A 144,179-nucleotide genomic window follows, 5' to 3' on the forward strand; every position below is an offset into this window, starting at 1 on the left:
GCCGCATCGTATTCCAGAAGCCAGAGGGGTGGACGTGAGAAAGGAGGTCGAGAAGATGCTCCAGTTAGATTTGATTGAAGAGTCCACTAGCGAGTGGAATAGTCCCATTGTGCTTGTCCCGAAACCCAATGGGACAATTAGGTTCTGCAATGACTTTAGGCGCCTAAACAGTATGTCGCAGTTTGATGCCTATCCGATGCCACGTGTGGATGAACTAGTGGAAAATCTTGCTGGTAGCAATTATTTGACAACCCTTTATCTAACAAAGGGTTATTGGCAAGTTCCCCTGACTTCCACGGCCAAGCCAAACACTGCATTTCCACCCCTGATGGTCTATCAAAATAAAGTCCTACCCTTTGGGTTGCATGGGGCACCTGCCACCTTCCAAAGGGCCATGAATAAATTGCTACGACCTCACACAGCTTATGCAGCCGCTTACCTGGACGATATAGGGATTTATACCCCAGACTGGGGATCACATTTAGCCAAAGTTGAGGCGGTCTTAGCTTCATTAAGGTCAGCAGGGTTAACAGCTAACCCAGAGAAATGTGCCATAGCCATAAGAGAAGCCAAATATTTAGGGTACGTTGTTGGTCAAGTGCGTGTAAAACCCCAGCTAGACAAAGTGGAGGCAGTCAAAAATTGGGCAAGACCAGAAAAAAAGTCGCAGTTAAGAACCTTTTTAGGCTTAGTAGGTTACTACAGGCGGTTTGAAAGCCACTTCGCCACTAGAGCTGCTCCACTTACGGACATGTTAAAAAAAAGTTGTCCAGATAGATTAACCTGGTCTGACTCTGCAGAAACTGCCTGGTCTGATCTTCGGTTAGCTCTTTGTTCCTCTCCAGTTCTACAAGCACCGGATTTTACCCGGAGGTTTTTCCTCCAAACTGATGCTTCTGGGGTTGGCTTTGGTGCAGCATTGTCACAGGAGAAGAATGGAGTAGAAAATCCTGTCCTGTACCTAAGTCATAAGTTGCTTCCAAGGGAACAAAAATATTCCACTGTGGAGAAAGAATGTCTCGCCATAAAATGGGCTACAGAAGCTCTGCGCTATTATCTCCTAGGCAGAGAGTTCACCTTAATAACAGACCATGCACCATTGAGATGGATGCAGAACAACCGGGAGGTAAATGCCAAGGTAACCCGCTGGTTCTTGGCACTGCAACCTTTCAAATTCTTAGTAGAACATAGACCTGGGATTCTACACAAAAATGCAGATGCATTGTCACGAAAATATGCGCTCCTCGCGAAGTCCGCGTCCCCCTACTTGGAGACGCTAGGGGGAGGGATATATAACAAAAGGAGGCATTTAGCTGGCAATATGCAGTGAAAGCAGGGAAGTAGAGTAAAACATTTGTGCAGTAATGCACCTAGATTGAATGTAAAGACTTATGTATGAAAAGCAATAGTTTAAGTTTGGTTAAACTTACAAGATTTGAAATCCTTCCTCTCAGCAAACAGACAGGGTGTGTATGTTAGTGCAAACAGAGCCAGGGATGGGCGTTTCCTCTTAAAGAGAAGGTGGGTGTGTCACCTGTCCATCAAGCTAAGGCTGGGGGAGGAGTATCAGGTATAAAAGCTTGTTTGTATCATTTGTGCACTGAGACCAACGCTGGGGAAGCTGGTTTGTCTTGAGAGAGAGCTTGTCAATGTATAGCTAGCGTTTAGGGTCTCCATAATTGCTGTGAAAGTATACGGTGTCAAAACATTTACCATCCTGACAATAAAACTACATAAAAAGGAAGAAGTTGTTCGCGTGTGCTTCTGCAGTAGCGGGCTCTTGCCACAATATATATATATATACATACACACACACATACATATCTCAAAATAAATCCTGTTTACTATAGAACCACCTGGCTATTGGGTTTCGTTTGTGATCCCAGAAGTGTGACACCCTGTTTCACAGTCTATGGACTTCATCCTAGAATACCGGAGTTTCAGCCTCTTCCTTCTGCATTTGTACCTGCTGCTCATAGTGCTTTACATCAGTTCACTAAAATATGGAAGGCAGTTCATTCTTCCCTATTAAAGGCTTCCTTCAATTACAAGAAATTTGCTGATTGCCAACATTGAGCAAAACCCAGTCTCAAACAGGGGGATCGAATCTGACTTTCCCCTTGCAAACTGAGGTTTAAAGTAACGTCCATGAAATTTACCCCTCGCTACATTGGTCCATTTTTCATAGAATAAGTCACCAACCCAGTGGCTAACAAACTCCAACCTGTTCCATTCCTACAAATCCCAAACTCCTTCCATATATCCTTGTTGATACCTTTGATCTTCAATAGGTTTCATTCTGCACTCCCTAAGACTCCAAGGGGTAAATGCATTAAGCTCCGATTCTAGTAAACCTGTGATATTTGGTGACTTTACCAGCAAAATTTAAAACGGTAATGTATTTAAAGGTAAGGCTTGCCTTTAAATAAATTGCAGTTTTAAATCTTGCCAGCAAAGTCGCTGCATATCGTTGATTTTCTAGAATCGGAGCTTAATCGGATCAATAAATGGGTTATTAAATCTCTTGTATATTAAACATATTCTGTTACAAAACAGATTTCTTCTTTGGAAACTCTAGGAAGTGGGAATAATACTTCATCCTCTTCCATTACTGACAACCCTGTGAGAATAATTGGCTGCCAAACCACTTGCCCACAATGATTATGGAGGGGTCCAGTTAAACTTTGTCTGCGCACGCATTGCTTTAAACCATATAAGGTCTTTCCTAGGATATTTAGCCAATCAAGTGTTTTCCTATTCCCCGAAGCGCCCTTGGCGGAGTTTTGTGTGCAAAATCATTCTAATCTTTTGCGATCTGTGCGCTCTCCCATTACATGAAGGCGGAAGTGACGGCGGAGACGCAGTGCTCGGCCCCGGGAGATTCATCTACCTCTTCATTCCAGGCCAAATCTGGTACAATTTGTGTCCCAAGTGGATGAGAGGTTGGGAAAGATAGGGCCCATTGTACAACATGTAAAAGAAGCTCAGGAACGGCAAAAGAGAAGTTATGATAAAAATGCTCTAGTTCGATCTTTCATCCCTGAAGACAAGGTCTCAACCCAGGAAAGCAAACTTTTTGTCCACTGGCAAGGCCGATATAAAGTCTTAGAGAATGTCAGCCCTGTCAATTACAGGGTCTGTCAGTTGGGGAGGAAAAGGGAGGAACAAATACCACATCAATCTTCTTAAAACTTGGTATGATGAGAACCCCCCTCCTCGGTTAGTGGGTATAGTCATTGAAAAGTCTGTAGTTCCCATAGAGCCAGCTCCATCTGTTAGGCAAAAAACAGCAGACTGAGGAAATGATACGCCGGAACAGGGATGTCTTCTCTTCCATTTCTGGGTGCTCTATTTTAATTGAACACAACACTGTCACTCCACTGGGAGTTGTCGTGAAGTAGAAGCCATACCGTATTCCTGAAGCCAGATGGTCTGCGGTGAGAAAGTAGATTGAGAAGATGGTCCAGTTGGACATGAATGAGAAATCCACTAGTGAATGGAACAGACCTATTGTGCTTGTCCCGTGGGAGTATTCGGTTCTGCAACAACTAAAAGTGGCTAAACAGCGTATCCCAGTTTGATACCTACCCTAGAACTGATAGAAAATCTATCTAGTAGCAACTATTTGACTACACTTCACTTAATAAAGTGGTAATGGCAAGTTCCCCTTACTTCCTCAGCCAAGCAAAAGACTGCAATCTCCAGCCCTGATGGTCTCTTTCAGTTTAAGGTTCTACCCTTTGGGTTACATGAGACACCTGTCACCTTCCAAAGTGCCATGGATAAATTGCTAAAACTCCATACAGCCTACACAGCTACTTACTTAGTGTCACGCGTGAGGATCTGTCTGTACCCAGACTGTGTGGTGTCTCTGGAGTTAGGCTGGTGACTACGTACACAAAGCTGGGTTGCCTGATTATGTTCCTAAGTTGCATGTAGGTTAAAGGACAGCAACAGGTGGTTATAAACTAGCAGAAAACACCAGACAGGAACTTGAATTGCTGACCCCAGAATGGAACCGGAATGCTGGATGCTGGAACTGGAATGCTGGAACCAGAATGCTGGATGACGGAACCGGACTGGAGCCGGGATGCAGACTGCACTGTCTGAACTGGAAAAAGAGAAAGTTTGTCATTTGAAATAACAACATTGCACTGGCAACAGGTGAAGGCTCAAGGAAGTCCTTTTATAGTAATTGATGATTCCTTATCGGAGACCGCGGTCAGCTGGGCAGAAGCAGCACTCTGAGTTGCTGAAATGGATCAGGTGACCATATCCAAGATAGCAGCTCCCAGGAACTGGTTTTGGAGGGAAAGCTGAAGTGGAGGTTTCTATCCCGATTGGCATGTGACCGAATCCAAGATGGCAGCGCCTATACCATGATTCTGGAGGGATCTCTGGAGTAGAGAAAGACTGGGCAGCATTTTGCAGAGAGATCTGAAACCAGCAGAGCCTGAGGACCACAGGGACAGCTTGGAAAGACAGTGGAGAGGTAAGTGACAGGATCTGAGTCTGATGTGTGACACTTAGATGACATGGTAATTTATACCCCAAACTGGAAGTCACACTTGCCCAAAGTTCAAGTGGTCTTAGCTTCATTGAGATTCGCAGGCTTTACAGCTAATCCAGAAAAATGTGCCATAGATATGAGAGAAGCCAAATATTTGGTGTGCATTGTCAGGCAAGGGGAAGTGAAACCCCAACTAGATAAGGTACAAGTAGTCAAAAACTGGTCAAGATCAGAAAATAATTCTCAGCTAAGAACCTTTCTAGACTTTGTAGGCTACAACAGGTGGCTCGTCACTAGAGCTGGTCCACTTACGGACATATTAAACAAAAATATCCACATGAGTTAGCCTGGTCTGACTCTGCGGAGGCAGCTTGGTCCAGGGGCGGATCTAGACTTTATGTTTAGAGGGGGCGATTTTGCATAATCACGCCCCTCCTTTGCTCTGATTGGCTGGCCCCCGCCTTCCGCCCGCGATTGGCCCCGCCCCCTCCCATTGTGATCGCCGGCTGGGATCACTCTGATTGGCTGGCCCACATTTAGCCCAGCCCCCCGCTTGCGCTTAGCCCCGCCCTCCCGTTTTGATCGGCGGCGGGACCAGCTTTTTGCTGCTAGGGGGGGCGAATGCCCCGATCGCCCCCCCCCTGGATCCGCCACTGGCTTGGTCAGATCTTCACTTAGCCCTCTGTTCCACTCTGGTGCTTCAAACACATGAATTTACCTAGAGGTTCTTCCTCCAAACCGATGCCTTCGGTGTCAGCTTAGCTGCAGTCAGGAAAATGATGTAAGAGAATCCAATCCTGTATCTGAGTCAGACGTTACTTCCAAGTGAACGAACATATGCTACATTAGAGAAGGAATATCTTGCCATCAAAGGGGCCACAGAAGCTCTGCGCTATTATCTTTTAGGCAGAGAATTCTCATTAATGACAGATCACGCCTCATTACGATGGATGCAGAACAACCGGGAGGTAAATACAGAGGTAACCTGCTGATTTTTGGCACTACAACTTTTCAGGTTTACAGTAGAACATAGACTGGGAATTTTGCACAAAAATGCAGATGCACTGTCACAAAAATTTGCACTCCTCGCGAAGTCTGTGCCACCCTGCTTGGCGGCGGTAGGGGGAGTGAAATGTGACAATGGGAGCGGTTTGGCACAGGCATCTAAGAGATTAGATATTAAGCTGACAGTCTGCAGAACAACTGCAAACAGAGCTACACATTTGTACAGAAATGCACCTAGGTCAAAGAGATACAGGAGAAGGATATATGTGTGACAAAATAATAGTAAAGAGTGTGATTTAACTTACATATTTTAAATTGTTTTAGAGGTATCCTTTTATCATAGCTAACAGCAGCTGACTGGGCAGCACGGTGTATTAGTGGTTAGCACTTCTGCCTCACAGCACTGCGGTCATGAGTTCATATCCCAACCATGGCCTTATCTGTGTGGCGTTTGTATGTTCTCCCCGTGTTTGTGTGGATTTCCTCTGGGTGCTCTAGTTTCCTCCCACACTCCAAAAACATACTAGTAGGTTAATTGGCTGCTATCAAAATTGACTCTAGTCAATTTTGACTAGAGTCAAAATTACTAGAGTCTGTGTGTGTGTATGTTAGGGAATTTAGACTATAAGCTCCAATGGGGCAGGGACTAATGGGAGTGATGGTGATGACTGGGAGTATCTGCACTGAAACTCATCAAGAACAAGACTTGATACTCTCCTCTATAAAGGCCAGTGGGAATGTCACCTGCTCATCAAGTTAGGGCTATGTGAGGAATGTATAATATAAAAACCTGAGCTGTTCACTGTGTGTTGTAACTAATGCCAAATAAGTTGGTTAGTGTCTAGGGAACAGATCTTTGTTAATTTAGCATTAGAGTCACAAGAAAGTGTGTGGAACTTTTTATCAGTTACTTTGCCATCCTGAAAATAAAAAGGTACAAAACAAATTATTTGTGTGAGCATCACCAAAAGGGTGCCCATATATATATATATATATATATATATATATATATATATATATATATTAAAAAAAAAATATATATATATATAAATACATATGTGTGGATGGTTGCCTCAATGACGTGAATTGCATCATTTTGGCCCTGCAACAAAATGTCGATTTCATTGTGGCGGGAAGGCCAAAATGACAGAGTTGGCTGTGTGAACCTTCTGCCCCTCCCACCACACTTCTCCTTGGGGATCTCCCGAAGCTCAAAAATTTTAAATTGACAAGTATGTTATATAAACATGTACAAACTGTGCCGATGCCCAACATTGTATAAATAAAACACAAGGATACCTTGCGCTCACTAAATACACAATTAATGCTGTTCTAACTACTTTTCTGTGTTAAAAATAGGGAATATTAATCCTACATATTGCCATAAATGTTAAGCTGACCAACTCACGCCAAAGTCTTCCCCTTCTGGCCAGTCCTAACATGACCAAATCCTATGCTTTTTTTTTTTTTTTTTAAATCTGGGCTAAAGGATTACCTGCTCACATATTTTAAAAATAAGTATTTCACAAGTACTAGCAGCCATTGGAACACCAGGGACTCACCTAACACAAAAATGAATTAAAAAACTAAAACATGGGATGCAGGAGTTTGTACATTTTTGTTTATACAATGCAATTCCCAACACTTGCATAGCCAGTGTTACTGCAAAAAGACGATAAACTAATAGTTTGAACACAGAATATTTTGTATCCTGTGTACTGGTTTATGTTGAAGGATCAATAATTGGGTTATTACATCTCTTGTATATTAAACACATTCTGTTACAAAACAGATTTCTTCTTTAGAAACTCTAGGAAGTGGGAATAATACTTCATCCTCTTCCATTACTGACACCCCGTGAGAACAATTGGCTACCAAGCCACTTGCCCACAACGATTATGGAGGGGTCCAGTTAAACTTTGTCTGCGCACGCATTGCTTTAAACCATATAAGGTCCTAGGATATTTAGCCAATCAAGTGTTTTCCTATTCCCCGAAGCGCCCTGGGCGGAGTTTTGTGTGCAAAATCATTCTAATCTTTCGCGATCTGTGCGCGCTCCCATTACATGAAGGCGGAAGTGACGGCGGCGACGCGGTGCTCGGTCCCGGGAGATTCATCTCCCTCTTCATTCCCGGCGTACTCTGGGGGGCCGTTACGCTCTCTGTTAGTAATTGCCTCCCCTCTACTAGCCATCCTTGCCCACCATGGCGACCAATCTGCGGAAAGGTGGCGGGCTGATCGGGCTCGTAAAGGACGCCTTTCAGCCGCACCACCACCACCCTACAGCTCAGCCTGGGACGGTTGACCGGAAGACCGTGGAGAAATGCTGGAAGCTTATGGACAAGGTGTGCTTTTGTTTTCTTGTACTCGTATGTGATGTCAAACTCAGTGTATACTTATTTTGTGACGTCATAAATAACTGTGAACACGTCAGAGAGCTTCTTTAAAAACGCAGATGACACAACCACATACGTCTTGCGTCTGATACAGCCAAGCGTTTTAAGTTTATTCCTGAGAGTCTCCTATGGCATTTGGTTTTTAAAAGGAATTGGTTTATTTAGTTTAATTTAATAATAAAAATACATCTGGTTTTGGTATTGCATCACAATTGATATCATCCATATTTAAGGGAAACTGGTCGCTACCTGGAGTGATGTAATGATATAGATATTATATAGGCTTTACTAGTGTGTGCAGTGAATTGCCCTTCTATAATATACTACTTTGTGCTTTTAACTTAAGAATTCTTCATGTTAACACGGTTCCTTTTTCTATTCTGAGCATATAGTGGTTTGTTAACTTCATAATAAACATTTTGTACTTCCTGTTTCTCAGCCATTGCACAATTTTATAGATAAGGTTTGCATGGCCTGTAAGAATGACTGCAAATCTAGTGCAATATTACAGGCACTGTACCTTTTTATATCTGGTCTTGACAAACACTTTTTAAAATAATAACTATAAGGTAAAGCTTTCATGAGTTAACTAAATCTTACTAGGCCCAGAACTGCAACTGGTAGTATTTTGGATAAGTTGAATTTTTGAACTGCGAGTTCCATAGTAAACTGCAAACTGAAATATTATGTTTGCATACTTTTAAAGCATTTCTAAAGGGAGCTGCTGTCCCCCCAAATTATATGTTTAATATGTACAACTAGCTTCCAATCATACTCGTTGTACAGCACTGCTTTCTACATGTCACTGCTTCTGTGTGGGTTTGAGGGAAAATATAGTGGGCTGAATAAAATGCTCTCTTCAATGAACTGGAGGATGGGGAAACTTTTTCTTGAAGCTACATATTCACCTGGATGGAACCTTGGGAAAATATCTTCCCAAATGAGGCTAGGAGGGGGGAATCAATGAGGTTGTTTTTCCTGGGCTGCCTCCCTCTCTCTCATTCTAGGAAAACCTAGTGGATGAAGATTGCGACCAATCACAAGCTACAATATCTTGATTGCGGCTTGTGATTTGGTCCTCCTTTTGACACCCATCACAGCCCTTCATCATTTAAAGATGATGAGCTTTATTGATTTTCCAGTTTATGGGCATCTTTGGGAAATATTTTCCTAGGTGGTAGTGAAGAAAAATATGACTCTAGGGGGCATGTTCAATTAGGTCAGTGTTTGCGGAAGCGCGCAGAGTGTGTATTACCGAAGGTAAAATGGCACCGCAATAATGCAGATTTTCCTTTGCAAACCCTATGGGATGCAAGGGAAAATCATCCTTATTGCAGAGCTGCGGATTATCTTTGTGCCCCACTTCGGTGTGTTGCCACGATCCCTGGACCTAATTGAATATGCCCCTAGATATGGTGACAGGTATGTTGGAAGTAGACAATGAATGTGTCTGCAATGTCACCTCTGCCAGTAAAGTGAATACATGATGTCGCAATCATCTAATCGGAAAGGTAATGTCGTGTTGGTCGTCACTATCATCTAGCATTTATACCTGTCCTTTAAGAGGTGTAAAAGATTTGGTGGAAACCAAACATCCATACTTTCGCTAAAAATGTGATCTGAACAAACACTTACTGTAAATGGCCTATATTGGTGCTTTCACCGTTTTACCTCAAGTCGTGTCAGATGCATTGGTTTCTGGGTATGCCAGACTTGAAACAGGCCCTATGGGAGATATTGGATTGCTGGCAGTGTGGTGCACGGACATTGCCGGCAATTATGGTAGAAATCTCATTTTCCGATGCGAGGAAAATATGAGCAAGCATCTTCTGTCAAATCTCCACCACGAGATGTTTTGCGGATGTTGTGGAGATTATTGGAATCTCCCCCCTAATTGTTCAATTTTGAGCTTTGTTTCAAACTAGACAATATGGTATATTTATACTTCTTAGTGGGTATTTAATTACAATCAACACAATACAGTTTAAAGTAGTTATTAATTTATTACTTACAGATGTTTTGTTAACCTATAGCAGTGGTGGGCAATAGTAAGCCGAGAATGAGAAAAATAGGGGCAGCTAACTTGTTCATCACATGTCCATCTCTGCACTGCACATCAAGAATACAAATATTTTAACAATCAATTCATACATGTTAGGTTGATCTCTTCATGTCACTAGCAACTGTTTAGTTTTTTGTTTTTTTTTACCAGAAATGTTAATGACTGCAAATCATGTTATATGTGTGTGTGTGTGGGTGTGGGGGGGGGGGGGGGGGTTGTGTATGTTTCCCTTTCTGATCACTGATGAATAGCTGTGTGCTGGTCTAGTGTCATCTTTCCCAGTCGGTAGGTCTAAATTTGTCATAGGTAAACAATGTAGCAAAGATGGTACCTCCGAATCCATAAAGTTCACATTGTAGCATGAAAAATGGATTGATATTCTCATTTGTTTGTTGCGCCCAATGGCACATTACAACAAACAAAGCATTCACAATGCGCACTGTCTTAGTTACTCCTGTAGCAGTGTGGATATGTTTTGGGCAAAAATTGCTAAAGCTTTGAAAATTACTTACAGGAGACTGCAATAAATATTAAAATGCATATAACTTCCTCTAAATGCAGAAACGAGAAAAATAATCTGGGTACACACTACAGAAAATTTCTTAACTATTTTACCAACGACTGAAAGTCACGATGGGCATACAGATTCATGCGCAGGTTGTGTCATTCCTAGAATAACGCGGCTGAATTAAATCGGCCCCTATATGTTCCATCAGTGGTTGTGCTGTATATCCTAAATATTGTAAATTACACACTTGAATGTGCAACTGCTCTAGTTCTGTGTTGTGAGGGTTTGGTAGGAAATGTCTTATGGGTGTTCACAATCAAGACAGATGCCGTACATTTTACAGCTTTCTGCTATTTTCTTGTCACGTCGAAATTGCATACGAAACCTGTGACATCTCATGTTCTTGAGACATCTTTTTAATCAACCTCTTTAAACATTCACCTCGTGGTTCTACAACCAAAGACAGGGAGTTCCAGCTGTGTCCCAACGAAAAGTCTACTCCTTTGTTTGATTCTATACCGCCCAAGTAGCACACATCTATTGATCTCCACATACAATAACATCCATGTTGGCCACTAAATCACCACAGTTCTGTCATCAACTCCACTATAATCGAATACAAATATAGACAAGCCATCCATTTATTCTTTCTGTTATTAGAAACTCATAGACAAACCAAGGGGAGAAAATCTTTTACTTTACAGGGATAACTCAGAGATCATATATAGTACATATCCTTACATACAGAGTACATTATAGTTCGGTTATAGAGTGCAAGATAGCCGAAGATGTAACTAAACCACTCTCAGAAGTAAGTTTTACAGTTTAAATCCTGGGAACGTGCTACCCCATTATGTCACTAAGCAGGGGAGGGAAACTTGACACAACAGCCTATTAGGAACATTTTAAAATAAACAAGAATAATCCAGCCCAAGGTAGCCCACTGTGGGACGGCCCACGGGGCAGATGCCCTCCTAACGACAGCCTGCTTCTGTCGCTAAGTTACCTCCACATTTTAATATTCCTTTATGTTTACAAGTCACTACAGGGGACCTCTAATGTGTGCACCTATGTTTATATGCATGTATGTAGAAATAATGTCTACTTATGTATGGTATCAGTCTCTTCTCTGTGTACATGTGTCCTATATGTTGAGGGAGAGTGCACAAGCACGCACGAGTGGCGAGAAATGTGAACATGTGAGTGCTTTGGACAAAATATATGTATTTGCCTATCTGTTTTGAGGAGGCGATAGCATATGCAAGCATGTATGAGTGAATACATGAGCATGTATGAGGTGGAGAAGGAGAGCCTGTATAGTGTCTGGCAAGAGCACATGCAATATAGTGTGAGAGATGGAAGATATTGCAGCCGTATAATTGTTATAGATGCAATGTTATCAGAAGTGCAGATTGTATTGTTATAAATTGAAAGATTATTTTAGAAACCTAGGGATAAATTGCAAGTTTATTGCAGAGTTAGTTAAAGATATTAGTTTGCAGGGTAAAATAGATATTGCAGAGTTAGAATAGTTTGCAGGGAGTGTAGTGGAATAGCAACATAGAGAGTTGAATATATTGCAGAGTACCTGGCAGTAAAAGCTGTAGTGGCAGAGCGACTGACTGGAGATGGGACCTGGGCTTATACAGCCCTGGCCCCATTGTCCCAGTTTGCACTGTTACCAGGTGATTCATCACTCCTGCCTGTTCCTACGTGTTCCTTTCTGAGTATTGTGACTGGATCACTATTAAATAACTTTGGGTAAAAATGTATTTAAAGCAAATAGCGCAGGGCACTTATTTATGTAATTGCATTTGCACTTATTCTTGTTTAGTGTAAGATAGGAAGTCGTTATTTCTGAGACCAGGGAAGAAATTTGTCTGTTTAACCTTGCTATAGGATATGCCTATTTGTGATGCATATAGCTGATACAATGAGCCTGTGTTTACCAAGCCTTTGGTGTATTGTGGTTTGGGGAAGTGGCTTGTTGTGAGTCCTTTTGTTGATCTGTGGAAATGTGTATTCGGCGACTGTCTGAAGTATTCATGCCAGTTAGACCTTTTGACTTGCTAGTGAGTCTCCTGTCTCTAAAATAAGATTCAGGAAATCACAGCAAGGTTTTTAAAAATTTCATATCTAAGTGTAAATGTTGGTAGCCTTGAAATGCATGTAAATTTCTGTTTCTGTGTGAATAGTGTATCCTGTTTCTAAAAATAGACCATTTCTGAACTGTATAAAATATGTGCTCTGTGAGCATGTAAGTGTTCTTCTGAATTGTCATCTAACCTGATCACACTGGAACCTTCCACCAGTGTGTGTGTGTGAGCAAATAAACCATCTTGCTTCAAAGACCTGCTTGGAATCATCTTCAATATTGCTGTTTTCCTGTGATCTACAGATTAGACCCTAAAATCTAATCCGTTCTACGGCTGTCTCTGCGGTTTGGACCCAAGCTACTCCAGTACCAACGCTGTGCCGCTACCCAGCAGCCCTGGTTAATGTGATAAGCCAGGGGGGATCCATTAACAGCAGCCCGGATCCATAGTAAGAGGTCTGGAGTTACCAGCCTAGGTACACCAGCAACGAGATATGCTAGCAGCGTCAGTGACCCAGAAGAAACCTGGTTCTGGATGCCAGTATAGTAGTCCAGTGGTGGCAGCTCGCGTAAGCCCCTCCTACTGCGGCAAGAGGGCGCTTTTTGGATAACGCAAGGGAACGGTGGCAAAGTAAGCCCAGCCGGTTCCTAGCAACAACTGATAGGGTGGCATAGGCGGTCCATCCTGCCACAGGTATGAACTGGCTTCCTGGGACTACACAATGCGACTGGGACTGGACTAGACATTGCACCTAGTTATCATCAGACACCCATCTTGCAAAGGCCAAATGTGAGCAAGCGTCTTGGAGTGTATTTGGATTGGGATTTGGGAAAAGGTTTCCTGTGGCATCCAAAACAAAAATTAGTTTAAAATGGGGACTCCAAGGTTCATGATGACATTTGGGACCTAACTTTGGCAATTGGTCCTCTGGTTTGATTAACACATCAGTGTTCTGATGCTGAGTTCCCAGCCTGTATTGGATTGTGAAGTTGTAGACTCCCAACTGGGAATTACTGAATAATCACCAGGTACTTTTTAAAAATAAGTTGTGCTTTGTCATAATAATGACTTCTTGTCGATATATGTATAGCTGAAGTTTTGAGGGCCAGTCATTCCTTTTCATTGGTGGCATAAGCCACTTCTCTGGATGAATATTGCTACCAGCAGTGTCTGTCTGCCAGTAAGTGGCATCTTTAGTGGACAACCAGGTCATACTCTTTGAAGTTTTTTGATTGCTACATCCAAGTGCCATAAACGGGTCTGCCAGATGTCACTAAAAATAACCTTATCTAAGAATGCATAGGAAAATCATGACCGTGCTGTAGTAGGCGATCATTGGAAGTTTGCACGATTCGAGGACCTGGTATTGATAAAATTAGGCAAATGGAGCCAAGAGCATTAGAATGTTACATTTCTTCACACAAAATGTACACATTTCTCTGAATCACTTAAACTGAAAATTGGTTAACAGAATTTATGCAGGCTACAAACAAAAAATATTTCTGCACAATTCATGCATAATTACTATTTGCTGTATTAATAAAGTAAAACAATAAATGTGGCATGTGCGATGGTTGAGGCACCTGTCAGTAAAAAAAAAAAAAAAAAAAAAAAAATTTGATTGAATTGATAGGCCTCTAATTGAGTGAAGATCTTTCAAGAGTAGTCTTCTTTCAACATGATGTGTCTACTTTTATCTGTGTTGGTTGTAAGCAGCTGAGAACGGGAAATTAAGTATAAATGACTGCTACAATGCAGGAAATGCTATAAAGTACCTAAAAGCTTCAACCTTGATGTTTTCACAGTCGGAAACATAATTTTAGAGTTGTCAAGGGGAGGGGGATCTATTGCAGTTAAGGCTACATCTGTAAGACCTTGGAAAATATCTGATAGCACGGTTTACAAACTGGTTAGATATGCAAAGCAGAGCCCACATATACTGTAAAGCACCTGCAGAAAGTTAGCACTATGGTAGTGGTCCACAGTACAGTGATGCTTGCACAAAAATGATCTGCATGGAAGAGTTGTCAGAAAGGAACATTTCCCTCTGAAATAATCACAAAAGTCAGTGTCTGAGGAATGCAAAACAATACCTGGATAATCCGAGGTGTTTTTGGATCAAAGTTATAAGTAATAGTTAAATAAAAATATAAATTTTTGTCTGCCTCAATTGGCCGCGTTACTCCCGAAAGTAACGCGTCCTGTGCAGTATTACCATTACTACAGTAATAGTGCGCATTATTACCGTTGGTAATTAATGTTGATTTCAGGGTGCTGCAAGCAGAAATCCAGGTTAAAATGACCGTATTATCGGTAATATACTGCAGGTCGCATTATTTTCGGCAGTAATGCGGCCGATTGAATTACTCCCTAGAATTTAATGTCCTAGCACTAGTGTAGAAATTGAAGCTGAATAATTGGTGGATAGTTTGGCAAGACAATGATCCAAAATCTACCTCCAAATCAACCAATAAAGAAGCAAAGACAAAGGCTTTGGAATGGTTTTTACGATATTATTTATGATTGGTGGTGGGGAGATCTCAAGCATGTTGTGCTTTCAAAAAAAAAGTTCTACAAGGAAAACTGAGAAAAAAATTGCTAAAGCAAGATGAGAATTATTTTGCTGGCTACAAGAGACATTTGAAAGCTTTGATGTCTACCAGAGGAGGTGTTGCTAATTATTGACAGCGGTGTGCCCAAGTGCACATGCCACAGTCTTGCATTCTACCAGTTTTGTGTAAACAATTACTTTTTTTTTCTTTAATATTTTTATCTGGTTGCTAGGAGGAATCCTTTTGAAAAGCTGTGGTAATGTTGAAGACATGATTGTTTCTGCCAGTGCATCATATCCTTTTCCTACAGTTAATATGTTCACACTGGGAGTTTTGGAAGCAAGGATTTTAAACCTAGTGGTGCTGAGTGAAAAGTACTTTCTTTGGGAATGTGTATTCTGCGACTGTCTGAAGAAAGGACCCATGTTAATCTCATGTTGAACCTTTTGATGTGTGAGGGTCTAGCACCTAAAAGTACAGGAAGGTTTAATTAGACTGCTGTTAGATTTCCTGTGTCAAAAATAAGATGCAGGAAATCTCAGCAAGTTTTAGAATATCACAGATAAGTGTAAATATTGTTAGCTTTGCATTGCATGTAAATCCATGTTTGGGTAAACAAATTGCATCCTGATTCTAAAAATAGCCTCAAAGGGTAAGCCAGCCCCCTTGAGGTCTGAGCTGTGTCCAAATCTGTATAAAAAGCACTGTCTTGTATTGAAAACTGCTCTTCTGGTTCCATCTGACCTGATCACTGGTACCTTCAATCAGTGTGACTGCAAATAAACATCACTTGCTTCAAAGACCTGCTTGAAAACGTCTTCCATGCTGAAAATTCTGTGACCTACAGATTAGACCCAAAATTTAATTCGTTCATGGCTCTTTCTGAGGTTTGGACCCAGAATCCAGTACCACCGCTCTGCCTGCTACCCAGCAACCCTGATCCATAGGAAGAGGTCATTAGTACTAGCCCAGGTACACCAGTAACCGAGGTACACTCGTAGCGTTTGTTATCCAGAAGAAACCCAGTTTGGAATGTCGGTAAAGGAGTCCAGTGGTGGCAGCATTTGTAAGCCCGTCCTACTGCGGTGAGAGGGCGCATTTGGGATAACGAAAGGGAACAGTGGCAAAGTAAGCCCAGCCAGTTCCCAGCAACAACAGACAAGATGGCATAGGCGGTCCATCCTGCCACAGGTATATATCGATTTGTAAAGTGTATTATGACTGATTCACTTATACTGTCTTTATTCTATTGACTCGTGAATGTGTTTGCAGATACATGTTGACAAAATGAAGTCCCTTATTCTATCCACTTTTTTTTTTTTATAACTTTTTATTAGAAACATCTTTTCCCAAAGAAAATGCATTACAGAATCTCGAGAGATTAAACAGAAATAGATAACACATGTTTACATACAACAGGTTCTCTCGCACTTGGGAGATAAATGTATATTTATCTATCTAATACTGCAAAGATGTTATCTTAACTTTTCAAGTTTGAAGGGTATAAAAGGGGGGGGGGGTATACAGGGACCAAAGGGAGTAATGGGGGGAGGGGAGGGGGGGGGGTAAATGATTCACGCATCCAGTAAAAGAACAAGTATGCTTGCTTAGGAATATCTTTCCATGTCTAGATTGCACTAGAACTGGAGTGGAGACTGATTGTGATGTATGGCCCAAGGGGTCCAAATTTTGTAGAAGGAGACGGAGGAGCCCCTCGGCACACTAGTAATGTGTTCCATCTGGTAAGTGTGCCAGATCCGACTGCAGACCATCTGGAGTGTTGGTGGTGTGGAGCTTTTCCAAGAGGCCGCTATTTGACATGTGGCAGCACTGATGATGTGCTTAAAGAGTTTGTGAGCAGATTTAGTGAGGTCTGGAATGGGTAGTGGCAGTAAGATGTGCTTAGGGTCAGGTGGTATGTGAGCATTTAGGATTGTTGAGGCTAGAGCAAGAACTTCTGCCACTATGACTAGACTGCGCCCTCAATATGACAAAATATACCTCATTAAGTCTAAAAGGATCATGTGATAAAAATGTTATTTTAACATCTTGTCCTTTACATCTATAAAAATTGCTTCCTTATGATATTGTAAACAGAATCTGTTCCCATTGGGAAAATATCTGCTATGCACTCAATGTTTATATATAAAAGATCTTATATCTGTTCACAATCTTATTTTTATCCTTATAATTCTTTATTTTATATTTTTATATTTTATTTATTCTTATTTTTATATTTTTTATTTTTCATTTATTTATTATTATTAATATCATCGCAATAAGGTAACTCAAGACAATTGTAATTGTTAATATAACTGTGTACATTGTTTATTGCTGTACGAATCTTGGGGATGCATATAACATAGTAAGAATATCATGCTGATTAATGTAACCATTAAGAGTACTAATATATTGCATTTATTTGTGTGCATAATGAGCCGTTTAACATAGAGAACAGAGACTGGGGCACGAAAGATCTGGGAACCTATCAGGTTCAATCTCAGCACATTTAAACCACTGGTTCGTAGACGTTCACAATAGCCCTTGAGAAAGTCCGGAGCAGACGAAACGCGTTGGATCTCCACCCATTACTATTCTATTGGCCAATAGCACTATCCGGAAGTGACGTCAATACCGGAAGTGCGTTTGCGTTCCACAGTGGAACACACCATTAGCCGCTAACAGCAGCGGTGTGATCACCCGCTGCTTAATCTTTTCTTCTACTTGGGATAAGCTGTTTGTATTATCGGGACAATATACTGGATTTTTTGCTAAGATTGGACCTTATACTCGCTTAAACATCAAACCGCAAGTATACCATCATAAAACACGGAGTTATACTTTGTTTATTGAAACGAATGCATGGAACTACACAACTAGTAGGCTGATTCATTCATCATCTTTTTTGGTTTATTGATGTTAAGCGTGACGGATTTTCTTTGATTCAGAAGTTTACAACCTTCATGAGGACTGATGTATTTTTTATATTATATATTTATATGGTACTTATCTTCAGCAGCACGCGTCACCAATCTGGATGATTAGAACTGTGATTCATGTATGATTTATTGTTAGAGTTCATATATTGATGAGATTGACTCTTCTCATGCAATCCCTTGGATTATTAATTGTTAATTGCTTTTTATGTCATTCCATGAAATTAGGTTTGCAGTTTATACATTATTGTGTAGATTACACTATTATTTAAAGTGTTACCATTAATTTCCATCTGAATGTACATATTATTTATTCATTTATTCATGGTAACACATGATCATATCTTTTATTGTATTTAATAAATGTTTAACTACTATATAATGATTTTATAACATTATTGAAGTATATCGAGTTTGATTACTAGGTATCTGCATTATTAGGTCAAACATTTGATGAGCGCCCAGCACTATAACATTTCTTGATCTATTCTAAAGGGAGTGATACCCTTAGCAGGTGCAGCTCTCACAAACCTTGGGTGGAGAGCGCGATTCCATATTATATTGTTATAAGGGCACATTCTACAAATGCAGTGTTCACCCTGCCTCTCAATGGGCGAACTCTGCAAAGCTGCAGGCTGGTCGTCGATTTACAACTTTGCCAGACAATATATTGTGGACATTAAATTTTTCTTTTTATGCTCAGTTTGGAAGAAAAAGCCTTCAATAAAGTTCATCATCTTTCATGTATTGCTTGGGTATGTCCAGTTCATTATGGCTGCCCTGGAGTTGATCAGGAAATTAGAGAATTATTACTGCTTAATTTAATTTTCTTGAGATACTTCATGACAGCCCAATATTCCCACTTGACTCCCATGGTGTCTTCTATAAACATAGTGCCTACCCTTTATACCTCCAACTTGCCCCTCTGGACACTATAATCCACATCATCCATCTCTATCCCCAGCACCCTCCTTGGCATCGTCATTGGTTGCTCAATTTCCTTCATAGCAGTGTCCCTATTCATTATCCTGCTTTTCATTACTATCGCCATTCTGTCCCCATCACTAACCTGCCCTATTTCACCTTCATCATTAGACTCCTAATTAACCCATGTATCGGTTATAATTAACCCTTTCATTCTACATCCGTATTAACTAAACTTGCTTCTGATCTGTACATGCAGCACAAATTGATCTTGGCCATTTTATTTAGAAGTGCCACCTATGTTTGTGCCATATCTTTTATAAGCTCAGTAGTTGATCTTCAGTCCTTTTCAACACTGAACACCATAGCATTCAGGCTTGCCTGATTTCATGTCGGGTTTAAAAAAAAAAAAAAAAAAGTGCCAGAATGAATACTAAGCTCATTTCTGAATACAATGTTTTATTGTACTGGTAGGCTTTAATTATTTCCTTTTATTCACATCATTTGGGGCTTGTCTGAAGCGCTTTATACTTGTGTGCATCTAGATTATAATTGTAACTGCCGTTGTTTACAGTTATTTTCTGGGTATTGCAGAATTATACTCTGTGTAGCCTAAATGTTTCCACCTGTTCTGTGTTAATGAATGGGGCAATGGAGGGTGAGTGGTCATATAGCCATGGCCTTATTGTGTTATTTTTGGTGTCCTGTAAATCGTTACAGGTAGCCTTATGGTCAACTCCTAAAACATGTCTGGTTTTGTAAGCTAAACAGCCTTTTGGGTGATTGCAATAACTGGTAGAATTTATTAATTTATTTTAACAGGATACATAGTAATTATTATTAGTGGTAAATGTAATATTTATTACCCAATTAACTTGATGTTTAGAACATATTGCGTATATTTGATATATATTATATCTGAGACAAGTGTGCTTTTTAATAGCTCCCCACACTCTTTCTTTTTCTCACTACTTTGTCTTGCTCCCCACACCTCAGAATATCGAAGCTCTTTTGGATAAGGATCCTCTTTACTTTCTATTTCTTGTCATATGTTCATTTGTATTATGATCCCTTTCCATGAACCACACTATGTAATATGTTGCCACTATATAAATAAAGGAGGATAATGTGCTCTTTTCTGTTATGTATTAGCATTTTTATTTAACAATTTGTTAATTCTAATATGGTCTCCCCACACTGTAGGTTGTTCGATTGTGCCAGAACCAAAGGCTTGCTTTGAAAAACAGCCCTCCTTATATTTTGGACCTGCTGCCTGACACCTACCAGCACCTCCGTACCATAATGTCTCGCTATGAGGGAAAGATGGAGACTCTTGGAGAAAATGAATATTTCAGAGTTTTCATGGAAAACCTTTTGAAGAAGACAAAACAAACAATTAGCCTGTTCAAGGAAGGCAAGGAACGAATGTATGAGGAGAATTCCCAACCAAGGTTAGGTTATGTTCATACTATTTTTTTTTTTTAACTGTGTCCATCTGCATTGTTTCAGCTCCCATTTCTCTTTCTGTAAATCTGCTTGTAGCTCACTCTGCATGGGCTGTCATATTCTATTACTCTATTCCTTCCACCACTGTATCCCCTGCCAGACATCTGCCACTTTGAAAACATGTGATGTGAATAGCTTTTTTAAAATGGGAATTTTATTTGCTGTCTTCAGCAGAAGAGGTTGCATTGAATGACTTCATACTAAGTAGTGATTAAAGCTAAATGAACTATTTATTGTGAATATTTATTTAAAGCAGTGTCACAAATTAATGGTGAAAATCATTTTATACCGAAAACCCCAAGTTCCAGTTGGCCTAATATCTGCAAAGGTTGTATGGAGCGTTGTTTATTTTGTAACTGTAGTGCTATATGTCCTACCAAAAGCAATTATAAAATTGAAAGGGTGGGGGGGGGGGTTGGCCTCTTCATGTATTTCAAACCTATAACAGTAGATCATTTCTTTGCCTCCCACTTCTAAACCGGTTAATGTTTATATATTCTTTCCCAGTGACTCTGAGATATATTGATTGTGACCTATTAGAGATTGAGGTCAGGAAATACAACAGACAATTGGGTGAAATCTACATCCCTTGGGTGCTTGCTCCTCTTTCCCAAAATATAGACTATATATACAGAGGGTTAGTGCAGCAACTAAAGTCTTTTTTTAAAAAATTTTAATTATATTCTTATTTTAAGATGTAATAAATTGGGGGTAATGAAAAGAGGGAAGAAGAGGAAATCCCAAATAAGCAGATGAGATACATAGGAAGCATAGTTAAACTCCAAACAGAACAAATATGTATCTTGTGTTATTAAATGTGGGAATTGAAGGAAGGTATAGGAAAGAACTGAATATAAGTCCATGAAAAATATAAAAATGTAATCTTGTAGAGTTGCGATGACCGTTGGCAATGGAGTGGATTCATGAAGGGAATTGGGCATTTTTCAAAATTGGGTCCATGTGACTTGAATCAGGTATTTGGTCGTACTTGGTAGTGGTATGGTTCTAGAGTGTCAGAGAGAGCTATTCTAGGAACCAAGTTAGTTTGTTAGTTGTTGAGTAATAGTAAAGTCAATGGGAAAATTATATTGGAGGACACAGTCTATGTATCTACCCACACTCTTGTCTGGGGTGGGGAGTGTAGTAAGATACATTCGGTTAAATGGGTGGCTCTATAATTAAAGAAATTAGGGGCTCCAAGTTCTCTTGCGGATTCTGGGTTTCCTGGCAGGCCAAATAAATTTAGTGACTTGTTGCTGAAGTGTTTTAAAGGCACTGGAGGGTACTCTGGTAGAGTCTGGAAAAGGCATAAAAGGCATGGGAGGATATTAATCTAAAGTGAAGAAATTCCATCCTTCCTAGTGATATTAATAGTTTGTCCCATTTTAGCAAGGTCTGATTTTAACTGCTTTAATAAAGGGGGAACGTTTGAGTAAAGTTGGCTATACTTTTTAGTTAGGTAAATTCCCACATACTTTAATTTTTGAAGCTGCCAACAAAAGTCAAAATTGTCTGAGATCACAGATCTTATTGTTGGGGAAGTTTCAAGGATTTGTTTTATTTCAATATATTTTGTAATTTGATGGTTCACAGAGAGAGTGCAAGTCACGTAGGTAGTTGGGGAGAAAAATATGCGTGTAATAAACCTCAAAATATTGTGCGCAAATAGAGAGATCTAGTGGCTCTGAGGGGCCAAATCTGATTCCAGCGATATTGGGATTTTGGAAAAGTTTTACTGCTATGGAGCTAAATCAAGGCAAAGATTAACAGAGACCAGGTATGGTTGAAGTATAGGGCGCCTATGACTCTGAGAAAGGGACCCCTCATTCCATGGCTGCCAATGTTTGGCCATCCAAATATATATACTTTTATGAAGCATGTGGTGGATAAGTGTTGTAATTACTCCATTGAGTCTGTTTGCTAAGATGTTTGCGAACAGCTTCAGGTCCGTATTCATTTGGGCCGGACAGTCCCTTTATTGACACAATGCTCTGCTGAAAACACTGTAGTGTGTACCCAGCCTAAGAGAGAGCTCTATAATTGCTACAATTTGTCATGGCCTGGCTTTGGGGATTACTACAGTTCCTCTCTTGAGGTAGCAGGGTTAAATTTACAGCCAGTGAGGACAGAGTTACATAGCCCCAATAACATGGGCATGATTTATATATGGCCTATGGCACAGTCTCCAAGGCTATTCAGTGATACATACGAGACAGTAGCACCAACCATCACAAGTGAGGTTGGGATTGAGAAGTCATTAATTGGGCACATGTGAAAACCTACAATCAAAAATTCCTTTGAGATGTGAGATTTCTCATAATATCTGGTACGCAGACTCTATTATTTGCACGTTCCATTATTTGAATCCGGGATATTAGTCCCACACACCTTTATAGAGCCCTGGTGGTTTATGGTGTATTATCCCCATTATATACATTTTTTTTAGTATGGTGTTACACTGTTTTCTCTCTCTATATGGACTTGCTGATTAATGGAGACTTGGAGGATTATGAACACAGCAGAAGCTACTCCATTTTCTCTGTGAAACCTATGGCTGCTTACCTTACGGTACGCATGTTATTACTTATTCTGGAGTGCTATTGAGACTCAAACTCTAGGTAGAATTTTAGATTGTAGTCGTGTTCCTATTTGAGGAGTAGTTTCATTAAGTCTCCATTTCTGGGGCGGGGGATGCTAAGAACCTTAATATTAAATGAGACGCAGGCGTGATCAGACAATGTGATGAGGTTCATTTTGGGGCAGTTATGTGGGCAGTTGCAATTGGATCTATATGGTATACGGTTTGTTAGTGGGATGTAAAATGCACTAGACATCGTATGTCCTGTAATTTAAAAAACAAGGCGTTCTCCTGATTCTCTGGAATTGCCAAGAAAAGAGGAGGAAATGCTGGAGTGGTCATGTTTGGGATCTGAAGGGGTATTAAAATTGCCGCCTAGGCTGATTTGACCCTGAGTTTAGCTTGATAGCTTCTCTCAGTTTTTTTTTTTTTTTCAACAAATTATCTGCCCAGCATTTGGGGCATAGACCAAAGCTGTTGTGACCCTGATTGAACCTAGGGTACTGATAAAGATAATATATTAACCCTGGTGGGTCCGTTCAATTAGTATGAACAACAAGAAGGACTTCTTTTTATAAGTAGAAGTGTAAAAGGTTAGAGTGTTGGTTTTGTTAGTTCAGAGTGAGGGATCTTGATGTGTTTCCTGGAGAAGGACTGTACCTGCATAGTGTTTTAAAGTGTTGATGGGCTATTGTGTGTTTGGGAGGATAATTAAGGCTGTTGTCATTAAGAGAGAACTTTTTAAAGGCAAGGAGAATAACAAACTGGGAAGATTGAATGGTGATTGCGGCTCCTATTGGAAAATGGTAATTAGAAAAAGGGAAGAGACGCCTCCAGACCAGTGGTTCCCAAACTGTGTGCCTAGGCTCCCTGGGGTGCCTCGGCGAGCTCACAGGGGTTCTTCGACTAGGGCCAGGCTGGGTACTACTTGGTAATTATTTTGGCTTAGGGGTGCCTTGAACTGAAAAAATTTGGGATCCACTGCTCCAGACAGAAGAAACTTGGTACAACAAAGATACTGGAAATGCAGGACGCAGTATTTCTTAAAAACATGGTGGAAAACACCTAATCAGACCTTTAGCAGCCTTATGAAAAAGTGAGGTATACAGCAGAAATTAAACTGATAACTCTGTTAGCTATTTTCTTAAATGCAATGAAAATATAATGACAATATAATACTTGTTAGTTTGTTTTGTTTTTTTGTTTACCTGTTTGGGAAATTAGAAAGTGCTATTGTGTCCCTTTTAATGAACAAAACTATGTATCTAGAGCAAAAGCTTTGTATTTTTAGCAGGCCAAATACGTATATGTTCCTGGCAAAATATTTTCTTAAGTGTAATGAATTTGGTCTGTCCTTGGTTATAATAGCAGTCTTGTATAACATCTTGTGTAGCTATAGCTGGTTCATTAAAGCATTTCACACTTTGTAGTATGTAGATATTACGAACTAGTTTTGTTGTTTAAAAGTAGGAAGTTTAAGTAGAACTGTAGAAGAAAAGAGGAAGTGTAAATAACCACAGTCAGAAGATGCCTTTGACGCAGGAACATTGTGAAACTCACTAGAAAAATTGTAATCTTTTAGTTATATGCATAGTCATAGTGCTTGGACTTAGAAATGAGGTCTAAATTATTGACTGTTGATAGGCCTATAATGGGACCCTAGATAAGGCCTGCACTCATGCCTTCAAAGGTTAGGAGCCAAAGATTCCAAGGAAGAAATGAGCCTGGCAACAGCAAAGATTATAACCAGTATAAAAATATTTCATCCAATCCCCAATTTGAAATCCCAACATTTGTACAAGCTACACCTCTTTTTAGGTTCGCAAATCAGGAGTGTCCTGCCAGTTGGAAGGTATGCAGTGACCTGCACAGGATACTAAGCTCCTGCCTTCACAGTATGCTAGCCAGTGATTTTCCCGCGGTATAGCAGCTATTGTCCACTACACACACACACACTCCACGCTACTCATGTTACTGATGCAGGTAAACTGCGTAGTGCTTAATGGCACTATTGAGTTGAATGTTGATGTCAGCTCATTGAACTTTCTCCATGCAACCTGTTTGTTGCTGGCTACCTGACCTTAAGTGTCAGTCATGGCTATGAGTTTCTGATTACGTGTGGTTTGAGAAGTGTACTATAGGTACCTTCACTTCTGTATATTGTTTAGGCAAGGCTTGTCTCTAACCCTCAGGACTGTTGTCAGTTCAGAGTTCCTCATTGTTTTACACTGACATTAATTTTTATATCCATACATACACACTTTTATCTATTTCTGCATCTTGCCTTTGGTAACCACCTCTCACTCCCGCCTACAAGAGTTAGCCCATGCGGCTACTCACCCATGGAATGTGCCACAGCCTTCAAATTTGTAGACACTCTGAAAATCCATCTCTTTATAAGAGCCTACCCTACCCCTGCTTATATTACTTGTACTAATGCACCATCGCAATTGTCCCAATCTCCACTCTGAGCCACACCCTCTTCTGAATGGATTGAAGCTCTGGCACCTTAAAAAAATTAAAAAAATCTATGATAAGTAAAATAATGTAATCACACACTTACATATATGAGCAGCAGGGTGCCTTAGTGGGGTCATGACCATGGCCTTATCTGTGTGGAGCTTGTATGTTAGGTTAATGGGCTGCTGCCAAAATTAACACCTAGGGGTAAATGTATCAAGCTGCGAGTTTCCAACAGGTTTGAAATGTGGAGATGTTGCCTATAGCAACCAATCAGGTTCTAGGGGGCAAATTCAATTGTCTGCATTACTCGGAAAAGTAACACGGCGTGCGCTCTATTACCATAATTACGATAATAGTGCGCGTAATAACCGTTATTACGGTACCTTTACCGCCGGCTTTCAGCTCACAGCACAGGGAGCTGCGAGCTGAAATCTGGCTTAGAATTGCCATAATAACTAGAGATGAGCGCACTCGGATTTCGTGAATCCGAGCCCACCTGAACGTTTCCGATCCGAGTCGGATCTGAGACAGATCCGGGTATTGACGCCAAATGAAAACCTTAAACCGAGGCTCGGAGTCATAATCCCGCTGTCTGATCTCGCGATACTCGGATCCTATAAATTCCCCGCTATTCACCGCCATCTTCACTCGGGCATTGATCAGGGTAGAGGGAGGGTGTGTTAGGTGGTCCTCTGTCCTGGTAGATCTCGTGCTGTGCTGTGCTGTGCTGTGTTCTGCAGTATCAGTCCAGTGGTGCTGGTGTGCTGTGCTCTGTGCTTCTAACGGCATAGTTATTTCCCCATTATTCCCAAGTGTTTAAAAAAATTAAAAAAAACTTATAAAAAAATAATTAAAAAAATATTAATTACAACAAAATTCGCAAAACCAATCCTGCAGTATAAGCCCATTGGTACTGCAATATTACCAAGTTCACACATTCAGCAGTATCTTGTGCTACATATAATGGAGACCAAAAATTTGGAGGATAAAGTAGGGAAAGATCAAGACCCACTTCCTCCTAATGCTGAAGCTGCTGCCACTAGTCATGACATAGACGATGAAATGCCATCAACGTTGTCTTCCAAGCCCGATGCCCAATCTCCTAGTACAGGGCATGTAAAATCCAAAAAGCCCAAATTCAGTAAAAGTAGCAAAAAGAGAAACTTAAAATCATCTGAGGAGAAACGTAAAGTTGCCAATATGCCATTTACGACACGGAGTGGCAAGGAACGGCTTAGGCCCTGGCCCGTGTTCATGACTAGTGGTTCAGCTTCACCCAAGGATCTTAGCCCTCCTCCTCCCCCCCCCCCCCCTACAAAAAATTGAAGCGTTATGCTGTCAGCAACAAAACAGCAAACAACTCTGCCTTCTAAAGAGAAATTATCACAAATCCCCAAGGCGAGTCCAAGGGTGTTGGTGGTTGTCAAGCCTGACCTTCCCATCACTGTACGGGAAGAGGTGGCTCGGGAGGAGGCTATTGATGATGTAGCTGGCGCTGTGGAGGAACTTGATGATGAGGATGGTGATGTGGTTATTGTAAATGAGGCACCAGGGGGGGAAACAGCTGATGTCCATGGGATGAAAAAGCCCATCGTCATGCCTGGTCAGAAGACCAAAAAATGCACCTCTTCGGTCTGGAGTTATTTTTATCCAAATCCGGACAACCAATGTATGGCCATATGTAGCTTATGTAAAGCTCAAATAAGCAGGGGTAAGGATCTTGCCCACCTAGGGACATCCTCCCTTATACGTCACCTGAATAACCTTCATAGTTCAGTGGTTAGTTTAGGAACTGGGGCTAGGACCCTCATCGGTACAGGGACACCTAAATCCCGTGGTCCAGTTGGATACACACCAGCAACACCCTCCTCGTCAACTTCCTCCACAATCTCCATCAGATTCAGTCCTGCAGCCCAAGTCAGCAGCCAGACTGAGTCCTCTCCAATACGGGATTCATCCGAGGAATCCTGCAGCGGTACGCCTACTACTGCCACTGCTGCTGTTGCTGCTGTTAGTCGGTCATCTTCCCAGAGGGGAAGTCGTAAGACCGCTAAGTCTTTCACAAAACAATTGACCGTCCAACAGTCGTTTGCCATGACCACAAAATACGATAGTAGTCACCCTATTGCAAAGCGTATAACTGCGGCTGTAACTGCAATGTTGGTGTTAGATGTGCGCCCGGTGTCCGCCATCAGTGGAGTGGGATTTAGAGGGTTTATGGAGGTATTGTGTCCCCGGTACCAAATCCCGTCGAGATTCCACTTCACTAGGCAGGCGATACCAAAAATGTCTGGAGTTCATCTAGGAAGGGAATCAACGGACCTTATCGCATCTCCATCCAGCTATATTTCCACGCTAGTCTACCAACTTTAGTGTGAGTTTTGGTGGTGACACCCTGGAACTTTTTCTTCTATTCTTTTATTTAATTATTGTTTTACCGGCAATTGTTTTTATTATATAGGGCCGCCTTTGTTGTGGCCAACAATACTATTCATTAAACCGGTTTTACTATTTTATGCAAGTCTCAATTTCATTATTTGTATTGCCTAGATTTTAGATTGCTTATTTGTGTTTAATATTGTATTGCATACACGTATATACTAACACATACCCCTCTTTTTCCTCCCCCCTTCCCCTCTATCTACTCTTCCCTCCACTTGTCCCTTCTCCCCCCCCCCCCCTTTTTTTCTATTTGAGGTCATCCTGACTCATGTGGATACATCTAGGCTGTCTGGACTTAACCCTTCATTGATGTACAGTTCATCGCTATTATTTTTCCATTATTATTTTTTCCATTTTTACCAGTATTGCAAAGAGACCTGATATTCATCTGACTTCATGCATTAGGGATTCTGCAACCAACTACATGTAGATTGATATCCATATTTTTTGTTACATTATACACTGATACACCATCTAAAACTATTGTATGGTCAACTGTTGTATTATATGGTTTTGTATTATTTAACATCAGGTTGACTATTCATCTTATTCTGCTCTATTATCACCTTGCGAGCGCAGTCGGCACTTATTTGTTGATACCAAAAATGTACAGAGAAGTACGATCAAGTGTCCTCAGTGCTCTAAAAAATGCGGTTGTACCCACTGTCCACTTAACCACGGACAAGTGGTTCTGGGCAAACGAAGGACTATATGACTGTGACAGCCCACTGGGTAGATGCATCCCCTTCCGCAGCAACAGCTGCATCAGTAGCAGAATCTACAAAATGGCTGCTCGTGCAAAGGCAGGCAACATTGTGTATTACAGGCTTTAATAAGAGGCACAACGCTGACAACATATTAGAGAAACTGAGGGAAATTATCTCCCAGTGGCTTACCCCACTTAGACTCTCATGGGGATTTGTGGTGTCAGACAATACCCGTAACATTGTGCGGGCATTAAATATGGGCAATTTCCAGCACGTCCCATGTTTTGCCCACACCATTAATTTGGTGGTGCAGCATTACCTCAAGAGTGACAGGGGTGTGCAGGAGATGCTTGCGGTGGCGCGCAAAATTGCTGGACACTTTTGGCATTCAGCCAGTGCCTACCGCAGACTAGAGGCACATTAAAAAACTATGAACCTGCCCTGCCATCACCTCAAACAAGAGGTTGTGACGCGCTGGAACTCCACCCTCTATATGCTGCAGAGGATGGAGGAGCAGCAAAAGGCCATTCAGGCCTACACAGCCACCTACGACATAGGCAAAGGAGTGGGGATGCGCCTGAGTCAAGCGCAGTGGATACTGATTTCCGTGTTGTGCAAGGTTCTACAGCCGTTTGAACTTGCCACACGAGAAGTCAGTTCCGACACTGCCAGCTTGAGTCAGGTCATTCCCCTAATCAGGCTGTTGCAGAAGCAGCTGGAGAAAGTGAGGGAGGAGCTGGTAAACCATTGCGATTACATCAAGTATGTAGCTCTTGTGGATGTAGCCCTTCGTACGCTTTGCCAGGATCCGAGGGTGGTCACTCTTTTATAGTCAGAGGAATACATTCTGGCCACCGTGCTCGATCCTCTGTTTAAAGCGTATGTTGTGTCTCTGTTTCCGGCGGACACAAGTCTACAGCGGTGCAAAGACCTTCTGGTCAGGAGATTGTCCTCTGAAGAGGACCGTGACATGCCAACAGCTCCACCCTCATTTTCTTCCACATCTATGGCTGCGAGGAAAAAGCTCAGTTTTCCTAAAAGAGCCGCTGGCGGGGATGCTGATAACATCTGGTCCGGACTGAAGGACCTGCCAACCATTGCAGACATGTCTACTGTCGCTGCATTGGATGCTGTCTCAATTGAAAAAATGGTGGAGGATTATTTTGCTGACACCATCCAAATAGACATGTCAGACAGTCCATATTGTTACTGGCAGGAAAAAAAGGCAGTTTGGAAGCCCCTGTACAAACTGGCTCTATTTTACCTGAGTTGTCCCCCCTCCAGTGTGTACTCGGAAAGCGTTTTTAGTGCAGCGGGGAACCTGGTCAGTGAGCAGCGAAGGAGGTTGCTTCCTCACAACGTTGAAAAAATGATGTTCATAAAAATGAATTATCATTTCCTCAATCAAGTACAGCACTGCCCTCCAGATAGTACAGAGGGACCTGTGGTTGTGGAGTCCAGCGGGGACGAATTGATAATGTGTGAGGAGGAGGAAGTACACACTGTAGGGGGAGAGGAATCGGAGGTTGAGGATGAGAACGACATCTTTCCTCAGTAGAGCCTGTTTAGTTTGTACAGGGAGAGATGAACAGCTTTTTTTGGTGTGGGGGCCCAAACAAACCAATCATTTCAGCCACAGTTGTTTGGTAGGCCCTGTCGTTGAAATGATTGGTTTGTTATAGTGTGCATGTCCTATTTCAACAACATAAGGGTGGGTGGGAAGGCCCAAGGACAATTCCATCTTGCAACTCTTTTTTTTAGCATTATGTGACCATTCAACAGTCGTTTGCCATGTTCAAAAAGAAAATGTCAACAAATTAAATCAAAAGTTAAATGCCCTGTCATTATTTAAAACAAGAGGTATTGACGTGCTAGAATTAGTGTAGTGTTAATATGTTATAAACACTACACTTGGAACTTGCAGGAGGTATTGTGGCCCCGGTACCAAATTTAGTACCGGGGCCACTCCACTATGCAGTCCAGATAGAGGTGTATCAGATATTAAACAACATTTGACTGTTGCTGCAAAATTTTTAAATAATATTGTGGGGAACACATGCAGTCCATAAACTTTTTTGATGCGATTCAGACCCGTGGAGGGTTTTCTTATTATATTGTGGGGACCACTCCACTACGCAGTCCAGAAAGATACCTCGTTGCAACGTTTTGGACTAATAACAATATTGTGAGGTGTTCAGAATACACTGTAAATTAGTGGAAATAATTGTTATTGAATGTTATTGAGGTTAATAGCGTAGGAGTGAAAATAAGCCCAAAAACTTGATTTTTGAACTTTTCATGCTTTTTTTCAAAAAAAATCCGAATCCAAAACCTTAAATCCGAACCAAAACCTTTCGGCAGGTGTTTTGCGAAACAAATCCGAACCCAAAACACGAGACACCAAAAGTCGCCGGTGCACATCCCTAATAATAACGGTAATAGTTTTAACGCCGTTACTTTTGCAAGTAACACGGACAATTGAATATGCCCCTAGTTATCATTTTGTAGATTGTACTAAATGAATGTAAGCTAGAATCTGATTGGTTGCTATAGGCAACATCTCCACTTTTCAAACCCGCTGGCAACTCTGAGCTTGATACATTTACCCTCTAGTGTTAGGGAATTTAGACTGTTGGCTTCAATGGGGCAGAGACTGAGGTGAATGATAAATATACTCTATTCAGCGCTGCAGTATTGGTGGTGCTATATAAATAAATGAAGGTGATGATGTAAAAGTGCGAAACAGAGTAAGTTCTATTAGTTTAGTTATTGGAAGAATTTGTGCTTTAATGAAAGCAGAAATATATATTTTTTTATGTTATTGTCCGCATTAGCTGTAGTTACTATTGTCCACATGGCTAGTGGAGAATAAACAATATAGATTTGAAAGTTGTGCATTTTATTTAAATTGGTATGCAGTTACAGGGATTGGCTTTTACACCTTTTAATAATATGCATTTCCTTCTTTGCTCTTCCTAATAATTATGTCAGTCATTATTGAACTAAGTCTATATTGCTGATTTTATAGTGATCGATTGTCTTAACATGTATAACCCAAAAATGGGGACTCTCATTGTTTAGAGTTGGGGCCACCCTATTAGCAGAAGCTCCTTGACGGCGTGTGTGGCATTTGCAAATGTGTGTAACTTAACAATGTTGCATTTTTATGTACAAGTAGAAATGGCAGCTCTGTTACCGGTTAAAGCAGTGTGCTGGGGGATTTGTCTCTATTTGTTCCTTTCTGGATATTCCACCCCTTCAATCACCTGCTATGAGCCTATAAATTGCTTGTGCAACTTCTGTATTGTGTGATAGAAAGGTTTCAGCACATTGTGTATCACAGCTTGCTGCGTAGCTGCAGTCCGGTTAGTGCCCATGCTAACCTCTGTCAACTGCCAAAAGCGCCTATAATAGCCACGTGAGCTGGTGTAGACAGTGTGATGCTTTGTGCAATGTTCTTCTGGAAAAGCTTGGTTCCTGGCATTCATGTGGATGTTACTTTCACACATACCTTCTACCTAACATTGTTGTAGACAAAATACACCCCTTCATGACAACAGTTTACCCTAATGGCAGTGTGGCCTCTTTCAGCAGGATAATGCACCGTGCCACACTGCAAAAAGTGTTCAGGAATGGTTTGAGGAACATGACCGAGTTCAAGGTGTTGATTTGGCCTACAAATTCACTAAATCTCAATCCAATCGAGCATCTGTGGGACATGATGGAAAAGCAAGTCAGAGCCACGGAGGCCCCACCTTGCAACTTGCAGGACCTAAAGGATCTGCTGCTAACGTTTTTGCTAGATACTGCACAACACCTTCAGAGGTCTTCTGCAGTCTATGCCTCAACAGGTCTGATCTGGTTAGGCAGCATGAGGGTGACATACACAATACTGGGCAGGTGTTTTAATGCTGTTGCTGATCTGTGTGTGTGATAAACATCTCATACTGTTCAGCTGCCCCACAGCAAGGAAAATTCCTACCCAACTCCAAACTGGCAATAGGTCTTTGGATGAACATTGTAGTGTAGCATTACATTGTATATTCTAATTAAAGAAAAAAAATGTGTCCTAAACATTTTCAACATATCTAGTCTGTTAATGACAGTCCCCTCCCCAAAACATATAACTTAGAAAAGTATCTGTCTTGATATCAAAAGTTACGTAAAACACACTTGTTTCTCGGATTTCAGTTTTAATGTTGCTACAAATAAGGTTTACATTGAAACTTTTTTGTTTTGCTTTTTATTCACCAGGCGCAACCTGACCAAATTGTCCCTCATCTTCAGCCACATGCTTGCGGAGCTTAAGGGAATATTCCCCAGTGGACTGTTCCAGGGGGATTCTTTCCGGATCACAAAGGCAGATGCTGCAGACTTCTGGAGGAAAGCCTTTGGAGAAAAGTATGGAGTCAAATAAATGGATGTACCATGTCAAAATGTGTGTGTGTATGAATGGTAGAGTTGTATTCACATTTAAAATATACAATTTCGTCTTTTTTTTGCTTTTGTTTTTGTTCTTTACCTTTCTGGATTTTTGAATCTCATATCCTAATCATTGATTATGCATAAGGCACCACAGATTCTGTAGAGCTGGCCAAATATCTTACAAATAACATACATCTTACAGATATGACACACGAGTGTGTGCCTAAGGGCAGGCAAAAGTCAAATAATATTTTGCAGTTGATGCGTTTTTGTTTTTTTTCTAGAAAAAAAACATTGTGATTGGGGTTGGCTTTACTTAGTCTTTGCTACAGTACTTTAAAAAGTATACACTTTTCCTTCTCTGTATTTGTGTTGCATGCATCTTAAGACAGATGCAGTTTTCAAGATGATTACTGTATATTTGCTGTACGCTATATTTAAGGCTGCACATTTCCTAAGTTGCATGTAGCACAAATACAGACAAAGAAATGTAATTTTCTCTATTTAAGACTCCCCTTCTTATGAGAAGTGCTTATGGGACAGAATACTATATCTGAAAGTCTGGGGATATACCGATCCTAAACATTTGGTCCAGAGTGACTGCAAGAGTTCCATGGTGGACAGCTATTCTGATTGATTAGTTGTTTTTTGGCACTTATACACTGGCACAGGCTTTAATATTGTACACCTTCTGCTACTGTGTGATCAGTCATATTTGAATGCCATTCTAAAATTTCATGTGTGCTCTTATGTATTTTGTTTTTATAATTCGGTTTTGTTTTTAATTGAGGATCCTTAGAATTAAATTACCAATCAAGCCAATTAATGAAGTCTGACATTTATGTTAATATGTTCTTCTACTAACATACAAGGCCGTCAAAAAAATTGCACCGACATACATGTCCTCACTTGTCTCAAAATATCTCCCTACTCGACACCTCCATTCTGCACAAGATCTGCGTTTCTCTTCCACTCTCATCACATCCTCCCATTCTCAGTTACAGGACTTTTTTCGGGCTGCACTCACTTTGTGGAATTCCCTCCTTCGCACAGTAAGACTTTTCTCTAGTCTCCAAACCTTCAAGCGTTCTCTGAAAAACCCACCTCTTCAGACAAGCTTATAGTATTCCTCTACCATCCTCTTAATCTTCCCTATTACCACCCTCTACACAGCTAACACAAGACAACAACCCATTGACCAACATTGGTACACACACAGCCCACTCAGTACTTTTACCTTTACGTTCTAGCTGGTCCAGTGTGCAATATGATGTAGCAAATGCCCTTGTGTTTCAAACTCCCATTGTCCGATAGATTGTAAGCTTGCGAGCAGGGTTCTTACCTCTGTCTAAATGTATTACCCAGTATTGTTTTATTAATGTTTGTTCCCAATTGTAAAGCGCTACGGAATTTGCTGGTGCTATATAATTTGATGATAAGTTAAATTCTAATTGCAGTCTGTTGTATGAATCTAGAAGCATTTTAAACTAGCTCATTAGCTATGTTTTTTTCTTGTTTCAAGGAAATGCAAGTGTCTAATTTTTAAAGCAGTGCATTAAAGTACATTTCTTTCCTGCCATTGGGGGACACTGTGACAATGCGTTATAATAGGTAGATCAGGAGTAAAACTATTTGCCCCTCCCATCTGAAGCCATCCTCTGTGTTAGTTAAAGTGCTTTGGACATAGGGCATTTTGTTTTTCTCCCTTTCCAATTTTGTCTCTTTATTAAACTTTTTTCTTTTTACAGGGCATGGATCCTTTTCCAGAGTTAATAGCCGGTGGGATTTCTTCACTCTGGGTCCTTTCATCGGGGTGTGCAGCCTGTCTGCTTCCCTCACCCCTGCAACTGTGGCAAACATAGTCTCCCCTCACAGGGTGTTCTCTGTGCATGCTGGAGCTTAATCTCTCAGCGACTGCTCTGAGCCCAAACAGCTTGCCGACATCACCCTAGCAAAGAGCGTTTTTTTGTTTTTTTGTTTCTTTTTCAATACAAGAGTACAGATTAGCAGGGGGAAGATTGTGCAACAGGATTCCTAAAAGGAGTGAATATCGCTGACCGCTTAGGTGTTGCAATGCTCATTGGGCAGACAGCAGAACAATCTGTAAGTTTGCTGCTGTCAAGAGTGTGTAAGTGAAAGCGCCCATTACTGTGTGAGCAGTCCTCTGACACAGTTGGCGGGCTTTTCCTCACAGAGGCAGACATTTTTTCCATGTAGTATTGGCGACATGCAGTCTAGCTATAGCACTATCCTAGTTTGTGCGCTCTTCTGGTACCATCCTCTATAGTAGGCTGTTTATAAGTTTATTTTCAGTTCTGTTCCTACAGTGTAGTAGACTCTAGTGTATGCTTGAGGACCAAACTTTGCCGTAAATCATTATAGTGTCTCAAAGTGTGTGGCATGCAGATGTATGTTTAAATACTTTTCTGTAACAACAATTTCCTCACTATCTCTCCACTATTTTGGCAGCTTTTTTTAGATGTATATGGAGAGCGCTGGTATTTTCTAATTTTTGTTTGTGTGCTTGAAATATTTTTCTGTGTTTTTATTGCTTGACTTATTTAGACATTCTTTGGTTTGATTTTTGCTATTTATCATCAATATACTTGAGAAAGGGACTTCAAGGCTAAAGAGTCTGCTGGAAAATCTCTGTCAGGAATTACGTTTGATGTTTTACTCCATTCTCTTCCAGGTTTCAAAACCGGAAGGATGGTTTCGGCAAATCTTGAATCTCAGAACTCTTAATAAGAGGGTTCTGGTAATCTGATTCCACATGGAGTCATTGCGTGATCATAGATTGTGTATCACGGAATTCCTTGCATCGCTAGACATAAAGAATACCTATCTACATCTCCCCATATGGGAAGGGCATTAATGTCTCATTTTGCTTTACGGTCTGCGAGGAGCATTATTTGTTCAGGGCTTTACTCTTTTTTGTTTTGCTTTCAACAAAATTATAGCGGTCATGGCAGCCTTCTGCACTCTCATGGCATCACTATAGTGCCTTATTTGGACAGCCTGTTAAAGGCACCGTCCAAATCTATCCTTTTCCAGCACATTCAACTGACTATTCCTTTTTTGGAGATCTGTGGCTGGATTCCAAATCTACCCATGTCTTCCTTGATTCCAGCAAAACTGATGTAGTTTATGGGCCTCAACTTTGACAGTGTGTCAGAAGGTGTTCCTCCTGAGGACAAGGCTCTTTGCATTCTGCACAAGACTAGGTTCCTTCTGACAAAACGGGATGTGTCTCTTCTCCGTTGCATGAAACTGCTGGGAATCATGGTTTCAGAGTTCGAGGCTGCCCTTCGCACAGTTTAATTCAAGTCCGCTCCAGAGAACTTCTCAGGAAATGGTCCAAATTCCACCCTTCATCGGGACAGGTAGATCATCATGCTGTCCTCAGCCACACGTCTCTCCCTCGTGTAGTGGGATTTGCTCTGGTTATCCAAGTCCTTCCTGTCATGGGAATAGACCTTGGTTACCATAGACCCCAGTACGTCTTTTTGGGGCGCGGTCAGCTGTCATCTTGTCTCCCCCCAGAATTGTTTGCACTTAAATATTCTGGACCTCCGGGCAATCTACAGGGTGTATGTTCAGGGTCAGGGGTTTCTAACAGGAAGGCCCCTGTCTAATTGTACAATGCTACAGTGGTAGCCTGCCTCAACCATCAGGAGACAGCGCGGATCATATCCTGGGAAAAAAGCTATTCCTGTGATATCAACCATATTCATGCCACGGGTGGAGAACTGGAAGACTGATTTCCTTTGCCGCAACAGGATCTGTCTGGAAGAATGGTCCTCCGCACAGAGGTCTTTAATCTTCTTATTCAATGTTTGGTTCAATCAGAGATTGATCTCATGGCATACCATCTGATCTTCAAGGATCCTCTCTTCTGTGCAAAGTCCAGGGGTCTGGCGGCGAGGTACATGTATGCTATGATGTTTTCATGGCAGTTTCGTCTGATATTCCGGTTTCCTCTGTTTCGCATGGTCCTGCGTGTGCTCAAGATGTAAAAATATAAAAGGGAACTGGTACCTGCTATTCTGTTGGCTCGAGATTGTCCGTGCAGGGCGTGATACTCCAATGTTCTAGGGATGGCAGTAGGTCCACCTTTCCGGTTGCCTGTTTGTCCAGATCTTCTAGTTTAAGGCCCTCTTCACTGCCACTCTGTCTGGCTTTGACGGCGTGGCTACTGAACCCCTGATTCTCTTGTCCCGGAGTTTCTCGCAACACGTTGTGTGGACTTTGAAGGCGTGGAAGCCATCTTCCTTTGCGAATTGCTACTGTGTATGGGAAGCTTGCATCCAGTGTAAGGTTATAGTTTTTACACTTTCTGCTTTAGTCTCTTCTGCTTGCTATCCTTCCTGAAAGACTGTTTTGATAAGGGTCTCTGTCTATGTTTTATCTGAAACTGCAGGTTTCGACGCTTTCAATTTTTGTTCAGCGCAAGTTGACAGTCATAAAAGGTGTATACTTTTCTACAAGGTGTTCTACATGCTCATCCCACCTTAGTACACCCGGTTATAGTATTGGAATCTTTTATTTGGTGCCAACATATCTTACTAGAAAGCCCTTTTCAGTCCTTTGGATTCTGTTGATCTCTATTATATTACTTGGAAAGTGGTATTTTTACTCTCTTCTCTTTGTGAGGGTCGTACTTTAACCCCCCCTCTTTTCTGTTTCTTTCTCATATGGCAATGGTGTGCACTAAACCCTCATTTGTGCTGAAGGTAGTCTTCCATTTTCACTTGAACCAGGAGGTTGCCGTTCCTGTGTTTTGTCCTGTCTCCGCCCTCTGATGCATTCTTGCTCCTCCTGAATGTTGTCTGTTCTGTGTTCATTATAATCCTATATGATCACCACCAGCGTGCTTGGCCGGCATCTAAGCAATTTATTGCTCGCTGGATTACGTCTGCCATTCTTTTGGCTTATGTTCAGATGGGTAGTCCGGTGTTTATGGCCTTGAAGGCTCATTAGACCTGGCTGTTGGTAATTCATGGGCTGCACGTCACGGTGGTTCGACCTGACAATTGTGCTGGGCTGCTACACTGTCCTCTGCCCATACCTTTTCCAAGTTCTTCTTCAAATTGCAGGATTTGCATCGCAGGATGTTGTCTTTGGGCACAAGGTTATACGCGCAGCTGTTTCAAAGCAATCCTTCCCTTAATGGCAACTTTGGTCCGTACCCATTTTTGCACTGGCCCCCAATAGCAGGAATGAGAAGAGGATTTTCTTACCCACTGTAAAACCCATTTCTCTGACTTCATTGGGGGAAACTATTCTACCTTCATCCCCTTGCTCTGGCTGTTTAGTTGTTTACCTTTTTAAGTTTATTGTTGCACCTAGTTAGGCCTTGTGTTTCTGGACTTTTTTTATACGAAAACTGAGGATGGCTCCAGGTGGGAGGGGCAAAGTAGGAGAGGAGCTCTACATTCGCGTTTGTATGAGTTTTAAAGTGCCTTTATTCCTGGGCCTACTGTACCCCATTGTCGCAGTGTCTTCACGTCAGGTAAATAGATCTTGCGCAAATCCTCCTATTGCTACACCAAATGTTTTGACACATTTTTGTCTGGGAAATACAATGGGTCTCCTACCATAAGGTCAATCAGTCTTTTAAAACATGCAATCTCAAAGCAAAGCTGCTCAGATTTTTTCAAGCAAATGTAGGTTGCCATATTAGATGCCTTCACTTTGTTCAACGTTGCTTGTTATATAACTCTACATGCAGTTGCAGTTTCGTAAAAAAGGTTCTGGGGTAACCCTGGTGAAGAGAGCTACCATTTTGTCTGGGGAGCAAGGCATAACTTAATCAAACTGGGTTAAAATGCCATCTTTTCGGTGGCCAAATGTTTCCTTGTAATTAAAACGTGATGCCTACAAGTGGAATTACAAAAAACTGAATAATGGGTGGTTTCAAAGGAGGTAGTAGCTATAGCTTTGACTTAAGATGTAACAGACTTTTTTAATTTGCTTAATATGCTTTCTCACAGAACAATTGTCCCTTGGAAGATTTTCCGTCATGCCCTTCACGATGTTCACCCTATTTCATCTGGACTAGAAGCCATGGCTCTGAAATCCACCATTGATCTCACTTGCAATGATTACATCTCTGTTTTTGAGTTTGACATCTTCACTCGGCTTTTTCAGGTAAAGTAGATATGTCCAAATTTCCCTAAATGTAGAGTAAGAGCTTCACGAAAGCTAAAAGCATGCAATATAAAGCTTGAGTTCAGGTTTTCTGCTCTTGAGCCTGTACTTACTCGGTTTAATATTACATTGAAGGATATTTTTTTTGACTGAATTTGTGTTTTTATAAAATTAATTCGGGCATCTTTTTCTTTCCATGCTTCCCCCACCCCCCTCTCTCTCTCATTCTTCTTCCAACAGCCATGGTCTTCCCTCCTCAGGAACTGGAATAGTCTGGCAGTGACCCATCCTGGTTACATGGCTTTTCTAACTTATGATGAGGTCAAAGCTCGGCTTCAGAAGTTCATTCACAAGCCTGGAAGGTGAGTACAATTTGAATTGTATGAAAAGGAGGCCTGAAAGTAGATTTCAAGTGTTACGATCATGAATATTTCTTATTCTTGACTTCTATACATGGCTGGGCATTGATTGGGCTCATAGTGTAAAAAGAAAAAAACGTTTTCAGTGTTGCAGATATTAAACTGCATGTTAATCTCACTTTCTATTGTTTGGTCTAGTTTGTGCAGGTCCACTGTATGTGCAAGAGTCTTGCATACAAGCTGAATTTGTCTATTGGGGATTGGCATCTGCTTTGTTGAACAAGCCTGTGGAACACTGGTTCGAGCAGCTTTTCAGAGGACTTAATATCTGAATTTCTTCCTTTCGTGGAACTGTTTCAGAGAGCTATCTACATGATAGATCTGTGTCTCCCCCTCCTCTCATAGAAGTTTGTTTGCCACAGGGTTTCCGGCAAGTCAGACAAAGCGTATCTTTGAGAGAGACCACTTCTTGATTTCTTCAGGGGTGTTTATACCAGTTCCAGACCGTTAAAGAGGTTTGATATTTTAATACAACCTGCCTTCCTTTTTGTTCTTGTAACAACCCCACAGGTCTTTACCAAGGTGATGCAATGCTGATATGGTCCAAGGGTGTGACAATTATCCCTTACCTGGATCATCTTCTTAAGGTGAAGTCTCAAACGGTACTTCTGCATGAAGGTTCTAAGTAAGATGGTCTAGGCTGCTTTCCAGTTTGCTCCATTTCATGCGTAGGAGTTTCAGCTGGAACTCCTCTCGAAGTGGAACAGATCTCACCTGAACCTTTCGAGTCTGGTGTTTCATCTTTCCCCCCTGAAGTGTCCAAGATTCCAACTAATGTGTTGGAACTGCGAGCATTGTTCGACACTTTGGTTAGTGCCGATCATTTGCTGCAGAGCAGTGAAGATAGTCTGGCAATACCACGGCCGGGTCATACCCCAATCACCAGGGCGGCACCAGGAGTCCTCTTGCCATGTGAGACGCACAGGATCTTTTCAATGTTCTGAAAAACACATTTAGGCCATCAATGACTGTCTTAATTCTGGTGGTGGAGGCCGGTTTTCAGAGCAGGCAGACTTCACCCCGGAGAATGATCTCTGCATCAATAGGTGGTGTTTTGCTATATCGTGGATAGGTGTGGTCAACGGGATGTCGACATGATGGCCTCAGTTACTGCTTCAGGAGCTAGTACATTTCTATGCAATTGTGACTGGCCTATTTTGTACCCAATTGCTGATTTGGCTTTCTCACCTAATAACTTTCCTCTATGCAGTTCAATACCTATAAATTTTGTAAAGTACAGCATGAGAAATATGTAGGCAAGCCAGCTTGGGTTAAATCTAAGGTTAGTGGGAATTGTGCTTTCCTACTGTAGATTCGGAAGTCAATCTGGTTGCCTGTTTTGAGGTTAGTTGCCTTGTGAGCAGAAAATCATTTTCGTACAGAATGTAGAAATGTCTGCCTTTTTGTAATTATGCGGATTAAATCTAATTTATCTCATTTACCTTTCTTTTGCAGTTACATTTTCCGTCTGAGCTGCACAAGACTTGGCCAGTGGGCAATTGGATATGTTACAGGGGATGGAAACATTTTGCAGACCATTCCACACAACAAACCACTTTTCCAGGCTCTAATTGATGGTTTCCGGGAAGGATTGTAAGAGCAACATTAACAGCTTATTTTGAATTTTGTTGTATCCTCCAACTCTAGGTTTAATATTAATGCTCATTGTGTTTCTTTGCAGCTATCTCTTTCCTGATGGTCGTAATCAGAACCCAGATCTGACTGGTCTATGTGAACCCACCCCTCAGGACCACATCAAAGTTACTCAGGTAAACTAATGTTTGATTATTCAATATCTGTATTTGTTCTTGTTCAAATTATGCTCAAAAGAATAGGCTGATCTCATGGCATTAACATATTTAAAATAAGCTAGCTATTCTACTTGTAATGTGTTTTTGTTTTTTTTTGTTTTTTTTAAAGAAATTTTTTTTTTAACATGACAATGTGGTCAACTTTGTTGCTGCTGACTGTTAACCTTACATGAACACTTTTTCCTCTTTCACAGGAGCAGTATGAGCTGTACTGTGAAATGGGCTCCACCTTCCAGCTCTGCAAGATATGTGCTGAAAATGATAAGGATGTTAAGATTGAACCCTGTGGGCATCTAATGTGCACATCATGCCTCACTTCTTGGCAGGTCAGCGTTTTATTTTCCTATTCTAAATATTTGCAATGAGACAATGATTATGTCTGTTTTACTCATTGTTCATTTTACCCTTCAGGAGTCAGAGGGCCAAGGCTGCCCATTTTGCCGCTGTGAAATTAAAGGAACAGAACCAATTGTAGTGGATCCTTTTGACCCTAGAGGTGGTGGTATGGCAGAAATGTTGCGACACTGCCTTGATGGAGCACCTTCCCCTTGTTATGAAGATGATGACGACGACAGTGGAAATGACACTCTATTCATGCTAGCTGGGGCCAAGGTCAATTCTTGGTTTTATTTTTAGTGGGAGGCTTCATGTGACTGCATGTAATTGTGTTTTTGATGGCTGGCTATTCTAAAAACTAATGTTCCAGTATGGCTGACTTAGTAGGATAACTTTTTGCTGGTTTTAGCTAAGTGGAAAAATGAAACGAAAGTATTTATGTGCATTTTGTTTCATTAGTTCTTTATCAATCTTCTCTACACGTTTTAAATTTGTAGGTTGAGAGACCCCCATCACCACTATCTGTTGCTCCACAAACTGCCCTGCCACCTGTACCACCTCGTTTAGATTTGCTGCAGCAAAGAAACCCAAATCCACCAGGAGCTTGTAGCCCAGCAACCAGCTGCAAGGTAAAGCTTTTAATGTCTGTGCTCTTACCTTAAACATAAAGAGCAAAAGTGCCTGTACTTTAGTCTACCTTCTTGTTTCCATGTAATCATCCAGGCTCCAAGCAGTTTACATCACAAGGACAAACCATTGCCTGTCCCCCCAACACTTCGAGACCTTCCACCTCCTCCACCCCCAGACAGACCGCATTCAATGGTGGGTGACAATAGACCTCAGAGAAGACCCCTTCCTTCTACCCCTGCAGAAAAACCACTCCCATTTTCCTCAAGTCGTCCGGCAGACCCTTGGAATGTTCGCGCTGTACCCAAAGCTCCAACGCCCAGCCTTACTCCTGGTGATCCATGGGCTGGGGGAAAGGATCTTCCTAACAGACACTCTCTGCCCTTCACGCTGCCTTCACATGTTGATGAGAAAAGGGACCGCCATGGTAGCACACAGAGCTTGGACAGCACGGGTACAGTAAGTAGTATACGTAAACAGAAAAGGACTTGAGTTATGTCTCCTTTTTATGAATAAAATGTAGTCTTCATTAAACACATTATACACACTAAATGTGTATAAATGTATAGATGTGTAACTAGAAGTGTTAAATTCAATCTATAAAATGTTCTAACTTTTTAATTTACCATTTTCTAATGGTCTATTTTTATTTTATTTTTTTGGACCTCATTTTTTTTTTAGTGTGCAAGTATGGAGCTATTGGCAGGGCTGGATATGGATGATCCCAAAGTGAAGCCCTCCTCTTCTGCCAATGCAATTTACTCATTGGCCTCCAGGTGTGTATTCATATAGTTCAAGTCCAGTAAATGGTCTCTCAAATTAAAAGGTAGCAAACATGCCTAAGCAGATTCTAATGAGCAATTATGTTCATCATTATTTTTGAATTGAGTGAGATCTTTTTGTATTTCTCAAGCTGAAATGCTGCTTGTTTTTCAGGACTGTAAAAAGGATTTTTGCCCATCATAAAATCCATTTCTCGGAGTCCATTGGGGGCGGCACACCGACAATGGGGTATAGCTGGTGGAATCTGGAGCTAGAGCACCTTAAATCAGCAAAAGTTGAGGCTAGCTTCTCCCCTACTATGCCCACCCTGCCCCCCACTCCCCATCCAGAGGCAACCTCTGTTTTATAACAAAGCACATAAGAGGCAAATTAGGTATAAATACAGAATACCTAGAACACACATAACAGCCAGAGCGAGTTGGAGAAATGGATTTTACAGTGAGTAAATAATCCTCTTTTCTCTATCATCCTATCTGGGGGACACTGCTACCATGGGTTGTGGAGGGGAGCTTGGGGAGTTGGCACTTGGCTAGTTAACTTTGTTAAATGTATGCTGACTGACCCCTCCCCTCTACCAACCCCTGTAGCCTCAGTTTAAATCTTAAGTTCCCAAGGAGTTGGGTTTATCTTTTACAGATAGTAGTTTTTTACTTTTATTTTTATTTATTAACCTTTATTTTGTTAGAGATAGGTTTTATTTTTTATTGGTGGATCGGTGGAGTGTGTTCTATATATAGAGAACACCCTCCTTTTTGTGACTGCAGCGGCACTGCTCTGTTGGGGAGAGAGCCGAACGGCTTTCACTGACAGAGTGGACAGTGTCTCTTTATTTTATTTTTTTAACAGAGTGGGGGGGGAGGGAGGAGCTGATGAATATAGAGCTCCTCCAACCCTGACATATACATGAGTGAGTCCGATCTGCTCGCCAAAGGAAGCCCGGGAACAGACTTCCTCAGCCTGGAGGGACACTGCTGATTGTCTCCTCTCCTGCATAGAGCGCTTGGCTGGAAGGCTAAGTACCATTATTCTTTTTATTGTTTTACTTTTCAATTCATATTAGATAGAAGGCTATTGTTATATGGTACAAGTAGTAATAAAGAAAATCATTTAGTATTCTACTTGGCCATCTTCAACCACTTTTTATTACTGGTTACAAGTTACAACTTTTACTGTTATAGACTAGTTGCTATACTCGTATTTAGTCAGACTGTTTCTTGTGTGACTGTTTCTATTGCATTGTGTGGGGTTTTTCTCTTGTAAAAATATGTCAGAGAGGGGAAAAACACCTCTTACAAAATATTGTTCATCATGTAAGGTTAGAGTGCCTTCTGCCCAAAAGGACCCGGGGGCACTTTGTACAGATTGTGTCACGGGGTCACTCACTACGCAGGCCCGGTCTATTATACTTTCGATACCAGAGGAACCGGCATGGTAACTTCCTTGGCGCAGAAGGTTACTTCCCTGGCCCAAATTCTTACTTAGTCCACGGAGTTAATATTGGCCTCTGCTGTTAATCCAGCTGCTTCAGAACAAACGGCCCTCCCAGCAAGTGGGGGAATGCCTGTTACCGCCGAAACATCGGAAATAGCGGTCGCAGGGCCATCATCCCTGGTCACAAATCCACGCTCTGCCTCTGAAGAACCAGCTTGGTCCTTATCTATGGTCAGAGGCCTGGATAGGTTAAAAAGGTTGCTTGAATCGCCAAAATCTGGACTGTCAAGAAATAAGAGGCTTATGTCTACAAATCCTCTTTTGTTCCTCTCTGTATTCAGAAGAGTAGGGCGAACCCATTTTTGGCTCACTCTGCTCAAATCACAGATCCAGAGGAATCCTCAAAAAATCAGGGTATTGGCGATCTGGTTCTAGCAGTGAGGAAAGCCTTGGACCTTACGGATCTGGATGAACCTAAATCTTCCGATCAGGGTCTTTTCAAAAAGGTTAGAAAACGCGCTATCCGGTTTCCTCCATCTGTGGAATTAAGAGATATCGCAGAGGGAGCCTGAAAACAGCCGGACCGTAAGTTTAAGATCCCTAACAGGTTCCTCTCCCTGTATCCACTTCAGGAAAAGGATCTTGTTCGCTGGGACCAGATCCCTACGGTTGATACCCCTTTGGCTCGCCACACTACGGTTCCGGTTACTGCAGCCCTACAGGACCCCACAGACCGCAAAGTAGAGATTCATTTAAAATCTATTTTTGTGGCAGCTGGTTCCTCTTTCAGACCCATGTTTTCTTCGGCTGGGGTTGCCAGAGGAATGGAAGCATGGGCAGAACAATTGGCTGAGGGGTTACAAGATTCAGAGGTACTTCCCCTTGCCTTGCATTTAAAGGAAGTTTCTGGGTATTTATATGAGGCGGCCCAAAATGCAACCTCTATTTCCTCTTCTGTACAGGCTTTTGCAGTGTCGGCAAGAAGGACTTTATGGTTAAGGTCCTGGGATGCGGATTCAGAGTCTAAAAAAAATCCCTGGAGACGTTGCCTTTTTCAGCCACTACTTTGTTTGGCCCAGAATTGGGCAATATTATCTCCCAAGCCACAGGTGGAAAAAGCACTTTTCTGCCAGTAAATGTTTCTAAGGCTAGGCCTCCCTGATTTGACTCCTTTAGGCAGTCCTTTCGGCGGGGGGGGTTCCTTTGCCAGAAGTCAGTCGACTAGGGGCAGACCGTTTAATACCAGGGGTCACTCATACAGAGGCAGGTCCTCATTCTCTTCGAGACGCCCATCGGCCAAAGTTAAGGAAAAACTGGCATCCTGACTGCCACCCTCCCCTTCTTGCAAGGGTGGGGGGATGATTGCTTTTGTTTCAGGAGCAATGGCTAACGCCAAGACTCGTGGGATTATGACGAGAGGCTACATGATAGACCTTTTAGGGCCAGCCCCACGTCTCTTCTTTGCCACCCTGTTAGCCCGCGATCCAGAAAGGAGACAGGCGATGCAAGTCTGTGTCACTTCTCTTCTTTCTGCAGGAGTCATTTGCAAACTCCAGACAGCCAGAAAGGACAAGGTTTTTTTTTTTTTTAAACCTGTTTTTGGTCTCAATGCCGGAGGGATCGTTCCGACCCATTTTAAATTTAAAAATGCTAAAGGTGGACAAATTTTGCATGGAGTCCCTCTGATCAGTAATCAACGGTCTAGAGGAAAACTAGTTTTTAGCAGCAATAGATATAAAGGACGCTTACTTTCATGTCCCTATTTGGAAGGGGCATCAATCTCTACGAAGATTTAGGGTGGGCGTAACCCATTATCAATTTCAGGCTCTCCTCTTCGGCCTTTCCACAGCTCCAAGAGTTTTCACAAAGATAATGTCTGTGATGGCAGCATGTCTTCGTTCCAGAGGAGTAAAAATAGTTCCGTGTTTAGAAGACCTCCTCATCAAAGCCGCATCAGGGGGTTTTGTTACAACAACACCTGACTCTAACCATCAGGTTCCTCAAGAACCATGAATGGTTAATAAACTTAAGGAAATCTCACTTGATCCCCCTGCCAGCAGATGACCTTCCTGGGGCTCATCATAGACCCAAAGGAGCAAAAGGTGTTCCTGCTGGAGGAGGCCAGGTTGTTACGAAAAGTAGTTTTGCAGGAATTGGCCACTCCCAGTCCAACACTTCATTTATGAATGCGCCTCTTAGGAAAGATGGTGGCAACCTTCAAGATGATTCCCTTCGGTCGTGTACACTCCTGCTGTTTTCAGTGGTATATCTCAACAAAATTGTCAGGCTCCCTCTTGCAGTTGGAACGTCAGAAAATCCGTTTGTCTTCCAAAGCAAGGATGTCTTTTCAGTGGTGGCTGGTTCAGGATCATCTGGCAGTGGCCAGATTCTTTGCTCTGTGGTCCTGGATCATAGTGACCACAGATGCCAGCTTAAAGGGATGGAGAACCGTGGTTCTTCATCTTCTGCGGCTTCAGGGTTTGTGGTCGATTCAGGAGTCTTCCCTGTCCATCAACATTGTCTAATTAAAAGCCATGCTGTTAGCTCTTCGGGATGCCCAGACCAGACCTTACTCCAGGGGTTTCCGGTCATGGTTCAATCTGACAATGCCATGACAGTGGCTTATGTCAACAGACGGGGGGAACCAGAAGTGCAGGAGCAATGGCAGTGGCAGCACAGATCCTTGCCACAGTCTCAGCACTGTTCATCCCAGGTATCCAGAACTGGGAGGCGGATTATCTGAGCCGTCATGCGATTATGCCGGGGGAGTGGTCACTCCATCCGGAGGTCTTCCAGTCTCTGATTCGGAGATGGATCTTCCGGACCTAGTCCTCATGGCATCCAGGCACAACAGGAAGCTACCAAGATTCTGGGCAAGAGACAGTAGCTGTCGACGTCATGACCATGCCATGGGACTTCTGATTGGTATATCTGTTTCCCCCAATATCCATGATTCACCGCATTCTGAGAAGTGTGGCCGGGGGGACGACTACCAGTAATACTATTGGCCCCTGCCTGGCCGCGTCTAGTGTGATATGCAGACATAATCTCGATGGCGGTAGGTCAAGGAATGCATCTACCTCTGCGAGAAGACCTTCTCCAAGGCCCTTTCAGTTATCAGGACTTGCCTCTGCTGACTTTTAGCATCAGAGGTCGGTCTTGGGGCAAAATATTGGAACTGCAATTTCCTGGCTCAAGTGCAAACTACAGAATACCTTCAGAATAAAAGAGGGTTTAATACTAGGTGGCGCCCTGTAGGAGTGAAAAAATTAGAAACTAGGTTACATTCCAGAGACCCCAATTCAGAAACACATCATGCCAAAGAAATGGGCAGTAGAAACACCATGTTACAGGTGACCTAACGATGATCAACTGGATTCTAAGGGCTCAAAGAGATCTCTAGTATTAGCCCTGAACACTACATTTAGGTCTCTAGGTTCTGCACCCATCATATTTACTCCATCATTGACTAGGGCTGAACATGAAGGACTCCCTGTAAAAGGTTTGCATATCTCGAAGGAACGCCAACTTGCACTGGAAGAAAATGGATAGTACAGACATCTGCATATTTAGTTAAGATAGCCTGAGGCCCTTTGTCAAGCCATCATGTAGAAAGGATAACTGACATCAAAGTCTAAACCTAGATGTGTGAATTTTCTTACATCTAAGCCTAACATTCCCGATTAGGAATTGGCTTTCAAGCTTTAATCATCCTCTGGACCACCTTGTGTGAAAATCCTCTAGCCTAAAGATTCACTGCTTCAGTAGCCATGCCGTCAAAGCCACGCTATCTAAACAGCAGCACCAAAGAGGACACTAGGACAGATCAGGACAAAGGCAACCAAGGTGAACTCTTGCTATCCCTAGGATGTCTGGGTACCATGCCCTCCGTGGGCAATCCAGAGCCACCAGGATGGCAGCCTCACGGGGTATTTTTTATTTTTATTTTACTTATTTTTATTTTTTTACACCCGCAGGTGCATGGGGATCAGTGGAAACGGGTATGCCAGATGAAATTTCCATGGTATTGTCATGATGGCAGTGTACTAAGCCCTGGTGTCCCTGGACTTCGCACAGAACTGAGGAACTTTGAAGTTCAGAAGGGGGTGTCATGAGGTCTATCTCTGGCCAATGTCTTACTAGTAGAGCAAACGCCTCTGTGTGAAGGTACCATTCTCCCAGGTGTATACTGTTCCTGCTTTGGTAATCTGCCTCTGTTCTTCACACCCTAAATGAATGTGACCTAGTTCACTGGAACACTAAGGCTGGAGTGGGCCCTATCTACCCTGACCTCACCACACTGAACAGGACAGACGTGTCCTGTCCGCTCTCCGTTGGAGCCCAGCTGGATCCTCCTCTGGGCCCCGCATTTTCCACCCGGAGATGCCCTTCTGATGCCTGCTGCCTCTCGCTGCTGTGGCTTGGGGGCCCTACATTCCTCTTTCAGCCCCTTGAACCAGCCTTCCACCTGGGTACACCTCTACAGCATTTCTGCTGTCTCTTACCCTGATCGCCTGTGATGCCTCCGTTCCCAGCTCCGCTGATCCTGACGCCGTCTGCTGCTACTTTCTCCGCCTGAAGTTCTTCCTGTGTTCTCCGCTGCTCTGAGGACCCTGATACCGACCGCTGCTGATCTTTCCGCTGATCTTCACGGGTGGCGCTGACTCCGGCTCCACGTGCTGCTCCGTCTTCCTGATGCTGTCTTCGGTCACCGGCCTCCTCGCTGCCACGTCTGGTCTCCGACCTCCACGCCACCATCCCTTACCAACGGTGTGCTGCTCTTTCTCCTCCGCCTGCACTGGTCCCGCTGCTGTCTCCGACTGCCCCGGTCCAGACGCCTGCTGCTCCAGTTCCAGCCCCTGATCATGCTCCTCCAGTTCCTGATGCTGTCTCCAGCTCCCCTTGTAGCTGCCCTCCACGCGGCACTGCTCCGGTCCTGATGCTCTCTCCTGCTGCCGAAATGAAGCCTCTCAACGCTGCCTTACTCTCCACAACCATCTCACCGTCTCCCCGGGCCTGTGACTCTGCCTCACCGCCTCAGCGTGGCTCTTGTCCTCACCGTGACTCTCCTGATTCTCTGGTCTCCCTGGACTTTCCTGCCTTGGACCCTGTACCTCCCTGGACTCCCGGTCTTCCTGGACCCGGTATCGGCTCTCTGCAGCCCTACATTATTTTCGCCACCTTGTTTTCATTTCTAACTTACCTTAAGCTTATTTTAACCTTATTTTACTGCAATTTATTTTATTGTATTGTACTGTATTTTATATTGATTATTCTATCTTAATTATTGTATTTTATTTGCATTTTTAACTTTCTCCATTTTATTTTAATTCTTTACGGCACTTTATATTGCTTCTGCGACCGCCTTTTGTTCTTGCTCCATTCCTTTGTCTCTTACAGTCTTGTCTTTGTCTTTGTCTTACTTTGTTCTGTCAATCCCTATTCTAATTTAGCTTAATCTAACTAGTTTAATTTTACTAAATCTTTGTTTTACTTTACTCCGTCTATCCTTAATCTAACTAAGCCTCTTATCTGCTCTGGTCCATTTCTGTCTTTCTTTGCTGCCCTCACCTCTGTGTTAATTACCCTTGCCACTTCTATTATTCCCCGTCCATCCCTGTCCCTCACCATGCCACCCCGCTCCTTTCCTATACCCATCCTCTCCCCCAGCCCCCTTCTCTCGCCCATCTCTCGCTGCTCCACCCCTCACCCTCCCCCTAGCTCTATCAACCCTGACAATCTCATCCGCATCTCCCCTCTTCCCTCCCTCCCCTTCTCATGTGCCCTCTGGAACTCCAGGTCCATCCGTAACAAACTGGCCTCCATCCATGACCTCTTCATCTCCAACTCTCTAAATCTTCTTGCCATCACTGAAACCTGGCTTACTTCTTCTGACACTACCTCACCTGCTGCCCTCTCCTATGGGGGCCTCTCCTTCACCCACTCCACCAGACCGGATGAGCGTCCAGGAGCTGGAGTGGGTCTCCTCCTTTCCCCCAACTGCACTTTTCGGGTCATTCCCACTTTACCTTCCCTCTCCTTCTCTTCCTTTGAAGTACACTCCATCCGGCTCTTCTCCCCATCCACCTCCGTGTCTCCGTCATCTACCGTCCCCCAGGCCCCTCCTCCCTTTTCCTTGACAACTTCGCTTCATGGCTCCCCCACTACCTTTCCTCTGACCTTCCCTCCATCATACTTGGTGACTTTAATATTCCTATTGACAACTGTTCTGACCCCGCCACCATCAAACTTCTCGCCCTCTCCTCCCTAGGCCTCACTCAGTGGACCTCTTCCCCCACCCACTGTCTTGGTCACTCCCTTGACCTTGTCTTCTCTCACCTCTGTGATCTCTCTGACTTCTCCAACTCTCCCTTCCCACACTCTGACCACCATCTCCTCTCCTTCACTCTGTCCTCCTCCCCTGCTCCTGCCTCGCCCAAAGCCACCCACACCAGGCGCAACCTTGACGCTATTGACCATACCTCCTTGTCCTCTCTTGAAACTCTCCTATCACCCCTTCCCTCCCTGGTCTGTCCTGACCAGGCGTCCTCCCTCTACAATCTCTCCCTCTCTACTGCCCTGGACGCTTTTGCCCCGGCCTCTACTGTCAGCAGACGCCGCATTATTCCCCAGCCCTGGCACTCAAAACTCACCCGCTTCCTCCAAAAGTGCTCTCGCACTTCTGAACGCCTCTGGAGGAAATCTCGTTCCCTGGCCGACTTCCTTCACTTTAAATTCATCCTCTCTTCTTTCTGCTCCGCTCTCTGCCTCGCCAAACAATCCTTCTTTAAGTCCCTCATTTCTTCTCAGTCCTCCAATCCCCGCCGCCTCTTTGCCACCTTCAACTCCCTACTCTCCCCCCCCACCCCCTTCTGTCCCGTCTTCCCTGTCCACTTCTGACTTTGCCACCTTTTTCTCTTCCAAAATTGAGGCCATCAGACTGAACATCTCCCCTTCTCCCGCCTCCCTCTTCGCTTCACCTCCCACCAACACCCAACTCTGGTGCTCCTTCGGCCCTACAACAGGTGAAGAAGTTCGCTCTCATTCTTTCCTCTCCACCCTCTACCTGCCCTCTCGATCCCATCCCCTCTCCCCTCCTTCGCTCTCTTTCTCCCACTGCCTGCTCTTACCTCGCACACCTTTTCAACCTATCACTCTCCTCTGGTGTAGTACCCCTTTTATTTAAACATGCTCTCATCTCTCCTATCTTCAAGAAACCCAATCTCGACCCCACATCTCCTGTCAACTATCGCCCTATCTTTCTTCTCCCCTATGCCTCTAAATTACTTGAGCGAATTGTCTGCAGCCGCCTAACCAGGCACCTCTCGGAAAATTTCCTCCTTGACCCTCTCCAATCCGGCTACCGCCTCCTCCACTCTACCGAAACTGCCCTGGCCAAGGTTACTAATGATCTCCTATCGGCCAAATCCAAGGATCATTTCTCCCTACTCATCCTCCTTGACCTTTCCGCAGCCTTTGACACCGTGGATCACCCCCTCCTGCTGCAAACTCTGATCTCTCTCTCGGCCTCTCTGGTTCTGTCCATGCCTGGTTCTCCTCATACCTCGCTAACTGCTCCTTCTCTGTATCCATGTCTGGTTCTTCCTCCTTCTCCTACCCTCTCGCTGTAGGAGTCCCACAGGGCTCCGTTCTAGGCCCTCTACTCTTTTCGCTCTATACTTCCTCCCTTGGTGCTCTCATCTCCTCCTTTGGCCTTCAGTATCACCTTTATGCTGATGACATTCAACTTTACATCTCTTCACCTGATCTTTCCTCCACCCTCCTCGCTCAGGTATCTGACTGCCTCTCCTCCATCTCCTCCTGGATGTCGGAGCGCTTTCTCAAAATCAACATTTCCAAAACTGAACTCATTGTCTTTCCTCCTCCCAGCTTCCCATCCCACCATGACCTCTCCATTGTCGTTAACAACACCACCATCTCCTCTGTCACCCAACTCCGCTGCTTCGGTGTCACCCTTGACTCCTCTCTCTTTTGCCCCCCACATTCATTCTCTTGCCCAAAGCCTGTCGCTTCCAACTACGCAACATCGCCCGCATCCGTCCCTTTCTCTTTCAGGAGGCCACCAAAACCATCATACACGCACTCATCATCTCCCGCCTGGATTACTGCAACCTCCTCCTCACCGGCCTCCCCCACTCCCGTCTCTCCCCCCTCCGCTTTATACTGAATGCGGCCGCAAGACTCATCTACCTCTCACGCCGCTCCTCCTCTGCCTCCCCTCTCTGCCTTGCCATACACTGGCTCCCCTACCCCTACAGAATTCTTTTCAAACTCCTCACCACCACTTACAAGGCTCTCTCCCACTCTACTGCCCCTTATATCTCTAACCTCCTCTCCATTCACACTCCCACCCGCTCCCTGCGCTCGGCCAATGACCGCCGCCTCTCCTCCACTCTGATCACCTCTTCCCATTCCAGAATCCAGGACTTTTCCCGTGCAGCCCCCCTTCACTGGAATGACCTCCCTCGCTCCATCCGCCTCTCTCCTACTCTGTGCTCCTTCAAACGTGCACTCAAAACTCACCTCTTTCTCAAAGCCTACCAACCATCCACTTAACCCCCATCTCCTCCACTCATTCTCCCCTCTCTCCCATTCCCTCAACTGGCTCCTCTTGTGCCTGGTCTGTTTAACCCTCCCTTAGGATGTAAGCTCGAGCTTGAGCGGGGCCCTCTTCCCTCCTGTCTCCTTACCCGTTCTTCTGCTCCGTGTCTATTGCATCTGCCTGCCTGGAGTTTCTGAAGTATTGGTACTTTTGTTTATTGTTCTGTACTGTTATACCCTGTATAGTCTACTGTTTGTACTATGTGCGGCGCTGCGGAAACCTTGTGGCGCCTAACAAATAAATGATAATAATAATATGACCCACCCAAGACATGATGCATGTGGTATCCCTCATAGGCATAGCACTGCACATACTCCCTTGATGGTTCATATAGGCTTCCCTTGTTGCATTGTATGATTGAACAGTCCAGGCCTTTCCACCTTCTACCCCTGCAAGAACGCCTTGTAGGTAACTGAAATAAGGACATTGATGGACAATGAGTACTGGTGAAACCAAAGTCACTAAACTGGAGATAACCTATTACTGGTCCAAGACAGATGTACGTTCGTGTAGAGTAAGGTCATAGCCAACTCTGGATCGACTGACTCTTCTTTAGATTGGCCACCTGAGTATGCAAGTAGGCAGAACTTTGGTAAAGAATCTGCAATGGGGAATTTTGATAAGATCTGCAGTTTTAGGAATGCAATTTCATTGCCACAGAAGACTGGTCCACCCACAACTGTGATATGGTGGCTCGTCCTGTTATTCAGAGACCTTTTTTGTCGGCTTGGGAACACTGCATCTAGTACATCACCTGCCATTGTGATTCTCAACCTCTGGAGAGAAAGTAAGGAAAATGGTGGCCTTCACTGAGGAAGCTTGCCAAACAACAAGGGATGAGCCTCTTCACCCGGCAGGCAAGGTGCGCACACTTGTCGGGACGACCTTCTGTATTTCTATACAGATGTATAACTACCTTCAATTGACAAGTCAATGGTGATGTTTTTGGGTGTGGCAGCAGCAGTACCGATCAATTGGAGCTCAGGAAATAGAGACCACACAGAGTGTCTGGTGTCCAAACTGAACTGACTTTACTTATTGAAATAGCTCATATTTTATAGACATTAATCACGTCACAACAATCACGTCAATGGAAAATAATTGTAATATTCTGGAAAGTTCTTATAACAAAAAAAACAGGTATAAAATAAGATAGCGGTCAAGCTTGGTAATCTCAAAACTGCTAAATGTCTTTAAATTCCTTATTGATTTTACAATCGGGATCCTTGAGGCTGGCATAACTTCTTGATTCTGCAAAGTTTCATCAAAACAGGTGCTCAAATTTCCTTTGTGGTTAGCTTCTTGATTTCAGACAGAATATTAACACAAAATATCTGATTTTGATTTACGGAGATACAATATCTTAATTGATTTAACAAAAATACAATATGTGTATAGAAGAATGCAAAGCACTTTTTCTGAATATAGTTTAAGGCCCTAAGTAATAGGATAACCTTATCAACATTTTTCTTGCTTCATATGACCCTAGACCCCACACACAGTGCCTCCCTTCTGCTGCATATGTTCCCCTCTGCTGCCGAACCCAGGTACTCACTTAACTGATTCGACAGTTGTCCTCTAATTACTTAGAGACGCTGCTAATTGCTAGGGAATGGCACTGAAATTAGCCACAGCCCTGTATCGGCGCACACTGCTGTATAGTAATTCTGAGGAGCTGTCGAATATCTTTGAGAGGAAAGCCTGATGGTTACTCTCCCCTGATCAGGGACCCAGAGTGACTGCGGCTGACAGATCCTTCATTCCCTGGAAGGCGTCCCTGATCTGCATTTAATGCGTTATGCCAGCACACACAAAACTAAAATTTTTAAAATTAAAGAAATTGGCAATAAAAAAGCTAGCACAGAGCAAAAGCCTAAAAACAAAATACACCCTTCTCCAAAGAGCACAAACTAAAATAGTTTGGCTCCAGATGAGGGAGCATAGTGGGGGTGGAGCTAGCCTCAACTCTTTCAAATTTAATGTGCTCTAATTTCAGATTCCAGCAACTATAAACCCCATTGTCACAATGTCTTTCTGGCAGGAGAGACTCCCCCCCCCCCCCCCCCCCCCCCACTATTAATTGCTAAAGTGGTGGTGTGTGACACTGCACTCTTTTAAAATGTATTTAATCCCTTAGCTGCTGAGCCTATTTTGGCACCTTTTGGGCTGGTCACATTTCAATATCAGTAATTTTGGTTTGGGCATAGTCCAAACCAAATTACTAAAACCATAGCACTAAAACCATAGTCCTTTTTTGTTTTAGTGCTCTGAATTTAGTTTTATTTAATTTTTTATTTTCCTCTTTAACTAGGTTAGGAGAGAATGCTGGGCTCAGGGATGCCTCCCAAGGGGTGGGTGGCCTTTCTCCACCCTGGGTCTCTGAGCCAGGGTGAGTAGCCTTAACAGCCGGCAGGTCACATTTACAATTGCCCCCAGAACAGCTATCCGCATGAATTTGCACTGACAGCCATGATCACAGCACAAGGATGGGTGCTGGGATCGCATATCCCCCCCCCCCCAGGCAATGAACAATTGCACAGCGGAGGAACACTAGCAGCCACAGCAAGATTTCCGGTAACACGGAGAGTACAGTTGTGGTTGCTGTTGCACACACAGAGGTTTTCTCCATTTACAGAGGGCAGCCATTTTTTCTTGGAAGAAGGAAGGGGGACTTCTCCCCCACTTCCTGGTGCCATCTACAGGGAATTTCAGCGCCATTTTGTTCTCTGAGAATGGACCCTGCTGTGCTATTTCATCAGGACAGGTTTTTCCTTGTTTCAGAATGCTCTCTTTAGCATGTTTTTCTTGTCTTTAAGAGTGTATGTTCTGACTGTGTGTGACCTTTTTGTTTCAAAATACGCATTTATATCCATCTTAAATTAAGTTATACCTGCTTGGCAGGTGGACATTGTTGGTTTCAAGGAGAGCTCATTACTCTCTAGATGTAAAATTGTTTGCCTTCAGCTTACATCAAAGGATTCTAATTGTTCCCAACTGCTGCAGCGGTTGTCTACACATTACTAAGTATCATAATAACCGTATCCAATATTTTCCAATTACATGGTTTCTTCTTACTTGGATTAACAATCAAGTGTGTCTGCACCCGTTTTTTTTTTATCTGGATTAATTGGTTCCAAGTTTATTTATACATTCATTCGTATTGTATATGTTTACCAGCTGCTTTTGGTCCTCGGGAGTCACAAGTATATTAATGTGAATCATTATAGCGATTTACATTTGACATTATTTGGTGGCTATAGTATTGTACATATATTGCTGTTATCTTTACTGCATGCCTATTGGTATTTTATCTGTCTATTACTTAATTGAATTTTAATAAATATCATTTGTTGGATACAGCGCCCCTTTATTGTTTTTTATTCTTTCTATCTATTGGCAGATTCAGATATCTGTTTGTAGGGAGCTGCGGTCCAACATCATATACTATTAACTTTTGATTCCTAGCCCGCCTTTGTTCCTAAGGTTTTTTTTTTCCCCGTTCTCATTTAAATCAGGAAACTGTTTATGCTTTTTCTCCAAGATCTCGGTCCTTACTACTTTTAGACACGATCAGAGCCCTTAGGCAATATGTAGATCGCTCTTCGCAAAACCTCATCTTTTTGTGCTTTGATGTGCACAAACAAGGTTGGCCTGCCTCCAAAGTCTCTCTAGCCCGGTGGATCACCTCCACAATTAAACTGGCTTACTCGAGGTCATATAGGCTGTTGCCAGGAGGTTTGTCAGCTCATTCCACTAGGACTGTGGGCACTTCCTGTGCGGCGGGCCACAGAGCTTCTGCTGAACAGCTGTGCCGGACGGCTACGTGGCCATTTGTCCACACCTTTGTCAAAGGTTACAGGGGTTTGCATCTCAGGATGCCAGCTTTGGCTTTAAGGTTTTCCATGCAGCCGTGTCGGAGCAGTCCCTCTGTTAGGGGGCAGCTTTGGTATGTCCCCTGTGTATTGCAATGTCCCCCAATAGGACGTATGTGAAAATAAGATTTTTGTGCTTGCCATAAAATCCCTTTCTAGTCCATTGCGTGCCTTCCCTCGCTCTGAGTGTTGAATGGTTGTCACTGGTGTTGTGGTTAGTTAACCTTAGATTTGGCCCTCCTTCAGGCTTTGTTGGACATAAATGGAGTAGCCTTCCTGTATGAGGGGTATAGCAGGTGTTAAACTAACAGGCTTAACTGTTTAAGTGCCTGGACTCCTGGTACCACCTATTATAGCCCTATGTATCGCAGTGTCCCCCAATGGACTACGAGAGAGGATTTTTTTTTATGGCAAGTACAAGAATCCTATTATACCTTCTTTCACAGCCGAAAAAACATTATGTACCCCAAATAGCTAAAAATTGTTGGTTGGTTTTGTTTGTATTTTCTTGTGTGTTTTTTTTTTTTTTTTTTTTTTTTTAATATTGCAAGAAATGGATCTTCTCTGGATTTCTTAAAGCATTTTGTAGTGCAGGGTGTTCACTAGACAATAACTAAGGAAGCACCTTTCAAATAAGAATGCCCTTCAGTTTCTTTTTGCCAGGATGGGGGAGATATGGCTTCCTCTTCTCCTGGCTCTTCATTATTTATCTGTGCATGAGGAGGAGGTTAATGCAGTTGTCATATGTTGGAAAGATCATCATCATCAATTATTTATATAGCGCCACTAATTCCGCAGCGCTGTACAGAGAACTCGTTCACATCAGTCCCTGCCCCATTGTAGCTTACAGTCTAAATTCCCTAACAGATACACTCACATAGACAGAGAGAGAGAGACTAGGGTCAATTTTGATAGCAGCCAATTAACCTACCAGTATGTTTTTGGAGTGTGGGAGGAAACCGGAGCACCCGGAGGAAACCCACGCAAACACGGAGAACATATAAACTCCACACAGATATGGCCATGGTTGGTAATTGAACTCATGACCCCAGTGCTGTGAGGCAAGAAGTGCTAACCACTAGGCCACTTTGCTGCCAAACTCCTCACTCAAAACCTCAGTTTAGAGCCCCGCTAACCCAGCAAATTGTATATCTGCCAGATACCAGACAAACCCATATGGCCTGCCCTGCCAAGCCAGTATTCGGATACAAAATTGGAACCACACCAGTCAATTAGCCCAATCTGAGATCGGGGACTCTAGGTAATCTAAAAGGTCTAACCATGGACCCCAATGTCATAATACGTTTCAAAAGAGTCTGTTGCAGAAAGGTGTATCTCATCCATGATCCTATAATGTTCCAATCTATTAGACCAGTCCCAAATACTCGGAGGCGTAGTTGATCTCCATTTCACTGGAATCACTGCCTTCGCTGTCGAGATTATACATTTTTAACAGATTTATTTAAAGCGTGATATAGGCATGTCGACTTTATTTAATAGGCAGAACACCGGAGTGTTCTTTGTGTACTTTGACCTAGCAACTTCCACGTGATGTCCACCACCAAAACGTTTGCAACATGGGGCAGTCCCACCAGATATGCAAGAGAGAACCAGATCCCTGGTTACATCTCCAACAAATGCCGGGCACCCCGCGGAAAATCCTCGCCAGGTAAGCCGGACATCTGTACCAACTAGTAAGCACCTTATAGTGAGTTTCTAGGATTGAAACATTAGAACACGCATGAGCTGCTTGGAAAATTTTGGACCAGTTGGCATCTTGTAACTCAACACCTAGATCTCTCTCCCACTCTGTAATAAATTTCGGAGGGGACACATATAGATGTTCTACCAAAAGCTTATATATAGTTGAGAGATAATGCGGGGGACAAGGTGCCCTGCAACACAAGGATTCAAAAACAGTTAAACTCCTAGAGGTGTGTTGTCTTGGAAGACCCGACTACAGGATGTGTTTAATAATCTGCAGATATCTCCAAATCTCTATATTAGGCGTATCCCATTTGGATTGGATCTCTGTAAATGAGAGAACCCCCGTATCATCCTCCAACTGGCTGACACGATGGACCCCAGCTTGAGACCATTGTTTGAAAGCTAACGAAGCAGTGCCAAGAGGGAACATTGGATAATTTTAAAATCGTAGTTAGTGGGGAGATTGGAGAGGAAATCTATGAGAAATTTCTAAGCTTGGACCATTTCACGAACGTGGGACCTATGGTAGGATGAGCAATTCTTGGAATATTGGAGAGCTAGAGTAGTGTGGCAGCAGGAGAATCTAGATAAAGTGACTCAATGTCAACCCACTGTTTCGACCCAACCTGACCAGACCTCTCCATTACTCTAACCAATATTGCTGCATCATAATAAGCGTAAAAGTGAGGAAGTTGTAGGCCTCCCAAGTGTCTAATATGTTGTGCTCAAATCTAGGACGTCTCGTGCTCAATTCCATGGATGCCCTGAATCCAAGAGTCCGGAACGTGGATCGGTAAAGTCTGAATGAGATGCAAAAGGCGGGGAAGCACGTTCATTTTTATTGTTAACCCGACCCATCCAAGTAAAATTCTTACTCTGCCACACCCTCAAATCTGTCCGGAGCCTGCCCAAAAGTGGCCTAAAAGTGAGGTCATAAAGGCACAAGAGGTCACTAGAAAGTATCACCCCTAAAAAATGTAATTGTGAAGGGTGCCAAATGAAAGGAAAGGCAAGCTTTAGTTCCTCCGCCACTGAGGTCGGATTCTTGATATTCAAAGCCACAGATTTAGTGTTAATTTTAAAATTGGATAACACGCCAAACTTTTGAAACTCGCCAACCAAATTGGGTAAAGAGACAACTGGATTGGTAATGATGGCTAAAAGATCATCTGCGAATAGAGCAAGTTTGTGTTCTTTCTCTCCAACCTGCAGTCCAGAGATATTTGTGTTGGCCCTGAGGGCTCTTGCCAACGCCTCCATACACAACACAAAAATGAGTGGTGAGAGTGGACACGCCCAGATGTTCAAGGATCCCTCTCATAAAAGGCCAACTTACGCAATCAAAAGTCTTCTCTGCATCAGTGGACAAAAGCATTGATGCTGTAACTGAATGAGAAGCCAGATAATTCAGATCTGTCACCTTGGTAGTGTTGTCCCGTGCCTCTTGACCTGGGACAAAACCCACCTGATCCGAATGAACTATCTCTGGAAGTAGCGTCTTTAATTTATTTGCAATAAGTTTTGCGTACAACTTAACATCCACATTAAGCAGAGAGAAAGGCCTATAGCTCGTGCAATGAGAGGGATTCTTCCCCTCCTTAGGAATCACCGTTTTGTGTGCTTCTAAACTCTGGGGGCAGAAAAAGGCATCCCTGGAAATCGAGTTAAAGGCCGACACCATCAAAAGTATCAATTTGTCTTTGAAAGTCTTATAGTAAGCGATGGTAAAGCCATCAGGGCCCGGGCTCTTACCCACAGGCGTAGATTTAATTGCCTCCCTCAACTCCCCTTCAGTAAAGGGTTGTTCCAGCATATCTGTCTAAGCTTGAGAAAGTGGGAAAGCCCACCTCCTTCAAATATGTCAAAATCTGGGCTGCAGGAATGGTGCCATCAGAACCATTAACCTGGGTCTCAAGGTTATATAATTTGGTGTAATAGGTGTGAAAAGCATTGGCTATATCCGAAGTTAACTTAGTGTCGATCTTTACCATCCTTGAGCATGGCAATATAAGCTCGTTTGCGCAAGGCTCTCGCTAACATAGTACCTAGTCTATTACCCCAGCGAAAGAAACGGTGGCGACACCTGTGAAAATCTAATTTGACTTTATCATATAACAACTTAAGTGACCAATTTAAGACCAATTTAAGTTGGACTGTCATGGGAGATCTACAAAAATCAGAAAAGCACCTCTGATGTCAAACAGACAAACCAATTGAATCAGCAGTTGTAGATATGAGATAGGCCTGAGCTTAGAGGACGATGAGAGGATTATGTAAATTAACACTACTGGGAGAACAGTGGAAGGGAAACCACAGAAGGGACAGGACAATAAAAAGACATACAGACGCAATGACTTACAAAGACATAACAAGTAACACACAATTAAACCGCACCTGGGAAACGGGAGAGGAGGGGCCACTCCCATCTCTCTGGATTTTTGCTGCGGTTTGGGGAGAAACCCCCCCTGGGTTAGCAACAGTGACTGACAGAAACATCAATAAGTCTGGCAAACATTATAAAAGTTTTCAAAATAGAATCAGTAACAATAGCAATAACCGTAACTAAAGCACAACAAGTCTTGTGGTTAATAGAACCTCCAAGAGGGATAAACCAGGAACTCTGACGCGCCAATGAAAATGCTTAAAAAACGAAGATTTTTTTTTTTTGCTTAATAAAAAAAAAACAGGGGCACTTCCAACAATAGCTATTGAAATGTTCATCTTCAGGCTAAAGAAAAGTCAGGGAGAGTCATGGTAGGTGCGAGGAACCATTACTCCAATAGCCAGTTGTATGCTGAGAAATTGACAATTGCTATTCCAGATCAATAGGTTCTGGACATTGTAAGAAATAGGGTAGCATTTCATCATGTTCACATGGAAAATTCTCACTGCTATAAGTGAAGCAGCCATAGATCTTCTGGGTTCCTACTTCCATATCTCTATCCTCAGGTTCTGCGCCCTGGAACAGCAGTTTCAGTACACTTGCTTTCCCTTAGGTCTGACAACATCAGAGATATTTCACCAATGTCTTTACTACACTAGTGGTAGAATAGAGAACATAAAGGGTCACTCTAGTAATGGTATGTTAAGGAATTATAAACAAGCCAAAGAGCTATCTTGTGCCATCACTACAGATAATATTTCTGAGAGCTCAAATAGACAAGGCACAGAACAATGTTTACCTACCAAGAGAAAGATGTGTCAATATGCAATCATTGACTTATCAATTAAAAGTCCAACACCAGGTTATGCCACCACTATAGGCCACATTTACTGCTCTATTCACTTAAAATACTGTATGAATGGCGGCAAAAATGCAAATCTGAAGCTTGTAGGTCATTAAGCCCTGCAATTGCTAGAGCAGCGCTGCCACCTACAGAATATATTGCAGTGATAATTGTTTGGCTTATTATTTCAATGAAAGTTATATTTCCTGGTCGTAATTTTAATGTGCTCCTCTTTGAGGCTGGAAAAAAATCAAGCCTTACCGGAGGTTTTAAGCACCTTAAATACCCTGTGAGCTTGGCTGATACGGATGGGTGTTCTCCCAAGTGTGTTTATGGTGCCCGGGGAGACCACACGAAGCAACTTCTGGCTTGGGGCCTACTGGGGCTGATAGAAACAACTGCGCCTGACTCGGCACTGAGTGGTCGCGCTGAGGCCCATCGGATCATCAGACAGGTCACCAGAGGCCATTGGGGATCGCCTCTACACTTGGGACCCCCGGATATTGATGGCGGCCAGCTCCATCTCATTACTGCATCAAACGACCTTTTGCTACAGAGAGGAGGACCGTCGGCTTCCCAGCCCATCCACCACTCTGCACTTACCTGTCTCCGGGAAAGGCCTCATCACACGGCGGGGCAAGCTGACTACAGGCTGTGGCTCTACTGATTTGGAAGTTGCTCTGGCCGCGAAACCGTTAGTCACCGGCCCCCACTGTGGATAGAGAGCCTTGGTGTAGTGGGACCTATCAGGGCACTCTGCATATATATGAGAAAGGCCAGTCCAACCGGATACACGGAAAACCTGCGGATACTCCCAGGCGTCAAGATCCACGGCAAAATTTACACTCTGCAGCTACTCCTTTGGAACAAGATAGTAGCCCTCCGTCTTCACCTGAAGCCCCTAAGGCTGCAAAAATGGCTACTCCTATTGAAACCTCTTCTACTGTGTGCCCTGTGAGTACCAACATTGGAGAAATGGGGGCGATCCTGCAATTAGTCAAGTTATTACCAAAAAAAGGCTGAGCTTCCTTCTAAGAGAGACTTTGAGTTACTGGAATCCAGTCTTAAAGACCGTCAAGAAGGAGGTCGCCACTCTACAATCTGAGTTAACCCGTCTTTCGTCTAGAATCTCCACGTTTGAAGATTTCAAAGAGGAGTATGTGGCACGACACGATCTTCTCAGCAAAACGGTTGCTCGGCAGGCCCAAGATCTCTTATTAGAGTAGAGTTGATGATTTGGATAATAGGGGTCGCAGGAGCAATCTGCATATTCATGAAATCCCTGAGGATATATCTACACAAGATCTAATTGACTTCCTCACGAAAATTTTCAATGGGATTCTGGAGCAAGACCTCTCCACAAATATCCAATTTGACAGGGCTCATAGGGCCTTGAGAACAAGGGGCTCCCCATCTGAACGGAAAACAGACGTGATCTGTCGGCTACACTGTTCTGTACCGAAGGAGGCGATTTATTCAAAAATCGTGGAAGCTGAACGGCATAGAGTACGACGGTAACAGACTTCAAATCTTTCAAGATCTTTCATGGAGCACTCTGCAGATGCGTCGTATGATTAAACCTTTAACTGATGCATTACGTGCTACGAACATTAAATATCATTGTGGATTCCCCTTCAACTTGCAAGTGTCCATCAATGGAAAAACTGAATTCTGAGATCACCTCAAGATATTAACCCATTTTGCTCGCAGCTTGGTATACAGGTGATGCCGCGTCCGGATTGACAACAGCATTTTGCTCGACTGCATCCGACTAGTTCAGATTCTTGGCAAACGGTGGACAGCCCTGGAGGTGCTAGGAGAAGACGAGATCCTCCAGAGTCCTCGGTTTCTTAATCTGATGCTCTCAGCGGGATTATCACTTACCTGTGTTCGTCGTAATCGGGGAACCTTTGTGTCATCTAGTTGCCCACTTGGTTGTGGCTGGAGCTGCACTAATTTAATCAGATTTCTTTTTTCTACACGCCCTTTCTTACTTCAGTGTATCTTCACTGGCTTCTTTCGGTTAATCCTCCTGATCCTGTCACCAAACAGGTGGTGGGGACTGAACCAGGCAATAGTTGCTTCACCTTATCTGGTTTATTGTACGTTAGACTTATAACTTTTTACATGTTTAACTTGTTGACGAGATCAGGATGAAGGAAAATGCTTCACCTTCAGGTCCTGCAGCAGACTGCTAAATTTACCCCCAGAAAACCTGTGAATCATGTCTAGTTTACTACAAAAGCGCAAAGAACCTTCACATGGGAGTATTGCAAGGCTATTCTTAAATTAAGTGTCTGCTGCCCATGCACGCAGATAGCCCTCCAAGCTACCAGCATTGAAGCCATAGATTTGTCTGAATTGGTATTGGTATTCAATGATGCCTTGCAAAGGAAATCAATTTCGCTCTTCATACAGATGTCCAGGGAAATATTAGCAGACAATATTTTCTGGAAAGCATTAGTCTGTCCTGGAGCGCTGCTGTCCTCTAAGGGAATAGTGGCTCTGGATCATTGAAAGGAAGCATGCTTTCTAATCTTTCCTGGTTACTGAGACTTTTCCACTTGATCCCATTCTTTATTTAATCCTTTATAACCTGGTTCACAGGAGGAAAAACTTAATTTCTTTTATTGCTATCCTCAGGGATTTCTGAACTGCAGTGGAGGTTGATATTTCATTCATCCCCATATATTTATATATCCCTGAGTAGAATTTCCACATTAAAAAGTCTTGGCTCTTTAATGTCCCACATTTAACTACAGGAGGGTAAATTGGTATCCTCTAAAGAGTCCATCTTTGCTTTGACCTTGTTCTCTTCAACCTAAATAAAGTATATAGCATCCTCTTTAATCAAAAATTATTTTGTCATCCATTCCTTAATTGTTCTAGGGTCTGGGGTTGCTTCCTTAGGGCTGGGAATTACGTGTGGCACAAAAGTCCAATGTATGGCTAATCGGTCTCCACAGACTTGGAGCATTACTAAATTTCTAACTAAAATCCAGGAAAATGTAACCAGCCCTAACTTGGGGGCATAACTAGAGTCTAGAGCGAGTGCCCTTCTGGCTGGACTCTGTCTGCTGTCTAGTCACCAGGAGGAGGTGGTCGTCTTTCCACCAGAACAGTGACTGCTTAAGCAGTTTCAGAGTTCTCCTCCATTTTGACACCCTGTGACCTATGATGCAGTGCAAGCGTATGATTAGGCGAGGTCTGTGACCTGACAGAAAATAATCAGCATTACCAAGATAACCAATTAGACACAGATTAAATGTATTAGAGACAGGAATAGACACAAGGGAAGAGGAGACACTGCACTATGTACTTCTTGGGGGCGTTTCTAATTTCCTGTCTGTATCTAAAGCTTAAAGGGAATAACCCATTGTAATGGCTGCCATGGAGAATAGAAGAAGAAACATGGCTTTTGAAGAAAATAGTCATGCCAAACTAATCTGATCAGTTTCAGTGAGAAAGTAAAACTGTAAACTTAGTCTTGTCAATGCAGTTGATGTATTTTGGCTATTGCAAATTATTTGATACAACTCCAAATAACTAATCATTACGCAAAATAAAAGCAACATGGGTAGGTAACTGGCTGAGGGATAGCGGGTTATCCTAGGTGGAACATTATTCAGACTGGACTAAAGTTATTAATGGCGTTTCTCACTGATCAGTCCTGAGTCCTGTCCTTATCCATGGTTTTTACCAATGATCTTATAGTAACTCTAGTAATTAGTGTCTCTATCTGCAGGCTACGTTATGCTTTGTAAGATTATTAATACAAAACGGCATTAAATCGCTGCAAAAGGACTTGAGCCAAATGACAAGTTGGACAGAGCATTAACAAATAACGTTTAATGCAGAAAAATGTAAGGTTATGCATTGAGGCTCTGGTTAGCTGCTTTTATTACATTATATGATTGGATAGGTCCGAAAAACAAATTTATATGTACTAGACAAGATAGATAAGCAGCACCAAGTGTTGGGTAGCTGCTCTTCTCATAAAATTAAAAATCCTATGTTATATAAACAGAATGCAGATACAAGAGAAGCAATATGCCATTGTTTAATTCACTTGTTAGATCGCAATTTTATAATGTTGAGCAGTTTGTGTACACGTGTAGTAAAAATTTAGGGGAATTTTGGTTGACTCAAAGACCGTCTTAATGAATGGAGGTGCTTTAGAAATTTCCAAATTGAATGGCTACAAATTTAAATAAAATACAGAGATTTGTCTGTGTACATTTATTGGATCATGAATCTTATTTTTTTTCTTGCTTTAATTTAGAATATTCTTCTATGGGTTTTTTTCCTTCCTCTTAATCAACAAATCTAGAATTTATAATTGCTTTAACGGAGACTTTTATTATAGGGTACATGCAATATGACTTAGCCAAAATTAGAACTTAAAAGAGACCCCCCCATCCTTTATTTGTTTCTACTAGTTAGGTTGTCTTTTTAATATTGGCACCTGTAACTTATTAACTGTAACTCTAGTGTTGCAGTATCAAGAGGAGATGGAATTTCAGTTACTTCTACTTGTTTTTGTATGTGGCTAGCATTGTCCCAATGATGTGTTTTCCACACTGGAGCCGCTCACCTTTTTGTGAGCGGTTGTCTTTTCTCTTCTCTTATAACCCCAACATCTCCGTATGATACTGATGTTGTGTACAGTGTTGACTCTAAGCATTTCTTCTAACTGCAAGGTTAATTGTTTTATGTTGGTGTTTTTTTGGGGGTTTTTTTGTGCTGAAGTGTATCTGATCATCATGAGGCTTTGATTGGTGAACCTTTTGTAGACAAAGGAGATTGCGGTTTATGTCATTTAGTCAAGACCCTTGTATGAGATCCGAGCTTGTCCTGTATTGTGCAATTTAAGGACTTTATCTTTTAATCCTTGCAAAGGATTTTTTGCCTCCAAGACTAGCTTCCAGGAATGTGTGTTTTTTTTTTTTTGTTTTTTTTTTTTATACTAGTCTAGGAAAGAGTTAAAAATGGTTTCTTTCAAAAAGGTTTTCCCAAACCTAACCGCTGTGGAGCAAAATTTAGCCTGCCACAAACATTCAAAAAGATTTTGTCCTTTAATTAGCCTGAATTCCACCCTCTGAATTTTTGCGTATAGGTGATTTTGCACCAGTGTGCAATTGCAGTGAACCATTAAGAGAATGCACATGTTTACAGCCCCCATTATCGCTGACCCTCATAATGTCATGATACCTTGAGAATTTATTTTCCGTACCCTCAAGAGAACTAAACCTTAAATGTTGGCTTAATTTGCTGGGGGTTGCATAAATTGTGTGAAAATAGATATAGCAGTAGTTTTTCTATTTTTTTTCTTTCTTTTACCACCTTTCCTTCCTTCCAATCTCAGGCCATTCCCGGTGCCAAAGCCTCCATTGGGGGATCACTCGGACAGTACTGATGACTCTGAATATATGTGCCCCTCCTCTCGACCTGTAAATCCTCCTGTGATAACCAAAACAGAGGCAAAAATGACAGTCGAAACAGTGCCTCCTGGCATGCTAAGGTTAGTGACTTAAATGCGAATTATTATTTAACTGGCTCTGAGTGTAGAATAACTTAATAGGTGTGCCAGTGGGTGCAAATATTGTTATGCAATAGTAGTCTGTGAATTGGTTGGCATGTGAATACCACCCCTTCTCTCTCCCTTTGTTTCTCCACTTTTTTAGGCCGAGTGAACCACAGGATGAAAGAGAGTCATATGAGAGCATGTATAACATCCAATGCCAAGCTGCACCAGTTGTCATGGAGCCGGGGAGAGAGAGAGGTGAGAAGAGGAGAACTTTAATGCCCCCCCGCCCTCCATAGCATGCACCCTCCATAGGGCACGCCCTCCCCCCAGCGCTTATACTGTAACTTAAATGTCTATGATAAATATTGGGATATCTAGCTTAATGCAGTAACTTAATTAATTTGCATTATTTTTTATGTTTATTATTTTGCTTCTGAAAACAGAGGCGTTTTATGCCATGTCCAGCAATGGGCCTGAAGATGATGATGACGATGACGACCCTGATGACGGTTATGATATTCCAAAGCCCCACTTGCCAATGACTAAAGCCCATCGGACACTTTCTGATATATCTAATGCCGTGCCTGCCTTTAGTTCCACGACCATCAGCAGAGATTGTGGAGCAGGTACATCAAGGAATGTTTAACACTGTGTAACAATGTGACTTTAAGCTCCACAAATAAATGTATCATATTGGTTGAACCCAAGATTAATCCACCTTTTATCTGCAGAATATGCACTAATTGTTATGCTTGCACATGTTTGAGAACGAATATCTTGCCATGTTATCAGACTTAAATCATTTCTCACTGCTAGCTACTACAGCAGATTTTTCTTAAAACATTTTTAGCTTTGTCTTTAGATATCACAGGTTTTTTTTTAAACGAGCTTTAGATCTCATACTTATTTTTTGTTTTTTATGTGTGTGAGCGCTAAGCAATTTTTTAAATATATTATCCTGGAAGTCTCCAAGGAACTAAAGTAGGTTTGTGGTATCAATATAGTATAAACCTGTTTACACTTTCCTCAGTATGAATAGTTGCTATTTTAAATGTGAAGTTTAAACAATTTTCTGAAGTATTGTCAGAAATGTTTTCTTCCTGTCGGCTGTGCTGAATTAATGATGCAGCATTCATTATTTTCACTCCCATGCAGGAGCTAAAGTGTCAGAGGAGGGGGTAGTCCTGATTGCTATTTGCCACTTTCCTGTCCTCTCAGCACAGAAATCACATTCCGGAGGGAGATTTTCTTGATGGGGTGCTTTTGCAGTTTTTGGGATCCCCGTTTTAGCCAGTGCTGTGTAGCAACAGTTTTCAAGATATCCATAGCCATCGGGAACCAGAGCATACCATTTTTTTCTCTACACCGGGGACATTGGGGCTATGGAGTAGGGACAGGGCGAGCTGGCACTTTAAAATTTCTCTTAACTAAGCCCTGGCTCCTTGCTATCTATACCTCACTTCCTGTTTAGCCAGTTTAGTTTAACTGCCCAGCAAATGGGTTGCGTTTGGGCTGAGTAGCAACTCTGTTAATTTTTTTTTTTTTTTTTTTTTTACTATTGGAGGCTTTTGTCGCCTGCTCCCGAGAGCTGGCGGCTCACTGAGCCGCGTACGTGGCTGTCAGTCACCGCACCCCTGCATTTGTCAGCTGCTGCTGTGGAGGGTCCACGTCGGCTAAGTGGAGCGCCCCCCTACACACACACCTCCATCCCGGTCTGCACATTAAAAGAAACACACTGCGGCCTGGCTGCAGCTAATAGTTTAACTACCAGCCGGGTGTGACGGGTGCACGGTCATCCAATCTGCAGGGCACGGCACGGATGACTACTGTGGAGGTGCCTCCGCTGCCAGGAAGGGGGGGTAGTAAAACACAGTGTGTCCCCAAAGTTAGGTTGCCTCTTGCTGAAGGCAGTCATTGGGTCAAATGGGGGGACGGGGGACAATTTAAAAAAAATCTATTTTTGCCTAGGGTACTGGGTCAGGTTAGGGTCACTAAGATAGTGAGCCCAGCTAGGCACTGGTTTGGTGGAGGGGGTGGTCCTGCTGAACCCCTTCCAATCCATTGCTGGGCTCTGGGGAGGGGGGGATGTTTTTCCTCTATTGCAATTGCTCCTTGGTGGTCGTTCACTCCTTTGTGTGCAGACACCAGTATAGGCAGTAATTTGCAGCTGCAGCTTCTCCCTTTTTATGTCCTATAAGGTAATGGGTTGAGGGTGGTTGTTTCCCAGGGATTTGTCTTTTAGACTGTGGTACTGTTTGGCTGTATTGCAGGCTCAAACTGTACTAGATTTTTCTGCTGCTTGTCTTATCTACTGTGTTTTTTGTTTTTATTTACTGTTTATTACGGTTATCTGTGCGTTTTGTCCCATCTGTTAACATGTCAGTGGAAAATATAAGCGGTTTAAGGCTGGGGTAACTTCTATGCTGAAGTTCATCTGTGCCGCCTGTAATGTTAAGTTACCGTCCGGACAATCAGGCATGCAAGCACACCTTGTGTGCAGCCTTAGTCTCAAGATCGCATGCTATGTCCACTAGTAGGTGCTGGTTCTGACTCGGCGGAGCAGAACTGGGCTTGGTCTCTTTTCAGTACTTTGCTGAACTTGCCCAATTGGTGTTGTCTCAGTCTGTGGGCGGTCCTTCTTAGAATCCCCCTTCTGTGGTGAGTGATTTGGATTCTGGTTCGCTAAGTCAAGGTCTGGCTGGACCTGCGGCGGTGGATTCTGTTGAACCATTGTGGGTACAGGGGCTTGCCGCCTCAGTACAGGATTTGGTTTTGGTCACTTCCTCTTTAGAGTGGATATTGCAATCTGCTACACCGACATTCTCAAGTAAGCGGGTGGTGGCACCTCTGCAGGGAAAGAAGTCAAATTCTGACTGTTCTTCCCAGGAGGATGACTAATTAGTGATGGATTATGACATAGATGCTCCTTCTGTGTTGGAGGAGGTTTATTCTGATTATCAGAGTGTGGAGGATTTAATACAGGCTGTGTGTCAGGTACTTGACATTTCTAAAGCAGCTGTCCCAGTCACTGAGGAGCCTTCCTTTTTTTGCACTGTGGACAAAACAATCTTTGTCTTTTCTCGCTTCTTCCCCAAGATATTTTTTTTTTCTGGTGGAGCATTGTATTTCCCCAAATCTGAAGTTCCAGGTGTCTCTTCGGATGAAGTCATTTTATCCCTTTTCCTCCTGAGGTTCTTGCTAAATGGGAGGAGCCTCCACGTGTGGGGATGCCCCTGTTGCAAGGTTGGCCAAAGTGTCTACTATCACTCTTCCCAACGCTTCCACACTTGAGGACGGTACACACTGTAAATGTTGAGGCCGTCCTTAAGTCTATTTTCGTTGTGGAGGGTGCCCCTCTGCGGCACACCTTGGCTTCAGCGTGGTTTAAAAAGACTGTAGAACGCTGGTTATAGTAGCTATCTGAAGGTTTGTTGACAGGGAGACGGTCTTCTGAGCTGCTTGTGTTGGTGGAGCAAATTTAGGAGGTGATGGATTTTTAAAGAGGAAGCTCTGGATGCGGGACTGATGGAGGCAAGTATATCTGCCTCTGCAGTTTCGGCTCATTGGACTCTGTGGCCTAAGTCCTGGGAGGCTAATATTGAGTCTAAAAAGGCTCTTGAAACAATGCCTTTTTCTCTTTCATCCAGTCTGGGGGACACTGCTTACCATGGGTTGTGGAGGGAGCTTGGTGGAGTTGGCACCTAACTAGTTAAGTTTTAGTACTGCCGACAGACCCCCTCCCCTCTACAATACCCCTGGACTCTTCAGTTTTTTTTCAGGTGCCCTGGAGTTGGGCAGCGTTTTTTTATAGCTAGTGTAATCTTAAAAAATGTTATTTCTTTATTTTACTTTTTATTATCCTTCTTACTGGTGACAGTGCTGGAGTGTGTTCTATGAGAGAGAACACACTCACAGCCAGCAGCGCAGGCATTCCCCTGTCAGATGGGAGCCAGAGGCTCTCACTGACAGGGAAACTTTCTGAAAGGGTGCCTAAACTGAGGCGTGACAAGCGGTCTCATGGACCGCTGCACTCCTCCAGCCTCCCCGATAACCGGCGCTGCCATGACAGGCATAGAGTGCTGGTTATCGGATCTGCAAGTAGCGGCGGCCATCTTGGATTTCGGGCCAGCAGCGCTACGGAGAAGAGGAGGAAGGGGGCTATACAACGGTTCCCCCCTCATGCATAGGAGGAGGGCGCCGGGTATGTCGCTGCGGAGACCTCTGTAAAGGGGTCTCCACTACATGTCACGCTCCATTTTTTTTCTATTTTTCAACGATTGGAGCTATTGAAGGGGGGGGGAGCTAATACATAGAGTTCCCCCCTCCTTCCACAGAGAGATGGTATATCCCAGTCTTCTGGCGCCAAAGGAAGCCCGGGAAGAGAGATCAGAGCTGAGGGAGCAGACACTGGACAGACTGCCGTGGACTTCTCTCCTTTATGGCCCTGGGCTAAGTATTGCCTTTAAACACACATATTGTTTTCTGTGGAAAAAAAGTAGGCTGTAAGGTTTACATTATAGTCTCCTGCTTGCCTACAAAACAATTGGTGTTTAATTATTGCAAGTACAACTTTTATTATACAGATTAGTTGTTTCTTGTTATACAATTTGTTTTCTGCATACATATCTCTCTATTCTCTCTGTTACACAGCTAGATTAACCCTTTAATCTGTGTTTGGTGTGCCTTCCTTTTATAAAAAAAAATGACAGATAAGGGAAAGGGCCCTATGGCAAAATATTTTACTTGCTCAAAATGTCAAGTTAAATTACCGTGTGGGCAGGGGGACCCTAAATTGGCCCTCTGTTCTGCCTGTGATGCAGGGGCTTCCACTGTGCGGACTCAGCCCACAGCCCCTCTGACGGAGGAGCCGGCCTGGGTGGCCTCCCTGACAGTCGGTTTCCTCCTTAGCTCAGATGGTATTACAATCTAACCAATTGCTATCTAATATGGCTACTTCGGTGGCTTCTAGTAATAGCACTCAGCTGGGCCTCCCTGTTACCACAGGGTCTATTGGAGCGTCCTTACCAGGACCTTCCTCTTCTTTTTCTGACCAAAACACTATCTCCACAGAAGCGACATGGTCCACAGCTTTCCTTAAAAGTTTAAATAAGCTTAACTTGTTGCTTGAGTCCCCAAACATCCCATACGCTAAAAGGAAGAGACCTAGATCGAATAACCCTATCATGGTCCTTTCAGATTCTGAGGAATCTTCTGAGGATGAGGTGGCAGTGTATTCCGATTCTGACCAAGTCCAGTCTTCGGAACAGGAGGATAGTTCTAGAATCCAATTTGTTAATGATTTGGTTTTTGCAGTTAGACAAGCGTTAGACCTCCCAGAACCGGAGGATCCTACGCCTAGAGACAGAATTCTGTTCAAGAAAGCCAAAAGAAAGGCTTGCTGTTTTCCCCCTTCTAGGGAACTCGTAGATATTGCTGAAGCAGCATGGAAACAACCTGAGAAGAGGGTCTCAGTTCCCAAAAGATTCTCCTCCTTGTACCCCTTACAGGAGGAGGAGGTAATTCGTTGGGAAAGTATCCCAAAAGTAGATGTGCTTATTGCACGTTTAGCAAAACACACCTTACTTCCAGCTCCTGGTTCAGCGTCCCTTCCGGATGCCAATGACCGGAAGGTTGAATCCCAACTGAAGTCTATCTTTGCGGCTGCAGGTTCTTCCTTTAGACGCACATTCGCTTCAGCTTGGGTGGCTAGAGCCATGGAAGTATGGGCAGACCAGCTGGCAGAGGCCTTACAGGGTTCTGAATTACTCCCCTTGGCCTTACACTTAAAAGAGGCATCGGGGTACATTTATGAGGCGGCTCAAAATTCAGCGGCTGTCTCCTCCTCTATACAGGCTGCATCCGTTTCAGCTAGAAGAACTCTATGGTTGAAATCCTGGGAAGGAGATGCAGAATCAAAAAAAATCTGTTGAAATCATTCCTTTTTCAGCAGCAGGTTTGTTTGGACCGGAATTAGATACCTTAATATCCCAGGCTACGGGGGGCAAGAGTACTTCCTTGCCGGTTTTCCCAGGTAGAAGCAAAAAACCCCGGTTCAGCCCCTTACGTCAGCCCTTTCGAGGATCCTCCTTGTCCAGAGGACAGTCGTTTAGGGGTAAACAGCCAAATGCCCGAGGCTCCTCCTCTAGAGGAAGATCCTCTTTTTCGGCCAGGCCTCCAGGACTCAGGAGAAGCCTGCGTCCTGACGACCACTTGGTTCCCCGGGGGGAAACCCCAGTGGGAGGTCGTCTGTCTCTTTTTCTTCAACAGTGGACAGAGTCCTCCCAGGACCCCTGGATTCGAGGCATATCAGGGGGATACAGGATAGACCTGCTGGGTCCCAGACCCCATCGGTTCTTCGTAACCCCCCTACCCCGAGATCCATCCAGAAGACAAGCAATACAGGATTGTGTCGCTTCTCTTCTCTCTCAGAAGGTTATCTGCAGGGTTCCAGAATTCCAAAAGACACAGGGTTTTTATTCAAACCTGTTCCTTGTGAAGAAGCCGGACGGCTCCTTCCGACCCATTTTAAACCTAAAGTCACTCAATGTACACCTAAAGGTAGACAGATTTCGGATGGAATCTCTGAGGTCGGTCATAAACGGATTGGAGAAGGATCAGTTTATGGCTTCCATAGACATAAAAGATGCATACCTCCACATTCCCATTTGGAAGGGCCATCAGTCCCTCCTCAGATTCACTGTAGGACCCTCCCATTATCAGTTCCGGGGCCCTCCCCTTCGGCCTCTCCACAGCACCGAGGGTTTTCACAAAAGTCATGTCGGTTATGGCAGCTCGTCTACACCTTCTGGGCATTCAGGTCGTGCCTTATCTGGACGACCTGCTCTTCAAGTCCTCAGAGTTGTTTGCGTTATCACTTATCCCTTGCCTTGGCGATTCTCAGGAGCCACGGATGGCTCATCAACTTGAAGAAATCTCAGATGGTCCCGTGTCAGCGCATGGTTTTCTTGGGCCTCATCATGGACACCAGCCAACAAAAGGTGTTCCTGCCTGTCGAAAAGGCCACCTCAATTCAGAGTATAACCTCCCAGGTCTTGTCCTCTCCCAGACCCTCAATCCATTTGTGCATGCAGTTGCTGGGAAAGATGGTGGCCTCCTTCGAGACCATTCCCTTTGCTCGAGCCCGCTCTCGCTGTTTTCAGTGGGATCTGTTAACAAATTGGTCAGGATCCCACCTACGTCTGGACCTACAGAAGATCTCTCTATCCCCGAGGTCCAGGGAATCCCTCCAGTGGTGGCTGATTCAGGATCACTTAACAGTGGGCAGATCTTTCTCTCCGGGGGCGTGGGTCATAGCAACGACAGACGCCAGCCTGAAAGGTTGGGGGGCAGTAATCCTTCACCTCCGGCTTCAAGGCCTTTGGTCGGTTCAGGAATCATCCCTATCCATAAATGTGTTGGAACCGAAGGCTATTCTCCTAGCCCTCAAAGGAGGACAATCCCTCCTCCAGGGCCACCCTGTCAGAATTCAATCCGACAATGCCACGGCTGTAGCATATGTCAACAGACAGGGAGGATCCAGGAGTGCAGCAGCAATGAAAATTGCAGCCAAGATTTTGTCTTGGGCAGAACTTCATGTTCTGGCAATATCGGCTGTATTCATTCCAGGAATACGCAACTGGGAAGCAGACTATCTCAGTCGCAAGCAGATGATGCCGGGGGAGTGGTCTCTGCATCCGGAAGTGTTTCAGTCCCTGGTTCAGAGGTGGGGCCTTCCGGACATAGATCTCATGGCCTCCAGACACAACAGGAAGGTTCCCAGGTTTTGCGCAAGGTCAAGAGACCCCTTAGCCGTGGCAATAGACGTCATGACCATGCCATGGGAGTTCAGGATGGGGTACCTATTTCCTCCTATCTCCATGCTTCCTCGCATCCTCAGACGGGTCAGGCAGGGGGGTCTACCAGTAATTCTAGTAGCTCCCTCATGGCCGCGCCGAGTCTGGTACGCGGAAATAATCTCCATGGCAGAAGGACCAGGGTTCCGTCTTCCATCTCGAGACGACCTTCTCCTTCAGGGTCCATTCGTACACCAGAATTTACCTCAGCTCAGTTTAACGGCATGGCTGTTGAAGCCAGCCTCTGGAGAGCTAGAGGTTTCTCTCCAGATGTGGTGAACACCCTCATGCGAGCCAGAAAACCAGTTTCAGCTCGCATCTATCACAGGATTTGGAGAGCTTATATTAGATGGTGCGAAAGTAGGACTTGCCACTCATCCTCCTTTCACCTCACTCGCTTGTTAGCGTTCCTTCAGGATGGCCTGGAGGCAGGTCTCAGGTTAGGTTCCCTAAAGGTCCAGGTATCGGCACTTTCGGTTTTTTTCCATAAGAAATTAGCCGACTTACCGGATATCTGGACTTTTCTCCAGGGAGTACTGCATATTCAGCCTCCCTATGTTCCGCCGACAGCACCATGGGATCTCAATCTGGTACTGGAAATGCTTAAAGGGCCTCCTTTTGAGCCCTTGCGTGTGTCAGAATTAAAGTGGTTGACCTGGAAGGTCCTCTTTCTTTTAGCTATCGCTTCTGCTCGAAGAGTTTCGGAATTAGGAGCCTTGTCCTGTCGGGAACCATATTTGGTTTTCCACGAGGACAGAGCGGTCCTAAGAACCCTTCCTTCCTTCGTTCTGAAGGTAGTTTCGGCTTTTCACCTTAACCAAGACATTGTAGTCCCGGCCTTTTCATCCTCTTCCCAATCTGATCTCCAGACTATGGAAAAGTTGGATGTGGTTAGTGCTCTGCGCATCTATGTAAAAAGAACTTCACAAATTAGACGTACAGATTCTTTGTTTGTCCTCTATGATGCTAATAAGAGAGGCTGGCCAGCCTCAAAACAGTCCATCGCTAGATGGATTACGGCAACGATTAGACATGCTTACATAAAGGCTAACCGTCCTGTGCCAGAGAGACTTGCGGCCCATTCCACCAGATCGGTAGGGGCGTCGTGGGCAGCGAGAAATGGGGCTTCTGCGGACCAGCTTTGCAGAGCAGCCACCTGGTCCTCTGTCCACACGTTTACAAAATTTTACCAATTTAATATATTTGCATCTAAGGATGCAGATTTCGCTCGTAATGCTTTGCGAGCGGGATTTTCAGAGTAGTCCCACCCTTAAGGGGCTGCTTTAGAACGTCCCCATGGTAAGCAGTGTCCCCCAGACTGGATGAAAGAGAAAAGAGGATTTATGTACTTACGTTAAATCCGTTTCTCTGATTCCGTCTGGGGGACACTGCGATCCCTCCCTTCTTCTGTTCTTCTGTGTGCTCTTGTTTGACTGGCCCTACTCCTAGGGCTTTTTAATAAACTGAAGAGTCCAGGGGGATTGTAGAGGGGAGGAATCTGTCGGCAGTACTAAAACTTAACTAGTTAGGTGCCAACTCCCCCAAGCTCCCTCCACAACCCATGGTAAGCAGTGTCCCCCAGACGGAATCAGAGAAACGGATTTAACGTAAGTAAATAAATCCTCTTTTCCGGGGTGTTTTTATTTGACCCTCAGCTTGTCTCCATTATCAGTCAAGCAACGGGAGGAAAGAGCACTTTTCTTCCTGTTAATGCTCTCAAGCAATGAATGGTTCCAGTCCATTTGATCTTCAAGCAGGTTTTGGGGTCAATACTTCTCGGACCAATCTTCCAGAGATCAGTCGTTCGCACCCAGAGGTGATTTGCAGCCTCGGCATCAGGCCTGGTCTGCTCGACATCCAGCAGCTAAGCTTGTTTTCTCTCTCTAGCTTCTCTTTCTGTGGGCTTGGTTAAATATAATCTGGCTAAACAGGAAATGGGGTATAAAGAGGGAGGAGCTAGGGTTTAGTTAGCAGAAATTTTTAAGTGCCAGCTCTCCCTGTCCTCCTATTCTATACCCCCAATGTACCCAGTGTTCCCCAATGGACTAAGAAAAACAGATTTTACGCAATTATAAAAATCCTATCTTTTTTCCCTGCTCACAGAGAGACGGCAAAATTACTTTCCCTGGTATAATACCAGGGTAACTTTGGTCGTGTCACCCCTTCAATAGGGTTGATGCCACTAGGGGCATTGGAGCCCATGTGGATTTGTTCTAGGATTGGAGGCTTCCATTGCACTGGGCCTGGGTGGATTAACACACCAACTGTTTTTTGTTTCGCCTTGGTGGGCTTCAATTTAGGAAAAAGCTTACTCCCAGGATGAATTAAAGCTCCGCAACTGCTTGCTTACAGGCTTGTGCTATTTCTGACTCTGTTTTACTAGGAAAGAGACGCTCCTGGATTAAAGCTCTCTCCTGGGACTCTTCTAAAGGGCTCATGTTGCTGTCTGGAAGCCTGCAGGACAAAGTATCCCAGTATGTGTGTGTGAGACTGTTACAGGTACAGGGGAGAGAGGGAGGGACAGTGATATCTGCAGACTTTATTCAGACTACATTAAATCCAGAAAGCAAGTGACTGCTCGCAACAATCATAGTGTGGCGGAGACTTGTTTTTATGGGTTTCCATTCTTCCTCCTTTTAGTTTCAAAAGTTCCTTTTCTCCAGGATGGATCTGAGCTTAGATCCTTTAAGTTAGAGAGAATAACAGAAATGGCTTCCAAGGTGCACCGAGTAATGCTGTGCAGCTGCGAAAATCACTGCAATATGTAAATGTATTACAGATACAACAATGTGTATGTAAAATACATACAGATAACAGGAAAGCTTTGGATTTGAGTTTTTAAGTTGGTTACTATAATCTTAACATTCACAAAGTTTTAACAGCTACACAGCAATTGAATGTTTGTTTTTCATTTGATGTAAAGTATGTGGTGTGCATAGGCTATTGTGGCACAACATTACTTGATTAGTACATTATTATTGGTCTAACTTGGGAGCAAGTAAATTTAGACCTGTATAAGATTAAGACTGATAAAACACTTGGCTCAGAAATTACAGATCAGTGATTAATTTCTTAATATTATTACCTGCCACTGATGTTGAGATATAGAATATACAGAAATATGTTCCTGAAAATAGATAGTTTACAGTGTGTATTCTCCAAAAACTCTGTCATGCTAAACTAATCTGATAAGTTTTTATTAGGAAATGAGCTGTAAACTGGGTCTTGGCAGTGCAGTTGATGTGAACATGCATATACAGCTTGACACACCAGATTGATATATAAGTAAGAGCATAGCAGGGTGGGATAGGAAGTAGAGGTTTGTTTATAAATCAAACATATTCAGAATTTGCTAAAGTTATTAGCGATGTGTCTCAGAGATCAGCCCTGGACTTTGATCTTTTGGGAGGTGTAAAAAAAAAAAAGTGTACATATTTACAATCTGCTTTAAGCTTTGTAAGGTTAACACTAAACGGGACATTAATCAATTACTAAAAAGGCAGTTGTCAAACACATACTGCTGGCTGTAGTGCTAACATAGTACCTGTTCTAATAGGAGAAAAAATGGATTATTCTTTTATAATAGGACTCTGTTGGGCTCCAAGAGCTGGGTTTTGTCTTCCTCCAAAATTCATAGAAGGTTGAATGATAACAAAATTGAAAAAAAAAAAAAAAAAAAAGGCAATCTGTCTACGCTTATACATACAATACTGCACAAAAGCTTTAGGCAGGTTTGGAAAAAATGCTGCAAGGTAAGAATGCTTTCAAAAATAGAAGTGTTAATAGTTTATTTTTTAGCAATTAACAAAATGCAAAGTGAATGAACAGAAGAGAAATTTAAATCAAATCAGTATTTGGTGTGACCATCCTTTGGCTTCAAAACAGCATAAATTCTTCTAGGTACACTTGCACAAAGTCAGGGATTTTCATAGGATTATAGTCAGCTGTATGATTAACCAGTTATACCAAACAGGTGATAATCATCGTTTTCATATGTAGGTTGAACAGTCAACTGAAACGGCAACAGTTGTGTAGGATGCCTAAAACTGGGTGAGGAACAGCCAAATTGTGCTACAAAGGTGAGGTCATTCACCATGGCAAGACTGAGCACAGCAACAAGACACAAGATAGTTAAACTACATCAGCAAGGTCTCTCCCAGGCAAGATTTCAAAGCAGACTGAGATTTCAAGATGTGCTGTTCAAGCTCTTTTGAAGAAGCACGTAAAACAGGCAACGTTGAGGACCATAGACGCAGTGGTCGGCCAAGGAATTTGTGCATCAGATGAGACATCATGCTTACGCCCCTTCAAAATCAGAAGATGTCCAGCATTGCCATCAGCTCAGAACTGGAAAAATCAGTGGGAACCAGTGACACCCATCTACTGTTTGGAAAAGTCTAACCAGAAGTGGTCATCATGGAAGAATTGCGGCCAAAAAGCCATACCTTCAATGTGAAAACGCAGCCAAGCTCCTCAACTATGCACAAAAACATAAAAACTGGGGTGCAGGAAATCGCAGCAGGTGCTTTGGACTGATGAATTTGAAATATTTGGCTGTAACAGAAGTCAATTGTTCACCAGATGGCTGCAGAGCAGTACAGTAATGAGTGTCTGCAGGCAACAGTGGAGCATGGTGGAGGTTTTTTTGCAAGTTTGGGGCTGCATTTTAGCAAATGGAGTTGGGGATTTGGTCTTAATGGTGTCCTCATGAAGTACGATCAGGGAGATGTCTGATCGGCTTCAAATTTACTCTGCAGCAGAACAACGACCCCAAACATACAGCCAATGTCATTAACAACCCTTTTCAGCCTAAGGAAGAACAAGGAGCCCTGGAAGTGAGGACATGGCCTCTACAGAGCCCTGATCTCAATATCGAGTCTCTCTGGGTTTGCATGAAGAAACCGAAGCATTTGACCAAGCCTACATCCACAGAAGATCTGTGGTTAGTTCTCCAAGATGTTTGGAACAAACAACCTCCCTGCAGAGTTCCTTTGAAAACTGTATGCAAGTGTACCTAGAAGAAGTACCAAATATTGATTTGATTTAGATTTCTTTTGTTCAATCAGTTTACATTTTATTACTTGATAAAAATACACGCACTCTTTGCAGCATTTTTTCTCACCTGCCTAAAACTTTTACACAGTACTATAGATTTGCAAATTTATGCAACAAAGACTTGTGCTTTTATTTTATGTGTTTGTACCTTGAGAGGGGATCATGATGCAAACAAATTTCAATGGCATGGAACATAAGGTCAAGATGGTCCTGCACAAACAAGCTTACAATATAATATAGGTTTGAAACTGTTGATCACGTGTAGTGGACTAGCAAGTTTAGCTGTTGATGGGGAAAGTGTGCTACCATAAGGAAGAAGCATTCTCGGCAACCAATTTTAAAGCAGTCTTTGGGATGGCATTTTTGTGCAGCTTCCATTGGTGTGATTTGATTGTTGTAGACATGAAATTCAAAGTTGTGCTGGACTTCACCAGGTCATGTGACCAGTTCATCAGAGGAGTGCCAAGTGAAGGGGGTTAAACTAGTTTTGCATGGATTGGGGCTCTGGCGAGTCGACAATGGAGCGTTCATAGTCTGTTTGCCAGAGTCCCAATCCACGTTGGTTTTAGAGAAACAGAAGAAGCAGAATGCCATTTTCCTGATGTTCACTACTTTTATGAGAGACCAGGAGGTATGCTAAATTATTGGGCCATCTGTTTCAGCACTTTCCACTGACTGTTGATTCACAAGTATACTTGTTGAAACATTTAAAAAATATAAATGTAGTCTGAATTTAAATGCTCATTTAAAATATCTAACCCCAGTTGGTACTTTGTATGTGACAGGAGGTTGCCCTGTAAAATGACCTGAGATATGAAAATTTATAGTGAGATTGGGAGAACTGGTTTAGTCATGATTGTCTCTCCTGCTGGCTGGGATTTTTTTTTTTTAATGCAATAGCAGTGAACTGCATAGGTTTACACCTTTTTGCCAGTTATACATCAATTAACCAACTTTTAATTTTTTCGCTTTTTGTACCCTTCTCAAAACAAACTTGCTACTTTGAGATATAAATTGTGTAAATCACCTTTTACAACTTTAGTGGATAAATCTCTGAAATAGTATGAGTTTTGGAGTTTGTGTTGGCTTGCTATCCCTTTCCCTTTATCTGCACCAACATACATGTTTACTATGCAACTTGATTTGTAAGGAACTTTTTATGGAATTATAAGTAAATATTGAAATCTCAATTCAATAACCTCTGTAGAACATAGTGTTTTCACTCCCAAAAACCTCCCTATAATTCAGGTCCTAGAATTGAATACCTACATATTTTGTATAAAAGTATGGATTTATATATGTTGTGTATGTTTTTATATGTATTGTGTATGTTCTTTTGTATTTTTTTTTAAAATTTTTTTTTACTGTGCTTTATTTCCAGCGTAAATAAATACAATATGTAATTATACAGCAATAAACATTCAGTGAATTTTTAAGTGATCTTATGTAACATATCCTGGTGCAGAAAGATATTCAAAGATCTGTGGGTCCCTTCTTTCTCCAGGTGGGGAAAAAGTGATGCTCCATAGTGCTATCAAATATGTTTATTCCAAATGCATGCTGTGACAACATTCATACCAGATAAAAAAAAATAATTACAAGCATATAGAGAAGTTGCAATTTAAAAATAATTCAGATTACCACCAGGGATACAGAGCAAATTGTTCACTCCAATTTCATTCATTCTTTCCTGTGGATATTTGAAATAAAATGTAAATGCCGCATCAAACCCCACCACATTTTGTCATTCAAGACTTCATCAGGAAATAACTTTCAATGATTTTGTTAACTTGCTTCCTTTCTAATGTCAAGGATTTGATTTTTTTTTTTGTTTTTTTTACTGAGCTTGGATAGACAAACGAAGTAAAGAGAATTCCCTTAAAATTAGAAATCTTTTGTACAAGATGTCTCTGAATTGTTTAAGAGTATTTTTCTAAATGTATAGTTTCTGGAGCTTTTTTAAATGTCCTGTCCTGCATCTTGTGAAAGGACACCCTGGGACGGTATATATAGTGTGACTCCTTCAATGGTTTTTTCCTGTCTCTTCATCTGAGTAATACCCCATACTGCATTAAAATCCTGGGTGTTTGCCCGGGCAAGCACAGATGACCCGTGTCGAGGTGCAGTATGAATGGTCCCAGATCTAATTGGACCTGGGTCTTTTGGTGGGGTAATTCCTGGGTCTGCCCTGGGAAGCCTGCACTATGAAAGGTGCGACCCGGGTTTTTCAGCCCGGGTCTCACCAGACACAATGCTAAAGTGAAAAAAAAATAATCACGAGAGGAGCCAATCAAAGCTACTCTTGTGATGTTGCCATGGAGACCTGGGGCAGGCCCGTATTCAGTTTGAACGCGATCTACCTGGGAATTTGACTCCAGTGGAGCCTCTGTCCCCGGCAATATCCCGGGTTCGTATACCTGGGATATTGCCTGGGTGGCAGTATGAAAGCGGTATAATTTTTACGGTACAGTTTTTATTGTTTTTAGATTACTGTTTTAGAGCCGGTAGAAGGAAAGTAAAAGCAGCAAGATGGTCATTCCATGTCAATTCACCCAGGCCGTGACACTTGCCATCTCAGATTTTCATGTAACTTGGTACATTGGATACTACCACATATCTACTAACTCTTTGTAAAATGTATCCTCTCTAGGCTTCATAGTTTCTGAGATATAGGGGGTCAAAATTATGTAAAATTTCTCAGAAATGCAACTCCTTGTTTTTAGTGTGATATGTCTATCTTTAATCTTACAAGTTCAACCAGATCACTTGCTTTCTATAGAAAATCTTCTGGCAGGTTTTGGCAGTCCTTGTCTGGAGGATATTCTTTGTCTATGATTCTAATAACCTTGTTTCTCAGAGTGGAGCATGCAGATTTAATTTTCTCTAGCATATGAAGATTTGCAATGGGATGCAATTGCATGGAATTTCAAAGGTGACTCCTAATTCTATCAGTGATGTATTGATTTGCTCCAGAGTTGCATCTTTTGAAAGTAATGTTTCTAAATAGGACATACTCTGGTCACTGTCACTGTTTAAATCCACCTTTTTAATGTCATTATCCAGATTTATAAATTTTGTGTGTTTCTTTACCTTTTCTTGGCATGCATCACACATTTTCTGAGCAGGGATTGACTTTATTGTGGCATTTAAATAGATCCAAACAAGTTGTCTGATATGTACTGTTTCTTGATATAATATACATTTAATAATGTAGAATTAATCCCACTCCTTGTCAGCAGTCGCGGCGGCCGCGGGCACCGCTGCAACTCTCTGGGCCCTGCTGGTGACGTCCCAGCCATCTCCATAATGACCGGGACGTATCTTCCATTTCCTGCCGCCGCACCCAGCCAGCTGTTAAACAGCCGCGCGCAGGGCTGTTCAAGTTCAGCCAATTATGGTTAATTAGGTTTACGCAGTGGGCACTCTGCTTTTTCATTTTCAGCAGTGCCAGCAATTTATTATACAAAACCTGGGAGCACTTGCAGGGCTCTGCCCTGATTGGTCATCAGCACTATTTAGGGCAGTAAGGACTGAGCCTCACTGCCGGTTATAGCGCTCTGTTCTCAGTATTGCTGCCTGCTTCTGTGCTGTGTTGATGTTTAACCTTAGATTGCTCTCCCGTGTATGACCTCTGCCTGTTCTTGGATTCTGAACCTTTGCTTGTGACCCTGACCTTTTGCCTTTACCCAGATTCAGAACCTTTGCCTGTGGCCCTTATCCAGCTAGCACCTGTCATTTCCACCTGTGCTCTGCCACTCTGCAGATCTCTGGCCGGTACCTACTACGTTTATTACCTCCTGTACCTGTGCGAACATAAACTTGTACTACACTGAGTGTAAGTGTTGGGGGCATCCGAGTATCTGTGAGCATATCCAGTCTCTACGGGAAAGGCGGCTGCAATAGGTGAAGACCTCTACTGCTATAGTTCTACAAGTTTATGCCGCACTGGTTGCCATAACACTCCTGAGGAACAAAAGTCCTTTTTCTGGAAACACATCATGTTTGGAGTAAATCCAGTTTGACCACTTTTGTGTAGCTGGTCTTGTGGTACTCTGTTCAAGTTTCATTTCCCACACTACACTTTTCAACAGGCTGTTCAGTTTCAGACATTTCTGGAAAACACAGAAATTTCTTTTAAAAATGTACTTTTAAAACATTGGAATTACATAAACCACAGGAAAAAATAAAAAACATTCTAGTATAAGGTATCTTTTGATACAGAAAACCTTCACTCTAAAACAGCTAGCAGAGAACTGACCTACCAGAGTGCAGGCTCAGCAAGAATGAACCTACTAGTGCAAGTTGAAACATTCCCCAACCTGCCTCGAGTGACATCACCTTTTGAGAATGCTGACCGCTACTATTGTTTCAGAAATTACAGAAAAGCTATCAAGAGGGGCAAGTGGGCCTAATAGGGGTAATATTTATGAGGATTTTATTGGTGGTGTTTAAAATTCCAAAAGGGAAACAAACACCTGGGGGTAAATGTATCAAGCTGAGAGATTTCCGGCGGGTTTGAAAAGCCTATCAGATTCTAGCTATCATTTATTTAGTACATTCTACAAAATGACAGCTAGAATCTGATTGGTTGCTATAGGCAACATCTCCACTTTTCAAACTCGTCGGAAAACTCTCAGCTTGATACATTTACCCTGGATGTCATTAAGTTATGAGGAAAGGTTAGCCAGTTAGCCAGTTTAGGCATGTTTACTTTAGAAAAGAGGCGTCTAAGGGGAGATATGATTACTATGTACAAATACATTAGGGGTCAATACAGAGAGCTTTCATGGGAACTTTTTACCCCAAGGACCATACACAGGACACGTGGTCATCCCCTAAGGTTAGAGGAGAGGAAATTTCACAACCAGCAAAGGAAGGGGTTCTTTACAGTAAGGGCAGTCAAGATATGGAATTCATTGCCAGGGAAGGTTGTGATGGCAGATTCAATAGATATGTTTAAGAAAGGGTTAGACAAATTTTTAGCGGAAAGGTGTATCCAGGGATACGACCGTTAATTTAAAATAAAGGATAGTAGTGGATATAGGGTAAAAATTGGATTGCAATATTGAGTCTGGGGGGGATTTTCAAAATTGAAACAGATGGGCGGTTGCCTACTCTGGATTAATTACAAATATAAGTGCAGGGTCGCAGGAGATCCAAAATAGGTTGAACTTGATGGACTGGTGTCTTTTTTCAACCTCATCAACTATGTAACTATGTAACTATGTAACCCTCTGGTGTACAAAATTATAACGAATTTTAAAGAGAAAATTTGAATTGAACATTAAACTTATACAGGCAATCAAAATCCCATTTTTCTTTCATAGCATCTTAAAGTATACTTTAAGGATCAATTTTAAAAAAGGGTCATGTTGACTCCCCTGCCTCAGGTTGATGCTTATTGAACACAAGAATATTATTTGAGTCAGGCAAGACTAATAAAAAAAATAAATCTTAAATACCCATATTGTGATTGACATTGGATAAAAAATTGGTAATATGTGGATTAGGCACTGAGATATGAATTTTTTTGAGACATACCACACTAAAAGCGGAGAATCGGGAGTGGCATTTCTGAACAATTTTACGTAATTTTGACCCACTCTATCTCAAAACTGAGGCCTAGGAAAAAAAAAACGATATGTGGTAGTATCAAGTGCACCAAGTTTCATGAAAATCTGAGCCGGTGGGTATCATAATTGAAATTTTTCTGGGTGATTTGACATGGAATGACCCAAGACCAATAAATGGGTTTGTGGAGAATGTAATAAGGATTTAGAGAATTATTATAAAGAAGCCGTGTGTGTGTGAACTGTATTCCTAAGGCCAGAGAAAATCCAATCCAGCCTCCAAAACAATATACATATTTAGTCAGTTGGATGATTAAATACTTTGTATCAATAAAGGATTTCAAATGTGTGTAGATGTCTGATATGCAAGGATCCTCTTGTTACATTCTTTTGGGGAATATCCATCTGCTAGTGAAGAATGGAAAATTATAGAGGCGCACCCAGGTCATTTTAATCCTGACCTGGTGGATATTTGCTTAAATATGTTAATAAGAATAGAGGACATACCAGTCCTAACTTCTTTACAGGATTACTTAACTTCAATGCCACTGTAGCTCGTCTCTCGGCAAAACCTAATTTCCAGTAGAAGTTAGTTTTGGATAGTGAATTAAAGGATCTAATGGTCGCAACAATAAAGGAGGGTTTTTAAAAAATAAATAAAATAGCTTCATATCTCTTTAGGAAATGTGATTAAATCTGGTGAAGTGATGGCTTAGTCTCCATGGCACTCAGATGTTAGTTGGATACCTTTTTTATAGAATGATATTCAAGATTAGATTAGTAGATGGCATAATTTGCCACAAGACCTTAGAAGACATTTTCCTTCTTCTAGACTTTAAAGATGCACAATTTTATTGTCTTGTCCAGTAGTATGGAATGAATGCGCCCAGATGGGCCTTTTTATCCCTTTAGCGAGGAGAAAGAAAGATCTAAAAATTTGCAATTACTCTGGGCTGACAATCGGGGAGTTTGGCGAGTGGCTGTTTGTTGCATTACACAGCAGTTTACATACACCGATGAATAAACAAGTGAATTTTCTAGTAACTGCAGCTCAAGAGGCATCGCCTTTTTCTGGTAGGAAAACACCATCAGTTTGTACATGCAAGACTTTTGACAAGCTCTATTATAAACACAATAGAGGAAATTACCTTATCTATAGATTTACAGGATTAATATTTTCACCTTCAATTGCAGCATAACATAATATGCCCATATTCTTTAGTTTGGATCGTCATTTCTAGTGTACCTCTCTAGATTTTCCGATTCACATAGGAATATAAAGAATTTGTCCTTGCATCAGATATTTTGTGGCACAGTGGGATCTTAATCTTGTTTCGAAGACGCTAGTTTTAGAACTTTTGCAATACGTCTCAGCTTAAATGGCACACACTAAATGTATTCTTCTTAGTAGCATGTATATCTGCCAGTAAAGTAGGATAACTTCAGGCTTTATGGAGCAAAGAACAATTTTTATACTTATAAAGTAGACTTCTAAACAAATCTTGCCTTTTTACACAAGGTTATTTCCACCTTGTTTATCAGTCTTGACATCGCTTTATACATTTTTCAGATAATGCCATCTTGATGTCAGCCTTGTCCAATACAGTTTGTAAGAGAGATCCTGCAAGCAGTTAATCAACAATTGTTTTGAGTACATTACATCAATTTTCAACTGATTGTTTTGGAGCCCACACTATCTGGTTCGGTACACACCGTTTCTTATAGCTGCAATGGAGTCTGAGGAGGCAATAATCAAATTATACTCACTGATTTCATTTCGGAGAAGTACTCCATGGCAACCCCTCCCTTGTGATCTCTTTATATATTTCAGGGACAGTTTGGAAAGTTACTTAGACCATGAAGGAAGGAGTAGCCATGCGATTTACTTTCTGGTAACTTTTTTTTTTTTTTTACTTTTACTGCTCGCTATTGGTCTCAGCACACACCTCCCACTTTCAGGAACAGCTCTTTATTTTATTATGCTCTGTACTTGAATGAGTAAGTGCTGCAGAACATACCTTAAATTAATTGTCCCACCTTGGGGACTTTTATTTAATTTTTCCCCTTTTATGTTGAATGTCTTAGCTCCCAATTAATTTAAATTTTGAAACGGAATGTTGGGGCTGCCCCTGTTATATGTAGCCATGCCGTCCCCAACACAATCACACAAGTGGATATCGCCGATAATACCTGGGTCTCTCTTGAAACACACTGCTGCTCTGAACATTTTGATCAGATTGGCTACAATACATTATTTAAAAAGTGTATTACAAAGTCCTAAATTTAAATTTTCAAATATGTCTGAAAGAGCCAAGTACTTTAGGCTAGCTTTGTTTTTTTGGTTTTTTTCATTACTTGGGATAACAGGAAATCTAGCACCCATTTGATATTCTCTAACTTTCAAAGCTTTCTCAAATATTTATGTACCGTTGGCTCCAATACATGTCTGTGTTGTACTAAAGGGAAACATACTGGAGAATCATTTCACTGAAAACAAGTCATAAATGGCTGATTATTATTGGGTGGTCCCAGATCATAGCATTCATGTGTTGGCAGTCATTTGCTACAGAGGCCCATGCGCACTGAAATTTAGATGGCCAGTGGGTCATGTTAGACCGTATATGGGCCTAAAAAGATTGCAAATCCTTAACATCTGGAAGATGGCATGCAGATGTGTTTCTGTATGTTCTGATAAATCATGTCTGATCATCTGGACTGATCAACATCCGATGTAGCCATAATCCGAAGTATACCATCTATGATCTGGTTTGTGTACGTATGTCTACGCCTAACTTGGCAGAGGTTCAGCCAGTGGGCAGTTTAGCTAAATGGCTGGATTACTTTGTATAAAACTAATGATAAAGGGCAAGTGTAGATAAGAAGATATACAACTAGCACCTGAAGTTTTTCTCAAAATGTAACTAATATTTCATTGTATTGTTTGATGTCCTTTTGATAGAGGAATTGTATACAGCAACTGAATTATCTGTGCACGCAATGGTTTTCATATTTTATATAGCATGTTCATTTAAAATTATATATTCATAAGCTCTTTTTGGGGTCTGTTGTTTTTTTTTTGGGGGGGGGGGGGGGGGGGTGTTAATCGAATTATCTCACTACAGCCCACCATTGAGAAAATTACTAAAATACTGAATTTTTTTTTCTCTCTACCAGCGCTGGACTCTTCACCGGTCCCAGAACGTCCACCAAAGCCCTTTCCAAGGAGGATGAACTCTGAGCGCCGCCCTGCACCTGCTGGAGATGTTGGTTCTGCCTTGCTCTCCAGCGAAATCGAGAGTCTGTTGAACCAGGGCTACTCCCAACAGGATGTGAATAAAGCCTTGCTCATTGCCCACAACAACATTGAAATGGCCCGCAATATTCTCCGTGAATTTGTAGCTATCCCCTCTTCGCCTCATGTGGCTACATAGCAGTTTGGATCCACAAATACTTCTGCACATAAGAAGAGTAAAAAGCGTGCACCTCTGATCCTTCAGCTCAAGTGCAGCAGGGAGCAGTTATGGCACCAGTGGGGATAATTGTTGGGTACAGGGATAAAAAGAGGAAGTTGTCTGTACCCATTCCCTAACTGGAAGTATACAGGGTATAGGCTCCAGCCTGCCCACTGATAAGCAGCATTACAAATCAGGGGATTCCTAACCAATCAGAATGCACTGTTACATAAAGCTCAATTCCCCATTTCTTTCATGCCATGTCGATGTCTACCTTGCTGACAATGCAGATGTGAAGCTCTGATTGGCTCAGGTTATCATGGATACACTGAATCTACCTTCTGCACCCTAACCCCATTTTAATTTAACTGCCCATCACTATAGGTCCTATGGTTTTGTATGCATACAGCTATTAAGGTGACTATAGGAGATATGTTTGTGTCTTGTTCTTAATAATTCAGTGTTATTTAATGTACTTTATGGCCGCCACCTACATGTGGAAAGTGGGTGGGTATCTCAGTAAATTGAGTTGCCTTAGTATAAAACTTTTTTAAACTCATAACCCTAAAGAGGATAGGTAAAACCTCAGTTTCTTTTGCAGTATATCTCTTCCTACTGTGTTGGTGTTTGTTTTTTAATCATTTGACTAACGGCAATAAAGCATTCCAGAAGTTGGGTGCCCTTACTCCCAATTTCAGGTGTGCACTAATGCCATGTAACTCAGGGTGAAAAGGCAAGTGTCATGTTACTACCTTAAGAAAGGGGACATTTTAGACAGCGGGAAAGGGTAGAGATGTTACTGTTTGACACCACTCATGTGCCCCCACTGCTACATCATCTTCATCTTTGTCTCATTGGGCCCCAAATTGAATACAGAGAAAATTACATCCATAAAGTGTACTTTTGAATACTGATATGTTCATTGCATGCTAATGTAGTCTTATACTTGACACTTCAAATACTTTAATACACTTTAAATTATGGGTGAATATCTTATTGGGTGGAAATCGACATTTTATGATCAACTACAATTTTACTTACCTGTGGTGTGGTTGGTCCCCCAAAAACTCAAATGGTCTTGCACTGCTTTCTTTTTTGCTACTACAGCTTACCTATTTCTATAACAGGCTGTAGTGTTATAGATGCGCCTTCCTCATTAACTCCCCACTCATGTCAAGGCGTATTCCATGACAACACCACTGAGTATTTTAAACAAGCCCACCTAAACACTATCATTATCATTTATAGCGCCACTAATTCCGCAGCACTGTACAGAGAACTCATTCACATCAGTCCCTGCCCCATTGGAGCTTACAGTCTAAATTCCCTAATATAGACACACACACACAGACAGAGACTAGGGTCAATTTTTGATAGCAGCCAATTAACCTACCAATGTGTTTTTGGAGTGTGGGAGGAAACCGGAGTACCCGGAGGAAACCCACGCAAACACAAACTCCACACAGATATGGCCATGGTCGGGAATCGAACTCATGACCTCAGTGCTGTGAGGCAGAAGTGCTTACCACTAGGCCATTGTGCAGAGCAACACTGGAACCTGTGGGGTGGGGGTGAAGTCTGTATGAGAACAAGTCAAACATTGTAGTTTATAATAACTTGGATTACACTACCGAAAACTTCTATTTTGGGGTGAGAGTACTTGATTATCCCATGGTAGAGCTGTAATATCAGTTGTCTTGTAAACATACAACCAGATTGACTGACTGTTTTTTATAGAGATTTCTTTACTCCCTCACAAATTTTTGTATGTGATACAATTTTAAGTAATGCCTAGTTTACCACTTTTTGCACATTGGGGTAACATTTCTGCACTCATTCCCTTTTCCCCATATGTACTTGCCTGTTACCATACCAACTTCTTATTTTTTTTATATAACTAGAATTCTATATAAAAACATTTCCAATAATACTTTGATTCTGTCATGAAGCTGTTGCCCCTTTAGCTACATTAATGGTAAGCACCAAGTAAAATGTTTAAGGGGTGCAAATCATAGTTCACTGCATTTGGGATCATTATATTTTAGTATTTTAGGTAAGTTTAATTCCATAATTTATGTTTTAGTTCTACATGGGCATTGTTTCTCTGTGTGTTTATTTCTTGCAGTTTGCAGAGCCAGGGTTGATGGATAGTACTGAAGTCACCTAGTTCATCATGAACATGCTCTAATATCAATGGTGACTATAATATGATGGCTGTAAGGCAGAGTAAGCACATAGTGTTGTCGGCATATACATCCCTATTGCATTCTCAGAGAAATTTCTGTCAGTACAAAACTTAAAATGCAATATCAGTTGGAGGCAAGGCCAATGGGTTGACAATTCCTTTTTCACTATTCGTAAAAATAGGGTTGCATTTACTCTAACTTTAATATATTAACTGACTAAATTATAGATCTTGATTAATGACCAGACACACAAACATTCTCATGATATATACAATCCAGTTGGTCTGTTCAGTGCCTAATTTTAAATTTGTTGGTGTGTTCGGTAGGAGGAACAGAGCTGTAAAGGAATCTGTGGTTTAAATGCTATCTGATTCCATTTGGTGCAACCCTGCAGAATCTCTGGTTAGTCAATGGTGTAATTTTAGACCAGCGGCATTTGACGACAAAAGTGGAAGCTTAAAAAAAAAAAAAAAAAAGTTAATTTGTTGTTGACCATCAAACATTATGGTTTGCACAGCAGATTGTGCCAAACTAAACCATGATACATAGCTAGGGTGTATTAGTGGTAGTTTGGCAACAACTGGTGTTCCAAAAATTGCCATACCATGCTGTGCACAATCCTTTTCAAAAATTATTTTGCTCCAATTTCTATCAGTGTTAAAAGCTTGAATGTTTCATGACAATAAGCCTATTTTTTATTATTGTCTTGAGTATTTAATCAGGACCCCAAAGGTAAATATTATTGCAAATGAGGGCCCCTGTGAATTCCCTCATTCTGATTTGTTTGTATTTTGAGCCTGTGTTCTTTTAACAGTTATAGATTATACTAAAAAAGAAAAAAAAAACAACTTATTTATTTAATGACTTTCTTCTGTGGCCTAAAGAGCGTTTCTTATTTTATTTTCAGTTTTTTTTTTATGTAATAGTTGTTGGGGAGAAAATTATTTTTAAAATAAATTTTTTTTTTTTTTTTTTTTCTTGTTGTCTGGTTTAATGTGTGAGGTCTCTTCTGTGGTAATATTTTCAGTACTCTTTTAGGAAGCTGATCTGTTGCAGGAAATTAAGACTTCCCTTGAAAAGCTGTTTGAATCAGCCTTTGTCTTCTGATTCAGATCCACATGTTTTCAGTTTCTCCTTTTAGTATTGTTTGTAAAAGTTCATTTTTGTGTGTGGATATTTGCTTTGCATTTTAAAGGGTGCCCCCACCTGCCACAATTAATGTCGCAAAGTCTTCCTGTTTTCCTTACTGGCCAGTAAATTGTGAAATTCTGGATGGATATGATAAGACAGCAAAGCGTCAGTAAATTAGGTTTGAGTAGTCCTCCTGTTTTGAGACAAGTGGGGAGGGGTTATGGGAATCAAGCATACTTTTCCATATGTTGGCAACATGCCCTTTGATGTGAAGCAGTTGGCCTAATTTTACAGTGTATGTTCAGAAAACAAGCTGATCATTATTAGGCATGTTGGGAAATGTGACCAGAATTTTGGCCAGTGTATGAGATAACCAAGAATAGTTAATGTGGTTGGAAGATTACGCAGGAAGCCAGATGTATGGCTAAATAGGCTGAATCTCATGCAGTTTAGCCAAAAGGTTAAGTGACCAAACTTTAATTTAAAGACAAGCTTGACATTCACATGGCCACCATTAGATTATTTTAAAGCACTTGGGGGCTTGCATTAGAGCAGACAGTATAAAGACACTTCTTGATACCTTCAAGGTAGATCCGAGCAATGCAATATATACCCGATATTATTATTATTTATTTGTTAGGCGCCACAAGGTATCCGCAGCGCCGCACACAGTACTAACAGTAGACTATACAAGGTGAAACCATACAGAACAATGAACAAAAAGTACCAATACTTCAGAAACTCTGGCTAGTCATATGCAGTAAAGACGGAGCGGAAGAACAGGTATGGAGACAGGAGGGGAGGGGGCCCTGCTCATACGAGCCTACATCCTAAGGGAGGGTAAACAGACCAGGCACAAGAGGAGCCAGTTGAGGCAAGAGGAGAGAAGGGAGGACGAGCTAAAGGGATTAGATGGGGGTTAAGTAGATGGTTGGTAGGCTTTGAGGAAGAGGTGAGTTCTGAGTGCACATTTGAAGGAGCACAGAGTAGGAGAGAGACAGATGGAACGAGGGAGGTCGTTCCAGAGAAGGGGGGCTGCACGGGAAAAGTCTTGGATTCTGGAATGGGAAGAGGTGATAAGAGTGGAGGAGAGGCGGCGGCCATTGGCCAAGTGCAGGGAGCGGGCAGGAGTGTGACTGGAGAGGAGGTTAGAGATATAAGGGGCAGTAGAGTTGGAGAGAGCCTTGTAAGTGGTGGTGAGGAGTTTGAAAAGGATTCTGTAGGGGAAGGGGAGCCAGTGTAAGGCAAGGCAGAGGAGGAGCGGCGTGAGAGGAAGATGAGGCTTGTGGCCACATTGAGAATAGAGCGGAGGGGGGAGAGACGAGAGTGGGGGAGGCCAGTGAGGAGGAGGGTACAATAATCAAGGCGGGAGATGAGTGCGTGGATGACCGTTTTGGTGGCATCCTTAGAGAGAAAAGGACAGATGCGGGCGATGTTGCGTAGTTGGAAGCGACAGGCTTGGGCAAGGGAATGAATGTGGGGGGCAAATGAGAGAGAGAGGAGTCTAGGGTGACACCCAGGCAGCGAAGTTTGGTGACAGAGGAGATGGTGGTGTTGACGACAATAGAGGTCATGGTGGGATGGGAGTCTGGGTGGAGGAAAGACAATGAGTTCAGTTTTAAAGATGTTGATTTTGAGAAAGCGCTTGGACACCCAGGAGGAGATGGCGGAAAGGCAGTCGGATACCCGAGCGAGGAGGGTGGAGGAAAGAACAGGAGAGGAGATATAGAGTTGAATGTCGTCAGCATAAAGGGGATACTGAAGCCCGAAGGAGGAGATGAGAGCACCAAGGGAGGAAGTGTAGAGTGCCAAGAACAGAGCCCTGCGGGACTCCTATGGGGAGAGGGTAGGGGGAGGAGGAAGAACCAGACGTGGATACAGAGAAGGAGCGAGTAGCGAGGTATGAGGCGAACCAGGCATGGACAGAACCAGAGCTGCCGAGAGAGAAGAGTTTGCAGCAAGAGGGGGTGGTCCACGGTGTCAAAAGCTGCAGAGAGGTCAAGGAGGATGAGTACGGAGAAGTGACTCTTGGATTTGGCTGATAGAAGATCATTAGTAACCTTGGCCAGCTCAGTTTCGGTAGAATGGAGGGGGCGGTAGCCAGATTGGAGAGGGTCAAGGAGGGAATTGTCCGTGAGGTGCCTGATTAGGCGGCTGCAGACAATCCGCTCAAGTAATTTGGAGGCATAGGGGAGAAGAGAGAGGGCGATAATTAGCAAGAGTGTTGGGGTCAAGATTGGGTTTTTTGAGGATGGGAGAGATAAGAGCGTTTTTAAAAGAGGAGGGTACTACACCAGAAGAGATTGATAGGTTGAAAAGGTGTGCTAGGTAAGAGCAGGCCGTTGGGGAGAGAAGGAGGTGGGAGGGGATGGGATCGAGAGGGCAAGTAGAGGGTGGAGAGGAAAGAATAAGGGAGCGAACTTCACCGGTTGTAGGGCTGAAGGAGCACCAGAGTTGGTTGATTGGGGGAGGTGATGCGATGAGGGTGGCGGGAGAAGGGGAGGAGGAGATGTTCAGTCTGGTGGCCTCAATTTTGGAAGAGAAGAAAGTGGCGAAGTCAGAAGCGGAGAGGGAAGGCGGGACAGAGGGGGAGGGGGGCAGAGGAGGGAGCTGAAGGTGGCAAAGAGGCGGTGGGGATTGGAGGACTGAAGAAATGAGGGACTTAAAGAAGGATTGTTTAGCGAGGGAGAGGGCAGAGAAGAAAGAAGAGAGTATGAATTTAAATTGGAGAAAGTCAGCCAGGGAGTGAGATTTCCTCCAGAGGCGTTCAGCAGTGCGAGAGCATCTTTGGAGCACTAGACGTAACCTGGATTCTATTGACCCCACCTCCTTCTCCTCCTCTCGAAACTCTCCTTTCACCCCTTCCCTCCCTGGCCTGTCCCGACCAGGCCTCCTCTCTCTGCAATCACTCCCTCACCACAGCATCCAGTGCAGTGGTGAGGGAGTGATTGTAGAGAGAGGAGGCCTGGTCGGGACAGGCCAGGGAGGGAAGGGGTGAAAGAGTTTCGAGAGGAGGAGAAGGAGGTGGGGTCAATAGAATCCAGGTTACGTCTAGTGAGGGTGGCTTTGGGCGAGGCAGGGGAGGAGGACAGAGTGAAGGAGAGGTGGTGGTCAGATAGTGGGAAGGGAGAGTTGGAGAAGTAAGAGATGAGAGAAGAAAAGGTCAAGGGAGTGACCAAGACAGTGGGTGGGGGAAGAGGTCCACTGAGTAAGGCCTAGGGAGGAGGAAATGGCGAGACGTTTAATGGTGGCGGGGTCAGAACCGTTGTCAATAGGGATATTAAAGTCGCCAAGTATGATTGAGGGAAGGTCAGAGGAAAGGTAGTGGGGGAGCCAGGCAGCAAAGTTGTCAAGGAAAAGGGAGGAGGGGCCTGGGGGACGATAGATGACGGAGACACACAGGTGGATGGGGGAGAAGAGACGGATGGAGTGTACTTCAAAGGAGGAGAAGGAGAGGGAAGGTAAAGTGGGAATGACACGAAAAGTGCAGTTAGGGGATAGGAGGAGGCCCACTCCGCCTCCTGGACGCTTGTCTGGTCTGGTGAAGTGGGTGAAGGAGAGGCACCCGTAGGAGAGAGCGGCGGGTGAAACGGTATCAGAAGAAGTAAGCCAGGTTTCAGTGATGGCAAGAAGATTAAGAGAGTTGGAGATGAAGAGGTCATGGATGGAGGAAAGTTTGTTGCAGATAGACCTGGAGTTCCAGAGGGCACAAGAGAAAGGGAGGGAGGGGAGATGCGGATGAGATTGAGGGTTGATGGAGCAAGGGGGAGGGTGAGGGGTGAGGCAGTGAGAGTTGGGCGATAGGGGCTAGGGGAGAGAATGGGTATAGGAAAGGAGTGGGGCGGCATGGTGAGAGACGGGGGACTGGGAATGAGAAGGAGCAAGAAGAGGGTAAGGGCAATTAGCGCAGAGGTGAAGGCAGCAACGGGGGCCAGAAGTGGGCCAGAGTGGTCTAGTTAGATATGGGCTGACAAAGCAGAGTAAGACAAGAACAAAGGAAGGACTGCAGAGAACAATGCAGTGGAGCAGGAACAAAAGGCAGAGGCAAACACAATTTAAAATGCCGTAAAAATAAAATAAAATGGAGATAAATTAATTAAAGTGCAAATACAATTAAGGTAGAATACACTACAATAAGATAAAATTAAATTAAAGTAAAATAAGTTAAAAGAACTTAAGGTAAATTTTAAAATGAAAAACACATGGTAGTAAATGTAATGGATGGCCGCAGAGAGCCTATACCAGGAGGAACAGGAGAGTCCAAGGGAGTCCAGAGATCAGGGTAGTCCACAGGTAGTCGCGGGAGCAGACCGGAGGGACCAGAGTTCAGGAACAGGTGTGGAGTTACGGTGGGTCACGGAGACAGTCCCAGGAACAGGTTCAGATCAGGAACAAGTGAGGCAGGAGTTCCTGAGGGTCGCAGGGCAGGGGATGCCCAGGGTCCAGATGGGAGTCGGCAGCAGATGTCCAGGGAAGCAGACCAGGTGGCGGGAGACCAGAAGCTGGAGATCAGGCGGCAGATGTCCCGAGGAGATGGCAGGCGGGAGACAGGCAGCAGGGGACACCAGGAGACCGTCCCGAGGAGATGGCAGGCGGGAGACAATTGTAGAGACTAGTGTTGTAATCCTCTCTGACTATAATTTGTCCTGGTACTATGTTACAGCTATATTCTGTTAATTTAGCACACTGTTGAAAGAAAAAATTGCCTCATTCTTAACTGGAGATAAGATTGTGTGTTTCGAAGGCTGGGTACCCTACATAACTTTACGAAAAATGTTGTCTACAACGATTTTACGATTAACTGCAAACAAAGAGCAAAAAGTCCTGATTGCCTGCATACATACTATATGAGTTTTAAAAGCTTTACCCTCAGATCTGTGCTCTTCACCTGTTGTCGATATTTCTTGAGTGGTCATTGATCAGATAAAGTGTATCAATACTGTTGGAGCTTATGCAGCACTCCACTTGTTCAGTTGCCTCTCCGAGTTTATCAAAACAAATCAACATCTATATATAGTGTTTTAGTCACATAGATATTTTAGCACTACGCAGTGTAAATCATGAAGTCCTTCATCAGCAAATATTAAACAAAAGCATATAGATGTCTTGCAGACACTGTTTAGAACAGGACATAACTGTTTAAAAATCATTGTTGTAGTTCTTGCATGTCCCTGAAACTTGCTAAAAACTAAAGCGTATTGTGACTTTCAAAGTTGTGGGCCTGAACAATGTACTTTTGAACAATCTGAAAACGAGTTCACTTTTCAATTCCCCTTTTTGTTTAAAAAAAAGAAAAGAAAAAAATCACCTCTAACCTACCTTAGCCTGAATGACTGGTCCCAATAGCAACCAATTATTCTGAATTTAGGAACCCTAATAATTTCTAAATCATGGGATCAATAATCCATTACTATTGCTATGTTGGTTACCTATCTCCTGTCCCTTCCTCATCTTTCAGTCTGGCTTTCACATTGAATAGCTAAACACATATTCAAATTATCTAAACACTCCTGTTAGTAATTAATTTTAGCCTGCACATATATATTAATATATTTTAAATTGCAAAAGCTAAGTATATTAAATCTGGAATAGAAATAAGCAATGTTATGGACTGATTCTATTACTATTCTAGTTTAATGTCACATGATCCTTTTTAAACTATGGAGAGAGGCAACAGACAATAAAAGTTAAGGGTAGATCCAATTATAATTAGGATAAACTGCCAAAACTCACCATATTTGGACATTAGGAAGCCTTAACCTTGGATCACGTATGACATTTATTGGCTTAGCAACTTGTGTTTTAAGAAGCTTTCCAAATTAACTTTTTGTTTTCACATTTACAGACAGGTATGCAGTCCTCCCGGTTGCAGATGCTGGCAATTAGGACAATGCACAGTGGTATAGTCTGTACAGGATGAGATTTCTATCACAAGTTATGACTGAGTCAACTGAGGCTTTTGCAGATTTGCTTCTGTTGAACAAGCAGCACTTTGCAGTTAGTTCCTTTATCAGCAAAATTCCCGGTTTGACTAAAATAAAGCAAATAAGTATTATTGCCAGTAAATGAGTCACTGACTGCAAACAACTGTAAACCATCCTCCAATACCTTTAAAACAATTTGCGGGGCTTAACCATGACAACCAGTCTAATCCCTCTAAATTATACTCTGGACCATGATGGTTTTTTTCCCTAAACTAGTCTCCTAATCTGTGGATTTCAGCAATATGGACAGCAGTAAAGATTACTGAAATTATCTGTAATATTTGAGCAGCATAGGGGGGCTACTATTTGGCACATGCCTGTTTGGGCTGCTGTAAGATCATCAAGTACCAGCTGATGTCAAAGTACCTTAACATGAAAACTTGAAATGTCAGTCTTAATTTCCTGAATGTTTAAGATCTGGTCTGTAACATTATCAAAGAATCCGGTCAGATCCTCTGTTGTGTGCATTGTTAACAGATTCCCCCAAAAATGCTCAATGAATATCCCATCTTGCTATACCAACCAGGGTTGATAAACCACATCATGGGCCTTAATCTGGGATTAATGGGACTATGAGTTAAACAAATAGTTTTTCTTAATCACATTGCTTGTGCTAGTCTAGTAGGGGCGCATATACCAGTACCTCCTACAGGTAAGAACGTATAGGCTGGATGGCCATACACATAATACAACCCCTCAGGTAGGCGGTAATGACCTCCTTCTGCTATTTCTCTTGTATTTCATTGCTATGGTGCCAAAGATGGGGGAGCACAGTACTCTACCACAATTTGGAGGCATATCCTTGACACATTGAGTGTCATCACTTTTATCCAAATTGCATTCCATCACACAGGTGTCGGTTTTCCTTACTTGTCTTTTTTACCACAAACCAAGGAGCATGTGTGCATCGGAAAACGTATAGTTAAAACGTGTTACGAGCCGCGGCAGTGCCCAGCCGCCGCGACTCCTACCTGCGTCCCGGCCGTCGCTATGGCGACCGGGATGTCACTTCCGCCCATGACCCGGCCGTTGCCGGGGCAACGGATGGACGCATCAGCGCTGCGTCCCGGCGGTGAGAAGCCGGGCGCATGCGCTCAACATATTATTACACCTGTTGGCTAATTAAACCTAGGTGCAAGGGGACTGAGGATTATCAGAGCCAGGCTCTGATTGGCTGGGCCTACTACTTAAGGCAATGAGGTCTGCTACCTCATTGCCGGTTATAGCTTCTGTGCTCCAGTCTGCTGACCTGCTTGTTCCTGTTCCTGTATCCTGATACTGTTACTGATTTCCCGTGTATGACCCCTGGCTTTGAATTGGACTTCTCTTGTGTTTCCTGTGACCCTGATCTTCGGCCTGTTTACCGTTTCTGCTATCTGCCTGTGACCCCTGACCTCAGCTTGTTTACCGATACTGTTGTCTGCTGCCGGCCCTTGACCTCTGCGTGGACCTCACTCCGCTTGCCTGGGTTCTCCCCAGTCGGTACACACTTCACGACCCTCTGTCAGTCTGCGGCCCAGTCTGTCCCCACCATCAGGGGCTCCAGTGAACACCTGATTGGCAGAGTAGATTCCGGGTTGTGTTGTGCCGGCTGGAGGGGTTCCTAACATTATAACCGGCCCACACACTAAGACGAGGTTGCGATGGATGGAAGCGGAAGCACACCGTCTCCAGCATAGGCCTTAGCAGCCCATGTTGAGTCCTTGTATCAGATGATCCATGGATTGGCTGAGCGTCTGTCTGTTCAAGAAGAAGCCGCAAAAACTTCTCAACCCACTCCAAGTTCCTCCTGTGAACCTAAGATGAATTTGCCGGATCGCTTCTCTGGAAATAGATCTCTGTTCCGGAATTTCAGGGAAAGTTGCAAGCTCTATTTCCGGTTGAGACCCCGTTCCTCCGGTTCAGAGCATCAAAGAGTCGGGATCATCATTTCCCTCCTACAAGGTGACCCCCAGTCCTGGGCCTTTTCTTTGCCACAGGCCAGTCCTGCCCTGCAATCCGTAGACTCTTTCTTTGAGGCATTGGGTCTACTGTATGATGACCCGGATCGAGTTGCCTCCGCGGAAGCTCATCTACGGGCCTTGAAACAAGGCCAGAGGTCGGCAGAAAAATACTGCGCTGAATTCGGTAGATGGTCACCTGATAGTGGATGGAACGATCCCACCTTACGTAGTCAGTTCCGTCTCGGCCTATCGGAGCAGATCAAAGATTCGCTGGTGCAATACCCATCTCCTAGCTCTCTGGAGGATCTGATGCACCTCTCCATTAAAATTGACAGGAGGTATAAAGAGCGGAGAACTGAAAAGGAGACATCATCACCTCCAACCGCCTTTGTTCCTGTTTCCATGGATGGTGAGGAACCGATGCAATTAGGAGCATATCGCCTTTCCCCTGAGGAATGAGACAGGAGACGATCACAGGGCCTATGTTTATATTGTGGCACAAGAGGCCATTTCTCCCGTTCCTGCCCAAATAAGCCGGGAAACGAGCATGCCTAGGGAACAAGGGGAAAGTTCACCTAGGTCTGCAAATTGTCTCCCCGAAAAATGCTGTATTGATTCCTGCGCAGCTCGCGTTCAATACCTGTTCCATGGACCTGGCAGCCTTCATTGACAGTGGAGCTGCGGGCAACTTCCTTGACATCGGGTTCGCCCGCGCTGCTGAAATTCCAATGGTAAGACTCAAGTCTGCTGTTACGGTTTGTGGTTTAGATGGAGCTCCGTTACCTGGTGGCAAGATTTCCTGGGAGACCCCGCCACTACAGTTGAATATCGGAGCCCTTCATTCAGAATCAATAACCTTCTTCCTTATTGATTGCTCATCGGTGCCCTTGATCCTGGGTCACCCATGTCTTTCCCGGCATAAGCCTGTAGTGGATTGGATAAAAGGAAAAATTGTCCACTGGAGTTCTTATTGTGAACAGTCCTGTTTGTCACTACCGCTGCGGTTGGTCCAGTCTATTCCGGAGCAACTTCCCTTACAATACCACGACTTCTGGGACGTGTTTTCTAAGAGCGGCGGATACCCTACCACCTCACCGTGACTTCGACTGAGCTATCGAGCTCATACCTGGTTCCAAGTTGCCTAAGCGACGCCTGTATTCTCTCTCAGCTCCCGAGACCAAGTCCATGCAGGAGTATATTGAGAATTTGGAAAAGGGCTTCATCAGGCCGTCCAAATCTCCAGTAGGAGCTGGTTGTTTTTTTGTATCTAAAAAAGACGGAGGGCTAAGACCCTGTATTGACTACAGAGGATTGAACCTCATCACAGTTAAAAACACCTATCGACTTCCTCTCATCTCTGTATTGTTCGATCAACTAAGAGGTGCAACAGTCTTCACCAAAATTGATCTCCGGGGTGCATATAACCTCATACGTATTAGAGCAGGTGATGAGTGGAAGACGGCATTCAATACGCTCTCCGGCCACTATGAATATTTGGTCATGCCGTTTGGTCTGAGTAACGCCCCTGCAGTGTTTAAGGATCTAATTAACGAAGTACTACGTGAGTTTCTGGGACATTTCGTTGTGGTTTACTTGGACGACATCCTCATATATTCGGACTCGTTGTCGGTACACCAGGGTCATGTCAGACAAGTGTTACAAAAGTTGAGAAAACATCACCTCTATGCTAAACTCGAAAAATGTGAGTTTGAGGTTCAGAAGGTATCTTTTCTTGGTTATATTATCTCCTCGGAAGGATTCTCTATGGACCCAACCAAGGTCCAAGCAATCCTAGACTGGGTACAACCGAATAACCTCAAAGCGGTCCAGAGATTCCTGGGATTCGCCAATTACTACAGGAGGTTTATTGGCGGTTTTGCGGATATCGTGGCTCCCATCGTCGCCCTGACCCGTAAAGGAGGTGATCCAGCTGTTTGGTCACAACAGGCAACAACTGCATTCGAAACCCTAAAGAAAGCTTTTGTGTCTGCTCAGGTCCTCAGACACCCGGATCCTAAGGTACCGTTTATTCTTGAGGTAGATGCCTCTGACGTCGGTGCTGGGGCCATCTTGTCACAAAAAGATCCCCAGACCCACCGCTTACATCCATGTGCTTTTTTTTTCCTGTCAGTTTTCCTCAGCAGAAACCAACTATGACGTGGGAAACCGAGAATTGCTGGCAATTAAATGGGCCTTTGAAGAATGAACGGATCATAAGAATCTGCAATATATACAGTCAGCCAAACGTCTGAACCCCCAACAGGCTCGTTGGTCGCTGTTCTTCACCCGGTTCAACTTTATTATCACCTATTGTCCTGGTTCTAAAAATATTCAAGCGGACGCTCTGTCCAGAAGTTTCCTGGCACATCCTGCTCCGGTCACTAGCCCAGAACCTATTGTTCCTGTGTTTGATTCATGCTGGGTTAACCCAAGACCTGAGCTGTACTTTACAGAGGTTTCAGAGATTAGCCCCTGATAATACTCCAGTAGGATGTTTGTTTGTCCCAGTTCATCTGAGGAGGGCAGTTCTTGCTGAAGCACACGATAGTCAAACCGCCGGACATCCGGGAGTCTTTAAGACAATAGAAATCCTTTCCCGTATGGTGGCCATCTTTGTCTGCTGACGTCGAGAGTCACGTCTTGTCATGTGAGGTTTGTGCCAGAAACAAAGTCTCCAGGACCCGTCCAGTAGGTCAGTTAGTTCTTTTAGCCATTCCTGCAAAACCATGGACGCACTTGTCCATGGATTTAATAGTAGACCGGTTTACCAAAATGTCACATTTCGTTCCACTAAACAAACTGCTTACTGCTCGGGATTTGGCCGTCTTATTCATTCAACATATTTTCCGGCTCCATGGACTTCCTACTGACATCGTCTCCGATCGGGGTTCTCAGTTCATAGCCCAATTCTGGAAATCCTTCTGTACTCTCCTTGGAATCAAGATCAGTTTATCATCCGCATACCACCCTCAGTCAAATGGGCAGACTGAAAGGGTTAACCAGTCACTGGAACAGTTCCTCCGATGTTACACTTCAGCGTTCCATGACAACTGGTCCTCTTTGCTGCCCTGGGCAGAGTTTGCATACAATAACTCATCTACTCAAACTTCCCCGTTCTTCTGTAACTTCGGTTTCCATCCCAGGTCTAATTCACTATATTCTCTCAAATCTGCTGATATCCCGGAGATTCGTTCCACAGCTGCTGATCTGAGAGTAATTTGGAGGAAAGTTCAGTCCTCCTTGACAAAATCCTCATTGTCTGTCTGCTAAAAAAAAATCGGACCGCCATCGTACCACCTGCTCATTTAAAGTGGGCCAGAAAGTGTGGCTTTCAACTCTGAATGTTAGGCTCAGACAGCCTTGTAAAAAACTAGGGCCTAAATTTATTGGTCCGTTCATGATCACCAAGCAGATTAATCCGGTAGCTTTTAGGTTGAAGATTCCTGGCTCACTAAAGATTCCGAACACGTTTCATTGTTCATTACTTAAACCAGTACAATACCCGAGTCAATCCCAGTCGACAGGGCTTTCTGTGGGAAATAGGAACACCACAAAACTTTTGTGGTCCAGAAAGTTCTTGACTCCAAAAAAGTGCAGGGGCAGGTACACTTCTTAGTACAATGGAAAAAACGTGGATTAGAGGAACGATCCTGGGTTCAGCGAAGACGACTGTGCGCCTAAACAGTTGAAGGATTTCTTCAAAAAATTTCCAAAGAAACCTGGATGTCTGGGTCCCTAGACCCCTCCTCAAGGGGGGGTACTGTTACGAGCCGTGGCGGTGCCCAGCCGCCGCGACTCTCCTACCTGCATCCTGGCCGTCGCTATGGCGAGCGGGACGTCACTTCCGCCCATGACCCGGCCGTTGCCGGGGCAACGGATGGACGCTTCAGCGCTGCGTCCCGGCGGTGAGAAGCCGGGCGCATGCGCTCAACATATTATTACACCTGTGGGCTAATTAAACCTAGGTGCAAGGGGGCTGAGGATTATCAGAGCCAGGCTCTGATTGGCTGGGCCTACTACTTAAGGCAATGAGGTCTGCTACCTCATTGCCGGTTATAGCTTCTGTGCTCCAGTCTGCTGACCTGCTTGTTCCTGTTCCTGTATCCTGATACTGTTACTGATTTCCCGTGTATGACCCCTGGCTTTGAGTTGGACTTCGCTTGTGTTTCCTGTGACCCCTGACCTCAGCTTGTTTACCGATACTGTTGTCTGCTGCCGGCCCTTGACCTCTGCGTGGACCTCACTCCGCTTGCTTGGGTTCTCCCCAGCCGGTACACACTTCACGACCCTCTGTCAGTCTGCGACCCAGTCTGTCCCCACCATCAGGGGCTCCAGTGAACACCTGATTGGCAGAGTAGATTCCGGGTTGTGTTGTGCCGGCTGGAGGGGTTCCTAACAAAACGTTAACACTAAGGTTATACGTTCAACTATAACGTTATCGAACCTTTCAATTGTTAAATCGCCAGGGGCTTTCTATTGTCCCTCGAATCTTGTCAATACTTGTGTAATGCACGAGCAGTCCTACTGTTTGGAACATCTCATCATCCCATTCTAGACTCCGATGCAAGGTTAACATTAGCAACAGGAAATACATTATTACTCTCCTTGTTTATTTTCTTGCAATGTGATGCATGGATCCAGGTATCTCATCCACCCACCTTGACAGAAGTTGGTGTGGTGAGGAAGATTTGACACGGCCCTTCAAATCGTGGGTCCATTCCTTTTCTCAAGAGTTTGTTTATACACACCCAGTCACCTGTTGGAGGTTGTGTCTCATGAGATAGGTTGGGATCTGGAATAGAAGCGTATACCCTGTGGTGTGCTCGTGTTAGTATGTAATACAATTGCAACAAGAACTGAGTCAAATGTGCATGGTTATGCTGTAATTGCTGAGGAAAAGTAACATCCTGTCCTAGCAGGGGTTCCAAAAAGGATCTCATATGTGGTTAAACCATGCTTTTTACTAGGACTATTTCTTATTGAAAAGAGAGACAATGGAAGACATTCTAACCCATTTTTCAGCCATTAATTTATGTAACTTTTTAGTTCTATAGTACCATTTAATCTTTCTACCTTGCCACTGCTTTGTGGGTGATAGTGGGTGTGGAGAGACAGATAAATGCATAGATTAGCTGATATGTGTCTAATATTCTGTGAAAGTGTTCCCCTTTCACTTTGGAACCTCTGGGACACCATAATCTACTAAATACTTCTGACAGTTTCTTTCCTACAGTTATGGTGGTTGCTGTCCTATGGCATTTGCCTCACTATATTAGGGCACTGTTCAAGTATTTAAGTTTAGACCATAAAGAAATAAGAATTTTATATATAGTTTGAGTATTTCCCAGCATTGCAGTTGTGAATTGCACATCTTGAACAAAGTGAATTATTTACCAAAGATACAACCAGTATTCAATTTGGTTTAATATCAATTTTATTTATCTCTAATATATAGCGGGGCATAGCAATAACATATTACTATTTTAATTCACATTCACACTTCACTGTTTGTTTTGAAACATTTCACTAACAAATGGAAATTTACCATGAATTTTTCAATCATAAGGAAAGTTTTTTAATTTTAATGTAGTAATAAAGGTTATAATTTGAATCTGTTTTGTATCACTGAGTGCCCCAAACAAGCACATTTTCTCTCCTTCTCTTTTCTATTTTTGATGCTATTCAGTACTTGTCTAAGGTATTTACCATCATGTCCCTTGAAATATGTGCCTTGCCATGTAAGATCAGGGCCATTACTAGCAAGAGTGAACAGGGAAGGCAGTAGCAATAAGCTATTGCCCATACCCCAACCCAGTTTTCTTCATTTTCTCTTCTTTTACAGACACCTGTTTCTGCATCTGCTTTAGTATGTCAAAATCAAATGTCTCAACCGTCACATTTAGTATATTAACTGTACAGGGCCACATGGCTGCTTCCTTGGCTGCCTGATCTGCAGGTGCATTCCCTTTAACATCTAGGGGCCTGATTCATTAAGGATCTTAACTTGAGAAACTTCCTATTTCAGTCTCCTGGACAAAACCATGTTACAATGCAAGGGGTGCGAATTAGTATTCTGTTTTGCACATAAGTTAAATACTGTTTTTTCATGTAGCACACAAATACTTGATAGCTTATTTGTACACTGACATTTAAAGTTGATATTTGTGTGCTACATGGAAAAACAGTCAGTATTTAACTTATGTGCAAAACAGAATACTAATTTGCACCCCTTGCATTGTAACATGGTTTTGTCCAGGAGACTGAAATAAGAAGTTTCTCAAGTTAAGAGCCTTAATGAATCAGGCCCCAGATTCGTATTTCCCAAGCCTCGTCCTCAAGTACCACTAACAGTGCTTGTTTTCCATATCTCTTTACAGGAGCACAGGTACATTCATTACTGACTGACCCATTTTTGAAAGACCCTACTAATTTCACTTTTGACCTGGAAAACCTGTACTTGAGGACTGGGTTTGGGAAACATTGATCTTGAGCAGTGTTGGCTAACCTGTGACACTATAGGTGTTGTGAAACTACAAGTCCCAGCATGCTTTGCCAATATATATCAGCTTATTGCTGGAAGGGTATGCTGGACTTGTAGTTTCACAACACCTGGAGTATCACAGGTTAGCCAACCCTGTTCTACAGTATTGTCTCAAGTGTGTGTGCTTCCCTTCACCACAGCCACCTGCCTAAGTAACTACAGCAACAGTAAATGGCGACCGAATACAATCGGCGTGTTTCGTTTCCTTGAGGATCCCATAAAATCCTTGGTCTTCCAAATAGGACCATAGTCATATGCTACACCAAACGCAAAATGGAAATCTGTGTAAATGTTAACTGTCTGTCCTTCAGCATATTAGCAGGCTGCTGCCAAAGCTTGCAGCTCTGTTTCTTGCATCTGAGATACTGGCTGTTAGTGCTTCCTGAAATAAAATTTCTGTTTCTGTGGTCGCGGTGTAACCTATGTGTGGTAGTCCATCTACATAATAACGAGAACTGACTGCAAAAAGCTACACATCCGCATTCAGACGAGGGACATCAGCCATGTTGGGGAGATCACTTTCAGATTTCATTAGTTTAAGGCAATCATGAGGATAGTCAGAAAAAAAAATGAGTGTCATTTATATCCTCAGATTCATCTTTGCCTTGCTGTTCAGCATCCCATCCTCCTGTCTCAGTATTCCCCTCTTCTGGTCCCAGTGGCAACAGTGTCGCTAGCTTCAAGACTGCATTTTTTAATGGTGATGTTGGAAGGTGTAAGGTTACCTCATATTTTGTAAGCCTTGCAGCTGACATATGTCTGATTTGAGCTTGATTTTAGAATGTCTGATAGTATGAGAAACCTGTATTAAAGTAATTCTATTGTTTTCAAATAAGCATTGCGCAAGCGATTGTATTGTGTTTCCAACGCACAAAGTAATTTATTTTAGCAGATGTAAAAAGTTAACAGTTCAATACATGATTATAATACAGTACAGCCAATACCAAAAGATACATACATACTGCACTCGCATGCGCTCCCACTGGCACCAGACAGTATTTCACTCCAGAATACTGTGGTCGGAAGAGACTGAGGAGTGCCAGTGAGAGCTGTTATAATATGCACGCAGTGTTTCAGTGAGAACAATGGAGATGGTGTGGCTTGCTTCTATTGGTCCAGGTATCAGGAAGGTCCAGCGTGCTGCAGGTCATCTCTCCAGGCGTTGTGTTCTGACTTTTCCCGCCAAGGCTCCAGTTTCAACTAGTCTATTAGCATTTTATAGTCTGTATTACTTTTAAGTATTTATTCCCTAACATCACTAACTAGAGTATGCAATGTGCGATCTCTTCAGCGAATGAACCGGACAACTGCTGATGAATAGGGGATTAATATGATAGAAGACATGACACCTTTCCTATAATCTGAACCTTAAATAACACTAAAGTGTGTGTGTGTATATATATATATATATATGTATGTATGTGTATGTATATATGTATACAAGTTAACCCGTGCATGATACTCATGCATTCTAGTCAAATCAAGCTACTAAAGGTCTTAAAAAGGTTCTTGTCATGCATTTGGGCCTAGCCCAGGCCTCCTCAGGGGAAGAGCGTTACTTCCCGACACAAGCGCCCTTTTTAATGTGTGTTCATGAGGTAAAATTACCTCACGAAAATTAGTTTGACCCCTCAACTCGTAAATTTAGCCTTTACTACCCCTCGCACAGGGGGGAAGGGGGAATCATGGAAGTTAACGGACTTCACTATTCTAATTTTTTTGTCAAATGTCAGTATACCAAATTTCAGGTCAATTGGATGAGTCCTTTCTGAGAAAATAGTTTTTTCCACACACACTAACACGCCGCTAGGCTTTTACTTTTATATATTAGATAATGCTAAGAATTTAGTAGGTGGCGCTGCAGCTTTGTTTGTTTTTTCCACACACAGACTAACACACGCCACTAGGCTTTTATATTATAGATATGTATGTATGTATATATATATATATATATATATATATATATGTATGTGTGTGTGTGTATATGTGTGTGTGTGTGTGTATGTATATATTCATAATATATAAACTAACAATATACTAAATACTATCTGCTCATAAATCACTGTATAACGGAACCAGTATGAATTATATAAATAACTAAATGTTGTAATGCGAGTGTGTGCGTGCATATTTTACCGCGTGATCGCGCTATGCCACATGTAGAGTGGCATACTAAGTGCAATCACACGATAAAACAATATTAACCAATATACTTTCGATCATCCAATTATACGACTTTGACACCTGAATGGTAAATGGGTATCCTAGTACAATCTCTGAGTCTAGATGTAGAGAGTAGTACCCTAAAGTTTTTTTGTTTGCTGCTGTGTTCCTGAGTTAGCACAACTTGAGCATGACCTGAATTTTCATGACAAAAGTGTAAATGGCTTGGTATAATCTGGGAGTGCTAATGCAGGAGCATGGATAAGAGCCCATAAAGACTTAAGACTTTTTTCTTTCTAAAACACAGTAGTCATAATTCAGCCGAGTCTATATCATTTAAATCTTTTGCTGTGACTGTGGACACTCTCAAACCAAAACAATGCATCCTTGTATTCAGTGGGAATTGAATAAAATCTGTCTGGATTACCTGGGAGGTGTGTTGGTTTTGTAGGAAGTGTATCCAGGATTTGCCTGTAAACAGTTTAAACATCTAGCACAGAATTTTGCAGCTAGTGTAAAGAATCCTGGAACAAACCAATAGGCCTTAATTAATTGAGCCATAGCAGTCTTGGAGAAATGTTAAACCATGACGAAGCTGTGCCAAATCAGGCTTACCATCATTATTGTGCCACAATCCTGTGTGGTCTGGTTCACATCCTGCCTCCTGTGGAGAACAAATTGCTTGCATAGAGTTTACCATTTTCTCATTGGGGATTACAGTAGGAATCATCATTTCACATTGTTTTTTTCTGCTGCTGCCTTTGCTACTTTGTCAGCTCTATTACCTTTGAGCACCATATCTGTGTTTTTGGTATGTGCTTGGCGTTTCAGATGCATATTGCTTTTGGTAGCATTAATACATTATACTGTACTTGTACCATGTTAGCATGTGTAATGGGTGTGCAATTTGATGTGAGGAAGTTCCTCATTTTCCATAACCCCCTGAAATCATAGGGTACACCTAATGCGTTGTTCCTGCTCATTAGTGATTTCTGCATATCCTGATTGTAAAACCCCTTGCTCAGATCTGCTGTAACTCCCATCAGCATACAGATTAGGATCAGGGTTATCCAATGGGCTGTCAACAGGAACTGACCTTGGAGCTAAATTTTGTTCAACAATTTGTAAACTCTCCTGATGTATACTGCCCACCTCCCCCTCTATGAGTGAAAACTCTTATCCCCAGGGATGGTCAGGAGTGTAGCAGGAAACTAATTTGTACTTTGTAAGCTTGGCTGTTTTTTGTCTGTTTACAAGTTGGCAAATCTTCTACTACATATGAAACATACAAAAAATTGTTGTCCAAGGACAATATCTGCAGATTTTTCAGAGAGCAGTACAGCTGCTGTTACAGCTTTGATACATACGTGTAGAGCCCCAGCAACAGTATCTAGGGGGTCTCTGTAGTATGCTACATGCCTTTGTTTGTCACCATGTCTCTGGGTAAGGACCTCTGATGCATGTCCTAACTGCTCATGTGTAAAAGAGAAAATTCGTTTTCATGTGTTTGTATATCCAATGTAGGTAAACTGCATTGTGCTTGTGCTAAAATTTCAGTTCAGCAAAACATTACATTGTTTGTGTAGTGTACAGTCATGGACAAAAGGTTTGAGAATGACACAATTTTTTTTTTTTAACAAAGTCTGCTGTCTCAGTTTTTATGATGGCAATTTGCATATATTCCAGAACGTCATGACTAGTGATCAGATGAATTGCAATTCATTTCAACGTCCCTCTTTGCCATGACAATGAACTTTTATCCTAAAAACATTTCCACTGTATTTCAGCCCTGCCACAAAAGGACCAGCTGACATCAGATCAGTGATTCTCTCGTTAACACAGTGATCTCCAGCTTTGTCCTTATCGGCACTCTCACCTGTCATGCTGATTGAGTTAGAATAACAGACTGGAAGCTTTAAAAGGAGGGTGGTGCTTGAAATCCTTGTTCTTCCTCTGTTAACAGTGGGTAACTGCAAGGAAACGTGTAGTCATCATTGCTTTGCACAAAAAGGGCTTCATAAGCAAGGATATTGCTGCTAGTAAGATTACATTTAAATCAACCATTTATCGGCTCAAAAAATTCGAGGAGAGGTTCAGTAGTGGGGAAGAAGGCTTCAGGGTGTCCAAGATCGTCCAGCAAGTGCCAGGACCATCTCCTAAAGTTGATTCAGCTGCGGGACCGGTGCATGGCCACTGCAGAGTTTGCTCAGGAATGGCAGCAGACAGGTAGGTGTAAGTGCATCTGCACACACAGTGAGGCACAGCCTTTTGGAGGATCGCCTGGTTGGTGTCAAGAAGGATAACAAAGAAGCCACTTCTCTCCAGAAAAAAAAAAGACAGACAAAAGGTATTTATTCAGCAAAAGGTACAGGGATTGGACTCCAGAGGACTGGGTTAAAGTCACTTTCCCTGATGAATCACCTTTCAGTTTGGGGCATCTGGAAAAATGCTTGTCTGGTGCAGGAAAGGTGAGCGCTACTATCAGTCTTGTGTCATGCTAACAGTAAAGCATCCTGAGACCATTCATGTCTAGGGTTGTTTCTCAGCCGAGGGAGTGTACTCACTCACAATTTTGCTTAAGAACACAGCCATGAATAAGGAATGGTGTCAAACTATCCTCCAAGAGCAACTTCTCCCAACCATCCAAGAACAATTTGGTGATGAACAATGCCTTTTCCAGCATGCTGGAGCACCTTGCCATAAGGCAACAGTAATAACTAAGCTGCTTGAGTGATCAAAGCATCGAATTTTGGGTCCATGGCTAGGAAACTTCCCAGACCTTAATCCCATTGAGAATTTGTGGTCAAACAAAAACCCACACATTCTGATAAACTCTAAGCATTGATTAGGCAAGAATGTGCAGCCATCAGTCAGTATGTGGCCCAGAAGTTGATCGACAGCATGCCAGGGTGAGTTGCAAAGGTCTTCAAAAAGAAGGTGGAGGGGGGAGAAAATAAACAAGGGTTGTTCTAGTAATTCATCATCAAATCAAAAACACTCATTTACTCACTGAAAGAGAAAATAATTAACGGATACTTTACGACCTACAACTTTGGATCGCTGTCTCAGCCTTAAATTAAATACTGATCAGCTTCAGTGTGTCGTTACCACGGGGGCAAAAATTTAATTACTCTTGAATTATTGAAGTATATTTTGAAAAACTTTTTCTAATCAATTATACATGCATTGTCAGATAAACAAAACATAGTTTGTTTTTCCCTAAGATTTCTTTAACAGTCTATGGAAACTTGTTAGAGGGAGAGTTTTTGCTGAACCATTCCACTGCTACAGCCCTATTTTCTTTTTTAACACTCTGAAATCATCATAGCGAAAAGGGAGAGATACATTCCATGTTTCACACCTCACACCAGTAAGAGACAAACGGAACAAAAAAACACAACATCTAAGGTCAGCTGGACAGATCACAAATTCTTGTGTAGTTATATGCTTTGTCCTACCAGATATACAACGTCCTAGGAATTTGAAATTTGATCGCTGGATTAACTGTTTTATGTCTATAGATACACTTGCACCCTTTCTCTGCTAAACATGTCTGTAAGAATCTACTTGTAACTGATCCCCAGCTGCACTATCCATGCCGCAGATTTGTTTTTCCAATTCTACCAATTGCTCCCATTTCATACCACTTTGTCCTATATATATTTAAGGTGACTCCTCCTATCTTAATTTATCTGGATCCATTGTCGATGCAAAGAGAATCCTGCCCTTTTCAATAATTTGTCCATTCCCTTCAGAACTCCCTCATCATATAGGGCATGCATTCCATCTATAGGGGGTTCTTAGCCAAGGAATGACTATTTGTATTCCCCATAGTCAACATTTTGACTATATCAAAATACAAATCTAAGGAGTCCTCTGAAATTATACTGTACTGTGGTAATTTCTACTTCTGGCAATAGGTCCATTTACCTACTACCTACATCGTTATTGACAGTACAATGGGTTAAAAAGAGACCCTATTTTTGCTATAGGTCATCAGGAGAAATCTGGCGCTAAATTTTATTTAAATAGATTAGAGCCTGAATGTTGTTCCCATAAACCTGTGCCTACACAAGCCTTGCAACCCGTTGAGCAGTCTTTATTTTTTAATTGTTTATAAGAATACACTGGTTGTTCTGTATCACTTCTTTGCTCTTACTTCTATCCAATATTCCAGTGCTTTTACAAACGGTATTATCAGGGCAACGAACAACAGATTGCTCGCTACAATTTATTTCTATCCACTTTAATGCTAATTTCACACATGGCTAGAATTCAGGAGGAAAGACAAACATGTTGCTGTCCTTGGACTCTGTGGGTCTCACTTTGGGTCACAGTGGAGAACTGCAAAGGGTCCCTGTCCAGATTCAAGGGGCGTGGCGGCTTTATGTACATCACTTCTTTCTGTTGATCTTGGCAGTGCCAATCAAATAACATCAAAGAGTCTGAGGCAACTAAGGTGGACTGCCGATACCAGCCACAGAATGCCCAAGAAGTCTTCACTCCTAGGTTCAATAAGAATGCCTCACAATTGAAAATTCAACATAATCATATATGCTCAGAGAGTCATACAATCATATGCTTAATGATATTTAAAGCACATTGAAAAGACACCTGATCACTGAGACTTGCGTTATCCACTCTAGCGCCACTGAAGCATGAACTGAAGGTTAGGAGCACAGAAAAGAATTTGTTTTGAGCAGAAAATAAGTTCTCACCATTCTGTTTTTGAAATTCTGGTTAGTGACCATCACGACTATTGTCTGTACACGTTGAAGAACTGGGGATCTCGGACCTCCAAAGTTGTCGGCAATATTTCTTGAATGGTCAGTGATCAGATAAGGTGTATTGATATAGCCATATAAATAAATGAACAAGCAGTATTGCATGAGCTCTGAGTTTATCAAAACAAATCATCTATATCTAGTGTTTGTCTTGTAGACATTTTAGCACTGCGCAATCATAAATCATTATGTCCATCAGCAAATATTATAAAAGCATATAGGTATCTTGCAGATACTATTTAGAAGAGGAAATAACAGCTACAAATCATTGTTGCAGTTCATGCATGTCCCTGAATGTCACAAATGGCTCCCTCTAGCTACTCCCTGCTTTAATATCTTATGTGTTTGCACAATCAAACAATATTTTACCTCTGTTTTGTCAGGAAACCTCTCAACTGCTTTTACTAGTCAAAACCCACACTTTGCGCACTTGTGACTTGGAAGTGTTTACTATATAGGGTTACAAACGATTACAGCTACTTTCTCTCCCCTACCGAAGAGGTTACAGATTTGTTGAATCACCCTTGAACAGCGCTCATACAACCACACTCACTTCAGTTTGCCACCACCTATTGAATAAGGGCAATAGGACCCCAAAATATTGGCACACAATGAGCACTGCTTGTTCCAGTTTAGCAAGGCACACACCAGCAATCAAAGAGTTAACACTTAACCCCTAAAGGCTCTATGACACAAATGTACACGCAGACACACACATGGCTTGGTATACAAATGTCTTCACAATTCACACCTCAGCAATGAAAGGATTGATATGGTTCAGCAATCTATCTTTTAAACAGGCAGTGAATTTGTTTAGAGCAATAAGAACACCAAGAGTTCAATGCTTACAGGTTATATATAATAAAAAAAAAACAATTGACATACAAATAAGTTGCAAAACAGGTACAGTAAAGGTAAAATTCAGAATGTAGCTTACAGACAAGTTTGTATAATCTGCGCCACGGGAAATGGTCTTGAAGATGGACAGCTTTACCAATGATTGATTTCCCAAAAGACTGACAGTTTGTCCCTTCACAATACAGGTTTTTAAGCAAACTTTAATGGGACGGCATTCACAGCGGCAATGTGGATGATAATGTGGGGGGTGGAAATGTCCCTTGGGTGTCACCTAGAGTTTGTTCAAAACCATTTTGAAGTTTTGGCCTGTCGTAACTTTTATCAGATATATCCCAGCAACATACATCCCCTGTCAATAAACCAGTCATAATCTTCCACAAATTTAATTATCTAACATGATGGAATTATATCAATATGACATACCTGTCTCAAAGGCATGTGACTACAACTGTTCCCTGGTTCCAATAGTACCTGTAATTCACAATGCTGGTGTGGTATCTGCCCCTCAGTATGGAGTGGCATACAGATTTCTCAAAATATGAAGGCATTTTCTTTGAAGTTCATATTTCTATACACTTTTATAGAGAGCCTTCATATGTTGCCTTTGTCTACATAAGATACAGCAAGTCATCACGTGGTCTCTTTGTGTAAGATCACAAGCTGTCAACGGCTCCCTCCCATCTTTCCAAAGTGTCGTTAGGTGTTCTAAAACTCTGTCAGGATGCAGTTCACCCCATAGGGCTTTGAAGCTGCTCAGCTTTCCCTGAAAATGTTGCTGTTCTCTTTTAATATAGAGTTGGGCAGGAGCCCCAGGTAAACACACCACACCCGCTGACTTCACATTTTACACCTTAGTAGCTCAATTTATCAATGGATTCATTTTATATAACATATTTACACTGCAGTTATGATTAGGCCATATTCCCAACAATTATGTTATTGGTTAATCCTTACAACTAATTCCTCTCTGTTCACTACACCTCCCCCATTAAGAGATGGGATGGGTATTACCTGGCAGGCAAGAGCCCGAGCTCATCTCATTTAATTTCCCCCTGTTGAAGCAACCCCCTGGATCTACTTGAACAACGGATAGCTGGGTCTCGCCAGGTTTTCCAGTAAAAGTGGCTAGGAAAGGGTTAAATACCTCACACAGCGGGGTCTTTTGGACTTCAGTTATCTGCGAGTTGATCTCTGCATCCGCAAAGGATCTTGTCTCTTGTTCTGCAGCTACTTAATCGACTAGAGTGTCCCTTTCCCCCTCCTCTGGCAAACAGCATACTGCCAGGGCGCAGACATCCCTCTCATAATGGGCTTTCATCATGTTAACATTAAAAACTCTGTTTCTTCCTGGCATGATGCTTGGTAACTACAGAGTTTACATCATTTAGGCATTGATGGATGAGATATGGGACTTCCCAAGCAGCCTGGATTTTTTTTCTGAGAAACTATTACCCACACCTTTTGACCCACTTCATAAACACTCACCCTTGTGGGGGCTGCCTGAGCAAATCCCTCTCTCCCCCAAAAACTCATGTAAGTGGAAACCCCTTAATTTTTATACAGCAGAATACCTATTTCCACTCTGCCCTGCTTCCCAGTTACAAAATTCCCTGTCATTGGGACACACCTATGTAATTCTCATCTGGGATGCTACTGGACAGGGCACTCCTCTCCCCCTTGGACTCATCTATATAGGGGTGTAGAGTAACATGGAGTTTGGGCCCCTCATCTCCCCCCTGTAAGCTGTTACACGGTTGACTAAGAGAGGGTGAGCTAGCAATTGCCCCCCTAGCTCTAGAAAATTCAGGTGAATATTCATGACTCAGATTGAGATATGGGTGGTGAACATTTGAAATACCGGTCACAGCAGCAATGTAGGGACTGCTGTCACTCGCTACTTCCCGTTGGTCTGGTCTATATGTCTTCCCCACATTTTCAACACCCCTGGGAACTGTTTATTCAGGCACAAAGGAACACACAGTTTCACTTTGCTCTTCCTCCCATTTACCCTGTACCCTATCTTCTGAGCATATTAGCCGAGTAGAAACATTGCTTTTTTCTAACCCAACAGAATTAATCACATTGGGCCTGATTCATTAAGGAACTTAGGCAAGAAATTTCTTACTTTTGTCACCTGGACAAAACCATGTTAAAATGCAAGGGGTGAAAATTAGTTTTCTATTTTGCACATACGTTAAATACTGGCTATTTTTTCATGTAAGAAATGTCTTGCCTAAGTTCCTTAATGAATCCGGTCCATTGTCATCTGCCCCATTTCTAGCAAGCATCTTATCTACACCAGTATCAATGCCAATATTTGTAGTAACCGTGTCATCTGTCCTTGCCTCATGACAAGATATCAGTGTAAAATTATAAAGTTATAAAGGATCGCGCTCTCTAAAGGGTTGTGCAAGAGCTGCACCAGCTGGGAGTATCCCTCACTCAGATAATATTAAAGTACACAGAAATAACCAGGCGCTCATTGACTATGAATCCCTATCTCTGAAAAAATGATGTTGCAGGATGGCAATCAAAAATACACAATTTAATACAGATAAAAATCCAGACGATGGAAATTACATGATTCTCTATATACTAAAATCGCCTAATAATATGTCATAAAATACCACTAAAATCAATCTCAAGTTCAGGCAAAAGACATGGGTATATACGTCCAGTATAGATGTGGTGAAGATACAGGCAGTGGTTTAAGTCAAATGATGTGTTTGAGGGTATAGATATATATTGTGGACCCTCCGTAATGATGTTCATCCAGATTATGTAAACATAAAAGATTGAAAAGGATATCCCGAGATAAATTGAATTGATTAAGTAATACTTGCTATTCGAGTCCCATTAGAGTCTGGCCGCGCGGCAGAAGGGAAACACAGAATGCTGTTTCCTGTATAATGTATCTACACAGGTGCAGCGTCTGTGTCGGGTCTCCGTGGTGAATGTCGATGGGTGATTACATCAACAGGGGCGTGTCCCAATGCGTTTCGTCCTATACAGGACTTTTTCAAGTGTAAAATTATGTTTATTTTCTAATGCAATACTATTTTTGACATTATCATTACACGCATCAGGTACAATATAACATTCCCTTTCCCTGTCACATCCTGGCATTGAGGATGAAACATTGGTACTCTCAGTAGAATTTAAACACAGTAATAGGTCTAACACCAACGTCATTCCACATTTCACTAGTAGGGGTTTCCAAATTAAACTCCTATTACCTCAGTTTCTTCACCTAAATCCACATAATTTTAATAAGATTGAACAATGGCACCTATCCACTTCTCACCTACACCTATCTTATTTGCATTACCAGATCTAAAGTGATCATAAAGCATTACAGATTCTTTACACAAAGTCACATCATTGCCAGGCTCAGCATTATCACATACTATATAAACACCACAATAATAAGAGAAGTTGGCGCTTTAGGATTTAACATATAGGATACCCACATAGATCCTGAAATGGACAAAGTCACTATTTCTTGATAAAAGTTCTCAAATAGAGCATAGGAAATCTTCTTTAACTCTCTTCGTTATGGATATTCCTCCAATGGACATATATAAAAAAATATAAAATTGACATGGTATAGCCTGTTTATACGAATCAAATATTCACACGAAAAGACCTGTTAATAACCCGTGTTTTCTATTGTACAACGACACCACGTGATGAGAAAGATCCTCATTTAACCCCTCATGGGTATGCACTTACTAAAAGATGGTAAAAAACTTGCGTTGCAAATCTGGTATATATAATCGTCTTCCCTCGTTCCTGATCTTTATCCCATAGAACAGATCTCCACTCCGTCACAGTAATAAAAAAGGAGAAGATTCCATAGTGTAAAATCCTCACAACATTTATTGATAAAATACCGCTCATGAGCGGTATTTTATCAATAAATGTGAGGATTGCAGAACAATCACAAAAACAATGATCTGTGCTTTCAAACGATTATCATTCATCATGTACACACTAATATGATATTGGACTGAACGTTCATTTATCGGGTGATAAATAGCTGAAAACACTGTAGTGTGTACCCAACCGAAGACCAAATTTCACAGATGTGTGATTTAAACTTCAGTAAAGGACTGCCTGTTTCACTTGAAAAAGGTCATAAGGTGTTAGATGTAGTGTCGGACTGGCCCAGAGGGGTCCCAGGGAAATCTTTGGTGGGCCCCACTGACCAATTTCCCCGCCCCCTTTTGCTAGGGGCAGGGCCGGAATGTGATCACCAGGGCCCCCACAGATGGAGCAGTGTAGCAACAGCTTGTGCTTCTTGGTAATACAGAGGAGCTTCCTGCCCATGCAGGAACTCCTCACTGCATCTGCAGTGATATGATTATCACACAATAGAGATATGGCATCTACAAATGCATTAAAGTTTTGCAAGAGGGGACTCTCTTGTTCCATGTGGCGTTGTGACAGGGGCTCATCTTTAAGAAAAAAAATATTACTACATGCTACATGATATGCTACAATATGGCACTAATCATGTCCTCTGTAGGCTGGCCTACTAGTCACACACTCAGGTGGCTGGCCACACCCCCTTTGGCGGGCCCCTACCATTGCATTTCCCGGTGGGCCCTTCATTTCCCGGTGGGTCCAACACTGGTTAGGTGGCTCCTATTTTAATGATGCATCACTTGTTACAAGCAGTGTGTATTACGTTTGCATCCATTACATTAACTCTTATTTCCTATTTGATTCAATATCATTCCTTTAAGTTGTCTTTTCATTTTGGTCTCAAAAAAATAAAAAGGTATTTGAGCTTATTTAAATTTTTTGTGAACTACCTCCTTTTTTACTTCTTACCTTGGAGTACCTATGTTTTGTTTTGTTGTTTTTTTTCTGGTTTTTTTTCAGTCTGTTTTTATATCCACACAGAGACTGTGTGGATATAAAGCAAAGTAAATTGTATGCAGAATAGCGCGGCACGCTGAAAAAACTGCTAGTAATGTTAACAAATTTAGGCATAGCACAGTATGGGCAGTAAGTTCAAGGACAGAGTCACACAGTCACTCATAACCACAATAATACAAAGAAGAGCAGTTGAAAACTGCCTTGATGAGGTGTTTCTTGTATTATAAATAGTCTAAAGTAGCTAAGTAGAAATCTATATGTATTATATGCATTAAATATAAAATTCCATCAAATGAATGTAAAATGCCAGAGTTCAAAAAGTAGAGTAGTTGAGTGTTGGCTTGTATGTAAATAACAGTAATTTATAAAAAAAAAACAATTTATTTAGTAATTTACATATTTATACGCGCTAAAAGAGAAATAATAATCAGAGGGTAGTAATATTTCAGTTGCAGAGGCACTACAGATGGTAAGTTGGTCAGTTACCCCACTGCAAAGTCTTATTTAGGAATTACATTTTCTCAAGGAAAAGGCAATAGGTACTATGAATATGAGTTGATATTCCAATTGAGTTTAGAGACACAAATGTCTGAAAATAAAGTGAATACCTAGTTCAATATTGTTTTTCCACTGGTTTTCAGTCATAAGCGGGATTAGTGGCCAGCTCACCCCTCTAGACGAAAGTGCTCAGTCCCACACAGAGTATAGACCAGAGGTGTCCAAAATTAGTCTTCAAGGGCTACCAACAGTTCATGTTTTCAGGATTTCTTTACTCATGCACAGGTGAGTTAATCTATTTGACTGTTTCAGTAATTATCACACCTGTTTCTATAGACAGAAATTCAGAAAACATGACCTGCTGGTAGCCCTTAAGGACTGATTTTGGATACCTCTGGTATAGACCAATAACCCAGCGTTGCGTTCCAATTGTTATCAAAGATGTATTTCTTCCTTAGACTCCTTCACAGCCCTAACGAATATCTTAACAAAACCAAAACAAAAGTGAACCCTCACCGGTATATATTGCGACTCCTCCTTCTTTCGTTGTCTTTTTTTCTTTGTCTTCAAAGCTCATTAAGTTGTGAGTGTAGTTCGTTTTTTTTTTATTATATTGTTTATTTTTTGTGTATATGGGCTTATCTGTGTTCCTGGGTAGATTCAGATGGTCCCAGTGTCACTCTTTATGACTAAGGCCATCAGGACATTGGTGACCTCCTCTTTACTATCATTATGTAGCAAGTTTTGGGGAAATCTGGTGTTCTAAGACCATGGAAATTTAAAAACTTGTTTTAAGAAAACCATGTATCTGCCTCATCAAGCAATGTAATGCGAGAACGTGACGTCTTTTCTTGGTCAACAATAGCCCACTCAACGGGGAGTTTGAGAAGTGCATTGCTGAGTTCTGGTACACAACCTGCAATATGGATTCGGAAACAGCTCTGAAAAGGATGAAATACACCCTTTCCAGGTAGGAAGTAGCGCAGGAGACTGGAGAGAGGTCAACAACAAAGCCGGGTCATACAAGAGAAATCACTAGGAGACAGGAGAGTGGTCAGAGGACTAGCCGGGTCATACACTGGGAGGCTCAGGATACAGGAAATAATGCAAGGAGCGCTGGAGTACAGGGGACCTAATACTCTGACCTGCGGGGACCTGCGCTACTAGTACCTGACCCGGCTTGTTATTGGTCCTTGTTTTCGGATCTCCCTTTTGGCACCTCTCTCCAGCACGGCTTGACTCGGACCGCCTGACTTCTCTGCCATCCACGCTTCACTTTGTTGCTCTCTCTGAGGACCGCGACCTGCGTGTCTCCGCAGCAAAATCCGAACTCCCTTGCGGGGGTCCCTGGCGAAGACCTGGGACACGTTAGACTCCGCACCTCTTTACTGAGCAGTGTAGAAACCAGTAAGCTACACTCTCCTTTTTTTGTGACATTATAGAGGTTATCTGGTGGGAAAATCAGCAGAGTTCCAGATCCTCCTCAGGGATGATTCATAAACAGCAAATCAGATTAATTTCATGCTGAAACTCGAAGAAAATAAGGAATATCATAATGCAGTACATTTGTAACAGGTACTTCTCAAACAAATAACCTTATGTATAAAACATTTATTAGAAATATTCCAGTATAAAGCACATTAATGCCCGTACATTAAAACCATAAATAGATAGCTTATCTGAAATCCAAGTCTCTCAATAAGATGATCCTGGGAGGAGACTCACTGGTCAGGAAAGCAAACATCACGATAGGCTGAGATGACCTGGAATCACATGTAAATCCTTGACATGTTTCATCAAACTGACTTTTTCAAAAGGGTAAAGCATGTGATATGAACATACCTAAATCATTACAAAGGAACTTTATGTGTAAAAAAGAATGAGAGCGTCTTTAAATGAATAAAATAAATATAATATAGTTGTTACGACAACCAGTGCGGCATAAACTTATAGAACAGGTAGAAGAGGTCTTCACCTTTAACAGCCGCCTTTCCCATAGAGACTTGTTATGCTCACAGGTCTTAAACTCAAAGTAGTATAAGTTTATACTCGCACAGCTGCGTACAGGTACAGGAGATGACACACGGAACAGAGTCGGACCAGTGATCTGCAGACTGGACGGAGCACCGGGGGGGTGTCAGGTATCAGCACGGTCAGGGTCACAGGCAACGGTTTGGAATCCAGGGACAGGCAATGGATCAGGATCACAGGCAATGGATCAGAGTCTGGGTACAGGCAATATATCAGGGTCAAAGGCAGTGGATCAGAATCAGAAGACAGGTAATAGGTCAAGGGCACAGGCAAAGGCTCAGAATCCAGGGACAGGCAATAGGTCATACACAGGTAGTCAAATCCAGGGTCCATAGCAATAATAGCAGGAGCAGGCTAGGCACAGAGAAACTGAACTATAACCGGCAGGGAAGCTAAGCCCTCCCTGCCTTGTAAACAGACAGTGGCCAACGGGAGCAGGATGTAAGACAAACAGGATGAAGAACAAGATGGGCTCCAGTAAATGATGTCTCCCTTGTTCAATCAATGACCGGATTGTGGAGCTGTAACCAAGGATGTCCCAAGATCACCGGAACTGAAGAGCACCTAATAAGATAAAAGGACAAGGCTTTGTAATGTAGCGCCCCCACGGTGAGTTGTAATAGTGGTGTCTGTGAACACACTTTTCCACCTGGAAGAGGACCTCCATCCAGACCACAGACAGTGATGGGTGATTCAAGCTTAATGATGGGTATTCCCAAGGAATGGGCAACGTCTAGATCCAGGAAGTTTCCAGCTGCGCCACTGTCCAGGAAGGCAGAGACAGGAGCAGATTGTGCACCAAAGGAGTTAACCGGAGGAACCAGGAGTGCATTTTTGGAAGATATTATTTGTAAGCCTAGACGAACCTCTTCCACGTTCTCTAGGCTTGCTCTTTTACCGATTTGTCCGATTTGTCTGACTTGTTTGGACAAGCTCGAAGAAGGTGGCCCCTGTTGCTACAATACAGACAAAGGCCTAAAGTACATCTCCGGGTTTTTTCTTCAGAAGTGAGACGATACGCACCCAGCTGCATGGGCTCAGCGGCTTCATAATGTACAGAAGGAGGAACAAGAAAATAACCTGAGGAAATAGAGGTGTCCCTTTTGGCCTTCCTGTCTTTAAACCTACGGTCCATCTTGATGACCAGTTGCATGAGATTCTCCAGTGTAGCTGGTAATGGATATTGCAACAGGGAATCTTTTACTTGTTCGGAAAGACCCAAACAGAATTGGCTACGGAGTGCCGGGTCACTCCACTTGCTGTCTGTGGACTAGCGCCTGAACTCCGCACAGTATTCCTCAGCCGTGCGGTGACCCTGTTTCAGGGCCCTGAGATGTGATTCAGCAGAGGCGACTCTGTTAGGATTATCATAAAGGCGTCCTAGGGCATCAAAGAACGCATCAACAGATTGGAGTGGAGGACTTGTGGGAGCAAGGCTGAATGCCCAGGATTGAGGATCACCCTGCAAGAGAGATATAATGATGCCAACTCTTTGAAGTTATGATCCCGATGACCGAGGCCTAAGGCAGAAGTACAGCTTACAACTTTCTTTAAAGTTGCGAAATAAGGTTCTATCTCCGGAGAACCGATCCGGCAGGTTCAAATTAGGTTCAGCAGTACCGGACAAGGGAGCTTGCTGAGCTAGTGAGGTTCTGGCAGATTCCTCTTGCGCAGACAACCTATGTGACAGGCCTTGAGATAGCGTTTGAATTTGGATTTAAGCTGGAGAGAGATTTGTTCCGCTTTCATCCATGGAAAAAAATAAGCCTGCGCTCGGTATATCCCACATTATAAATGGTACCAGCTGCATTGCAATAAGCCCGCGCTTAGTATATCTCATATTGTATGTGGTACCAGCTGCGTGGCAATATAAATGCCCATATATGTATACAAAACAAAAAGACAGTTGTCAGCGCTTATCCTTTAAACTGCATATCTGTGTGTGTCTAAAAAAATGAAAACATGAGGGATTAGTTCATATTTTTATCAAAAGATTTAAGCCTGCATCCCAACTTCAAGGGCACCTCATTATATGCAGGTCCTACACTGACCTATATGCTTTAAACACCATTAAAATGCAGATAAAATCAGATGCACTCACCTCCCAGGTATAGGGGTTTACATCTAGCAAGGGCTGGCTTGTGAGCAACACCCAAATGTGCCTTAAATAGGCTTAATGGACAGCTGCTATGACAAAAAGGCAATATTTTAAAACAAAACCAGAGAAAAATAAGCCAACGCTCGGTATATCCCACATTATATATGGTGCCAGCTGCTTGGCAATAAGCCCGCCCTGGGTATCTCCCATATTGTATGTGGTACCAGCTGCGTGGCAATATAAATGCCGACGGGACGGGCAATGGATCAGGATCACAGACAATGGTTCAGAGCCCGGGTACAGGCAATATGTCGGGATCACAGGCAGTGGATCATAATCAGAAGACAGGCAATAGGTCAAGGGCACAGGCAAAGGCTCAGAATCCAGGGACAGGCAATAGGTCATACACAGGTAGTCAAATCCAGGGTCCACAGCATTAATAGCAGGAGCAGGCTAGGCACAGCCTTATAAACAGACAGTGGCCAATGGGAGAAGGATGCAATCAGCCCTAGAGGCTATCATAATGATTTGCATCTCCTGATTAGCACGCGCGCCCGGTGGCACCTAATGCTGGGACGCTTAGCTATGTACTGCAATGTCCCGACCGTTGCCTAGGCAATGGCAGGGACACGACCCGGAAGGGACGTCCCGGTCATCATGGCGATGGCCGGGATGCAGGAGAAAAGAGTCGCGTTGGCTGAGCACCGCCACGGCTCGTAACAGTATTGTGGAAAAGTTTTAGGCAGGTGTGGGAAAAATGCTGCTAAGTAAGAATACTTTCAAAAATAGAATTGTTAATAGTTTATTTTTATCAAGTAGCAAAATGCAAAGTGAATTAACAGAAGAGGAATGTATTTTTTTATTTAATACTTTATCTGTAAATGTTTTGTCACATGTTATAAAGATTTGATATAATTCAAGACTTGGTTAAATAGCATCTTAAAATGTAAATAGGCATAATAAATAGGAATAACAGAACAATCCTAAATGGGGTGATACACTATATATATATATATATATATATATATATATATATATATATATATATCTATATATATATATATATATATATATATATATATATATAATTTTTAAGTTATTAATAAGTTATGTTAAGAGATATGAAGGAGTGTGATTATAAATAAGATAATAAATGTGGAAGGTAAGGGGGTGGAGTTTGAGACCTAATCTGGGACTCCCAGTGGACTGATATTTCGGAATATGATTCTATATTCATCAGGGTTTAATGTTATGTTATTTTGGGAGAGTTTTTTTTATTTAAATGCACTGAAAGTTTTTCCATATATCCAAATACCAAATTTTATTTAGGAGTTGTTGTCTAGAAGGGGGATCTGGGTTTTTCCAATATTTTGCGACCAGGTATCTGGCTGCATTAAGAATCTGAACAGATAATTTGTCCCAGAATTTATTTAGGATATTGATAAGAGATCCAAGGAGAAAGGACCATGGGCATTTAGATATATGGCAATTAGTAATGTCGCTAATCAAGACAGCAACATTATCCAAGAAAGAAGCTATTTTTGGGCAAGGCCACCAGATATGAATGAAGATACTTGTGCTCCACAGCCTCTTCAACATAGATCAGAAGTAGATTCATATATTTTTTTCAGTCTGGTAGAAACTAAATACCATTGGTAATGTTTTAATTTTTTTTATATTTTATAGGCATTTTCATTAACCAGGGATGAGATAGAAGTTTTAGAGATCTTTTTACATATTTTTGCCCATGTATCCCTCCCTATCTGGCGGTCTGCCCAAGTCAGCTTCTCACTTGAGTTTATGGTAGGTTCTCTAGAGGAGATAAGAATATTATATAAAGTGGATGATTCCTCTTTGTAGGGGTGAATGTACACATAAAGCTTCCAGTGGAGTTAGAGGTTTCATTATATCTGATTTAGGAAGTGAATTAACATGGTGTTTTACTTGAAGATAAGTGAACAGGCTAACATCAGGAAAATCAAATTTCTCCTGTAACATAGGTAGTGAAATGCATTGGTCTATATTTAAGACATCTTTCACCATCTTGATACCTTCCTCCCTCCAAACCCTGTAGTGAGAAAAGCATTGCCCTGGGGGAAAGGTGAAATAGTCCCAGAGAGGCATTTTAGGGGAATGGTTTGAGGTAGTCTTCAAATTAAACAAGGATATTGGATGTGATTTCAATAAGAGAGGTCTATTACTCATTGAAACCCCTAATGTTGAAGCTGTGGACAGTGTGCGACAGCTGGAGGACTCCAAGTCAGTCCATCGAGGACCTTGGATTTTTGAAAACCAAGTCACAGCTTGACTTAGAGGAGTAGCAATGTAATACAATCGAATGTTCGGAAAGCCCCTACCACTATTAACCATTGTTTTACGCAGAGTGGAAAAACTAGTGCGTGTGGGTTTGATTTGCCATATAAATTGAGAATACTAGAGGTGAAGTTGGCCTAGAATGGGTCTGGGTACCTGTACTGGGAGAGTTTGAAAGAGATAAAGCAGGCGGGGCTGGATACTCATCTTGTTGGCTACTATCCTACCCAGCCAGGAGATTATTAATGTTTGCCATTGGAACAAATCCAATTTAATTTTTTTGACTATGATTGGGAAAGTTTTTACATATAGAGAGTTCTAATTAGAAGTAAGAAAGACTCCTAGATATTTTATTTTGTATTGTTGCCAGGAGATGTGAAAAGTACTTTTTAAGGAGATTCAGAGTTGGTGGTAATGTATTAAGAGTGAGAGATTCAGTATTGGACAAGTTTATTTTTTAACCTGAAATGGATCCATAAGTTTTAAGGAAGGTAAACAGGGTGAGGAGGGAGGTTTTGGAGCAGTTAATGTGAGGAGGATGTCATGAGCAAATAAACTCAGTTTACAGTTTTCAGAGTTAATTGAGACACCTGTAATATCTGGGGAAGATTGAATTTTACTCACTAAGGCTTTGATTACAAGGACAAAAAATCAAAAGGGAGAGAGGACATCCCTGATGAGTGCCATTAGTGATTGGTATTGGTGATGAATGTACCCCACTCACCGAGACCTTGGCGGAAGGGTTAGAGTGTAAAGCCTGTATTCCTTGAAGAGGAGTGCCATAAAAAACAAATTTTCTGAGAGTTTCTAACATAAAGGGACAATTCATTTTGTCAAAGACTTTCTCTGCATCCAGAGAAAGCACAATTGCTGGAACTGTATTGGAATTAATGTAATGAATAAGGCTATCTGTTCTTCTGGCATTATCACGCGCCTGACTGTTCAGTATGAATCCAACCTGGTCTTAATGGATCAGGTGAGGTAGAAAAATAGTTAGAAAGAGAAATCTAAATCAAATCAATATTTGGTGTGACCATGCTTGCCTTCAAAATAGCATCAATTCTGCTAGGTACACTTGCACACAGTTTTTTAAGGAACTCTGCAGAAAGGTTGTTCCAAACATCTTGGAGAAGTAACTACAGATCTTCTCTCAATGTATACTTGCTCAAATCATGTCCCTTCATGTAATTCCAGACAGACTCTATGATGTTGATATCAGGGCTCTGTGGGGGGCGATATCATCACTTCCAGGACTTCTTGTTCTTCTTTACGCTGAAGATAGTTCTTAATGACATTAGCTGTATGTTTGGTGACATTGTCCTGCTACAGAATAAAGTTGAAGACAATCAGACGGCTCCCTGATTGCATGATGGATAAGTAGCGGCCTGTTTTTCTCACCATTGAGGACACCATTAATCCTGACCAAATCCCCAACTCCATTTGCTGAAATACAGCTCCAAACTTGCAAGGAACCTCCACCATACTTCACTGTTGCCTGCAGACACTCTTTATTGTACTGCTTCAAGCCCTTCAGCGAACACACTGCCTTCTGTAACAGCCAAATATTTCACATTTTGACTCATTAGCCCAGAGCACTAGCTGCCATTTTTCTGCACCCCAGTTCCTATGTTTTCATGCACCCAAACTCTTTCTCAAATTAGCTCCCATGCCCCTCCAAGCTTCTCGAGAGGAATAGCCTACACTCGCCTCACACACTTTCTTACAGCAAACAACCTACTGGATTCTCTTCAGTCAGGCTTTCACTCTCAACACTCCACAGAGACTGCACTGACCAAGGTTGTCAATGATTTGATCACAGCAAAAACTGAAGGCCATTACTCTCTTCTAATTCCCCTGAATATCTCTGCTGCATTTGACACTGTTGAGCACTCTCTCTTCATACAAACGCTACATCCCTAGGTCTTGAAGGCACTGTCCTATCCTGGTTCTCATCCTACCTATCTAATCGCTCTTTCAGTGTTCATTTCTTTGGATCCACCTCTGCTCCACTTCCTTTATCAGTTGAAGTACCACAAGGCTCAGTCCTAGGTCGTCTGCTATTCTCTATCTACACCACATCTCTTGGAAAACTGATAAGCTCCTTTGGATTTCAATATCTCTATGCGGATGATACCCAAATCTCTCTATCCTCTCCTGATCTTTCACTATCTGTGTTGTCTCGCATTACTGACTGTCTTCCTGCCATTTCATCTTGGATGTCTTCTCGCCAACTCAAACTCAATCTTTCAAAAACTGAATTAATAATATTCCCACCCAAAAACAGAAGCTTCCTGCCTGACATTTCTATTTCTGTTGATAACATGACCATAAATCCCACCCTGCAAGCTCACTGCCTATGTGTAATCCTTGACTCACAACTATCCTTTGTTTCCCACATCAACTCTATATCTAAATCATGTTACATATATCTAAAGGACATTTCCAGAATACGCACATATCTCGCACAAGACACTGCAAAAACCTTAATTCATGCACTCATCATCTCCCGCATCGACTATTGCAATTCCCTCCTTACTGGTCTTCCCAAAACAGGATTTGAATCCCTACAATCTATTTTGCACGCAGCGGTTAGATTGATTTTCCTTGCAAACCGTTCTTCCTCTGCTGACCCACTCTGTCAGTCTCTACATTGGTTGTCTGTTTTTCAACGAATCCAATATAAAATTCTTCTACTAACGTACAAGGCCGTCAACAAAATTGCACCAACTCCAACTTGCATATCTCCCAACTCGACACCTCCGTTCTGCACAAGATTTGCATCTCTCTTCTACTCTCATCACATCCTCCCATTCCCAAATACAGGACTTTTTTCGGGCTGCACCCACTTTGTGGAATTTCCTCCCTTGCACAATAAGACTTTCCTCTAGTCTCCAAACCTTCAAGCGTTCTCTGAAAACCCACCTCTTCAGACAAACCTATGATATTCCTCAACCACCATCTTAATCTCCCTAGGTTACCCTAGTATCACCCTCTACACAGCTAACACAAGACAACAGCCCTCTGACCAACATTGCTGTGTGACTGATCACACAGCATACTCAATACTTTTTACCTTTGCATTCTAGCTGGTCCGGTGTGCAATATGATATAGCATGTGCCCTTGTGTTTCAAACTCCCATTGTCCCATAGATTGTAAGCTTGCGAGCAGGGCCCTCTTACCTCTCTGTCTGTCTGTATTACCCAGTATTGTTTTATTAATGTTTGTTCCCAATTGTAAAGCGTTACGGAATTTGCTGGCGCTGTATAAATAAATGTTGATGATGACGATTTGAGTTGCTTGGCCTTGTTTACACATTGAAGGTATGGCTTTTTGGCTGCAATTCTTTAATGAAGACCACATCTCTCCAAACAGTAGATGGGTGTACCCTTGTCCCACTATTTTTTTCCAATTCTGAGCTGATGGCACTGCTGGACATCTTCCGATTTCGTAGCAAGCAAGCATGGTGTGTCTCATCTGATGCACTAAGTTTCCCTGGCCGACCACTGTATCTACAGTCCTTAACATTGCCTATTTCTTTGTGCTTCTTCAAAACAGATCGAACAGCACATCTTGAAAACCCCAGTCGGCTTTGAAATTTTTGCCTAGGAGAGACTTTGCGGATGCAGCATAACTACCTTCTGTCTTGTTGCTGTGTTCAGTCTTGCCGTGGTGTTTTACCTGTGACATGAAACTGTCTTCCACAACCTCACGTCTGCAGCAGAGTTTGGCTGTTCCTTACCCAGTTTTAAGCTTCCTACACAGCTGTTTCTTTTTCAGTCAATGATTGTGTTTCAACCTACATATGAAAATGATGATCATCATCACCTCTTTGGTATGATTGGTTAATCATACACCTGACTATAATCCTACAAAATCTCTAACTTTGTGCAAGTGTACCTAGAAGAATTAATGCTGTTTTGAAGGCAATGGTTGGTCACTCCCAGTGTCGGACTGGTGCATGAAGTGCCCGACTGGGAAATGCAAAGATACGCGCCCATGAACTAGTTTGTGAGCCATCGCAAAACATGAAGGAGTATACCTTGCCACCAGAGGGGCGGATGAAAAGTAAAATAAGTGTCTCAGAGACCTCACTTCAGTGATTCTTCTCTATTTCTGGCAAAGTGTCAGAAAGCAAGGATCATCATTCAGGTGACTGGGGCAGTGATTCTGATTCCTTCTAACGCATGGGACACATGATGGGTTGAAGTGGAGATATCGTGGAGGGAAATGCAAGATTTCTACAGGGGTTTTTCATGCCATGCTACCAGAGTTGGCATGATTTACCATCATTGGCTATCATTTTAGCCACTGTGAGGCTGCTCTCCAACCACTTCACATTAACTTCAAATACATTGGCAATGCTGTGTGCACTACTTCTAGGCCTTTCACAAGCAGAGTAGTGTGAAGCCGGACATACTTCCCAATTGTCCTTGCGGTTGGGACAAAGTCCTTACTGACAAAGACATTCATCCAAAATGGGGACCGCCCCACCATAATCAGGACAGTTGGAAGACTGCCCTTTCCTACCTGTTCTTGTAGTTTTCACTTCCTGCTGCTGCCGATGTCTTAAGCTCAGCTGATGTTTGCCTTGATCCTGGAATGTTAAAGCCCTGTTTGGAAAAGGGATAGGTACATGAAATATAGCAATGAGAGAACCCTCTAGGACTCCCCTTCCCAAAACCAACCCCAACATTAAATTAATAGCATTCACATTTAATAAATTGAACTATGTCCCCCAACCTGCCTGACATTAAATAATAAGTACTCACATCTAATAAATAAAGAAACCCCACCCAAGCAGCCCTGACATTAAATAATTAGTATTCACATTTAATAAATAGCCCTCTTTCTCAGTAAAATATGCCCACAATTTAATTATTACCCCCCCACACACACATCATCCCAGCATTAAATAATTGGTACTATCATCACAAAATTTACCTAAATTAATAGGTACTACCATTACCCCTCTATTAAATTAAATATCCCCCACCAATAAATTAATATCTTATATTGTTTAAGGGCTAGACCTCACAATAAATTAATAGCCCAAGAACCCCCAGCCATAGTAGATAAAGAGCCCTCCTTCCCCTAACACTTACCTTCTTCGCTACCCACCCCCACGTCAGTTCTCTAACACTTCTAACCCCAACCCCCCACACTGGTTTTCTCCACCAAGTCTCTACTTAACCCTCACCCTGGTTCTCTCCATCATCATCAGCAAAAAGATGTTTAAATTTTAAATAGAAAAAAGTAAAATCTTTTTTACACTGGAATATACAGTATATGGCAACACAGAGCAGTATATAATGACACATTATATAACTGTGCAACTACTTTAGACAGGGCATAGCCAAATCACTCACAGAGGAGGTAGCTTGGGTGTTCCATAACTTTTAGAGGAGTATCACAACATCCATGCCCAATACTTAGCTGTTTCACTCTTCCTAATAGTAAAATGCTGCTCGCTGTTATTTTGTGTGCTGCCAGCACCAGTGGGGGATTAAGATAAACTTGGGCTGAAATCTAGGAATAGGTAATGGGTGTCTACTAAATTTGACTCCTCAGAACAGTATACTCATCGTGCATCAAATTTTTTTCAGAGCGTGGTACAAATAGTTATGCTGCACCCAGCAGGATGGATGCCAACTTGTTTCCATAAGCTTCCACAATGCACCGTGTAAAACCTTCCACTGTAGTTCTCTGCACCCCTCATGTTCCTTCCCTTTCCCACTACTCTGCCAACACCCCCACAAGGTCTCTACAGTCACTGAGATGACTTACTTACCTCAGCACACAGAGTCAATGACTATTTCAGTAAGCAGTCCAATTTTTTATCAGTAACCAGTTCATATGCAGGGAATGCAAAGGACCCAATTTGTGTTATACTATGTTTAGACATGTTGTTTACCAGTAACTAGCTTACATGCAAGGAAATGAAGGGACTGCAGCTATGTCAGATTTCTAGGGGGTTTATGGTTTATCAAAATCATTCAGTATTTAGACAGGATATAATGTCAGCTTGAATATTTATTACAGCAGATGATTAAATAACATCTGACTTCACATAAAATGTGAAGTCAGAGGGTCAATTGTGTGTTTATTTGGTGGCTCTGCACATCCCAGTGTTAGACAATAGCAGTGTCACCTGTGTCAGCTTCAAAGACCTCATGGGGTGAGCTATATCCTGTCTTAGGATAGAGTTGTGACACCTGAATAGACTTAGGAATCGCTCAGCATGATGTCTTGCACAAGGAGACCATTTGATGGCTGGCTATATTTTGTATAGACAAAAATAACTCAGTTTTCAAATATGCCACTTAAAATCAATAAAAGTAATAATCAACCACATATTCCTCAATCGCATTATGAAGGGCAGCTCATATGTCAAATTAAGCATTCTGTCACACAGAGAATTTGAGGAAATGAATGTAAGCTCAACTAATACCCTGTACATAGGCCTGTTTGGTATCAATAGATGGGTAAATTCATAGGGAATCTATTAATAATAAAATTGGCTCTGTGAGACACTCCACATAAAAGTTAGGTTACATAGTATAATTGGGAATTGAATCAGGCAATATGCAAGTCCTGGTTGTAAACAGTGTCACAGATCACAGCCCCTGGAGGTGGGGAAAGGTGTGAAAGTGTCTTTAAAAAGATGAGAACAGCTACAAGAAATTGTCAGTCTCTTGGGAAAATCAATGCCCATTGATATGCTGTCAATCTTCTAAGCCAATTTCCCATGGCACAGATTAAACAACTCATATAAGTTATATTCTGAAACTTTGTCTTTTATTTTTACATCTGTTTTGGTTATGTATGTCAATTGTTTATTTATTTGTTTTTATATCTGAATGCCCTGTCCCTTTTGTATATTAAATCTATAAATGTAATATGTAGTCTCCTTTATACTCTAACAAATCCATTAGCCTGTTAAGAAGAATATAGCTTGACTAAGTTAACCCTTTGAATGCCGATGTGTGATTTGTTAATACATTTGACTAACAAGCCTAGTGTGTGCTTGCATTTCTGTAACAGTCTGGAGGTGTTGAAGAGTTAACCCTTTAATTGTTGGTGGAGACCTTGCTAACCTGTGGATAGCCAGAAGCCTTGTGTGCCAGTGTGGCACAGTATATCGGGGTCCTATTGCCCTTATTCAATAGGTGGTTGCAAACCTGAAGTGTGTGGGGGTGTGAGAGTGCTGTTGTGGGGAAGATTCAGCAGGTCTATAACTTGTGTGATAGGTAAGAGAGAGACTGAGTGCTGGAATTGTGTGTAATACAGTAAACACCCAAAGTCACAGAAGCAGGGAGCATGTTCGTGACACATACTGTTATACCTTCTACTGGTCTACTGTTTATTCCTGTACTGACGCAAACACGCGTTTTGCTAAAATGAGCTTTGTCAAGGCCTTGCCAAAGCTCAGGTTAGCGAAACACGCGTTAGCGTCGGTACGCGCCGCAGGCTGTTGCGTTGGCGTCAGTACGTGCCGCAGACTCTTGCAGTCTTTAGGCCTAACATACAGATAATACTAGCGACTTTTGAGTGTATTTAGCTAAGAGACAATAATCTATCATAGATAAAAACTAATTTCTACTAGGTGAATACTACTGATCCCAATTATACCATTAAGAAGAATTCATACTGAGTTGCTATCAGTGCTACTTATTAGAGTGGGGACTCGTATACACTGTATTATACTGGTGGAAATCTGTATGTGCAGGCACAAAATACATTCACTGGTGAATCAATTATATTGATACCCTGTTAGGCAGTGAAAATGAAAAATGACTATCATATTATATGTAACTTTGATTAAGGTAGTCAATATTTTCCGGCTATATATACCGGTAAAGATCTAATCGCCAAATATTGACGGCATTAGATTCATAAAATTTTGTTGTCCCAGTGACAATATTAGTTGTTAGTTATATGTACTGTATTTCACAAGAGCCTACGGCGCGTCTAGCGGTTTTTTTTCCTGCCAGTCTTAACAGTTATTCTTTATTTTCTGGTTTTTCATACTGTATTCAAATTTTAATAATTTGCTAGAGTTGTTTAAAATATATAAATCATTATTTTAATGCATATCAATAAAGTATATACTATATTTTATTTTGGTCTTTGATTCTAAAAATAGCCTGTAAGGCTGTGTTCAAATCGGTATAAAAGCCCTGTCTTGTATTGAAAATTGTTCTTATTGCTTCATCTGACCTGCTCCTGGTAACTCCAACCAGTGTGAGCAAATAAACATCACTTGCTTCGAAGACCTGCTTGGAAAACTTCTCTATCCCTGTGACCAACAGATTAGACCCAAAATCTTATGTGTTCCCAGCTGTTTCTGAGGTTTGGACCCAGCTTTTTCTGTACCACCACTCGGCCCATTACCCAGCAGCTCTGGCCAGTGTGATAGGCCAGGGGGGATCCATTCACAGCAACCCAGATCAATCAAAAGAGGTCAGGAGTACCAGCCCAGGTGCACCAGCAAGGGGTACATTAGCAGCATCAGTTACCCAGAAGAATCCCGGTACTGGATGCCGGTAAGGAGTCCAGTGGTGGCAGCATTTGAAAGCCCCTCCTACTGCGGCAAGAGGGCGCATTTGGGATAACAAATTTAAAAGGTGGCAAAGTAAGCCCAGCCAGTCCCCAGCAACAGCAGATAAGGTGGCATAGATGATCCATCCTGTCACAAGCATGTTGAGTAAGAAAAAAAGCATATTCTGGCAATATTTTTGACAGGACTGGGAGAAAGTCTGTGTGTGAGAAATAAATCAGAGGGTGGAGTCAAGTGTGACACCAAGGCAGCGGGCTTAAGAGACTAAGGAAATTGTGGTGCCATTGACAGTGAGGGAGATTTGAGGGCAGGTGGTGACTCTGGCAGGAAGGAAGATAGTAAGCTCTGTTTTGGACCTGTTGATTTTAGGTAGCTTTGGGACATCCATGTGGACATGGCAGAAAGACAGTTGGTTACACGAGAAGGAGAGAGGTCAGGGATAGAGATATAGATTTGGGTATCAGCGTAGAGGTGGTATTGAATTCAAAAGGAGCAAATTAGTGCCCCAAGAGCAGAGATGTACAATGAAAAAAGTAAAGGGCAAAGAACAGAGCTTTGTGGGACCACAACAGATACTGGAAATGGAGGGGAGGATGTGCTAGAGGTAGAAACACTAAAGGAGTGGTTCGATAGGTAGGAAGTGAACCAGGAAAAAACTGTGTCACAAAGGCCAATCGAGTGAAGGGTGTGTAGGAGAAGAGGGTGATCAAGAGTGTCAAAAGCAACAGAGAGGTCTAGGAGAATGAGTATGGAGAAATTACCCTTAGACTTGGCAATAAGTAGATCATTGTTCAGTTTTGTGAGAGCAGTTTCAGTGAAATGTTGGAGGAGGAAGTCTGACTGCAGAGAGTTGAGAATGGAAGGAGAGGAGAGAAAGTGAGATAGGCGTTTGTACGCTAATCACTCAAGAAGTTTTGAGGCAAAGGAGAGGAGAGAAATAGGAGAGACAGACTTGATCGAGAGATAGTTTCTTTAGAATTGGTGAGATGAGCACATGTTTAAAGAAGGATGGAAATGTGCCAGTGGAGAGAGAGACAGATTGAAGATGTCAGATAGGTGTTGGCATACAGTGAAGGAGAGGGAGCAGAGAAGTTGCTAGGGAATAAGGTCCAGGGGACTGGTTGTAGGGTGATATGATGTGTCCAAAAGTCCTGTGCTTAGATGGTAGCGGTGGAGTGGAACCAGGGCTATAAAAGTCCATTAACCTGATAGATATAACTGTAAGGCGCTGCAATCACCCTTATAATATGACTTGTGCTGCAGCTCTTCAGAGACAGAATCTGGATCTGTCAGAAATAAAAATAAGCATACCAAAAAAGAGAGGAGCGCAAAGCATCAAGCATAATAAAAATAAAAATGTATTAAATGGATATAGTCAAGATAACCATTGGATAAAACAAATAACCGATGAGTTAATTGCGATGATATTAGCTGACAATTAATGTATTGTCATACCTGAACAACCCACAGGATAAATGGCCAAAAATTGTGTAATATGGTACCATATATAGAAAAAATGCACTGTCGTTTATAAGTATCAATACCACAGACTGATAAGATATATGTTTGTAAATGGTATTCCAATCCTCTTAGGGCTCAATCAATGACAAATGAGTAGGTAGCCTGTATCGGTGTCCGGATTTCAAATACACCGTTAGGTGCAAACAGCACCAGTAGATATTAAACAGGTACTTAACTTTTCTTCGTTAGCCCGTGAATTCCAAACTACCAGCATCAGTCCTGTTCCAATGTCTCCAGTGGTTTACAGTCTGAAATAAAGTATTTATCGGCAGCAATCCAAATCAACCCAGGGTTGTAAGCTGGCCAGCACCTGGTAAGTTGCTCAATAAGTATCAAACCTAACGTGTTTCTTGGCGTACCGCCGCTTCACCAGAGGTAAGTGGTACCATAGATACCAAGAGGTACCATATGACACAATTTTTGGCCATTTATCCTGATCTATGTGTGGGTTGTTCAGGTATGATAATCCATTAACCTGATACTTGGTTTCCTCATAGGTGCATTTCCACACTTCATTTGCTTCAGCGACTGGAGGATCAGCAACAAACTATCAAGACCTGCACATCAAGCCATGAAAGAGGAAGAGGGGGGGGGGCATTTTATCTTACTCTAGCACACTAACAGTCAATTCATACCCCTAGTCAAACTACTAAAAAAACAGCTGGAGAAGCTTAAGGAGAATATTAAAGTCAGTGATTCTGCTAAGTATGTTGGCCTTGTAGATGAAGTTCTTTATTCGCTTCAACAGGACCCAAGATTTTGCAGCATCTTAAAATTTGATTACAACATTTTGCCAATCTTGCTTGATATTAGGTTTAAGTCATATGCAATGTCTTTCTTTCCAACTGACACAAATCTTCACAGATGCAAACAGCTCCTTTTGAGCAACCTATCAGCTGAAGTCACACATGACAGGTCCCCAGCTTTAAAAAAAATACTACTGCCAGAGACCACCATACTAGCAGGCTGCTTTTCCCTGGGGCTCCGTCCAGCAGACCAGAAAAAGTACCCAATTCAGGCTTATTTACCCCCTGAACTTACCCAGGGCACTCACATTTTAGCTGTGAAGCTGTTGTGCCACCGTGACTTGCAAGCATACTTCCGCACCATCTGAATCCCTGGTTCTGGCCCACCTCTGCACGGCCCCCCAATTATCCCCGTGGCTACTTGGTGTCACAGTCGGGGCTTCCCCCCTGCGGCTGCCACTACTATTCGCTGCTCCCTTTACCTGTGAGAGGACACTGAGATTGCTGGCTGGATCGGTGCTGAGTCAGAGGGAGGCCTCCTGCCGTCGCCATCCCCTCTGTGGAAGGGACCAGCTTTTGTCGGCGGGCACAGGCTCCGGGGTGTGCTGGACTCCCGTGGTGGGGCCTACTTCCGGTCCGGACTCCCCAATCTCTAGTAACAACAGAGCCACGGAGAAAGCGCACTTCCGGTGGGCATGGTGACTGAAGGGCTGCCGCTTACAGCGTCTTACAGTGGGGCAGAAATCTGGGAAGTTCTCATCGGTTGGATACGACTAGGGGCATCCAGAACCTCATGAAACAAGTCCACCGTTGACACCCATCTGCCCAGATGCCGGAGCAGTCGGACCCGCACCCCATGCGGATATGTGAGCCTCTCACCTGTGAGATCCATTTATGAGTGGTCCTGGAGAGCCTGTATCACGGTCGTCTGAATTTCTTGATTCGATTCGGGACCCTTGGGCCTAGCTGGAGCAGGCCTGAAACAAAAACTAGCAGGTTGGATGATCTTCCTGCTCATGTTCTTGCTGAATGTAAAATATAGCAGGGGAATGAGCAGTCTGGAAATGCTGACTGGAACACTGTACTTTGTAATGCAGACTGGAACACTGTTCTTTGTAATGCAGACTGGAACACTGCACTTTGTAATGCAGACTGGAACACTGCACTTTGTAATGCAGACTGGAACACTGCACTTTGTAATGCAGACTGGAACACTGCACTTTGTAATGCAGACTGGAACACTGGAACCTGGAGCCTAGAACTATCCTCTGGAGAGAAGTATGTTGTTCTGGCAATGAACAGATCACAGCAGTAGGTTTAAATAGGATGTCCCAAACAACTATTGGCTGATCAGTTCATGTGATCACAGCTTCTGAATCTGGTTGGTCTGGAATGATCACCTGACTGCATCCAAGATGGCCGCGCCCATGCAGCAGAACAAGCAGTATGTGTTTGTTTACAAACGGAGGCGTGGGGAAGGGAATGCTGCAGACGACCAGAAGGGACCCAGGTAGCCGTGATATGACAGCGGCGGACGAGGTAAGTGCGGCTAAGATCCCAATTTGTGACAGTACCCCCTCCCTTACGAGTGGCCACTGGACACTTAGATTGGGGCTTAGTTGGAAACTTGCGGTGAAATTTTTTGATGAGAGATGGAGCGTGAACATCAGAAGCTTTGATCCAGGCCCTCTCTTCTGGACCATAGCCTTTCCAGTCGACTAGCTATTGTAAGGTCTTATGTCGAAACCGAGAGTCCAAGATCTCTTTAATTTCATATTAGCTGAGATTTGGCTATTCCGGAAGTCCTGGACTCCATTACTGGGCTTCTCTTCTGGCCGTGAATAGATAATGTATGAAGCTGCTGTATAATACAGTCTTTGTGTTATTGCGCCTACACTGCCACCTAGTGGCCAAACAGTAATACTTCAGTTGAAGTGAGCTTAACACAAGCAAGTGGCACTACACCTATTGTAAAAGTTTTAAACAACACCTACCAATTTGGATTGGGCACTTGCCCCCCAGTTATGCCCGTATAATAAAAAATATCTGGCCCGGCCCACCTGGAAACACTCCTTTTCTTGTCCACAAGTCCCACGTGGTGTTCTGTTACCAATTATGCATAAGAACAGTTCTAGGGGTAAGAGGGGGATACAGACGGGAATCCTCCAACACATGACAAGACAGGATTCTCCCGCGCATACCACCTCTCCCCCCTCTTATCCTCAAGCCTCATCGGGAAACCTGACTGAATCTGCAGACGCTTTGACTACTATTCAGGCCATGATGGTTTCTCTTCAGAACACTTTCACAGTTGAATTTCAAAAGCTGTCGGCGGATATTCGAGGCGAAATTGCACAACTGACTAAACGTACTGCTTCTATTGAACACAAAGTGGACTCAAACTCCAAAATGATACAGGAAACGACGCAAGATATTGACTATCTTAACAGAGAGTTGTTGTTCTATAAAGATAAAACAGAGGATCTTAAAAATAGAGAACGTAGGAACAATCTTCGGATTCGAAAGATCCTGGAATCGGCGGACCACCAAGAACTAGAACCATACTTGGTTCGTCTATTTCAAGCACTAGTTCCTGAGCTCTCGGACCAAGATATAGGTATCGAACAAGCTCATAGGTGTTAGGAACCCCCACAGCCAGCAACACAAAACCCAGAGTCTGCTCAGAAGTCTGGTTTTCACTGGAGCCCCTAGTGGTGGGGACAGACTTAGCCGCAGACAGCTGAGGGTCGTGAATTGTGCGAGGACTGGGGAGAACCCAGCGATAGCAGATGGAAGAAATAGCAAAGTGAGGTCAGGCAAGGGTCAAGGCCGGCAGCAAGCCGAATATCCAGGACACGAACCGGAGTCAGAGGGCACAGGCAAATCAGCAGTGTAGAAATCCAGGCAAAGAGGTCAAAAGGGCACAGGCAATTTAAAAAGGAGTCAGAAATCAGGCAGAAGGTCAGCAACGAAGCTTCAATCCAACAAAGGTACAGCAACCAGGAACATGAGCAGGCTAGTCAGCAGAAGCAGGAACTATAACCGGCTGTAAGGGCTTGCCTAATAGACGAGCCAGAGCCAATGAACGGTGCCCTGCACAGCAGGGAATACTTAGCCCAGCTGGCTATGATTAATGAGGAATGCGCACGCGCCCGGCTGCCCTAGATGCCGGGACGCGGCGCAGGAGACAGAGAGCGTCCCGCCCGTTGCCTAGGCGACGGCCGGGTTCTGGAGGAAATGACGTCCCGGTCGTCATAACGACGTCCGGAACACCTAGCCATACCCGGAAGTGAGTCGCGGCGGTGTCCAGAGCCGCCGGGGCTCGTAACAGTACCCCCCCTTGAGGAGGGGTCAATGGACCCCGACACCCAGGTTTTCCGGGAAATTTTTTAAAGAAATCAGCAAGTATGTCATCTGCGTGAAGATTTCTTTGAGGTACCCAGGACCTTTCTTCCGGGCCGTATCCTTTCCAATGAACCAAGTAGTGGAACTGACCTTGGACCTTTCTTGAATCAAGGATCTTCTCAACAATGAATTCTTGATGTCCGTCTACTGAAACTGGCTGAGGTCTAGGAGATTGTCGGCGTTTGAATTGTTTGGAAAACCGGGCGGGTTTCAACAAAGAGCAGTGAAATGTACTGGGAATTTTTAAAGACTCCGGAAGCTTCAGTTTAAAGGCCACTAGGTTGATTTGCTTAAGAATGGTAAATGGACCAATAAATTTAGGTCCTAATTTTTTACAGGGCTGACGGAGTTTTATATTCCGAGTGGAGAGCCACACAGAGTCTCCAGCCTTAAATGAACAAGTGGAACGATGTAAATCAGAAAAGACTTTAGACTTAAAGGAAGCTTGAAGCAAGGACCGATGCACTGCCTTCCATATCTTCCTAAGGCGGGTGGCCGTGGCTCCGATTTTGGGTGGTCTGTCAGTGGATATAGAGGATAAGGAGTTGACTCTGGGATGAAACCCCAGGTTACAATAAAAAGGAGAGTATCGGGAAGACGAGTGGCATGCGTTGTTGTACGCAAATTCGGCCCATGGAAGGAGGTCAGCCCAATTGTCGTGATGTTTAGAAATATAGAGTCGAAGGTATTGCTCCAAGGATTGATTCACCCTTTCGGTTTGTTCATTTGACTGAGGGTGGTAGGCAGAAGACAAACTGAGGGTGATGCCTAGGAGCGATCAAAAGGCCCTCCAGAAGACTGCGATAAACTGTGAGCCCCGGTCCGACACGATATCTTCTGGTAGTCCATGGTGACAAAATATATATTTGACGAACAAGGTGGCCAATGAACACGCAGAAGGTAACTTGGTTAAAGGAACAAAATGGGCCATTTTGCTGAACCGTTCCACGGTTACCCAGATGGTGTTACACCCAGAGGATAAAGGTAAGTCAACAATGAAGTCCATGGACACATGGGTCCAAGGTCTGACCGGCACAGGTACTGGCAGTAATGGCCCGGAAGGGGAACTTCGGGAAACCTTGTTCTTGGAACACAGGTCACAGGATAATATATACTCTCTTACATCTTTAGACAATGCTGGCCACCAAACAGTACGAGAAACAATTTCAATAGTCTTGGCAATACCGGGATGTCCAGAAGCCTTATTGTCATGACACTGGGAAAGGACCGATTTTCTGAGGTGTACCGGCACGAACAGTTCGCCCACTGGAGTTTCAGAAGGTGCCTGTGGTTGACATTGCTGAAGGGTTTTACCCAGTTCCTGCGTGAAAGCAACTAAGATAGAAGAAGCAGGAATAATAGAACAGGGCTCAGCAACTGGACTTTGAGAAGAAATGAAGTTACGGGATAGGGCATCCGCTCTTAAGTTCTTAGAACCCGGCCGAAAGGTAATGATGAACTGGAAACGGGAGAAGAAGAAGGACCACCGTGCTTGCCTGGAGTTCAATCTTTTAGCGGACTCAATGTAGGATAGGTTTTTGTGGTCCGTATAGATTGTGATAGTATGTCTTGCTCCTTCAAGCCAGTGGCGCCATTCTTCCAACGCCCATTTGACGGCCAGTAATTCACGATTGCCCACATCGTAATGTTCTTCAGCGGAAGAGAATTTTCGAGAAAGATAAGCACAAGGATGAAGGCGATGGTCTTTGGAATCTTTCTGAGACAACACGGCTCCAACTCCAACATCCGAAGCATCGACTTCAACAATGAATGGGAGGTCTGGATTAGGATGTTTTAGTACTGGGGCAGACATGAAAGCACGTTTCAAGGTTTCGAAGGCGGAAACTGCAGTAGGCGACCAGACCTTTGGATCAGCACCCTTACGGGTCAGAGCAGTGATGGGGGCGATGAGGATGGAAAATGAACTGATAAACTTCCTATAGTAGTTGGCGAATCCTAGGAATCTTTGGATGGACTTTAAATTGGAGGGTTGTACCCAATCCAAAATGGCCTGTTCCTTTGTGGGATCCATGGCAAAGCCTTCAGGAGAAATAACATACCCCAGAAAAGTGACCCTGGAAACTTCGAAGCCACATTTTTCTAGTTTAGCATATAGATGATGATGACGGAGCTTCAGGAGTACTTGCCGAACATGTTTCCGGTGTTGTTCTAATGAGCGGGAATAAATCAGAATGTCATCCAAATAAACCACTACGACGGAACCCAAGAATTCACGAAGGACATCGTTGATTAAGTCTTGGAAAACAGCTGGAGCATTGCTGAGGCCGAAGGGCATGACAAGATACTCGTAATGGCCCGTTTGAGTATTAAAGGCGGTCTTCCACTCGTCGCCACTTCGGATACGTATCAAATATTAGGCTCCTTGTAGGTCAATCTTGGAATAAATCTAAGCTCCTTTTAATTGATCGAAGATGGCTGAGATAAGTGGCAGAGGGTAAGTATTTTTAATGGTTATTTTTTTTAGCCCTCTATAATCAATACAAGGCCTCAGCCCACCATCTTTTTTAGCCACAAAGAAGAAGCCTGCTCCGGCAGGAGACTTGGAAGGCCGTATGAAGCCTTTTTGCAGGTTCTCCTTTACATATAATTCCATGGACTGGGTCTCTGGAATAGATAAGGCGTATAATCTTCCCTTGGGCAACCTAGAACCAGGGACAAGGTCAATAGCACAATCGTACTCCCGATGTGAAGGAAGAACATCCGCTTCTTTTTTAGAGAAGACGTCAGAAAACTCGTGGTAATGAAGAGGCAACCGTTCCGGACAGATCTGAGTAATTCTGAGTGGAAGAGACAAACTTGAGGAAGAACATCGAGGACCCCACTTGATGATCTCCCCCTTGGTCCAATCAATACAGGGATTGTGAAGAACTAGCCAAGTGTGACCCAGTATGAAAGGAACTGAAGGACAATTAATTAGATACAGAGAGATGGTCTCGGAGTGAAGGGCACCCAATTTTAACT

General features: G+C 42.7%; 1 protein-coding gene across 2 annotated transcripts; it reads left to right on the forward strand.

The window, feature by feature from the left end:
- Nucleotides 1–7,561: 7,561 nt before the first annotated feature.
- On the forward strand, nt 7,562–92,710 carry CBL (Cbl proto-oncogene). 2 transcript variants are annotated; one of them, XM_075190574.1, is made up of 16 exons: nt 7,562–7,860; nt 20,193–20,440; nt 32,940–33,086; nt 39,104–39,260; nt 39,501–39,622; nt 41,135–41,272; nt 41,361–41,448; nt 41,685–41,816; nt 41,902–42,102; nt 42,324–42,455; nt 42,550–42,912; nt 43,135–43,229; nt 67,462–67,617; nt 67,781–67,878; nt 68,067–68,249; nt 77,860–78,065. In XM_075190574.1, the coding sequence occupies exons 1-16, from the start codon at nt 7,720–7,722 to the stop codon at nt 78,048–78,050; spliced, it is 2,592 nt and encodes an 863-aa protein (XP_075046675.1). In that variant the 5' UTR covers nt 7,562–7,719; the 3' UTR covers nt 78,051–78,065. The 2 variants fall into 2 exon arrangements, with proteins under 2 accessions (XP_075046675.1, XP_075046674.1); XM_075190573.1 differs by lacking the exon at nt 77,860–78,065 and adding an exon at nt 89,276–92,710 and having other exon boundaries at nt 7,564–7,860.
- The last annotated feature ends 51,469 nt before the right edge of the window (nt 92,711–144,179 follow it).

Source organism: Mixophyes fleayi, chromosome 11 (genome assembly GCF_038048845.1).
Source record: "Mixophyes fleayi isolate aMixFle1 chromosome 11, aMixFle1.hap1, whole genome shotgun sequence".
NCBI classification, from domain to species: domain Eukaryota; kingdom Metazoa; phylum Chordata; class Amphibia; order Anura; family Limnodynastidae; genus Mixophyes; species Mixophyes fleayi.

Bases quoted from the DNA above. Each gene is read 5' to 3' on its own strand.
- CBL (XM_075190573.1), top strand. From the start codon at position 7,720: ATGGCGACCAATCTGCGGAAAGGTGGCGGGCTGATCGGGCTCGTAAAG. The intron at 39,623-41,134 runs GTGAGTACAATT...TTTCTTTTGCAG, and splicing joins TTCATTCACAAGCCTGGAAG to TTACATTTTCCGTCTGAGCT. The intron at 41,449-41,684 runs GTAAACTAATGT...CCTCTTTCACAG, and splicing joins ACCACATCAAAGTTACTCAG to GAGCAGTATGAGCTGTACTG.